This window comes from Triplophysa rosa, linkage group LG18, assembly GCF_024868665.1.
Source record: "Triplophysa rosa linkage group LG18, Trosa_1v2, whole genome shotgun sequence".
Lineage (NCBI taxonomy): Eukaryota > Metazoa > Chordata > Actinopteri > Cypriniformes > Nemacheilidae > Triplophysa > Triplophysa rosa.
In genome coordinates, this window is record NC_079907.1 from 19,286,764 (window position 1) to 19,426,047 (window position 139,284).

At 38.8% G+C, this 139,284-nt stretch overlaps 3 protein-coding genes across 5 annotated transcripts in view; 1 reads left to right on the plus strand and 2 right to left on the minus strand.

The window, feature by feature from the left end:
- Positions 1–9,374: 9,374 nt before the first annotated feature.
- dkk1b (dickkopf WNT signaling pathway inhibitor 1b) lies at positions 9,375–11,110 on the minus strand. 3 transcript variants are annotated; one of them, XM_057358454.1, is made up of 4 exons: positions 10,536–11,110; positions 10,313–10,454; positions 10,077–10,220; positions 9,375–9,896 (listed from the first exon to the last, which is right to left on the minus strand). In XM_057358454.1, the coding sequence occupies exons 1-4, from the start codon at positions 10,737–10,739 to the stop codon at positions 9,655–9,657; spliced, it is 732 nt and encodes a 243-aa protein (XP_057214437.1). In that variant the 5' UTR covers positions 10,740–11,110; the 3' UTR covers positions 9,375–9,654. The 3 variants fall into 3 exon arrangements, with proteins under 3 accessions (XP_057214437.1, XP_057214435.1, XP_057214434.1); XM_057358452.1 differs by having other exon boundaries at positions 10,313–10,457; XM_057358451.1 differs by having other exon boundaries at positions 10,313–11,110.
- A 1,981-nt stretch (positions 11,111–13,091) lies between these two features.
- prkg1b (protein kinase cGMP-dependent 1b) lies at positions 13,092–121,556 on the minus strand. The gene is made up of 18 exons (XM_057358450.1): positions 121,059–121,556; positions 113,212–113,378; positions 81,407–81,520; positions 45,436–45,541; positions 44,088–44,151; positions 39,734–39,811; positions 38,971–39,065; positions 31,195–31,260; positions 29,530–29,604; positions 19,415–19,511; positions 17,418–17,557; positions 17,246–17,335; positions 17,007–17,148; positions 16,764–16,927; positions 16,560–16,682; positions 16,060–16,122; positions 15,907–15,973; positions 13,092–14,994 (listed from the first exon to the last, which is right to left on the minus strand). The coding sequence occupies exons 1-18, from the start codon at positions 121,361–121,363 to the stop codon at positions 14,896–14,898; spliced, it is 2,055 nt and encodes a 684-aa protein (XP_057214433.1). The 5' UTR covers positions 121,364–121,556; the 3' UTR covers positions 13,092–14,895.
- Positions 121,557–134,740: 13,184 nt separating this feature from the next.
- a1cf (apobec1 complementation factor) overlaps positions 134,741–139,284 on the plus strand; it is a 10,600-nt gene continuing 6,056 nt past the window's right edge. The window contains exons 1-7 of the mRNA XM_057358918.1: positions 134,741–134,839; positions 135,823–135,957; positions 136,132–136,262; positions 136,561–136,799; positions 137,703–137,867; positions 137,976–138,073; positions 138,155–138,434. Of these exons, the coding sequence (XP_057214901.1) occupies positions 134,741–134,839; positions 135,823–135,957; positions 136,132–136,262; positions 136,561–136,799; positions 137,703–137,867; positions 137,976–138,073; positions 138,155–138,434 (1,147 nt within the window). The remainder of the gene's footprint in view (positions 134,840–135,822; positions 135,958–136,131; positions 136,263–136,560; positions 136,800–137,702; positions 137,868–137,975; positions 138,074–138,154; positions 138,435–139,284) is intronic.

The following is a 139,284-nucleotide window of genomic DNA, read 5'->3' on the forward strand; positions in this document are numbered from 1 at the left end:
GGGCAGGACGTATCCACAATATCTGCCCCAGCGTACTGGAAGCAGATATCGTGTCCGTCCCCCTCCTCGATGAGTGTGTTGCACCCAAGAGAACAGCGGGACATGCCACGCTGGAGAAATTTGCTCTTTTAGAGAAAAAGCTCGAACACTTCTGGAACCGCCGAGACGCCCAGGGGAAGTCGCTGCAGGAAGGGACAGTCCGCTGCACCACGTCGTAGAGCCGGCAGTCTTGTAGCGAAGTCTGTTGATCACGAGCGAAGGCTCCGAAGAACAAAAGGTGAATGAATGAGGCACGCCGTCTCCCTTTTATACCCGTCCGGGGGCGGAGTCCGGCATGCAAATTTCATTCACCAATTTTCATTGGCCTTTTCTAGAGAAGTCGGAAGCGATTGGTTCTCAAGGACGAACCCCATCTGTCGGTTCGACACAACGTCGAGAGACCGACAGAAAGGGAACACCTGTTCTTTAGATGAGATGGAGCATTTCTCAGATTTACAGTAAAACAACTGTTACACTGAATCAATGGATGTGTATCAATATTGACTTTCAAGTAACTGTAAAAACACACATCTAAATGATTCCGTTGGCTCAGTTAAAGTTTTGTAAATATCACAAATACCTGTTGAATAGACTTTTGCAAAAAGTGATACATTTATGAAACCTCCACTGAGCCAGTTAAGAAATGTGATGTTGACAGTCACTAGACATTTTTACAATTTTAAGTCACTTAGAATTTTTACAGTGTTAAGCAAAAAAAGAATTCTGTCTTTAGTAGGTTTTTACATGAAATTGAGCTTTTTTAATCCAGCACCCACTGTCACTGTTTCACTGTTTACGTCTTCTAGATAAACACTATAAATTAATATTGTATTATTAAAATAATACAATTTATGTAGAATTGTGAAAACACAATTTATCGATCTAAAAAATGTAAACATAACTAAACATACCTTTATTTGGGACACGAAAAATATCTGAAAGCAGATTCATGAATGTGTTATGAATGTGTGTTATGAATGATTGTTTGAATCAAGTTTGAATAAATAACACGATTCCCGGTCAGAGGTACAGTGAGGGAAATAATTATTTGATCCCCTGCTGATTTTGTAAGTTTGCCTGCAAACTTACCATTTCTGACAAACAAACCATTTCTGAAATGCAAATCAATTTATAACCTTTATATAACATTTTTTCCCCTGATTTTTTTAATAGTCTCTGTCAGTTAAAATAAACCCACCATAAAAATGATAGACCCTTCAGGCAAACTTACAAAATCAGCAGGGGATCAAATAATTATTTCCCTCACTGTATGTATCGTTTTTACAGTGTACTTCAGCGATATGTGCAAGGATTTTCATGTTTATTAAACCTACGAAACAGAAAGACCTGCATTTTAAGGTTTTCAAGATTAATTTAGTTTTAAAGAGGTGTTGTTGTATGGATGAGACAAGTTTTGTGATGATGTGTGTTGAGCTTCAAATTTAAATTTACAGCAGAATTTACAAAAAAATCTGAATTTTACTCATAAATTCATTTGTTGACAAAAATCTCTAGACTTGCCCTCAAAAGAAATTGAACAAAACCTTGTTGTTTTTTAATCGTGCTGTCTTTTAAAGCACTGCAATAATAATGTTAATGGTTACAGTGTAATATTAAAACATTTGAACACGAGACGAAAACATGACATGTCAGCGTCAGACAGGTTATGTTAATGCCACGGATACTCATGCTATAAATGCAGTGATGTGTGACGCGCCACACGCCCGACGTGACATCAAAACCCTTAACAAGATCATTCAGGTAAAATAAAGTCATATCGGTCAGCTCTGCTTCCTTTGATTTAGTGCCTCCGTGTTGTTATTGTTTTACGGTATAATTGATGATGCTCGGCCTTTGTGCTTTTTTAACACTGTAAAACAGGAGGTTAATTGATACGGCCTGCGGGGTGACGTGAGGTCACCGCATCGTCTCGGAAACATCCTCTCTGTCAGTTTCAAGTTCTCCGGGATCTGTTGGGTTGCCCCCCATCTTATTTCGGAGGAAACTGTTAAGTGTCCCTCGGGTAAACGGTGAGTGATGTAGCCCCGAGTCTCCGCAGATGAATAAGCACGCTGGCCAGGCTCACCGGGGGAAGAGAGGGACCCTTTGAAGTCCTGTAACGTACACCGACCCCTCCCTGTTTCTCTTTGACTTATTTATGGTATTTGTTTCAAGAGTAGTCGAGAAGAAAAAACGTTTCCCCCCGTCGCCTCATTCACATTCAGAGCACGGCCGCTCCGCGTGGAGAGACCCTTTGTGTGCGGAGGAAGTGTATTTGAAAAGGTCATCGGCGGAGCTCGGAGGACGTCCCTCTTTCATGTCCATCTTTAAGCAGCTTGTTTGTCATTAGCACTAGGCACCGAGGTGCTAAATGCTGTTTGCCTTTCGACAGCGGCCAAGGCCGCTCTTTTTGAAGCGTCCCCTCCAAATGAAGGCCGCCCGCTATTTCTCCTGGACGACAGAGATAAACTTGATGGGCATCTGCTGTAAATCCACCCGTCGACACATATCCTTTGCCCCCGAAGCCTCATGAAAATGAGCCAAGGCGCCGAAAGTAATGTGCGGGTAATAGCCCGCGTTAGAGGCACCATTGTTTTGCTCCCAACCTGCGGACCCAGCAAAGCCGACAGATTTGCACCTCACTGAGATCAAAGATCCCTGCCTTTTTTGTGGATGCAATCACTTAAGCAAATGAGATTCTCTTTGTGTTGTTTAACTTGAGCCTTTGTGTAGAAAAAATGGGGGCATTATGGGTTTGGCGGAGGAAGAGGTGATATCAAAGGGAAGCGGCCTGCCCTATTAAGCCCAGCAAACTGTACGCGGGACAAAGGAGACAATTGGGGAGCATTCCATTGGCTTCGCCTACTTCCCTTGGGAGTGTGCAGAGGAGAAGTTAATGTGACATGATTGTCTTTAATGATGAAGATGGGCCGTGCGAGCGCTCCTGTGGAAGGACATCGGGAGGCTTTCTTTTCCAAAGCCATTGCGTAAATCTCGGCCAAGATCTCCTTTCAACTCTTGGTGACCCACGCATCCCAAAGAGGAAGAAGCCTTGAGCGTTTCACGTCCAGAGAATCTCACTACCAGCTGTGGGAGGGATGACTTCACATCGTGAGACGTGATTTTATTTGCCCCCCGAATTTTCTCTGGATGCAGACAAATTCATCAAGGGTTCTTGTTTTGCGTTCCACGGGACAGGAGCCTCCTCTGTGTCCTGTTCCGTAAAACACACAAAACATTTTTTATGAGAGTCTGTGGAAACGCTTCCACGATAAGAAAATCCAGCACTACGGTGACAGGAAAGAATCTGCTGTTGTTCTCCAGATGGCACGACCACACGCTCATTGCGGCTCAGTCCAGTTCCACGCTGATTCTCCATTTCTTGATTCAACATTGTCTTGCAAAAATCTCCATCTTTAATATAATGTGAACATGTATAGTATCAGGTGTATAATTCTGAAATGGCCACCCATAGAATTGAACATCTCCACTGTTTTTCCTAAAGAACTGCAAAAAGAAACTATGAGCAACATTTGTGAAGCTCAAGAACAGCAACGACAGTTTTCTATGTTTTTTTCAAAGTCATTTTGGCAGGAACATTTGTAACAAAAATGACGCTTGAATGAGAATGCCTTTAAGTCACCTGAGCGATGAAAGATACATTTTCTTCTGAAATAATGTGAGATTTCTTATCACAAGTGCTCCATTTAAAGCAAATATTGAAACCATGTCAGTGTTAACATCCCATAACAGAGAGGAATCACAATTCAGATCTCTTAAATATCTCAGTTATTATGTATATGATGGTGAACAAATGGAAAAAGAGAAAGTGTACAAATACATTTTAAAACAGGTGCACGTGCACAGGTGCACAAGAAATATGTGACATCAAAGTGCAGCTGCACCACAATGTTACACATTAACAGATTCTCTCTCTCTCTCTCTCTCTCTCTCTCTCTCTCTCTCTCTCTCTCTCTCTCTCTCTCTCTCTCACTGTTCCAGCGTGTGTTTTGTATTTCTCTCGAAGGCGTAAGAATAAGCCAGTGATTTGTTGACACAAATGAAAATCTCTCAGCCGCAAGACATCAAATCATGACAAATATTTTTCATGTAATTCTGCGAACATCGTGACTGAGATTAGTCCATAAATCACATTGTAAAACTCCACAGAATAAGAGAACATGTCCAGACCACACATATTCCATGACATAACACACCCGTTCATTTTAACGATGATATAAACACTGAGATAATGTGTCAAGATTAGAAAACCAAAGGATGACTTTTGCATATGTGGCTGCGGTTTATTTTTAACACCCTTTATGTTTGATGTACATTTACACACCTGTCATAATTTACAGATTTTCTTGTAAATTCATTACTGATCTGTCCTCATAGAACAGAGAAATCTAAATCTTGTCACGAAGACAAATAATCTCATGTTTGTCTCTATAGAGGTTCAGACCTGCCAGACGAAATGCAAAAGTCTGCAATCTAAAGTTGCAATATAAACATTTCGTATCAAATTCTTGTAAAACATCTCTTCACATCTCTTCTGTAGCTCAGATTCACCTCGTGTCACCGGTCTCATCAATCTGCCTATAACTAACACAAGTTTACGCTTTCCGATTGCGTGTAATACATATGCCAAAATCCAATCTTGCGTGCGTATGATACGCAAATGTTTCCCATTAGCTTCGCTGGAGAGCAGACGCATCCAAGACGTAACTAAATTATACATTGTGGTGTGATTTTGCCATCATGACGTGTAGGATGTGATTTTTGTTTTAATCGGACATCGTATTTTGTGCACAATTATTATTTTGTTCGCGCAATTTAAACGCGTTTGAGCACGTAACCCCACCCCACCCCTAAACCTAATAGTTTGTGTATTATACAATATAAAACACAACACAAAACAGGCAGACATGGCTAGATGCTATTTATTCCAAAAGTGCAATTATTCCAAGCGTTCTGAGGCCGAAGAACAGACCCAAAAGCGATCCCCTTCTCCGTCCGCAGTAAACTCTAGGGATGGGAATCGATTCCAAAAAGAATGAGAATCGAGAGTTGTCCTTATGTCGTTCCAGTAGCTTCTATTGTTTACCTCATTTGTAAACTTTGTATAAAAGTGTCTGCTTAATGAAATGAAATGAGATCGGGTTGACAGTTCTCCCATCAGTGTCTTATTTAAAGGGTTCTTATGGCGCAAATAAGTGTTTTTCTGTGTCTTTGGTGAGTTATATTGCAGTGCAGTGTTGGTTTGCTCACCGGGAGACTGCATTTATTTATTTATTCATTTATTTATTAGATATTATTTATTAGAATGATCTTGCTTGGTCTATAAACACCATGCACTGTGCTGTGTTTTACCTTTCTGTGTTTTTCTTATTTGCTCCTGTAAAGCTGCTTTGGAACAATGCACATTGTGAAAAGCGCTATATAAATAAAATTGAATTGAATTATAAGTTGCCCATGCATGTATTAGACACGTAAAATTGCAAAAATTAAAGTTTCAAAAGATGCATTCTATCTAAAAGCGAATGCTCAACCAGACCTGCCTGAAACGCCTCGTTTAACCACACCCCCACAAATCTACGTCAGTTAGTGGTATGATTTGACTAAGACCGCCCAAATGTAAACGCAAGTAAGATGGTCGTACCTGTCAGTACAATTGCTTTGGAACCTGATGTTCCAAATATGGGAAGAAACGTTAAATTTCCGTCACACGCTTGCAGTATTCGACCAATCACTACGCACTGGTTAACTGGCCAATCATAGCACACCTCGCTTTTCAGAGCGATGATCTTTGTTAATAATCTGCATGTTTTAGAGAGGCGGGGCAAAGAGGAGATACAAACATGCAAGGTATGTGGAAAATACAGCGTTTTTCAACCTTAAATCGTGTACACACATTACATTACATCTAAAACAAACGATAAAATTCATTTCATATGACCCCTTTAATTTATGCTAAATAATTTTAGGAGGACTATACAAAACATGAGCTATACCATTTTCTTTTCTTTTGGGTCTGCCTGATTCAGATTCCAAACGTGAACGACACAATATATTGACGTCAAAATGTTACAATCTTACATGTTCACTTGTTATGCTTCTACAATAAAGACTTTAGGTAAACATAGAGACAGGCTTGTGCTCTGTTTGTCTGACGCTCATAAGCATGAGCTCGTATCGGTGACGCCTGCCATCATTACAGTGGGATTCTGTCATTTGTCATTTTCAAGCATTGCAGTCAGCCAGCCAGTAAACCAGCGCAGGGTCATTGCAAGCCATTCTACAGCCAACGTTGACCCGCACGACTCCATCCATCTCTCTGTTTTTCTACACCTCGCTGACGTCTGGGCTGGTCATTCCTCAAGCGCTAACTGTACGAGTCCATTCGATAAAATCCAATTCAAAAGGCCAAACGACTTGTGATTCACAATATTTTCCTTCCAATGGCTGTATTCTTAAAAAAGCATAATGATGCCTAATTATTTGGATAATATTCCACAACCTCCTGTTTTAATCACCATCTGCATTTTCACTCCTTTGATGGAAACATCTAACAGTGACTCTTGTGGTGGGTAAAATGGTAGCAGTAATTACGTCCAACCTTTAAATTAAAGACACCCTCATTTATGCCACGTATTATACAGAGCCGTGAAAATATCACTGTAGAAAATCTTGCCTAATAGCATCCTCTCTGTCTCACTTCCATCTGCTTAAGCGTTATTAACATGAAAGATTATTACAGACCAGAGTCAGATCTTCAGTTGTTATGATGTCTATGTGTTCCATCAATCGTAAAGTTTCATTAGAACTCATTTGTGATGTCCTTTAATGCAAGCTCAGGTATCCGTATGACAAGTCTCTTGTTTTGGCATATTCTGGAGAATTATGGGCCAGACAAACTAATCAAACAATTATGAAGCACAACTGAAATGTCATTGATGAAGTGTCTTATGCATAGTCAAATAACTATGTTTTTGTTTGGATTTAGACATCATTTATATGGTCTTTTTATGTATAGTCAAAGAAATGTTTAAACCTTAAAATTTTGAATTCATTCAACTTAAAAATATTAGTGAACACAAGTTTGCATGAAATTCATTAGTTAACTCATATTATTGAGTTGAATGAACTCAAAATTGTAAGGCAGCCAGCTTACTTATTTTTTAAGTTAACTCAACTTAACTTTTTTACAATGTGTTTAACTTGTGAGGTTTTTTTATGCATAATTGTATACATGGTCATTATTTTTTATGCAAATATCTTAGTAACTCAACCCTTGTTTTTTGGGGGGGGGTTATTTGGGGGGGTCTTTTAATGCATTTTTGTTTGTTTTGTACATATTCTGGTGAATATTAACTATTTTTTTGTTTCATTTTCTTTTGCATTTGATCTCATTTGTGTTGTGAAGTCTGATGTAAATGATCATTTGTGTGTGTGTGTGTGTGTGTGTGTGTGTGTGTGTGTGTGTGTGTGTGTGTTGGGTGTAGGTGTGTGCGTGCGTGCGTGCGTGAGTGAGTGGTGTGTGTGTGTGTGTGTGTGCGTGCGTGCGTGCGTGCGTGTGTGTGTGCGTGCGTGCATGTGTGCGTGCGTGCGTGCGTGTTTGTGTGTTTCATTCTGGTAAGCAAAACTGCAATGTCACAAACTGTGGTCACGTGTAGTTCAAACAGTCTGTCTGTAGCTCTAATGGCACACATATACTTTCAAGGGTAAATGCTCATTTCACATTATTGTGTTTGGCTTCTCTTTTAAGTAACCCTGCATGTGAGTCCCAGTTACTTAACTATTTGCTGAAAAATAGTATGTGCCGAGAAGTGTTGACTGATCTCAACTTCAAAGTCAACTGGGGCTGTTTGCAAACATTCACACTGCATGTTCAGAAAGCCCTGAGTTTATTGTACCTATAGGTTTAAAAAAGCAGCAACTCCACTCTTTAAAGCTCATGTGTGGAGATTATTTATGACTGAACACCATCAATCATTTAATGTCATTGAATGATTCCTTAAAGTAAACCTCTGGTGACTCTTGCTCATGAAAGACTTGAGCACTGTACTGTAGGTTTGAGTTTCTCTGTAGCATTGTGCTTCATGGGATTCCAGCCACAGATGTTTTGGTCTTCGAGCTGTTAACGGTGTTGACAAAAGCTGGAAGAAAGCCCCTCCGATGCCAGCCGAAACACATGCATGGGAAGGGGACAATCGCAGACTGTATATCCTGTGCTTTGAAATGCTTACCCTTCTGCTTTGTCTGTCTTGACAGCTCCAGGTAAAAGACTTCAAGTTTCCAATTACTCCCGAGTTATAACCGCAAGAGTTTTCTGAAAGAGGGCGTGTTTGGAGTGAGCGGAGATTTGCTTTTTACAGCATTGTGTTGTGCAAGAGCAAAGTTTTATTTTGAAATAGCCAACACTAAATCAGAACTGAAATATCATTTTTAGATGAAACGGTTTGATGACAGAATTGCAGGAGACGGCACAGTTTCATTCACGCGCTGTAGAGCATCTAAAGTGTCTTCATGTGCCAGACACATAGTACAGTCTCGCACCTTCAAAGAGAGAGAGAGAGACAGACAGAATTCACAAGGAGACCTCAAACAGATGCCTGTTTGTAATGTGTGACCCGTCTAATGCTTTTGAGCACCGGATCAATCAGTCGTGGGTTACTTTTTAATCTCAGGCTTGACTACATTAGTTTCTTGTTTTCTCTTTAATATTTCTCGCAGGGTTTTTTTCTTGCCTCATGCTTGGTTTTTTGGAAAACCAGATTGCTGGTTTGTAAGTCGTCATGTTCGCCTTGGTAGAAAATGGTTCAAACAGGTAGAAGAGAAAAAGACTGATGATGTTAAAAATAACCTCCCAGACGCAATTAAAGTGATCTCCGAATGACCTATAAAAGGTCGGACGGCCTCTAACAGTTATTATATAAACACACCTTATTAAATAGACCTTAATTGAACTTTTAGAGGAAAAAAGCAAAATACCAGCCCTTACGGCGCTGACCACACCTAACTAAACATCCTTTTCATGTATACTCTGCGATGTAACAGACGGATACGCTCCAATCATTTCTGACTATGAGCTTTTGAGAGGCTCAGAGGTACAAGAATATCAAGAGAAAACAAGAGGTTTGTCACCATTGTGTACTTATGGGTTTTGCTTTGAAGAGCCCATTTTGATGTCAGTAGACAAACACAAACCTTACACTCTTCATTTGTGTTCTTCCTCAATATTTTGTTGTTTGCACAGAATAAGAAATACCGCGTAAGATCATTACACTCTTTATTTAGAATAAAATAGACATTTAAATCAGCTCTATGTGACTGTAAAAAAAGATGTATACACATTTCAGATTAGCAGAAGACCAACAAAGGGGCTTCTTTCAAAACAGGGTTGACAAAAATATCTGCCTAATATTATTTACAGGTTAATACAGTAATTTACTGTAACATTTAAGTTCCGTTGTGAAACAAATATATCTACTCGGAAATGTTGACAAAAGACAATGCAGAGGAAACCAGAACAAAAACAAGGGTAATCCAAATCCAGTTTCCCGCCTCTTCTCCTCTGATCAAGTCCAAGAAGAAAATTCCTGGAACGCTGGTTCAGTGCAGCTGGCACGTGTGGAGACTCCGTGAGGACTTGCTGCTCTGCGTTCTGCAGGACAGGCCTTCTGCACAGTCGCACCGCTGGAATATCTCCAAACCGTGGGTGCCTTTCCTCTTGTGCTTGGTGCACACCTGACCTTCTTTCAGGACGGGCTTGCAGATTTTGGACCAGAAATGACGAGCGCAACAGAGTCCTTCTGCACAATCTGAAGATCTCAAACAGTTCTCTCCCTCCAGACCTTTAATAACGAAATGACATGCATTAGTATCATGCACGGCTGACTGACTTTACTTAACGTTACAATTTCAGGGTGATAGTTCATTTTTTCCTTTAAATTGGATTAAGAACCAAACTTAAAAATAGAATGCAAAATATTTCGGAATGTTATAGGAGTTTATAGATTATTTGTGTCACGTACCTCTAAGCATTTGGTTTTGTGGTGAACCTTGAATTGCTACTTTTGGCTGCTGCAGCACAGCAGTGGAGTTCTCATAGGCGATGGACGCAAACTCTTCCATTCCGATCTGTTGGATCATGTCTGGATCATTTGGAATGCAAACTCCTACGAACACATTTTAGGGACACAGTAAGATAACTTTCCTTTCAAGCTCATACAACGGCAGCACGTTTCCTCGATGAGATCAGGAGTCTCACCGTTGCTGCAGTGGTTGCCAGGGCAGCACATCGCATCCCTGATGCAGCGCTTTCTGCGCTTTTTACACTGGAGACAGACGCCTCGAGACAGGAAGCAGAACTCGTACTCGCCGCATTCCTCATCACCCTCACAGATCAAAGGCTGCTGGAGATGAACAAACACCGTTAGACCACCAAACACACAGAAAGAGAAGAGGTGAAGTCTTCTCGTTCGTCTTCTTACCTGCGGTGCGTCAATGGCGAAGTTCTGGCTGCCGCTGTCAGCAGGCAGCTCGTCCGGACTCGGGCTCACCGGGAGGCTGACGCTCGCCACACCTGACCCGACCTTAATGGAGTTTGAGTTGAGCACCAAAGAGCCGGAGGATACCGCTGTAATGCAGCCCAAAAGAAAGAGGCGAGCGATGGAGAGCATGGCGGTGCGCAGCATTGTCGTATTCCCTTAGATGTTGCCTCTTAGAGAAAAGATGAGGGATTTCCACTGAGAAAGGACGAAGGATTTGCACCTAGAAATGATGTATTCCCAGATGACTTCAGCTCTTCTGTGGTCCTCATGAGCGCGGGACGCGTCATTTATACCCGCCCGGGGTTGTTCGCGCACCCGCCCCTCGCTGCGCGCAACAAAGAGCTGGATGAGATTTCAAAGGCTTGTGCCATGAGCTGTCTGTCTATCGGCACTCAATGTGTTTGTGTACACGGGGTCGCATCAAACACACACCAAAGCAATGCGTGTTATTTGATGGACAAACCTGCCCTGGACTGAACTGAGATAATGAGGTACCAAGTAGCCTAAATGAGAAGTTACTTTATTCGTTGTTGTTTTTTATGGAGACGCGCTTCATTGCGAAATCATAATATGTATTTTACGGGTTGTAGCCTACACTTTCTTGCAAAATGTGTTTTCCTAAGAGGGTTTGTATATTCTATGTTAGAAATGCAACGAGATGAGCAGCATTAAGGGCGCTTCGCTGTGATGGGGCGCTTTGAAATGCGTTTGATTAAACAAGTGGCAAAGATCAAAGTGGTATGCAAATGAGAAGAAGTGAAAAGTTTACAGAATTAATTATCATTCAGTCTGCCCTTTAAAACAAATAGGACGTGATTAGCAATCTGAGATAAGAATGTAAGAACGTGACACTGGTACTGGTTCATCTGTTGATCGATCTGATCACGATTCTAGTTTTGCAAAATATTATTATTTTCATTAGAATGAATTGGTTAGCCTGTGTGACTCGTTTTTCTTTTCTTTTCTGAAATATGGTGGACTTCCACCAAACACTGTAAAAATATAGCCCATCCAATAACCGTTCAAATAAATGACATGCGCAAACGTCCTTGGGGATATTACTACTAAAGCAACAATGTAATTGCAGCCTTATTGCATTTTGGTACTATAGGCATAAAACGATTTAAGAGTTTCAAAGTGCCTGTCTGCCAGATTCTCCGGGATAACTCCCAAATCAATGTCTTTGATGTTGTTGACATGGGTCACTTCTAATAGACGAGCTCAGGACAAACGTTCAATACACTTCATTAAACGTGAATTGGCAGCGTTCATCCCCGTTCCTTTGTTTTGGGGCTTTGTTTTAATTGTACATCCAAAGCCTACAGTGGTGTAAAATGAAGCCTTTGATGAGCTTAGATCAAACAGAACTGAACCCGTGTCTTAATCAGACTTCAACAGCGATGGCATCTCCGCAAACAGTCCATTTGCTCGCCTTTTTGTAGACATTGTGCTCAGCAAATTCATTTAGCGGGACGCCGGGTAATCCCGTTTTAATATTCCCCAGGACAGCTCATTTAAGGCCATCAGTGACTTTAGCAAAAAAAAAGAGATTTACAAAAACAACAACAGTAATCAAAAGCACGCACACATAGTCAATAGCCACATTTTATTGGTAGCCTATTATTAATGAATGTAGCGGTAGTAATAATCGCAGCGACGGAGCGATTAAAACAGAACTCAGAATCCAATCTCGCTATCCTGTCACAGGTGTCTGATTGAAACGCAGATTATTCTATCAAAATCACATGTCTGCAAAAAAACTGTAGGCTATTAATGGACAGGCTGTATCACTGGTAAAAGGGAATGAACCATGTGCTAATGGTGTTTCGGATTTTGTATTTTTTTTGTCTTAGTTTGTGGGATCGTGGACGCCCTCTGGCAGCGGCGGTTCCAAAGACATTTCCTCAACTCGAGAAGAGAACAAACAGCGGTAACAATAAACACACCTTACATGAGAAAAATATTATACATTTTTTTCACTAGAAGTATGAACCTTTACCCCATGATTTATAATATGCATTTTATTACAGAAGTACACAGTTTTTGTCCATTTTATTTGTTTGTCAAATGTTTATTTGGGGATTTGCTTTAATTGTATTTTTCTGTTTATTATTGATTATACTCAATATTGGATAACAGTCACATTAATAAAGAGTGAATGTCAAACAAAAGAAGAAGAGCGGAATAGGCCTGTATATTAAAAATTCTAAGAATATAATAATAGGTTTATAAATTGGTTTTGTAGACAAAATGTAATTGTTCAAACACAACGTTTTGCTAATATTTGCTAATAATGTACAAATTTTTTATTTATTAAATGTGTCGCCTTGAAATTATAAGGTTCTATCTGCCTTCTAGGCAGAATTACGATATTGGGCTTCAAAGTTTTCGCAATAAATTTTACTTTGTGTACATTTTGAGAAATGTCGATCAAAAGACATTTTTGAAAAGACATCACATATACGTGATAAATAAGCTTTCACAGAATATATTGAACAAAAATGTCAAAGAAGAACCTTATAAAGTCCAAGGCGACTAAAATGGATGTCTTAGACTGAATAATAAAGAAAAAGCAGCCAATAAGAGGGCAAAAAAATGACAAGAGAACAAATCTGCAAATTCTATACAATACAATGGGTGACTACACTGATGATACACAATCATCTTTTATTCATTTTTTTATATTTATTCATCACAACATAATTCATTTGTGAATGTGATTCTAAACTTGTGATCTCAAACTTTTGAATGGGAATGTAATAAACAATGTAAATGCTTATATGAAATAAACAATGCATATAAGGGTTAAAAATAGGGTTCTAGTAGAAGGGTTAATGACTTCTCTGTTGGGCACAGGGGGTGTGTTAACAGTGTATTGGTTAAAATCACTTATTAGTACGTGTCATTGACTGATGGCGTTAGCTGTGAAGCTGAGGTCAAAGATGTCTGCTCGACCCCCTGGGTTTACATCTTTTGATGTGTGTGAGGCACAGTGCTCAGCAATGAGAAGCTGTGTTTACAGAGCATTATCACCAGCTGATAGACATCAGACCCTTCACACCCTCAACACCTCCAAAGTAAAGCTTTACTGACGTGGAACTACTACACAAAGAATATATGAAACGGACAAAACAGCAAAGATCAGAATGATTTCGATGCGTTACTTTGAAAGACGCTTTTATTGTAGGAAAAGGCATATAAATCTCTGAACCTTAAAAAAGCCACAACCGATTAAGAACAATCTGAGGTGTATGATCTAGTCATGCAGCATCAAAACAAACACGGTAAACTCTGGACGCCACGGCGGTAAGGCACTTTCAATAATGCCAAAATATTGAGCACAGAATCAATCTCCGTCTGGAAATAAAGAACAGAATCTGAAAAGAGACGAAAGTAGCTAACAGGTCGAATGCACAAAAATAACACCCATTGACAATAGAACCGCTGACGAGAAATCTCTACAAATATCACAAAAATATTACCACCGTATATATACATAAATATTTACCTCTGGTCCTACAATAAATAACAGAAATGTTTTTTTCAGCAGAGCACTTCGTGTTCATGCTATGAGAGACAATCTATCTTGTCATTCTATGGGGTGGATGGACACGTGAATGTGTGAAAATGACTAAAGACTGCTTTGATTCATTGATATCGTCCTGATCTTACAGAGGTCCTGTCTTCATTGTGTCCCGTAAGGACTAGTGCACTAGTGAGAATCTGCCCTCTGGTGGTGAAACCGTGACAATTCATTACAAAACCTCGCATACCAAAAACAATCAACCCAGAGGACTTCAGAGCAACAAATGAAATGAACAATACAATCATTCCCAAAATAAAACAAACATTTATACTTACATAAGTCTGTTTCTGTTGCACGAGTATCCTGCTATAAGAAAATAAAAGGAAAATGCTTTTGTTCGAAAGAAACCATTCAACACGATCAATACCCAGTCCAGATCCCACCCCATCCATTTATTTGAAACCTATTTGTAAGACGGCAAAACCTGAAATGCATTTGTGCAATCGGTCGAGAAATATGACGGGCTCATTTGTGAAACGCAAGGCCGGCGTGAAGTCCATATGTGAGGACGTGCTGGACTCCAGTCAGGATCAGTAGGACAGTTGTGAGTCGCGTGCGCCCCCTGTGGCATCTCACCACGGGAGAAGTGTGGATGAAGGCATCTCGGTGTCACAGATCAGAACTTTATCTCTTGTCTTCTGTCCTCCTCGAGCACAGCCCTCAGGCCGGCCAACCGCACGGGACGCACCGGGCAGCGTGTTACCGCGTTCGGTTTTAAAAATCGGTGTCCCAGCCCGAGTTGTCATCTGGGGGAGGATCTTCGTTGTCTTCAGGAAAACTATCAAAGTTACTGGTGTCGGTCGGGGACGCGACCTGAAGAAAGGAAAAAGATATCAGACGACCATTCCATTCACCAAGAATCAGACGATAAACATCACATTTATATTTATGTGTTTTGCTTGACGCTTCATCAGACTTTCATTTCCTAATTTTGGCGGAATCGTTTTGTTGTGATCATACGCGTATTGTTGTGTTTTAAGGATGTTTAGATAATTGCGCTAGAAAACAACATATATTGACGAAATGACTAAAACGTTTCAAAAATATCTCAGCCAAATCTAGCAAAGTTTTGTAATGTTTTGCTTAAAGTCCCCGTGAACTGGAAGTTGTGATTGTTTTTACTTCTGTAGTTTGACGCATTTCGGAGTGAAATGGAATTTCAAATGAGAAAAACAGTGGCCGTGGCTTTCGTCTTTCTCTGCGATTTGATTGGATGTATAAAAACAGCCGTTGCTTTTTGAAATGGAACTGGCAGCAGACTGACAGTTGAAGGGGAGGAGTTAATGGATGCTCCGCCCAAGCCGTCTAACATACGTCAATTAAGATGGATGGATTTTCAGATTTTAACTGAAGATTATGAGGGCACACGAATTTTAAAAAGAGAATGACCCACATTGATAAACTATTTACAATAAACGCTGTATTTCATGAAAAAATAGGCATTGTCATTTTTTATTTCACTGGGACTTTAAAAGTAAAAGAAAAAGCTGTTTGTCAATGAGGTAAAAAATCATATTTGTTCTTTTAAATTATATTATTTGTCTCGCCTCACTGGCAAATAGCTTTTATCATTTTATATCTTGAGTAATATATGTTGTTTTAAGGATGCTTAATTAATTGTATAAAAAAAAACAAGACAAAAACAGAGGCATTTTATTTAAGCAAATTTGAACCCTGTTAAATATTTGTATTGTTCGTTTCTGACTGTGGATGTGAAGGACTCACGTCAGGAATAATTGGAGGGGTGAGAGTTCCTTTGCGAAGTCCTTCCCAATTAAAGCCCTCGAACCATCTGCGATGCAGAAACAACACCGATTTGAGTTTTCTGTTTGGATTTCATGAATGAATATGTGTGTTACAGAAAGCGTCCAGACTCACTTGTGCTTCTGGATATCTTTCACTCCGTTTTTCAAGTTTCCTAGTCTCTCTGATGGATTGTCCCTGAGGAGACGATATATCTTTCAGAAAACTATTTTCAAATTTGATTAAATCTATTTCAAGCTGGAAATGTTTTCTCAAGCTTTGGGATACACATTTTATTGGATCTTATATGAACATAGTGTGAAAACTATCAAACTATGAAAATGAATTCGGAAGATTTCAATAAATAATATCCCAACTAACAAAAATACGTTCTCAAAACGTTTCCAAACGTTCCCATTTTCCCACGTTTCCCAAGTTATGGAAAGGTTACCACTAGCAATACCGCTAACATTATAAGAATAATGTTTTTATATAATGTAAATGAAATGTCCTTTTAAGATTACTTCAATATCTTTCTTTGTAACTTTGAAAGAATTATACATTAGCTTAACGTTCCAAGAACGTTCCCAGACTCAGCTATGAATCGTAAATATAAACATGATGAATCTGCCCACCTGCATAGTTTTTTGATGAGATTGGCGGCATTTTTGGTGATCTTCTTTGGAAACTCTATCATGTCAATCCCTCTTAAAATGATATTGTAAGTCTTCATCGGATCTGGTCCTGAGAAGGGCGGACTGAACGGAAAACACACGTTAGATCTAACAGGAGTAAACTAGACAAATGATTCAAACGCAACGACAGAAAACATTCATCACCTTCCAGTCAAGAGTTCGTACATGAGGATTCCCAAAGACCAGTAATCTGCTGAGATATCATGGCCTTTATTGAGGATGATCTCTGGAGCTACATACTCTGGCGTTCCACAGAAAGTCCAGGTTTTCTTCCCGAATCCGATCTTTTTAGCAAAGCCGAAATCCACCTGCATGTGTGAGCAGAAATGCGTGAGAGATATAGTCCTTGTCAGTCGACACGAGGAAGCGTGCGAGATGAATACTCACCAGCTTGGCATATCCTCTGTGATCCAGGATGAGATTTTCTGGCTTTAAATCGCGGTAAATGATTCCTTTGGAATGCAGGTAAGCGAAGGCCTCCACCACACAGCCGGTGTAAAACCGTGTGGTGGAGTCTTCAAATGATCCTCTGTGAAGGACACGAAATAAACAAGCTTTGAAACTTTCCCGAGCTTACTCAATACTATTCCCACCAGTAGCCTATCCATCACAACCATCAACGGTACCTGTCTCGAAGAATGGTCCAAAGTTCTCCTCCCAGACAAGCCTCCATCAACATGTACAGATATTTGCTGTCCTTGAAGGTCCTGTACAATCTGCAGAACGACATGATTGTGTTTATGTTTGTGACATTTGACCTTTAACCGTGATCTCATCTCGAGAGGTTTGAGAAGATACCTCACGATGAAGTCTGAATGCGCCTCCTGCATGATCTGTTTCTCCGAGCGGATGTGCTCCTGTTGCCGCGTGTCGATGATGTGACGCTTCTTCAGGATCTTCATGGCAAACGTTTTGGTCTCGTCGCTCTTGAGCTGCACCTGTGAAAACCAAATCGGGAAAAAACTTAAAACGCAGGAAAGCGCTAATAAATGCAAACTCTGTAAAAACAAGCGGAAGTGCTCCTGAGTTTAACACATGACTCACGGTCTATTCCGAGGGGTGTCCTAAGGGTCCTTAAAATAGACATAGAGGAGAAATATTTCACATTGCGTGTCTGTGGAGGCATGTTCATTTGATCCTGCAGCTATCTAGCAAACGGAGAACTCCAGCAGCATGGATCATGTCTCCGGCTAAAGGACACTTGTTTTTACGATGTTGCCGCAGTGCGGGAAATAGACGGATGGGAAGGGGAATCCTCTTTAGGACGGACCTCCGGGCTTTCCTTAATCTAGCAATAACATTTAATCTATCTCTTTTAATCTATCCATCAGTCAGATTTATTATAGTTTTGATTACAGTTTTGTAATATTTTGAATTAGGTTTTATTTTAATACTTTTAGGTTTTTTTAGCAATTCTGTGCTGTTCGTTCTTATTTATTTTATTTTTTGTTTGTTTTATCTTTTCTTTATGTTCCTATTTTTTCAGATAATAGTTCTACTGCCTCATCGTGAACTTGTTCCAGTTTACCCCTGATGCAACATTTCAAATGTAGTTTTAGTTTAAGATTTTAAAATGAAATTTAGGCCAGTATTTTATTTGATTGTTTTAAATGGTTTTACTGTAATAAACTATAATATTTTTTATTTCTCTCTGTCTGTCTGTCTGTCTGTCTCTGTCTGACTGTCTGTCTGTCTGTCTGTCTGTCTCTCTCTCGCTCTCTCTCCCCCTCTCTCTCTCTCTCTCTCTCTCTCTCTCTCTCTCTCTCTCTCTCTCTCTCGCTCCTCTTCTCTCTTGCTCTATCTCCCACTTTCTCTCTCTCCCCGCTCATCTCTCCTTCTCTCTCTCTTATATACATATCTATGTGTATATGACACAGCTCTCTCTCTCTCTCTCTCTCTCTCTCTCTCTCTCTCTCTCTCTCTCCCTCTCTCTCTCAATTTCAATTTAAGGGTGCTTTATTGGCATGACAAAATGTACATTGCCAAAGCATTTGCAGCGGGGCTGCGTACAAAGTAGTGCTAAAAGTGGTTTGTAATATATGTAAATATATAAAAACAGAAATAGAGTATAGTTTAAACAAAGATTTACAAAAGCTAAATATACATGTAAGTATTTTGAATTAGCTTCTATTTTTTTCATTTTTATGTTTATAATATTTTTTGTGCTTTTATGTGCTTTTCTCATTTTATTATTACTATTTTTTGCTTATTCTTTATGTTGCAATATATATATATTTTTAATTCATTTTCAGTTAATACTTTTACTGCCTCAGCTTTAACTTGTTCCAGTTTACTCCTGAGGCAACATTTCACTTTTTTTTTTTAAGTTTTAAAATAATATTTGATTTGATTTCAGTCAACAAAAATGTTTTAATACTTTTCCTCTAGTAAACTGCAATAACCTTGTTATTTATTTATCTCTTTGTATGTCCATCCATCCATCCATCTATCGTGTGTGTCAGTACAGTAAGTCACACGTCAGCTCTGTTAGCTCTGTTGTGGAAAGTTACCCTGAATAGAACTCTATCAATTCCAGCCGTGACCTGCTCTTTTCTGCTCATGTGTCCCGTTCTGCTTACTGAGCACATGTCTGATGTACTTCTACTTTTCATTGACAAACAGTTTAATAAAACACAGATAAAGTTGTTGTTTTGTGATGTTAATGCGCAGGGTCAATGTACTTTAATTTGCACTAAAACTGACTCTGTTTGTATGGACTGCTGTTGTGTTTTATCGTGAAAGATGACGATAGGTGAAACATTTGATTTAGATAAAAACGTAAAACGTATTCCTACCAGCTCGACTCTCCCGAATCCTCCAACACCCAAGGTATCGATGATGTTGAAGTCCACCAGCTTCAAGTTGGAGAAGAAGGCGTTCTCGGCCTCGTATCTGCATTTAACAAAGTGGAAAAAAGGAAACTTCTTAGAAGTTTGGATCGAGTATGTGATGGGGAATGTTGGGGTGGGAAGGCTGTTTGTTCTCTCCCTCTCTTTTCTTTCCTTCACAGGGACGGGAATCAGCTCTCTCATTCTGACCTTTTTCTGCCTTGACCAAATGAAATAATGCAAAACAGACAATTGTCAAGACGGCTTGAAATATTGGCAAAAGAATCTTGCAATGTCTGGCCAATACGCAAGTTATTCTTGCGCTCACGAACAGGTACGGCAAAGAGATAGCAACAGTCCTCGCTCAAATACGGAGTTCAGGTGCCATTTCCAGGTCACATCGCGAGATCGGTGAAGCCGTGAGGAGTGAATGTAAAGAAGAGCAGAGCGATCCAGATTGATGGAGACTCCCTGCATCAAGATGGACCTGTCGAGGCTTTTCTGGACACAAGCGTTTGACACAGACAAACTCAAACGTGTCACAGTCATAGACAGAGACACAACTGAGAGCAGAGCATCAAACTTTACGTTCACTGACGGGAAAAGCAGCACGAGTGCTTTCAGAACAGCGTCGTCCTCTCTCCGCAGGTTCAGTCACAGCATTAAACTGACTCAACTGTGTTCTCTCTGTCAATGACCGCCTGTCTTCTAATACTGCCTGGCATGATCTGGATTTATTTTTAGCGTGGCTCAAGGTTCTCCTGCTCTGAAAAGGTTTCCCCCTCTGCCCTCATGCCAACATCTCGCCTTAAAGTTCAAAGTCAACACGAGAAGGACACAATTATCACATTTTTACATGACTTCACTTTAAAAGAATAGCACCATTAAAAAAAACTTAAAAGTTCACGCTACTAAAACCTTTTTTTTACTTATAGCAACGCATTACTAGCAAAATAAAATGAAAGGTAATTAAATAAATACATGTGTTTCTTTTAATTTGTTTATCAGTCATTTTTTTTGTTTCCGTATATATTTAAGTCTTAGAGATGTTCTTTAAAATTTTTGAAAAAATTTAAAATTTGTTTAATTCTTTTTTAACTGAAACAGTACATGCATCGGGATCTTCTTACAAAATGGTCTATAAAAACTATGTTTAAAGTCGGCATTCAATTAAAAATGATCTTTCTAATAGTTTTACACAGTGGTACAGTATTTTTATAAATTAATTATCCGTGCACATCATTATTTGTTTTACGATCCAATCAGTTGTCGGTGGATGAAATCAAGTACCGACCTAATTTTTTTTCTCATTTCAGAGGTCGTTGCACTCGAGTATACTTCATGATACGAAAAAAAGACAATCGCTACTTCCATTTCATGCCGACTTTAAATATCAAACAGCTACTGCATATCAAATATATAAAATACAATCTGTATAAAATAAAATCAATTAAGCCAACAAATATATATAAAAAACATGTTCTTTAATTAAATTTTGTTTTGTAGTAAAAGAAATGAAAAAAGGTTGGCACAATTATATTTTTGCCTACAAAATTAACTTCAAACATTTCAGATAAAAGAATTATTGTAATTTTTGGCTCAAACATGACTTCAGGTTTTTAAGTAAGCGTGATCTTGGCATTCAGTACACTTTAACTCTGGTACTAGGCAGAAGTCTCTCGCACGAGCACAGAACGCTTGATGTAACTTCAGAAGCTGGAAAACACCCTGGAAGAGCGACGGTCACTGACTGATATTGGACACGGAGAGGACACAGTATCTGCGGTAAGTTTCCACATTAAACCACATTTCCACAATTAAACCTCTTCGGCCTATCCTGGAAAAAGAACAGGCCACATGCATACTGACACGCCTGCTTCTGACAAACTCATTTCATGTCTATTGTCTAACATAAAAAAATCACTGTCATGGTTTCACTACAACATCAGCTGACATATGCCTGTTTAACCTGCGACCATATTAACACACATACAGTCTACTTGTGAACACAATTAAAATGTATAAATACCTTTCTTTCAAGCAAATGGTGCTTTATAAATATTAAGTACAGTATACTTCTAACTATAGACCGTTTTATCGGACGCGTGCGCCGGGACTGCAGTTAACTTCCGGTCTGTGTTTAGTGTCTAATAATATAACTATTTATATTTAATTTAATTTATGCTCATATTAATTTACATTACTATTTCATTGTATAGTAATTGTATTAAATAACGAATTTGTTGAATTTTTTGTAAGTTCATTTTATTAACTATTTCTTGACTGGGTCCTGTAGTTTGGCCGCATTTAAAGAAACCGTATGGTACACTGACATCTAGCGGTTGAGTTTGGTATGGCAGTCTACATTCTAAATATTGGAAAGACAAGTTTAGCCAAGTAACGGTTTCTTTTGATTGTTATCAGAAATAATCTACAGGCGCTCTATTATTTGTGAATTTGTACCGGAAGTTAAGGGAGGTCCACGAACGTGCACATGCGCAGTAATGTTTGTTTATGTTGTCACTTTGAAGCACTTTAAATGACCAAACCAATCACCAAACTCCTGTATAATAACCTATAAATTATCATATGCTGTCCATTGTAAATCCTCCATCACATCAACATGTTTGCAGGAGTGTTTTCCATTGTTGTGGTTACAAGTGTGAAGGGTTTGGACTCTTTAAGTGGGCTGATGATAGATGATATGAGAGGTGTGAGCACTGAGATGAGCCTCTGATGTCACGCTGTCCAGCACCAGTGAGATTTTCCACTGCCCTGGCTGACAGTTTGGGTTACAGCCGGTTATGAAACCCTGTACAAGCTTGCAACCTTCTCGCCGGACATCCTGACTGGATGAATTTGATCAGACAATATGAACCCTGTTTACAGTACATAAATGCATATGAAAACATTTAATACAGTATCCGTCTCCAAACATGCACAGTCTGCTAATACGCCTACGTAGGGAGTTCTGCCTTCTTAACTATAATGGTGAATAAATGGTGTCCATTTTCCAAAGTTGGACATGCCTTTTGGTCACTGTATGTGGGTTCCAAACCATCCACTTGCGAGCAGTTTGAACCTGAGGGCTGGAATGTTCAAGACCCCGACTGGCCTCAAATCTCACCTAATGCTGAAGCAGAGACAATGGTCGCTCGCATTCCTCCGTACAGAAATGAGAACGTCTCAGCACATTCACTTGTGCTGTTTCAGCTGTGAAAATAAGCAGTAAGTCCGAGCGCTGGTCTTTCCTCAGGGGTCAGTGGATAGCTCACAGCAGCTGGGTGCTGGGCTTTGACATTGTGCCCAACAAAGAAAAGATGGATGAAATGAAAGAATTCTTCACAATGCGACGTTTGACTGCATTACGGCCCCTTGACCTGCGGTGACCTTTTAGAGTCTCGGTCAGCTCTTGTTGACTTTGCTTTTGTCACATTTCATTTCAATCATTTTAGTTTGCATGCTGTATTACATGACATACTGTATATTTCACCACTTTAAATCAGGTAAAAAAAACAAGCCAGAGGCTGTCATCACATATTTTGACATTCAATTTAGAAATGTTGTCATTTATTGGATACTTTATCTTAATTTGATCAAATTAGTCTTCAGTATTACCTCTGCCAAACTATTAGTTTAAGTTTGTGTTTTTCAAAACAAACATCTGAAACGTCTCTCTGCTATTTACGTGTTTTTCTGGCTTTTAGTTTTCAATATTTACAGTAGGGGGCGCTGTTATGCATCTTTTAAAAGAGTACAGTAACACAATTCTTTTGGTGATAAAAAATGAATAAAGCTAGACTTTTGATACGTTCAATGTTTGCATTTTCATACTGCAAAATATTCTGCGGGTATTAAATGTTGAGAATATGAAAATGCTGGTGCTAGCTAGAAACCTTTCAAACATCAAACTTGTACATTTCTACAGGTTTAGGAAATAAAAACATCTTGCTCAATATACAACTGGCAGGTTTTTGTCTGAGATAAAAATGTTATAATGCATTCAGCCATATAGACGGTTTGAGCGGCAACAACATAAACAAATGTTATGTGGCCCAAACTTTATTAGATTAGTTGTAATTGTATTCAATACATGTTCATATGAATTAATATTCATATTAATTGTTCTATTATAACCAAACACAGACTGGAAGGCGTGTGCGTCCAATGAAACCATCTATAGTCATTCTCTATTCATGTAGAACTTGGCGCATCGTCTGTTTAAATTCTGCCGGAGTTATATTAGGTAAATAACAACATGCATGACATCCAGCTTCACAGACCGCATGACATCCAGCTTCACCGGCAAACCTGTTTGTGTCGACCACAATTGGTTTTGCATTTTGTCTCTGATCAATACGTTATATGTTTATAAAGGTACATGCAGTGGTTTAGGATGGCATGTTCACGTCTCATGTAGAATCTTTGTGCTGAAGGGAGGGTTGGGAAAGTTACTTTTATAATGTATTTCACTATGACAAAATACATTGTTTAAAAAGTAATCACAGATTGCTGTTTACATGAATTTCCTGTTACCGTTTATATCTATGCTTAAATGAAATAAATGACATTAAAGTAATCACTTTTTTTCAAAATTTTGGATGTAACTGTGATTTGTTTACCACCCATTTAAAAGTAACTGTAATGAAACACAGTTACTCAAATTTTGTATTTTAAATACGTAACTAAGTTATATGTATTTCATCGCTCCCCAGACCTGGCTGATGGCAATTTGACCACAGCTTTAACTGTGAATGCAACGCTCATTTCAGTTCAGTTGTATAATGGCCGTATATGGTGCTGTTTTCAGACGGACGTGTCAGTCACATGAAGGCTAACTGCGGTACTGACCTCTCACCAATCTCAAGTCCACAGATAACAACTGTCATTATGATCTACCAGTGACTTCTCTCCACACAAACGTGTTCTTCAAACTACAGATCAGAAAGTGCTCCTTTCATTCTCATTTATTTTTCATGTTCTTCACTGAGAAATTAAGTGCATATTTAATGCAATTTAGTGCATTTTGAAATTGTATATATTTCTTTCTGTCTCATATTGGTGGTGTACATGCTCTAAATTACAATGTAACATTCTTCCAGTACATTATGTCTTAATTTTATGGACATTTCCAATTATGTTTAAACACAACACAATTAAAATACAAATTAAACAGCTGTAATAAATGAATGTGGAAAATTCCTTCATATTATACATATCATTACAGATTTTATTTACAGTGCATCTAATTATTTTAATCCTCACAATCTTTATTTTCTTAATATGACATTTTATTTCTAAATAAATATTTATTTATTGCACGAAACATTCGTACAAAGCATTTGACTACATGGAACTGTGTATGGTTCCGTGATCAATAAAAGTTGAATAAAAAAATGAATGCTCCTGCATTTGCTCTTGCACTTGCTTCAGGAGGTCAGAGATTGGCTGACAGATGTTTGTGAATCGAGATGACTTGAGAATGCTGTCAGATATTGTAAGTGTCTCTTTGGCTGTGACATACGCTTGTGTTTGGTTCGAGGCTCAGAATGCTTATGGAGAAAAAACCCGTCAGGAACCCGGACCCCACAAACCGCGGCGAGTCACAGTTGGTTAAAATATCAGATCACATTTCATTTGTGCGGTTTCGTGTAAAACCACAATCTAGAAGTTAAGACATGTGAAAGTGTGTGTTCAGTGAGCAACATGCCAAGCACATTTATGACGTTGTGTGAGGAACTCAATGACACAGAATCCAGCTGAACTTCTGGAGGACGTAAAGATTCATGATGTCGGGCGTCTTGTGCTTCAGTGTGAAAGGACGGGTGCAAAAATAGCCAGCTTACATAAGCTCACGTCAAGATGGCGTTCATTGACTAAATAGATTGTGAAGTGTACGTCCGGAGAGCTCCTACAAGATGATGCGATTATCTTCCATCTTGCATGGCTGTGTATTTTTACGCACGTTAAAATATGCCGTTAGATAATGAAATATAGTTGCATTTTTGTTACAGTCATTCATATTCAACGATGACTAAAATAAATGAAAAAAGGTGATTTAGTGACCCTAAACTTTTGAACGGTCCTGAATACCAATACCAACACTCTTCACAGGTCACTCTTGGTGTCCTTGAGGTGGGGGCTGCTGGCCGGCCAATCAGCTTTCAGGAACTTCGGTCACATAATCAGCTGTGCGATGCACATTACAGGATCTCCTCTGCTGATACATATAGAGAGCGTTTACAGCAGACGCTTCTCACCAAAACAACAGAGAGACACCAGACAGCTGCATGTCCAGCCCTCATAATAGTGCACAAACACAGTCAACACTCATGAAGCTTCATCTCATATACAGTAGAGTGAAAAAGAAATGAAGGTAATTCCTCACAATCTCACACCAACGTGTCCATCCTGTTTGTAGAACATAGTGATCCCATTTTTCTGCTATAGGATAGTGTGAAATGACACCATCTGTGTGCTCACGTGACACGGGCCGTCAATGCCAAACAACTTTCGGGGTTACCGATGGGCACAAAGTCAAACTGAGTTCGAAACGTAAGCCACGGTGTTTTTCAAACAGCACGATTGTAAATAAACTCCTGTAAACACAACTGAAAATATTCATGGAAAAAAAATGTAGTTTTCTAAATCCAGTACCTCAGAGATGACGTATTTTTGTAGGCCAACCCGGAAATAAGTGCCGCGCTGGTTCCCTCGACCGAAAGCCTATGCATTTTTGGAAGGCTGCCAAAAATAAGCTCCGTGATAAACAAAAGTTTATTATGTTTACACGTTTTGTTTATCAAGATAATCTTTACAGATGAACACAACAGTTGTTACTGTTGAAGCCAAAATACTTTCGGCATAAGTAAAAAGCTAATACTTAAGGTCGCTTGATATCAACGTCACCACCACCAAGCCTCCGACAACTCCTTCAAACTTAATTTTTTTGCTGCCTCTCTTGATGCACTTTCAAATGTAAAAGCTACTAAAATTGCCATATTTTTCAGTGAGCTAAGTGCCCTATAACTCCTATGCTTCTATATCTTTACTATTTTTATTTCAATTTATTTAATTTGATCTTATCTTATCTTTTTTATATTTTCCGTTATTGTTTTTTCATGATTGTACACTTATTGTAAAAACTTAATGTTACATATTGTATTTGCTAATATGTCTGCCTTTGAGAATTACAAATTGTTAATATTGTTTATTCAATGCCTTTTTTGTATGTAAACTTGTTTATATGCTATTAAAAAAAAAATCCTTCAAACTTGATTAAAATGTGTTCCCTGGTAAGTAATTACTCCGTGAATGAATCTGCATCTATGTTTTAAGAGATTTGTGCCCATGTTGCATTATTTGTGAGCTTTATATGCGCGATGACGTCTAACGTCCCCGCCAAAGGAAGTAGTCGCTTTTAACAACTTGTTAGCAACCGCCGTTTTTAAGACACAATAAAGGTTTAAAAAATCACGAGCGGGTTATAACGGGTGTGTTTTATGTCATAGAATAAAACGTGAAAATATTTATAGGTTTTGTTTACCACAGACCTTATTTCAGGCGATTTACCAAAAACCCATAGACTTTGGGTAAAAACTCGCTTGCGGATTTTGCATACAAAAGTACGTCATCTCATCGGCTCCCTTTTATATTTTTGTCTAAATATGCTAGCCGACACTGAACAAAGACTGCGACTTCTTTAAATAAGTTGTCAACAGGTTAGTATTTTAGATTAATTTGCATTAGCTCGCAATAAAATGTTATGTTAAAACAGTGTATGTGTCTTTTGACATACTGTAGACACCCAGAGCAAAGCTGCATTCATTTAAATCCACAAAATAAGTCACAAATAAAATGATGTGTTCTGAGTGGTTGCTAGAGCATTGCTAGGTGGTTGCTAAGCAGATGCTAGGGATTTTCTGGGTGGTTGCTATGTAGTTGTTAGGGTGTTGTGGATCATTGCTAGGGAATTGCTAATTGCACAAAGTAATGACAGTTTGACAGCAATGACCAGCATATTAAGATAGAATCGAAGAAAGGATTTGAACACCCTGATCAGAGTGACCGGTCGGACTCTTCAAAACCGTTGATCTGTGTTTAATGTTCATCATTAAAACATCCAATGATGTCTTATTATCTTTATGTTCTAATACGTATGGCGTTGAAATATCTGGAAATCAGTAAATGAGTTCAATGATTATTTAACATTGCTTGTCTGTCAATGTGGATCTTAACAGCGTCTGTCCTCTTTCACTTGTACTGTATGAAAGCAAACGGGTTTGAACAGGCACAAAAGTGAATTTGAATTTCACATTGAAAGTAAAGTGTAAAGAGTGAAAGTGGTCTGACAGCAGACGGGCTTGTTTGAGTCTGATTAAGTGTCAGCTCGAGCTCAGCCCGGGCTTTTAACAGGCACTCTCTTCATTAAGTACGCATCTATTACAGCTACTATTTACAGTTACAGATCCTCAACAATATGCTGCTATATAATGTTATGCATATTGAAACCACCTCCTCAAATTTCTCTCGCATGTGATTATATTGTTCAGTGTACTGTGTAGTGTTCAGCACAAACAAAGTGCACTCTGGGTAAACATCCAGTAAAACTGACCCTCACCGATTCCTCACACCCTTATCAGTTTTGATCAGATGTGATGTGATTTGTTTTAAAGTCCTTCAATATATACAGTATATTCAATCAAATGCTATTTAACATTTTTGCAAGAGATTCTTAGTGACACATGCTGTGTGTAGATGTGACGACAAGAGGGCGCTATGACATCACTCACTGCATGTGCACACTTCACACATTCTGCCAGACATAAGCATAATAGAAGTTGGATTTTTTTATCTTTTACATTTCATTTTAATGCAGAATGACTTTAAGTGTTTTAATATTGAAGTTCTTTGGGGCTCAAACCCTGCGCTGCTAGCGCAATGTTTTACCAACTGAGCTACATGAACACTGTATTTTAACAACATATGGAGACACCGTAAGACAATAATGTGCGTCACATATGGTCGAAACAAACCTACTGGTTCAATTTATAAACTACCAGACAAAAAATGACATAATTTACAGTAGATTATGGGAGGAGTCAGGGTGGTGGAGGGATGCCGGAAGAACTGGTGGGTGGCTGCTTAAATATGATTGCAAAATGATTGACAGATCTGTATGGGCACGCTCCTCTCAAATGTTTCAAACTCATTTAAACAAAGACAAAAACAAAACTAGGGTTTCATATTTAACCTCATATCATAACTGCTGGTCCGCTTTATATCCGTCGCCGAACAGCACTCCAAAAATAGATGAAATATAAACGGGCCAAATATAAATTGTAGGGATGTAACGATTCACTCAGCTCACGATGCGATGCGAGTCACGATTCTGATCTCACGATGCGATTTATTCACGATTTACTCGCAATTTATTTTTACAAAATGAGTAGAAACAAATTAGAAATGAACAACTTACCTTGCATTATTTCTTAAATGCTTTCACGTTTCTTTGTATAATAAAATAATGTTTTATTTCAAATAACAAAACTAAACTGCAATTTTATAACAAATTAATAATAGAAAAAGTCTCTTTAATATAAACAAACTAATACTGTCTGTGCTTTTCTTGGATTTTTTTTGCATTTAAGAAATATCAGCAAGTCCACGTTTAGATTTGCAGTGAAAATAGCAGCCCCTGCTGTTCAAAAAATGTATTGCGATTCAGTTCACACCTCAACCGATTTGAATCGTCACTCATTATAACCGATTTTCAACCGGCTCACGGTGAATCGTTACAATAAATTGTAACAGCTGCTTAACATTATTGCTTATTTACCCGGAACTATTTTCACCAAACTAGAATCCATCATATCGTGCTGTGTTTCTCATTCTCAAACCCCTCCAGCTGACATCATCATGACCACATGCAAATCTAATGAAACACACAAACCAATTCATTTGTGCCATGTCTCCGCACAGCACGCTCAAACTCATTATAGATTTGATCAGCATTTCTTTATAAAGAGGAGTGCATTTAATCTTCAGCTGAATGAGTCACATAAGTGTCGACTGAAACTTACTTCAGTTTGGCACCAGCATCATCGTAGCCTTTGTTTGAGACGTCGTCCAGACCTCCTATCAAATGCTTGAAGGACCTGAAGATTGAAAAATGTCTACATTTAATCTATGCAATATCTTTATCTAAGCATTTTCTTTCACTTAAAGATACATTTGATTATATTGAAGTGTAGATGTTTAATGCAAAGCAATTTGACTAGAACTGCAAACAGTAATCACAACTCTAATAGCAATTCAGAATATATCCACAGAAATAAGCATGTGTTTTGAACACCAATAAATGTTTATCACAATATTTTACCTGAAGAATTATATATATGGCTTGGACTTAGATTTCCATCCTTATGCATTTGTGTGTGTGTGTGTGTGTGTGTGTGTGTGTGCGTGCGTGCGTCTGTCTGTCTGTACAAGCGTGCACAAAATACTGAACATGGTATATATATCAAAAAACAAAAATAAAGCATCATTTTTCTTTAACTGAATGGTTGTGCGTGTGGTGGGCACCTGTCTATAACTTCAACCATGTGAAAGGTGAATTAATGAATGAATAAAATATTTTGCCTGGTTGCAAATAACCAAAGATAGGAAAAGTGTGTCTCCCTTTCCAAATGCAGGGGTTACTTAATGTATTTACGGCCGTTTAGTCCACAGAAATATCTGAAGTCCTGCTTTAGACACGATTGGACCTATTGCACCCGTTTGGTCCATCGGTCAATTCTCACATGTTTATTCCAACTTTAACAAACAGGGTCAAACGGGGGAAACTATTTTATGGTTTAGGGTCACCGAGTTTTAAATCATAATGTCATTCTTTAATGGTGGCGTGACTCAGAAGGTCTTTGCAGTCCTGTCAGCGGAGGTCACACAGGACTTTAATAGCACGATGAGGTATAAAGATTTGATTTATTACGAACACATTGAAAGTGTGAATTAATTTATATCGCTGTCCATCTATTTCATGTTGTATTCTTAGAAAGGTCCACTGAATTGGTATCAGATATGAGGGCGTGAATTCATGTCATTCATTATTACTGCCATGAAAATAGAGCAGCACTGAGATGAACACTATTAATGGAACAATGCTATCTTTCACTCACATCTTAAAGGAGAATTGTGTCATATCTGCTTCACTTGCGGCACCAAACATAACTTTGAAAATAATAATTATTGTTTTTATTGTTGGCGGTTTCATCCGATGGAATGTATACACAGTAAGTGGCACATTATGTGAATAATCTCATAGCTTAATAAAATGAACAACTTGAACTGTTTAAAGACTGGGCGTCCATATTTTTCACATTAAAAGTGGAAAACAAAATGACAAAAGCAAAGGCTTTTTAATGAGATTTTTATGAGCTGTAAATAGTTTCCTGCAGTGAAGGTAAAAGTCAGTCTCCACAAGAGAATTCTTATTTTAGCAGGAGACGGAAAGTGTCCGCTGAGACGTGTGAGTATTGCTGGCTAAGACATTATTCTGTCACACATGCTTTATTTCCCACAATCTGCTGTCTAAGACTCAAAGCAACTGGCGTGAAGTAGCATGAACTTACAACGGGGAAAGTCACGGGAGGTCAAACCAAATTAGCGGCAATAATTTCATGTGTGCAAAGTGGAAAAGATGTAAGAGTAATCAGATTTCACAGCACACACACAGAGGGAAAACTCACTCTCTGTCGATGACGAGGCAGGTGACCGCTTCAGCAGCGATGACATTAGCCGTCCTGATGTCTTCTCTGAGTAAAAACAAAAAGCATGCGTCACTCACACACCGGCCAAGTCTTATGACAGCATATTTATTATTGATCAATAACCGAGACACAGCACTTAATAGACACTGTTACATCAGAGGATAACAGGACCAGGAATATTCACGACCCGTATGTGTTTGAAGGCAAATATCAAAATGAAAAACAGATTTCATCAAACAGTGACTGATAGCTAGTTGGGTGAAGTTGGTTTCAAAGCTAAAACATAATACTTTCATCAACAAGTTTCCTTTTTAGGCATTAAAAACAAACAAGGCCTAGCATTAATTACTGACACTGCACATTTTTATTCACATTTAAAAAAAAATCAAAACAAGAACTTAAAAATCTCATTACCGTAACCCTCTGAAAATCTCAATACCATAGCATGTTTTACTAAAGAACTAGAAGCCATCATGCAGTTCATATTCATTGTACATAATTAGACATTAATGAAGTATATTTGTATAGAAAATGATCCATGTAATTTTTATTTAAATGTGTAAAGCTACCTGTATCGGTAATGATAATCAATGTTGTGTACACAGCATGACAAGAGAATGTTAAACTAGAAAAATATAACCTGGTAGCTATTTGCTACTTCACACAAAATCAAGCTAAATGTAAATATCTGTGTGTGTCATGGACCCTTGTTTTTTTCCACTATTTCTTCATTTTTATTATATGTTAATATTCTGTCAATGTTTTTTGTCATTTGAGGACATCTAGTTAAAATGATTGTTTTCAGAATATTTTAATTTGACTCTGTTTAAATGACAACATAGTTATAGCTGGATGCATTGCGGTAATGAGATTGAATAAAATGTATAAATAAATGCAATAAAATACAAAACTAAATTCATTTCTATGTTACACTTATTCCTTGTGCAATGTAGAGAACACAATTTTATCTTTACTATGATCATTTTTTGTGTTACTAAATAGTAAGTATATTAAGAATCATTAAAAATAATTAATTCATAATTAAATTAATTCATAAAATTAAATAATTCATAATTAAAAATAAATTAATTTCTATGTTACACTTATTCCTTGTGCAAGGTAGAGAACACAATTATCTTTACTATGACCCATTTTTTGTGTTACTGAATAATATGTATATTTAGAACCATTACTGTCATGGTGTTGAATGGTTTGGTTAGAATGACCCAGTTGGTGGTATGATGGTATATTCTGTGCACTGGGATGTATTTACTACAGTAAACTTTGTGCGGCTAATGATGCTTTCTTACTATTTAAAGAGATGAAAACACATGGACAAATGCAATAAAACAACGTGGATTCGTCCCAAATATGTCAGCGATAAATTTATAAAAACATTTGTATGCAGAGTTCAGCTGTTCATGGCTGCCAATGCCAAGTGTTGTTACAACTCAGTTTTACTAACTCAAGTGACATGTGACATAACATACAGCTGTTTTTGCATCTGTCAGATGTCATCTGTTAAATGGGATGATGTTTTTTAAGCATAACAGACACATTGCTGTTTCATTTATAAACCACTCCAGAGAGCAGTTGTGAATGTTGTCCAGCGGACATCGTTCATCAGAGACCCACATGACAGTAAGTGAAACTGGAAAACTCTCTTAGAGGTGATGTCATTAGATGGTCCCACACGAGAGCATATGAGAGAATACATATCTCCCACCAGTAACATCCATTTATATCACTAACAGTGATTATTACATCAGTCTTATGCAACTGACACCACAGCACACGAGGATTAAAAGTGAGTAAGAGCGACAGATGGAAACAACGTTCAATGAGCGTCTGAGACTACAGCGGGCCGTCTCTCTGAATGCTGTGATGAGACACAGACACTGGGAGGTTAACACCAGAAACACTCAGTCAGTCAAACTCCGGCTGCTGTAGTGAGGTCTATGAGAGAAAGGTCAGACCTGTCAATCAAACTACAAGAGTAACTGAAGTGAACGAAGACCCCCGGAGCAGGGAGGCTACGCACCTTTCACTTTCAGCCCCAAACACACGGTAGTATACTTCATTTGCCTGACATTTTAAGTACATTTGTTATCCAAACATTAATAGAATGTAATAACTGCAGTAAAATATATTGTGCCCTGTTACAATGTAGTCGTATCTGCATTGTGTAAAGTCGACACTGTACTATGCACAATAAAGCTCTTCCTATTTACACATTTTCTGACAGCAGACAATGAAACGATAATTTCCACATGGAAAAAATACTGTGGTATACTACAGTACTTAGTATAGCAAAATCCTAGATACTCTAGTGTTTTTAAATCATACTATAGTAAATAGTCAACAGTATTGACAACAGTTTATCAATTTACTATAGTATTATTAAAACTGCTATCATTTATTACAGTAAACTGTTGGTACTGTTTAGCGTGTTGACAAAATGTTAAATGCTCTCCTACTTGTAAGTAGCTTTGGATAAAAGCGAAATGGATCAAAGTGAATGTATACTATAATTTACTGTATGTAATTTCATACGATTTTATATTGTTTTTAGAGTTAAAATGATATACTTATAGTTTTATAAACAGTTTACTTAGGTGTACTACAATATTGCTTATGTGAAATAGTGACTAAACAAAACTCTTTAAATGTGTAGTTTGTAGGCTTTAGGCTTCTGAAAAGTCACTAAATTTCAAAGTCACCAAGTTCACGACACGAAATCACTTAAAAATCTGTTCTCTGGGTGTGCGTTCTTTATTTGGATCATTTTCCTGACAATATTAAACCGTGTGGAACATTTGAGAGCTAAATTAGTCAAAATATCACAAATCCAAATTTTAAGTTCTAAATCTCAATTTTCTCCTGTGATTTTGCAGTGAAATGTAAGTGTCATGTTCGTCTGGCTGAACTTCAGAAGAAGACGCTCTGATCAACATCTCCTTAAGTGGCAGCAATTGAACGGTTTTGACTGAACAGGGTGTTTTTCCTGAGTGGGACATGAAAGTTTACTTGGCATACAAGCTGTTGAACATCAAAGCTGCAGGCGGCCTTTAATCCACAAGACCATGGCTATTGTTATGCCCGTTACTTGTGACTGCCCCCATATCCCATAAACACGACTCGGAGCAGCCAGAAACATGGGTTAAGATGAAACGCTGACTGTTTAAGATCATCCACTTCAACAGAGTGCTGATTGATTTGCTAAACACATTTAAACAAACCTACGACAAATAAAAATAGAGGCGCTAAGATTGTGTAGTAATTAAAGCTGAGAGAGAGAGAGAGAGAGAGAGAGAGAGAGAGAGAGAGAGAGAGAGAGAGAGAGGTGACATCAAAGCCCGAAGATGAAGAACACACATTTGTAGGAGTAACGACACTTCAGGTGAAAACTAACACACACACACACCTCATCAGAGCAGAGACGAAAGGAACTCTACACCTATAAATAACCACAGCATATGTGTATACAGAGTCGGCGCGGCGCGGCTGACGTGTGCGGACATGGATTTCTTCGCGCACTCGTTATGTGCGAATGTGACGCTTTTACAAGTGTGATTTGGTTAGCCTACCACGTTGCATATAGATCAGGTTTTCCGCGATTATCTCTGATAAAAAAGTAAATTGTTAAAACTTAAACTTGAGAAGAAAACTGGGGTATGGCGGAGTGCCGCTTCTTAACACCAGAAGAGCTGCACACTGAAGCAGAACAGAGCGAGAACTCAGCCTAGTGCCGTGTCGCAACCTCGAATTGTCCAACCTGTCAGCTTTTCCTACCGCAGGGCAAAATTTAGGCTATAATCTAAACCACATCGACAAAATAAACAGGTAGGATGATTTTACAATGCAAAATACCCTGTCAGATAGTCCTACCAATTTAAAATGAACACATTAAATAAATTTACATCGTAAATGTCAGATTATCCTACCAGCATAAAAGAAACATGTATGATTAATTTACAGCGCAATACCCTATAATTGTACTACCAGTACTAAATAAATATGCAGGCCTAGAATGATTTAACAACGAAAATACACAATCAGATTCCCGTAGCAGTATAAAATAAACAAGTAGGATAATTTTATAGCGCAATAAAATGACGTAACATTGATGTGCCCATGCCTGGTAGGATAATCTGACGGGTAGGATGAAATTTCGGGACACCAGCTCATTCTAAACCCCTAAACCCTGGCCCCCCCACTAAACATAGTAGCCCCCTCACTTTGTGCACCCTGGCGCCGACGCTGTGTGTATATATATTACATCATTATTATTTGTAACAACACTTTTTAAAGGGAAAGATAAACCAAAAAAGTACATTCTTTTTCATTTATTCACTCTCATGTCATTTCAAACCTGTATGACATTCTTTCGTCTGCAGAACACAAAAGAAGATATTTTGAAGAAATTTGATAATCAAACACTGAACCCCATTGACTTCCATTATATGAGCACAAAACCATATATTTTTTATTGAGTTATACTTTAAAGAAAGTATAAACACGCTAGTTTTACTAAAACCATATTTTTCATTCATAACTGGTGCCTTGGTATTTAATAAAGCACACGAGTCGACTGTGTTTACAACAGCTCTGTAGTTTCCTCCCAATGTCTAACTTCAGCTGGGGGGGTTGTGATCCAAAAATGCTTTGCAATTTCTTTCTAGGGTTGTGACTGAAAATGCATAATAAAATCCTATATACTATACACTGCAAAAAAAATCCTGTATAAAGAAAGACATTTTCTGGCAACTGGGGTGCCAGAAATAAAACGTAAAATAACCGTTTTCCCTGTAAAATTACATGTTTCTCCCATTTTTCTTGTAAATTTGCAGTTGATTTTTGACCGTATTAAAAAAAAACATGAAAAATCTGTCAAATATATATTTTTTAAATTGCGTGTTTTTTTACATTATACGTGAAAAATCTATAAAAAGTAACAGAAAAATTCTGTAAGATTACATTTTTTTACAATGTACTATATAATCCAAATATATAGCCTACTGTAATCGTCTGTCTTTGGAAGAGCAAAGTAAACAGGGTTATTATAGCTATTAAGAAGAACAAAGCAGGGGAAGGAAACATTACATATAATTACACATTATTTATACAATATGTTTAATTATTGATGCATTTAAACTGCATATTTGATCCTCACTTGGTGGACTCAAGAGATATAAATCACATTAAAAACAGGTTCAAGTGTAATGAGGATCAAATTTTATGCACCATGAAGCACTTTTTTCTTTTCATCATATTAATTTTGCCTAATGTTAAAGCTTGTATGTCCAGATTTGCTGTTTTTCAGGAAATGGAAAAACACAGAACTTTTGAAATTATTAAATACTTTGTCAAAGTTGACAAGCACTTTTTAATACATTTTATTGGTTAGATCTTTACAAAACCCAGTGAGAAACATAAAGGGTGATCAATAAAAATGACAAAATATGGAGATAACATGTTTCAGAAGGACAGCAGCGATATGTATCTGGTCAAATGACATACTGCACTGACCCAGAGGTCCATCACGTTATCAAAACCTGTCCTTTGATTTGAATGTCCAGAACAGTAAATTTCATCTTACAAATGGCTCAAAGCAAATCGAGAGAGTTATTTTAAGATCTCAGAACGTGTGTGGTCAAAAGTGTGGAGAGTGACTGATCAAAGCTTTTATTTCATCATGAATTCATTTCTGGTCTCGCATTGTCTTATGGTCAGAGCGTTTCCTACTGTACTTTCTGATTCAATCGAACCCAGACAAACATCTTTCTCCCGCAATGAATCCTATACGTTATGTGTGATCTGCAGATGGTCTCTTATTCAGGGTCAATGACAAACTAAAGCAGGGGCAGACTGACCATCTGGCGTACCGGGCGTTTTCCTGTTGGGCCGCTAACGTATGGGGCCGTAACGGAGGCGTTGGCCGCTTAGATGGGCGTATTATAAATGCGAATGCAGGCAAAGTGAATGCAAAAGACACGTATGCATGCATACCAAACCCCCCCGTAGGGCCGATGCTGGCCTAAAAGTTCCAGGGCCGATTTTTCTTCCCAGTCCAGCCCTGAACTAGTCACCACAGGCAGAGAGCGGCATGCACAGTGAGATCAATTCAAAAATACTGTGCACTATACAACTCGAACAGGTCATAGTTCATCACAACCAGCAGCAATAATGTGTGATTCCACTAATGTCCACCAGGGGACGCCACGGCACACGTTCTATTTCCATCCCTTACAACACACAGCTGGTAAAGGTTTGACGAAAAAGAAAGAAATGAAAAACGATCATGTGGCTGTTTAGTCTGAAAAGCATCTCTTTGCCTAAGACACAAACTGACAGATATACTATGGAATGGTCCTGTGATGGGATGATTGGGCTGTCAGTCCATCTGATGAAATAAACTCTCACTTATGACAAACAGCCCATTTTATTCTTAAACGAACACCATTTTCGTGAAACAGAACAATTATGAGTAGATTCTGATTGACTGAATCACTCTCTAAACCTTTATAGAACGAAGTTCTAAGACATTTATCTTTTTTTGCTTCAAGTTTGGCAACCGTGAACAGCGTATAGTAACTCAAATGAACTATACAAAGTCCAAATCAAACATGCCATCACAAAACATTAAATCTCATCATGAAATAAATAACCATAATGTATAAGTATTACATGGTGACCGGTCACCAATCGGTTTAATACATAATAAATTAAATATAAAAATGTTATATAATAACATACATGAGATTATATTTACAAATGATTAAACCAAACTGCATGTTCAAGACATTTATTCACCCACTTTAATGATGGCTGCAGGTGCTTTTTGAAGCATTAAAAGAACAATGTGTTGATTTTTGCGACAACTAGTGGTGAGGTTGCGAATTGCAACCAAAGGCTCGCTCCACCGCTCCCCCCCCCCTTTCCAAGCACTACGGTGGCTGACACAGAACTAAGATGTCGTCACGTTTTCAATTCTTTGCTGAAGGAGAAAAAGCATTTATGAAACGCGTTCTGTAGAGCAGTTTGTCCGTTTAGCTACTGTAGAAACAACATGGCGAATTTCATGTAAGTATGTAGATAGAAATAGCTCATTCTAAGATTACAAAAATTATTATGTAAGGTCTTGATACACCTCTGAACACATAGTTATGCGTATTATATTGCATTTCTGTCAACAGACCCTCCAAAAATGACAACCTGGACCTTTAACATTTTGAGACCTATTAAAGGGATAGTTCACCCAAAAATGAAAATTCTGTTATCATTTACTCACCCTCAAACCTGTACGCAAAGGAAGATATTTGTAAGAATGTCAGTAACCAAACAGATCTCATCCTCCATTTATTTTAATGGGGGATTAGATCTGTTTGGTTACTGACATTCTTCCAAATATCTTCCTTTGTGTTCAGCAGAACAAAGACATTTATACAGGTTTGGAACAACTTGAGGGTGAGGAAATGATGACAGAATTTTAATTTAAAGAGCATTGTATCAACAAAGAGAAGTGAGATGTTTTTCTAAAGATCTTTGCTTTGGTTGAACTTTTCTTGTAAGATCCACTGTTTTCACTTTTTTTTATTACTGCTGTAAGATGAATCTCAAAACAGACGCTTTGTTTGGATGCACATTTGATTTTTCTTGGTTAAAATCGTCCGAGTGGAAAATGATCCAGAGCGCATGACTGATGTCAACGATCACTTTAAATAGAAGTTTGAAAAGAAGTTTTTTATTTCATACCCTTGAAGTGCTTTTTCTCCAAACCAATCTCCTTTACCCAGCGCTCGCAGGTAGACAGGGGTCCCGTTGGGAGAATCCTCCCGAGTGACGTTCACCTGTAAATGCAGATTATGGATCACGAAAAGCTCTTATGGCATACTAAGTGATGTTTGTACAGGCAGAGTGTCATTTTTCCATTCAAACTAGCAAACTTCCTTCATTGGGTGGGCAGTGTTTTAGGAGTGCTGATATTTCGTATAACAGCACTGGGACATTCTGCTTGTATGTGACTTTCATCAGTGGAACACAAAAGAAGATATTTTGAGAAATGTACAGTGGAAGTCAATGGGGTTCAGTGTTGTTTGGTTTCGACATTCTTCAAAATATCTTCTTTTGTGTTCTGCAGAATAAAGAAATGAGCGAGAGAAAGAATTTACATTTTTGTGTTGCTTGGTGACATGCAAAGTTTTTGAGACTTTCCAGACGTTTTTTGGCTAAGAAATATGCAAACTAACAGCATCGTCCTATCCCTAATATGACAGTTAGATAAAGATTTTGGACTTCTTCTTAAATTCGCAGTAATGAGCTTTCACACCGCCGCAGAGGAGTGGTGACAGTACCAGACGGGGACTCTTTCAAAATAGCTCATTGCACTTTGGGGAATGCTTGAAGCTTTGTTTTGAAGAGAAAAGTGGCATTGCGATGCTGTTATTTAATAATTCAAGTGTCAAATGGCTAGAAGTTTGTGGGCATTAGGTCTGTGTGAAAGCTGTGGAGATCTTACCTTTCCTTTGCTAATGATAAAGAATGTGTCCCCTCTGGCACCTTGTCTAATAATGTACTCTCCATCACCATAGTGCGTCTGAGGAAAGAGATAAAGCGAGAGAGAGTTCAACAAGTGTCCTTCTTTTGGCTTGTCCAATTTCCACAGTGTTGCTCCATCACCACCAGCCGCGAGTCATGAAGAAGACACTGTCTCCATCACGCAACAGACGGCTGAAGGGCTTCGACACGGAAAGTTACAAAAATGCTTCATATTCTCACAACCCGCACAAACACGGGCACAAAACAGTACGATCATGTGATGGGGAGAAATGACTTATTATTATTTCTCCTGGACATCAGGTGAAATGGAGAGCGTATGTAAACTTTGCTCATCTGTGTCTCAGATATTCCTCTTGAGAAAAGAGTCAGAAATGTCATTAGAGTTTCAGAAGAGATGTCAACAATATCTCAAACTGAGCTCAGATTTGTCAAATCTGCGATCAAAAGGCAATATAATTGAAGACTGTTCTCATCTAATCTACCCAAATCCAGATTATTTGACCTCTACAATCTACATTCATTTTACACCTCCAGACTCGTCATGTGTTTCAACTATTACAGATTAATTTATGATGTTATTTAAGTCTGAAAGCATCACTCCTTTGATTTAATACGCAAGTCAAAAGCAGCTTCAGTTTACAGCTGAATAAAGACTGGTCCAGACTGTGAAGCAATCTTCAGCTCACCTTCAGAAAGCAAAGCAGTCGTGCAAGTTCAGGGTCATAGTTCTGTAGTTACTACATTTATTTGACTCACAGAGCGTAACTGTGACTCAGAACAGAGTAATGCATTTCTATGCACATTAACAAGGTAATGCACGCTACTCTTAAAAACATCGACAGTCTTGCATAGTTTCAACACATTCCAGTGAGTTGGTAATAATAATATAAAAAAGAAAGAAAGAGTGTTTGGGGTGTGTGGGGGTTTCGTTCTTTTCAGTCGTTGCCTTTCATTCTTTTATTCCTTCAACAATCTGATGGAAAAATCTGACTTTCTGACCCACGATCCTCCAGTGGAGCAGTGCACTCTGGGAACGTCGGCCAACTCCTGCATTTCACTCGTGTGTTTGGGAAACTGTCCAGACATCTCAGCTCAACACCAGACAATACAACCACTCGAGCCTGAAGAGACTTCCAGAAATGACCAAGTTCAGTCATGAAACTCTTGCGAGCTGCCGGCCAATCAGCTTGAACATCAGCATGAATGAAATTGATTGGTTGTTCAGGTAATCTGTAGCCAATGACAATCCACACTTTTTATACCGCAACATTTCCTTAAAGTCCAAGTGAAATAAAAAAATGACAATGCCTATTTTTTCATAAAATATTGCAGTGTTTATTGTAAATAGTTTATCAATGTGGAACATTCTCCTTTTAAAATGAATGTGCCCTCATAATCTTCAGTTTAAATCTGAAAATGACTATCCATCTTAAATGACGCATGTTAGACGGCTTGGGCGGAGCATCCGTTAACTCCTCCCCTTCAACTGTCAGTCTGCTGAAAGTTCCATTTCAAAATGCAACGGCTGTTTTTATACATCCAATCAAATCGCAGAGAAAGAAGAAAGCCACACCCACTATTTTTCGCATTCAAAATTTCATTTCACTCGGAAATGCATCAAAATACGGAAGTAAAAACGATCGCAACTTCCAATTCACGGGGACTTTAAAATAAGGGGATCTATTTCCACCAAAATACATTGACATGTCATGTCCATTAATATGGTCAAAATTAACCTGAAAGTTTAAAATAAAACAGTCTAAGTAAAGAGTCATGGGAGTCGTGGGAACTTCTGTAACTTCCGATCTTTGAATACATAGTCACTGGAAATGTGGACATCAAACACAATAACCTCAAAAGAAACCGGAAAACACATTAACTTTTGAGTACAGCTTATGATAAACTGAAAGGTTTGTACATAAGAGCTAAAACTGCAGTTGCGGCTTATACAATAGATGGATATTTGGTGCCTAGTTTCTTACATTTCCCACAATTCTCTGGTTTCTCCATTAAAACTGTACTTTGCTCTTCTTTAATTGGGTCTATGAATAGTCTTGTTTTGGTATTTTGTAGGTCTGGTGGTATTTTGAAAGTCACTAGAGATACATGATTCATTTGGTCCAGGCAAAAGCTATTAGATGGCCCAGGAAAAGATCAATTACTAATTGTACTGAGCATTTAAGTAAAGGTCAATTTAAACTCTGTGAAAACTTTCCTGAGTTAGGAATAAACTTGCCATCTGAAAGTGAAGACAGATAGCCTGTGTGATAATGTCTCTTTGAAAAACTAACATCTTTATCTTTCTGCTATCACAAAGACATATTTTCTAAATAATCTCTTAGGGCCTCGATATTCTCTTAATGATTACACGGTGAGACGAAAAGTCACTTCTCATCTTAAAAAAGAAAACCTTCAGACCGCACGTCTTCAATTAATCTAGAGTTTTTGTCCTTGTGGTCCGCCGGAGGACATTATCATCAAGCATCCATTTGGCTCGATTGAAAAAGAATGAAAAGCTATTTGCTGTAATTTCCCTTTCTAAACACCCTTTCTAAACACGCCAATGCTGAGCCATCAATTAAAGTGTTGTCTTTAAACTAATTCGGTGTGCTGGACATACGTACGTTTGCCTGTGATCCAGAAAGAAAACATTTCAGTGACACGTGTGTCATGACCAACATTTACACTTGACTTCTTTTTTGAAGCTGCCAGCGTCTGTTTTACATTATAATCCTATGGAGTAAACTGTGTTTTCAAAAAAGTCTGGAGCCCCGGTCCTTTTTCTGCAGCTCAGAGCGTCTTTTGAGGTTGAAAAAACTGAAACTGGTCTGAGACAAAAAAGTCAAACACCTTTTTTTCACAGCTAACCAATGACAGAGACCTGTTGTTTCCATAACATCCTGCGAGGAACGTGATTGGTCGAGAAGGCTCAAGCTCAAAAAAATTCAATGGCGGCCGAACGAAGACTGTGCTGACACAACATCATCACTGGAGTGTAAAGGCGTCTACAGGTGGTTACATAGATGCAATTCAATATGCAAATATTCTGGTGATGTCACTGTTGGACAGATTCTGAACGGCAGATCAATAAAACAGACCGCACACATGAAGCCAAAACGTTTAAATGAAATCTGATGAATACAGCAGTACAGGTTAAATGCTGGAAGAACGTTTCACAGTGTTGCCCTGCAAGCACTAGACGACTAGACGAGGTGTTTTGGATGGTTTTCTGAAGGTATTCAGGTATTCTGAATTCTAGGTGGTTGCTGGGATGCTCCGGGTGGATGCGTGTGGATTGTGAGAGCATTATACTGTATGTGGTTTCCAGGGTGTTGCTAAGTGGTTTATGAGACAGACTAACTGACTGGATAGATGGATTGACAGAGGTCTGAAGTTCTGAGGTTTTTTAGCATTTCATGTCTTAAAACAGAGCAGTTCTGCATTCCTGGATACAATATTCCAATGATCAACGAGGGCCCAAGGCTAGCGTGTGAATTTTATCGTTTCATATTTCACTACGCTCATGATTTTCAACAGTATGAAAATGAGGAATCAAATAAAAGAGGTTAATTTTCTTTGTTTTGTCTCGGCATGAGCAGCGCTTCTATTCCTAAAAGAACTGAACACAATATTCTGTTAATCTGCCTCACAAACGCTTTCTCATTTGCATAATGAAGCAAGCGGTTCCTCCAGTGGATCTGAAAGCATCTCTAGTTTTATTTGAGGAAATTTCCACATGCCGATGAGGGATTTAGACCATTAGCTGTGTGTTTGTGAAAAGAAGGTCAAAGTGTAAACGGTTGTTTAAAACACTTCAGGGCTTGTTACTTCAAAATTCTTCCCTTGACAACAGCCTGTCGACGACAGATTGAAGATGTGTTTTTCTTGAACTAAATGTCATTCTGTGTGGGAATATTGTCCTGCGAGATGTTTCCTAACTCCGACTTAATCACCAAACGCGTGTTTGTCAACATGACACATGCAGCCCATCTGCGTACATACACTTAATGACAAAAAAACGGTCTTCGGGAAACCTCATCATTATCTCAGAACAACAACCTTTTAGGGGAAACGGAAGCTATAGGTTATATCTCATGATGAGATGGCTTATTGTATTGCTAAAAACAACAGAAATAACTTTTTACTTGTCAATTGCTTATAGAAAAATAAGTGCAATGCATAAAATTGAAGTTTGTCTTAAAGAACTCGATAAAACCAAATGTGTATATTGACCTTGAGAAATATTCACTGGAACAACAGTGTGACAATTCTGTGTTTTATTCAGCTGGTTATTTTGAAAACAAGACACTCACCTCCTCCAGAACGTCAGCTAGTTTACTGAGGATTTCTTCCGAAAGGCCTTGAAACGTTGGAACGCTGTGGGAGAGATGAGAATATGTTTGAGGTTAAACTGAAGGCTTTTGTCACCTGTGGCCAAGCGAGAAACAACCCAAACGTTTGACTCAACAACTCATGGAAATTAATTCTCAAACAAATTCGCTGAAATGACTGGCAAGACGGATAAATGAATGCACACGAGAGTTAAAGTGAGTGAAACTGACAAACACATTTCAAACGTCTCCGAAGAACATATGCCTCAGGTTGAGCTGTGGAGGTGGACATCATCTCATGACATTTCCTTCAGAACAAAAGCTGTCGATCATTTTAAATAAAGTAAATGCCAAGAGAAGCAGACAACTTAAAATACATTTTCGGGAGCGTTTTACTATTTTCATGCTCTTATGATTCATAAAAATCCCAAAATCTGATGAAATATTGACATGTGCCTCAATTTAATCAGGAGCCATGAATGATGATGCGAACTTCAGTAGTATTCTTGGGAAAATACCATTTCGATGTTTGCTTGTCCTAAACTTGCTGGAATATAACCAAGAAAGAGTTAAAGTTTTATTGGTGTGTTTAAACTTCTAAAATAAAACAGATGGAGCCTCCAACACAAATGAAGGTTTGTTTCTGCGGTCACGTTCTCTTTGTGAGTGTGCCAACATCATCCATCCAAAAGTCATCTTACACTGTCCACATCTGAAGTTTCACTAAAAGCTCATTTTGTTTAACTGACATCACACTTTCCAGTAAAGCTGCTCTGGGGTCTCTGGGAAATGTTATTTCTCTGAGAATCTTATCTTGTGTCACCAGACGTTTTGGAATTCATGTCTAAATGAACATCATTTAAAACTCGAATGCATGACCAACCTCTTCATCTACAATATATTTAACGTTCAAGAATTTGATTTGGTGAGCAGAAACCACCCTGGCCACCTTAATGCCACTCACATTTCACTCAACGTTGCATACTGAAATATAAATGCAACAAGGACAATCTAATAAAGCCAAGCTATTCATAAACAACATCAGACTAAACTAATCTATACTTTTGTGGAGGAGAATCAAATTAAACTCGCATTTATACAGGCACCTGCTCCGTGGCCATTAGACAGAAAAACAGCAGATGAGATCGCTTTAATAGGTCAAGTATTTCTCTGTCAATGACATTAAACATAGAGCAAATGGAAACTTCAGCTTAAAGTGATAGTTCACCCAAAAAGAAACATTCTGTCATCATTTTGTCATGAGTCATGTTGGGAGTTTGTACAGGACAGATGTTATCTGTGATTGTGTGTAACTGGAAGAAGACCTCACCTCCTCAGAAACTCCATGTATTCTGCGTGTTTGATGAGACCCGTTCTCATCATGATGGTCTGGAAACACTGCCGGTCGATGGCCCATAACTTCACATTTGTAAGGGCTAAAAAACATGCAAATAAAAAAATGATTACTCACACAAATCTGGTCTTCATTCTGTTTTCATCTACAGTCCCATTGTCTCCACGATGACCAGAAACCCGGAAAGATGCACATTGTGGGGACTGACCTTGAGATCATTGAGTCATTAGATTGAGATAATTCGTCACAATTCATTCACACATTCACATCATTTATTTTTCACACATGTTCAGACGCATGAATGAGAGATTCACGGTCCGTCTTTTCATCCGCAGTCACATGTTCACGTGTTCAACTCGTACAGGTGACACTTTGAACTTCAATGATAATTACACTACTCAATGCAAACATTGTAAATCACAGATTTTAAATGTCAGTCTATATGTCATTTATAAAGACCTTGAGGAATCGTCTTACGTGAACATATGAACTCTAACAGCTCTTCCTATTCCACAGGTAAAAATGCTCAGGGATCATTTCATATACATTTGCAAAATTTAGAAAAAAAAGAAGTTGATCATAAAACTATACATTTGGAAAATAGTTTCCATTAAGAGCAATACAATTCCCATTATAACCATTACATCCATTAGCATTTCTCTAATGGTTTCAATAGTTTTATTCTGCAGGGATGCATTTCCAGACTGCCCTTTCATCTCAACAAAACCTCTCTTGGAAACATTGTAACTGGCTCACAGTGTAATTGATTCTGCAGGCCGTGATGGAAAGACACTTTTGTCTGTGGTGACAGAAGAATACAGCGTCACCCATCTGTATTACCAATACATCACTCGCCCTCTAAGAGAGGTAGAATTCTCAAATGATACAAATATCAGATGACTCTTTAGTTCCCATCAGGCTTCAGAATGTGATGCTCCACGCTGGACATCAGCATCAACTTCCATACGGCTATTTCACAACATGGCGACAGAGACCAGAAGTATATAGGGAAGAAGTTTTTCCGCTCAATGGTCTGGCATCGTTCACTTCACAGAACAGTTGCGGACACTAAAAGCAGTTAGGCATGTAGCACTGCCTTTAAAATTAAAACAAAAAACATATTCATAATTTCATAGGCTTTTCAATAGCAATAATTTTAAAAAGCAATCAATTTAGGCCATACCAAGAGAAGAGAGGCGCTCTACTGTGAGATCTAAGCATTTCCCATCGAGAGTCCGCTTATAAATCCCACTAAGCGATCACACAATCTGTTACATTTACATTTTGTCATTTAGCAGACGCTTTTATCCAAAGCGACTTACAGAGAGTTCACGGAGCACTAAGCGATATGTCATACAGGAGCAATAATACAATAGGTGCTAATACAAAGTTACTAGTTTCCACAAAAGCTAGACCAATACCTGTTGAGAGAAAGAGAGAGGGTTAGTTTTTATTCTTTATTTGTCTGTCAAATATTACAAGTGCTTACTCGTGTTATTAATATAACAGTCTGAATAAACTCCTACGGACAATTATTCCTATGGTAGAGTATGAATATTATTGTAAATGAAAGATTTGCAAAAATACCATGTATTCTTTATCATGTAATTCACAATTTTCTCGGTTTCATGATTTGTTTTCTTACGTTTTCTATAGTTTTATTTCTAGTTTCGGTTGTTATTATTAACAACAATAGTAATAATCTCTCTTTGTTTTTCCGAAGTGCTATAGGAATAAACTTGAATTGAATGTAGTTAAACTATGTGCCAATATTAACAGGCATGCACGCTTCAAAATCATCCAGTCGACTATTTTTGTAGAAAATGAGTAAAATTATGATTGTGTCTAAAGAAATATAATAAAGTAAACGTGTATGAAATGTAAACTAAATTCATCTATGTTTCTCCACATGTGCACACACAAATAATGTACCGAATCCCCGTGATCACAAATAATCTCGTTATTCAGTATATTTTATTTGTAACATACATATACAGTATATGTACATACTAACAGTGTTGTTTATTCTGTTCGAAATGTCCATTAAACCCACCATAAACCAGAACTGAGTAATGATTTGTCTAACATATATCATACCTTGATGATAAATAAACCACTTGAAAAATTTTTTACAATGATTTTGTAATGTTTTTCCTATTTTTACATATGCTGAAAACCATGAACAAAACAGACAACATCTGCTACTGTCACTTTTGGTAAATAAATTAATGCTTGTGAGAAAACAAGCTGCTACCGCTCCACAATAATAATGAATGGTTATGGTAGTAGCGTGACAGGAACGTTTTTTCTTACTTCCGGTCTCTTGTCGCCATATTGTGAAATTGGGCGTCCTAGAAGGTTAGATTGTTAACAGTTAACAGATTTATAACAAACAACACTTTCCCTGACAAACCTCTGCTTTCAAGAAAAATTAGAACGCGTGTGGTTTCACTATAACACGGTAAAGACCCGCAGGGCATCCGAGGAACAATACAGGCAATACAACAGCGTTCTGATTGGGCACAAATTCAATCCCATGAAACAGCAGCACGAGTGTTTCCCAAAGAATGAGCCTCCATTCAACATGAATGGAGAACGAACGACCTCTATTTACACACAGAGAGTTGAAATGAGAAACACCAATAATACACACAACCACAACCGTAAGAAAATTCAAAGTGAACTCTGAATAATAAAACAGCGATTCAGAGATCTATGAACTGCTTATTGGTAACCGGCACAATAAAGCCATTAGTCAATAGCAAAAGAAGTCACGAACAAGTGACCTTGATCTGTTTTTTTTCATAATGTGACATATGAGGGAAACAGAATATTCAATGAGAAAAAGAAAATCATTAATTTTTTACTTTGGAGGTAGTTGGATGGTGATCTGACGATCATATTTAAATAATAATTGAATAGACAACCTCTGAAACGTATCACATACAACGGTTGAATGAAATAAAATGTATGAATGAGCCATAAAAGAAGTCAGAACGATCTTTATATAAACTGCTGTTAATGTCCTTGAGAAATATGACTCTGTTTTTCACATGTAAATCAGTCCATTTATAAAATCTCAACACTGCTTTGCTGGGGTGATATATTCAATATTGACAACACACCCAATATACAATCTTAAAATGACTTGTTTTTTGAATGTTTATTTGGCCAGTTTCACTCAGATTTATACTTCAGAATCAAAACTGCAGTTGAAGTTTGATTTCTTTCATGAATCAGTTCTGTTGATTTTGAGTGATTCACTGAACACATCGTCAACTATTTTAACAATGTTCTGTGACTGTATATTGTTGAATATATGGTTAAGTAAAGTGACGTATTGACAAGTTAAATGAGTCATTAGACATTCTGTGTTGGTATATATTGGTAAATGTTGCTATGGGTGTGACAGGAAAAGAACAGACGAGACCAAGCCAACGAAAGAGGTTATAATAATTACAATACTCCACTGAACAATTCCTGACAGGCTCATTTGGCTCACTTTGATAGAAAATAAACAGAACAGTGCCGCTCGGCTGCTCTCGGACCAGAACGTTTGTTTAATCTAAATATGCTTGAGCTTTTCAATCATTCACGGCTCAGAGGAAACACTTTATTAAACACTGGAGAAGACAGAAGATGAAGCGTGATGAGGAAATATCTGCTTCCTCCAAAGATATTAATAGTAACAAGATGCGCCACAGCCGTTACAATCAATGGCGAGGAATGCAACGCTCAATATGGCCACTATAGCGAAGGAAGTCCCGCCTTCCAGTGAAATGAGCCAATCGTCAATCAGTATGACTGACGATTCACTGGGGCGGGGCTCTCGTGAGGCGTGTGCGTATGCACAGTAGATGAAGCGATCTCGAAAAAGGTGATTTTTAGCGCAATTTAAGCTAAGCAAACACAAGTTATGGTCAGTGTTGGATAAATTACTCTGAAAAAGAAATTAATTACTAGTTACTAATTACATATTCAATAGTGTAATTAGATTACTGTACAAATTACTCTTTCCAAAAAGTATTCAGTTATTTATTACTAATTACTTTCTATATCCTACATCAACCTTGATTAGTTAAGTGATTCAAGGATAGACATGAATCGGCTCTTTTAATTCATTCAAATAAATAATATTAAACTACATAAAGTACTCTTATTAACTGACCAAAATATTACAAATGTGAGAATTATACATTAAAGCACAGATTTTAAAGTTAGACATTGAATTTTGATGTCAATTCCACTATTGCACACACATACAGTATATTATACAAAGTGTTTAGTTTAATTACATCAGAAGTAACTGTAATTAAATTACACAAAAAATAAGAGTAATCCCTTACTTTACTTATTCACGGGAAAAGTAATTAAATTATAGTAACTAATTACTTATTAACTAGTTACACCCAACACTGGTCGCGGCAAAGAATATGGTCCATAATACGTCGTCGCAACGTAACTGTGTTAGCTGGGGAGGCATTGCAAACATGGCCGCCAAGTGGCACGACCTCCGTAAACGGACTTTGCTTCCTCTCTGAATGATACTATCAGAAGAATCTTTTGATCTGATGTCATGGCGATGATGAGCAGAGATTATACAGTCTCAGATGGCAAGAATGAAGAGTCCTGATCAAATGCACTTTGAAGCTCTTTCATGAGAGGTGGGACCTGACAGGGTCATTTTACACAGGTGTGCAATTACTCCTTATAAATATATCATTAGCAGTACAGGAGGTCGTCTCAACATCACATTCAACACTGATGAGATCTGTCAATGTTTCATCAAAGTACAGAAACCTTATGTGGATCACAAGTCTGAGTTTGTGGATGTCAGTAAGATTCAATTATAATACATATTAATCCATGTGTTCGAACCCGACATCCCGTGACAAACCATCAAATGACAGATCAAATCTTACAATTTATCTAAAAGCAGCACGACATCATGACGGTCACTACTGTCTGCTATGTAGCCACGCCCACTGTGTGGAAGCCCCACACACTGAAATGTTATTGGTGTATTGGGCCTTTAGGTGTCAAAATGTATACAGAAAAGTCTATTTCTTAATGATTTTGAACTTTTAGATATGTTGTACTGCCACCGTTCCCATATTATTTTCTTACTGACACATGAAACTTTTGTAGTTTTCTCCTTGTAGAAACTGCGTTGTGGTTCATGTGTGCATGTGTGTAAATATGATCATTCAGATATGACATCATCGAAATAACACTTCACAATAAACATCTGAAAGGTTGTGACTGTATTTCTTCAAACATCATGTTCTCATCAGGTGTAAAGAGGTAGGATTGTATGTTACAGATGTGATCGGACATGATGGGGTCATCTGCACAGAGTGCCTTGTTCATTAGTGTTTCCAGCACAATAAAATACAGGTGACATTGAGGGTCAATTAATACCTGAAACCATTAGCATGTCAACTAGAGCCGAGCAATTATACTACCACAGCGTCCAGTGAGACTATCAACGGGACTGCCGACTGGTATCGATTCAGCCCCCCGTCACTTATGTCACAATGCCAGCGATACGAAACAAGCGGCTGAATCTTCTTTGAGCTACAGTAAGACACAAATGAGCAAATATATTTGAGTCTAAATCTCAGCTTACCTTATATTTAAGATTAGCTTTAAAATGTTTATTACAGAAGTTTATTAGCTTTTTTAAATTTAGATTTTCTCTTTAGATGAAGTAAAATGTGCTTTTATCCCAAATGATCAACAGCACATTCAATGTACTTTATTCACGTTTTCACATCTTGTGTGTTTACTGGAAACCGATCCATAACTGTCACGGTCCTACCTTCTTGTTTATGAATTCCTAGTCGTGTGGCAGGATCGGAACAGAGCCCTTAGGTTGTATGTGAGAAAGCCATGAGTTGTTTATGTTTTGACATCTCATGTGCTTTCTCGCGTCTTGTCATTGGCCCCGCCCCTCTTGTTTCATGCATTGCTTCCCTGCCGTGTCTAATGTTTCCCACCTGCCCTGTGTATGTCTATGCTTGACATTGTGTATGTGCCTTGTCTTCTCGTGGTTCCCGTCCCTTGGCTTATAAATTGACTGTGGATTCCCTTGCCTTGTTTCGTGACGTTGTGTCGTAAGTTTGTTTGTTATTTTCTAGTTTTGCCCCATCGTGGGAAGTCTTTTGTTTGTATTCTTGTTTTGTTACCATGTCCGTTTTTTCCCCATTGTGGGGTTTTTGGTTTCCTGTTTATCGTGTTTATTATTTAATAAAAGTCTTTGTTAACCCCTTCACCACCGCTGCTGCCTGCATTTGGGTTCTTCTCTACGCTATCCGTGACACATAACCCTTTCACTGCTAACACAACCAACTGAGTTACAATACACAATGTTATGATTTGATATATTCAATTTACCTTTTTATTTGCACCTAATGTTGTATTTTGTTGTTTCACATTTTTTAAATCATAAATATTCATTTAAAAATAAAGATGCTGCTGAACCACAGCTCCGATGAGAGCTGTCATCATGACCGTCATTCACCAATTATACTGTACATTATAGTCAATTTGTTTCTCACGCACTGTAAAAAAAATGTCACCAATTTCAGCTGCCTTCAATTTTTAAGTCAATCAAATTAGCTTTATGAGTCAATTGAACTTATATTATATGGAACTGACTTAAAATATAGAGTTGTAAAATACAATACAGTTCAATATAATTTAAGTTCAATTGACTCATAAAGCTAATTTGATTTAACTTAATAATTTAATAAAGCTTTTTAACTTAAGTTGATTTTTTATAGTGCATATACATTTTAAAATGGCAAAAACATGTGCAAAACACTAAAACTGAATGCTGAGATTACACAAGACTTCCTCGGCTTCACCAGTATTCACCTCTCTACTATTTTCAGTTTTCTAAGGAGACCAGATATTCTTCTGACCAAGAAAACGAGATTCATATTATAAATCACATTAGAGATAAAAACACCTGTTGCATTGAATATTCTCTCGAGTACACACAGCAAACACGAGAGCTCGTGCTGTTTATGTTGTGCTCAACTTTCATGATGCCATCATGATGTAAACATGCTTCTCAACACTATAAAAATCTGTTGATAAATTATAATAAAGCAATAAGCCCCAAGAAGCAGTGGGTTACAGTGCATTTTATAACAGCTAAGGGTATTGTGGCACGACGCGAAGCGGAGTTTTAAGACACACTCTTAGGAAATAATGGTTCCTAAAAGTTTATTTTTCTGGCTGTATGGATTTATAAAGAGATTTCTGTTGCACAGGGGTTCTTTGTAGTATTAAATGGTTCTACAGAATATAAAAAGGTAAGACAGAAATGATTAACCCTGTGTCCAAAATGGCCTACTTCCATAGTATCCAGTTTGCAAAATGACTAGTATTTCTAAAACCGAGTATGCAAGGAAAACTGCCTGTTTACTGACGGCAATTCCTTTACGTTTCATTCGGATCAGTGTTTCAATATTTGAGCGGTTGGGTATTACAATCAAAAACTGTCCAACAGATGTGGATTTAACAGCACGTGTTGAAAACGAAATGAAAGAGTTCAGATACTCTGTGATTGGCAGTGTATGATATCTGTTTATGATGATAATCTCATTCAGATTGAAACCTTTCATTTCAGCCGGTAAGGTTAAAGCCAGCGGTTCAGCCCTAATATCACATGAGGCACAACACCAGCGTCCGTCTCCTGCTATTCTGGAAGGCTTCAATTTGAAGGTAATTACAACACTCTCGCCAATAACACAATGACAGACTCCTGAACGGAAAACACGATTGCTAAAATAATAATTCAGCTGGCTGAGAGCCGAGCCGAGCAGATGTTGTCCTCTATTATTGGGAAGCCGCGTGATGAATATTCAAAATCATAAAAGCACAAGCGATCTTTAATCTGCCATCAAGCAGTTAAAAAGCTTTCAGTGTTTCCAGTTCACTTCAATCAAACCCATTTAACATGTGCCTGGAGATGCTGGGAAACAGAATCAACAGGCCGAGAGAGAGAGACCCGAGCGGACGCCGATCGCTCACTTAAATCAACTCCAATCTTCTTATTGATTAGCTGTCGTAATGTTATTCATGACAACGCCCAACAAATGACAGCAGAGCTCTTGTGCGGTGAAATTGCCCCTCGGTCAGCGTGATTAAAGCAGACGCCTATTAAAGAGGGAAATTCTGTCACCTGAAGTACCTGCTGGATTTTCACAGGAGAAAGCCTGGTGTGTTGGTGTCTACTGCTTGTTAAGTGACAATCTTCAAATGTGATTTTGAGAGGAACGGCCAGTGGGTTTCTTCTTCGTTTTAAAACCTTTTCAATAATAGATCGATACTTTAAAACAAATGAAAAGAAACGTGTGAACCGATAGATATATTTGTGCTGTGAGCAGGACTGCTTTGCGTTATTAATAAAGTTATATTAATTTTACATAATGTTTCTGTTATTTTTACAGATTTTCAATGTGTTTTGAAACACAGTAAAAACTAATGTAAAATTACAGAAAAAGACTGCAAAGTTACAAGAAAAACGGGGTGAAATGTCATTTTAATTTTAATTCTGGGGCCCCAGTTGCCAGAAAATTTCCGTTTCTTTAACAAAGAAAAAAAATATTTTTTACAGTTTATTTTTGAAATACGGTCAAAATTTGAAAATTACAGAAAAAGACAACAAATTTACAAGAAAAACGGGGAAAACAATTTAATTGTATTTTTACGGTATATTTCTGTCCAGCTTACAGAAATTTTTGTTTTTTTACGGATTTTTTTTACAGCAGGTATAATTAGTTCAATTGACAGACTTCATGTTATTAATAATATTTTCGTTTACGTCCCTCAAGTTAAAAAAAGAAAGGAAATAAAAATCACGAAATAAGATGTTATTAGTATTTTAAGTATTAAATGTCACTGAATTATCTAAATATTTTTACCATAACTATATGTTAATGGTAATAATATCGAAATTAAATTTCCAGGAAAAATATGCAATTTTTGCCATAGCTCACCCAAATATTCTGTCATCATTTATTCAACCTCATCAAAACCTCTATATGACTCTTTCGTCTGTGGTACACAAAATAAGATATTTTGAGAAATGTCTCGGTGGTTTTGTTTCACACAATGGAAGTCAATGGGGTTCAGCGTTTTTTGATTATCAACATTCTTCAAAATATTTTCTTTTGTGTTCTGCAGAAGAAAGAAAGTCAAACAGGTTTGAAATGACATGAAGGAGAATAAATGGTGAAATAACTCATTTTTGGTTAACTGTCCCTTTAAAAATGTGTGTTTATATAAGGAAAAGGTTTATTGCAGTTTAAAATGGTTAAATAACAGACATCAAAATAAACACACTACAACTCTCATTGTCCATCATTTCAGTTATTCAAAGGGTAAAAATGACATAGCACTTCAAAAGCCGTTTCCAACATATCATATCCCAATGTGAGAGATTACTCACGAACATACAGCACAATTTTACTGCACAGATACGTCATAAAGAGGAACACATATTTCACGTGACATCATCAAGGATATAAATAGCTTCTTGCACTCAAAAGAAATGCTGAGAAAGGCCTGCACACTTCCTATACATTCCCTCTGAGTCACATATAGAGTCGACAGATTCCTGTTATCACGCTGACAGACGGAAATCTGAAATGCCCTCCAAACCAATTACACAGCCAATTTCAGTGGACGTCTATCTGTGTTATTTCAGCCACTTCAACTGATTTTATACGATTATTCAATTAAAAGAGTGAATACGAGGCCGGCATGCTCATGGCAGATTAAAAGTGTCCCCGGAGAGAAGCCTCAGTCGCACACAATGACAAAGAACTGAGCAAGGGAAAAAAACTAGACATGGAAACTAAGCATTTTTGTCTTGTTTTACAGCACAAATATCATAACATTCTTAAATCAAGATACATTTTCTTGACCGGAAAAGTGACCCAAGATATTTAGTCTTGTTTTATCAAATAAAATGAAGGAATTAGGGATATTTATATTTAAAACTAATTAAATCTGCCAATTGGGTGAGAAAAGTAAACTTGAATCACCTACTTCAGAAACAAGTCAAAATACTGTAAATTCAAAATTATTTTTCTCACTCCATTGATATTTTTGCTTCTTTTATAAACTTAAATTTTCCTAATTCTTATATTTTCCTTCATATAACAAGACTAAATTATATGATGAAAATGTATCTTGATTTAAGAAGTTTTAGATACTTTTCCTAGAAAACAAGACAAAAATGCTTAGTAAGAATGTCATTTTTTGGAGTATACTAATTTCCTCCATCCTGTTATTCTGTGAAATATAGATAAAAAATGAAATTTACATTTACATTTACAAATAAGTCTAAGGCATTAAAAGTACTGGAAAGAAATAAAAACTAAACCTGCACTGCATATTTCTTTATCCATAATGAGCATTCAGACTTCAGTAGATCACAACAGAGACAGGAGGTCATGAAAATACTTGAAACTTTTGAAAAAATAGGAAACAAATGGACTGCTGTCAACAGAGAGTCTAGCATTGTTTGTTTTATTTGTTGTTTAAGCGAATTTTCTGCTAAAAGCAAAGTTACAGCCACTGACAGGCATTTTGTCTTTTAACAAACCCATGCATGCCCAGACAAACACTGCAGACACATCGCTTGGCAGACGCATGAAATTATTATTATTTTTTCGTTGGCTACGATTACGGTGCATGCCAGAACAACCACTATACTAGTATACTTACTTCGTCCTCCGTATAATTTCTGTTGATTTGACTAAAATAAGAAAACATTCACTATGTCTATGGTAGGGAAATTCAATTTGCGTACTGTTCCATCTGAAAGGAGAGAAAGTTATTTGAGATGTCTTCCTCAAGCGAAAAGCCAATAATATATTTGATATGGCTTACTGACATTGTTGTGTGACTTGCATATTGAACAGGGTTTCAAATGTCTCCCGTGTTCTCTGCCTCGAAATCTTTCAATAATCAAGTCAATACATGTTTTCCCTAACCGAATGTGTATGTAAATATACATCCCATCACTTCATTAATGCAACCTGAACTGTATCACAGAATCATCCAAACGGTTGTGTCTAAGCTTTTGTAAATTGTGACAATCATTTCTCACTAATGTTTTGATTCTATCAAGTACCACCGAAACGCAACCTCTATTTTTTGCGTTTTAAAGGCATGTTGAATAACATGGATTAGTCACCATTGCATGGATCGCATGCATGCAGTAACCTGGATCGGTGAACTGCTCTCAAACCTGCTGCTTCCCACAATCCTCCACTACAACTCTCACCGTGAGAAATGATTGACAGCGCTCCTCTCCAGAGATCTGAGATTTAATCCTCACGCAGGTCACAGAGGAGCAGCCCTTCACAAAGAGCTTGTCTCTGTCAGGATTCAGACGTTCCAGCTGTCGGTCGGGGCTTCTCTTCTTCTTTGTTAAGCATGTGTGATTAATCCACATTAAGAAACAATCATCTGCTCATTCTCCCCAGAGGCCTTGCAGCTCCGTTCACTTTAGACAGGTACATTAAGCAATGAATCGCCAGGATGTTCAGCCGGAACATTTGTTTTATAAAGATATAGATTTACAGAGAAAGAGGAAATCTCAGAGGAGAATGCTCCCTTATAGATCATCAGATTTGTGTTATAAGGATCAACACAGTCTCCAAAAATTTTTTTAGATTTAGATTTAGATTCAATTTATTGTCATTGCACATGTACAAGTACAAGGCAACGAAATGTGACCTCTGCATTTAACCCATCCAGAGAGTAGTGAACACACGTACCCCCGGAGCAGTGCATAAGGATCAACACAGTCTCCAAAAATTGTTTGAGAGTGTAATTCTTCAAATACATGAACAAATAAGGAGGTGTAAATGAATGTAGATTGTAGAGGTCAAATCATCTGGATTTGATGAGAAATGTTCGAGTTCATATTGAGATATTCAATAATATTGACTTTTGATTGCAGACGAGACAAATCTGAGCTCAGTTTGACACATTGTTGACAGACATTTTGCGAGATTTCTGACTCTTTTTCACAGGAGAAATATCTGAGATGCAGATGAGGCTTAAGCAAAGGTTTCCATTTGCTCTCCATTTAATCTCATTGATGTCTACAAGAAATCATTGAGATATTAAAGAGATTTCGTCTGTGAATGTTTTCTTATGGGATGTCATGCGGCTGAACAGAAAACACTAAAAACACTTCAACTGTAATTGTTTTTCTATTATGTTGCTTGGCCACTGTAAACAGCCTGCAGGATAATTAACAATTCTAATAAACAACTCATAATATTTGTTCACAATCATTTTAAATAAAAGTATTAATTTGATGTGATTTACTATTGAACATTGGTGTCTCATAATGTTGGTGAGTTTCAGTGATTTTTCCAACACGGCCATAGTCTGACAACATCTGGTACATGTGATACATCAGTCACCTGCGGTAAATCACAGAAATGCATGACTAGCACTCACAGCTTTATTTTAATATGTGAATTTGATTTAATAATCTGTGACATGCCAATTGCTACTTGTGGGATTTGCTGAAAAAGAGAAAGCAGTAATGAATTCAACACATTAACACATTTCCAGTGAGATCCACACGAAACCTCGAGCGCTGAGAGCACAAACCCGGAAAAGCAGGTGCACCCAAAACAGACCAACAGATGAAACGCTCCGAGAGTTTAAACCTGGAAGCTATAAATCTTTCTGTCAGTTCAAATGTTAAAAGGTATAAACTGTAGCTCCTGCTGTGAGAATGAGGAATACAAATCTCACTGAATGGAACCCAGCTGGATGTGTGATGCACTTCAGCCGACCTGCATCTGACCTCTGACCTCTGACGTGTCCTCTAAACAAACCCATAAGTGTGGACAGCATTCCGATGACACGCTTCAGGGCACGAGCTCTGACCCGAGGACAAGCTCAGGGAGCGAGCAGGTGTCCCAGCGGTCTCTGGAATATCTTCCCAGCAGGTGGGGAGATGGTGGCGAGTAACACCAGGGAGACTCAAGGTTCTTTGATTTCTGTCCTCCTCATCCATTATAATGATCTGCTATAAAACCAGCTCGTTCCACCAACTAAATTTCAATTCCTCCATTAGGACATCCCTAGTAAAAAAACAATTAATTTAAAATACATTTATTCCATACGGAGTATAGTTTAAATGTATTAACATATGAAGAGTTTGGTTTCAAAATAAGATAATGAAAATGTCAAAAATCATGTTTTTTCTGGCCCGATTCACATTTCGCGTCTAAAACCGCATGGAAAAGACTTAGGCCGTGTTCACACTTGACTTCTTTTTTGAAGCTGCCAGCGTTTGTTTTACATTATAATCCTACGGAGTAAACCGTGTTTTCCAAAAAAGTCACGAGCGCTTTTTTAAACGCCCCCGCTGGCGTCTATTTCTTCAGCTCCGAGCGCCTTTTTAAGTTGAAAAAAGTTCAACTTTTCTGAAGAAAACGCCCTACGTCAAGCATCTTTTTTGACAGCTGACCAATGACAAGTGAGACCTGTTGTTTCCATAACAACATGCGAGGAAGGTGATTGGTCAAGCAGGATCCTTGTCTAAAAAATAAAATGGCGGCCGAAGCGCTGCTTTGAACATATTTTATATACTCTTTGTCAGACCATTTCATTGGGTGTCGGGTCTTACTCAGTCTCATGAAGCTCAAGTAAACAGCGTAACATTTTCTAAACCATTAGCAGTTGTGACATGAATATGCTGGTTCGGCGAGGTGTTAATCCAGTTAGTTCAGCTGTGAATAATGTGTTAAACAGAATGGGATCAAGAGCGTTTCACTCGTGAATCGATATCAACGGCTGAAGACAGTTATATTGATGCTCACTGACGCCCGCAGATGCGGTGATCAATCCTCTAGAAAATGATGTGTGCATATTAATCTATTTTGTATTACTGTATTTTGTAGAACTCAGTCTTTCTCATTACATTCAATTTAGACTGCAAGTTCACAACTCAAACAAAATACATGAGCCATGGAGAGCTGTTGTTTGTGTGGAGCTTTGAATACAGATGAGAACTGTAGTTGGACACCTTTCAGACTGTTGCTTTTCAGATTTATTTTCTCGTTTTACTTATTAACTCTTATATAAGATCGTATCAGCAGATGGCAAGGTACACTGAAATGCTGTTCACTAGGAAAGTGTTTCATTTACTAATACAAACAAGTTCTACAAGAACAATAAACCTAATGCATGTGTAATACATTCTAGTGCACAAAAACAAGGCAAGGTACAATTTCTCATCTGACTAATCCAAATGTTGCTCAGAGAGATGAGTCGTGAGTAAATTTGAGAAGTTTTTCCACTGTACTGCCATGCAGGGGAGGTTTGGGAACATTCAGACACCAGAGAAAATACCTAAACTTATTAGAGTTAGAGATGGTCTATGGTGGCTATGATAGCACTGTGATGCTAAAGCTTCAGAATACTGGTGACGCCACTCTGTTTTTTAAATGGAAGCATGGTAGTACAGTAAGTAATGTTGCATATGTTGCATATAATGTTGCTGTCACCTTTCTGTTGTGCTTTTTAAATATGCAAAATATGTGCAGAATAACACGAGCACGAGTTTTCAACATAATCGCAAGAGTGATTGAAGATCAGTTATTATTAAATGGCACTATAATATTGTCAAAAAAGATTTTTTGTGCTACTTCGCCAATTAAAGTAGTTCTATACAAAGCAGAATTGTTGTGTTTCTCTGAACAAGACATAGCAGTGTTTTGTTCCTAAATGAATCTGTGTTTTGTACAATACGAATGAGTCAATGATTCAGCGAGTCATTAATAAAGATATTTGCTTCTTTCTGAATGATTCAGTAAAAAAATTGCCACAACCTACTGGCCGTTATCGTTTACATTTAAAAGTAAATACATTTCATTTTTTTCAAACATTGCTGAATGAAATATGTATCAAATTAATTCTTATTAAGAAAGTAACACAATTTGGAATGTTTTCATCTGTGCATTTTGTAGATCAGAATGATGAATTTAGTAGCACACAATACCGCGATACCATTAGATACCGTGATACTCTGGCTGGTATAGTATCATAAGCTATGACTGGAATTATATACAGGATGAAGCACTGGAAATGTAAAAGATGAAACACTGGAACTATTAATAGTTATATACTGGTTTGTCCTGTATATACTGGCTCTATTATTACTCTTTCTTTCTCTGAACAGCTAAAAGTTCTGATCCCTAGAAACTCTGTAGACTTTATATGCCTGAAGGCTGTGTGGCTAATTGCATTTTGGTGCTTTTGGGATATATGGAATGTATGGTTGCCAAGCAACTGGTGGATACATTCAGCATAGTATTAAAATGCTGGTAACCTCATTTGAGAGACTCACACTTCTGATACTTTTAAAAGAGTCTTCTGGGGAAGAGCACCGTTTAATGCATAACAGCATTTTATTATTTATATTGCGTTGTGATGTCATGATCCTGTCCTTCTTGTCAGGAGTTTTCCAGTTCTTTGGACAGGGTCATGACAGTACCATGTATTGTGTGCTTGTTTTGTTATGTGTGGAAATATGTTCTCCTGTCTTGTTCTCCTGTCTTGCGTCTTGGCCCTGCCCCGTCATCTTGTCGTTAGTGTTTCATGCCTTTCACCTGCCCCATGTAATTTCCTTGCTAGTTTCCCATTAGTGTTCATGCCCTTCACCTGCCCTTGTTAATTGTTAGTCTTCCCCTACTTTAAGCCCTCTTGTTTTTTGTCTTCTTCCCTGATGACCTTGTCTGTCTAGTTCCTGCCCAGTCCCTGAAAGTAAGCCTTGTTTGCGCAGCGAGGCTTGGGAATTTCAAATTGGGAATTTGAAAGGTTTTGTGCTTAATTTGTGAATATTTTATTAGTTCAGCTTTTTGAATGCTTGTTTTATAAAGCTGGAATAGTCTATTCTATTTACTATTGTTTTAACAGGTTCTTCCTCTGAGTTTGACTTTATACTGTTTGATTTTCGTTTTCATTGTTGCGGTTTTGAACAAGTAAAAAGTTAGAATTAACACCTGTTTAATACTGTATATGTGCGTGTAGATCATCTTTCAGTTTTACACTTAAGAAATTGTGATGGCACGGAGTTCCGTTCAATTTAACTTCCACATTCAGTTAAAATAATTTTGCAACTAGTACATAAAACACAGGCATATGTGAAAGATTTTGTCCATTTCTGTGATGCAGTTGATGTCTTTTTGAAAAATGTCTTCCAACATTTTCTCTTATTTTTATGACTTTTACTTGCAGTCATTTCTAAATCCTCAGAGCGAGGCTTCGTGAAACAATGAAACAGTTGAATCAAATGTGCCGTATCATGTCGAGGCTTCGAAACATTCCAACACCCAATTATATAACAAAGGCTTAGGCTACGTTCACACTGCCACCAAAATCAGATTTTTGTGCTCATATGTGACCCAGATCTGTTTACTGCATGACAGTGTGAACAAGACAAACCACATGGAATCCGAACTTTTTTAATCTGATCTAAGCCACTTCCATATGTGGTCCTAAGTGGTTCCATATGTGGTCCCCAGATACAGGTCTGATGTTTCGCAATGCGACCTCAGTCTGAACGGTCATATCGGAATTCATGTGACTTTTGCGTCATTGTAGATCGACATGCGCCACAATTCTGCAGTGATTTAAAGCTTCACGAGCCCTTTTGTTGAGGGAAGTGCACTTTACAGCTCGGTTGCCAAACTTTAAGCATCAGATTATAAACATAAGCCCTTGCACTGTCTACACCGCACGCGAACCGCAAGATGCGATGCAACAAATGACTATAGGATCCATTATACGGACTGCACCGGGAATGCTCTCAAATCGCGCTGTGAGAACGGTCCACTCAGCACCGCATAAAGTCAACACACCCGCTGACTTGACCCTTGCTTATTTATGACAGCCTGCTGCATGTTATTGTTGTTTTGCTCATGCGATTCAATTTAGAACCATCATGAGTTCACACTGGAATCTGATATTGGCCACATTTAAAAAATAGTGTGAACAGCCGAACAAAAAAATCTGATCTGAGCAAAAAATCGGAATTGAGCATTTAGGCTTGCAGTGTGAACGTAGTCTTAGACAATCGCTGACGCATTACAATCTGTATGTTCGTGAGAGAGCTTGATTGAGTGTGTGGGGGAGAGGTTAATGTTCTCGACTGGCGTGCTGTGGTCGAAGGTTTGAATCTTGGTCAAAGTGTTGTCACATCATTCAAACTAGTGTTTCTTTATTATGTTTTTTTTTCTTTTTTTTTGAGTTTTTAAGAACAGCAGATGTTCTGGCTACACCTATGCCCATCCAATAAATGAAGGTGGTAGGAGTGCATGTGTTTCAACATTGATAAGTGTTATGATTAACCATCATACACCTCCAAGGTTGTTTTCAAAATGGCCCCATAGGCTACAATTGACCTTTGACTTTTTACTGCACTCATCTTTTATGTTGGATAATTTGGCATTTGACATACATTTTATATATATATATACAGTATATATACTGTATATATATTAAACACAACATATGGCTCTGTTTGTTAGGTAAAATTTGGCTAGATTTCAAATTAAGTGATACTTATCCCGAGATGATCACTGTCCATAGATCACTGCAAACATGGTTATTTTTTAAATTCTTGATTTACAGTTAAATCAGTTATAGACACTGGTTTATGAATTTACTTTCAGATCAACACCCCCTAGTGGCGAAATGTCGTCGAGTTTTGAAACGTTTCGAAACAGTAATGATGTAACAAAACCTCGTTTGCTAAAAATCACGTGACTTAGCCAGTTTGATACGCGCTTCGAAGCACTGATTCGATACAAAAGATTCGATACGGGTTTCGAAGCTTCATGAAGCCTGTTTCGAAAGTGCCCATCACTAGTTTGTGTTAGTTTTTAGTTCTTGTTTTGTCCCTTTACAGGAAGTGTTTGTTTTGCTGTTTTATGCTACCCTTGGTTCCTTGTTTATTTTCCTGTTTGCCCACCTCGTGGGTTTTTGTTTTATTAATAAAGTACTTTTTGTTAAACCTTAACTGTCTGCGTCTGAACAAACCATGACACATGTTCAATGTTCATTTCACATCGTTTCTGATTTTGGAAAAAGAGTGCCGCTTTAAAAGATACAGGAAAGCTGGTGTAAGTTAAGGGAGATATTGAGATCTCTCTCGGTTCTATTCTCTCTCTCTCTCTCTCTCTCTCTCTCTCTCTCTCTCTCTCTCCCCCTGATTTCCACGCAGAGAAAGAACGCATTGTTCTCTTACACCGTGTCTACACCAAACACGACAGGCGCGACGCGACAAACCCATTAAAAACAAGCAGGTTGTCATGTCGCGTCCGGTGTAGACACATTTTCTTATTATAATGGATTCTAATGTCTTTTGTCATGTAATGATAGTGGGTTTGTTAAGTAGTGGCAACCCTGTCGAGTATATATCTGCGCATGTGCAGAGGTACGGGGCAGGCTAATAGTGTGGCGTGGTGGCAGCACGCCACTGGGAACACTGTCAATAAACTAATCGACTTTAGGATTCAATTGATCTGCAGTGTTGTGTTTATTGGCACCTCGACTACGACAGTCATGTCGTGTCGGTCGCGTCCGGTGAGTTACGTTATCTTTAAAGGATTTTCATACATAACGTTGTTTCCAGGAAAAGTTTTAAATGTGTCAGCTACAGAAAGATTGAGGGCCCTATTGTACACCCGGCGCAATGCGGCGCAAGTGTTTTTGCTAGTTTCAGCCCGACGCAGTTCTCATTATCCCATCCAGCGCCACGTTGTTGAAATAGCAAATGCATTTGCGCTCATTTGTGCGCCCATGGGCGTGCTGGTCTAAAAAAAGAGGTGTTTTCAGGTGCATTGTTGGCGTGTTGCTATTTTGAGGAACTGAAAAAAGACTGCGCCATAGACCAAGTCAAACCTGGTCTGAAGTCAACGGTGCAATATTTTTTGTTATTTAAAGAGCGCGTTAGTAGAAAATGCGCCTCTGGGCGGGTCCACAGCGCGCTTTCACTTTACTTAAAGTATTAGACAGAGGGAAGCGCAGCAGCACACAAACATGCTGAATAAAAAAAAGGATTACAATGTAAAAGATTATTATTATGTACATAAAGATAAAGATACGGGTTGTCCTGTAGATGGTCTGCTCGCGCGCTTTAACCTCACGCACGAGCAGATGCGTTTCCTCTCTGAGTCTGGAGAAGCGTCCAGTCTTTGCTCTTGCAAATTCCGCCGTGTAAATAGCGAATCCGCCATGACGCAAGCGCAACTGGCTCTTAAAGGGGATGAAAGATGAGACTCTGATTGGTTTACTGCATGTTACGCCAAAAAAAACACCCATTACTCATTAAGAGAATAGGGACAACCCGTTTAGACCGGGCACGCTAGCAAAAGTGGATTCGGACACGCCCTGAGTGCACCTGCACCGTGCGCTTTAGACCATGCGCTTAGATCGTTAAAATAGGGCCCTAACATTTATATTACAGCTGATGTGTAGAGAGCACTTCTAACTTTCTGTCTTCTTGAAACTGGAGCGGTGAGAAACAAGTCTGTTAAACCCTGTCACCCGTCAACATAAATTACTGCAAACCAAACCACGACGGACCAAATGAAGACAGACAATTCTTTAGGATAATAAATACATTCAGTTCCCTGCAGGTTGGTTGTTCGATGCTTTTCAGACAAGCTAACTAATAAACATGTCCCTGTCCTACAAACTTGATCTGACATTTATTAACGAATAAAAAGCAATAACGCAACATTTCCACTTTGAATATAAAACTGAGATGATCACTAAAATGTTCAATTAAAGTACCATTTTATGACAAATGTTTTTCTTTGTTCGTATTACTTTACAGTCTCACTACCAATAACTTCATATATAGACAAGATTTCACATTTATGTCCTTGCTTTGTGTTTTATTTCAATTATTTCAAGTAAAACACAGCACACGTCACCCTCACAATAAATGTTCAAGCAACAGTCAGTTTCTCAGTGTTGTAATGTAAAGAAGTAAAAATCCTTAAGTAGAGTACATAAGTGTTGTTTGGGAGTATCTGTACTTTACTTGAGTCTTTATATTTCTGCAGACTTTTACTCCACTACATTTCCTGAACAAGATGTATACTTTAACTCTGATACATTTCCCCTAAGCATGTTCGTTACTACAAAATAAAAACATAGACACAAAACTGAAATAGACTGAAATAGACAAGTCGGCGATCCGGTCACCATGACAATGCTTAACCAACCAATCATTGGTTAAAGCTCAATGTGCAAGTGCAAAAAAGTGCTCTCCGCGGTTAATTTCAACACAAGGTTTTAATGTGCTGCTTCTTTTAAAAATAAACAACACATTTTTCAGTTTCAATGAATTATCGAATGACTGGGTTGTTACTGTAAGGGAAATGTAAGCTTCAGTGCAAGTTCTACCAGGGAGACTCATTACGTCACTAATTAACTCACAGTGCTAGCCTATCATCCCTCAGGATGGCACTTACCTTCTCTTTCGTTCGCAGATACTGATGCATATGTGCAACCTCCGTCCACCCCACCACCACCAGGTCGGTCCTCATCCTCGGTCCGGGGGGCCGGTCCGGCTCCGCCCCTGCCTTTATCTCCAGGCAGGAACTTAGGAATCCTTATCCCTCAGGATTCTTACCTTGGACAAAGATCTTACATTATATATTATTTTTCAACGTCCTATTGTTAAATAAACATAATTTATCGTTCTCCTGCTTCTGAGTCTTTCTGGTAGAAATGCAAGGAAAGAAAGAAGTAAGGGCCAGACAGATTTGTTCTGATTTTGTTCCAAGTTGTTCTCTTAGAGGGATAATATTGTGGGTGGGAGGGAACTATCCTTTTATAAAGTTACAAGTTATAAAGTAAAGTAATAAAGATGTGGTTTCTGAACTTTATTTTGATAGTTTCAACAAGTTGTTCCAGATAAAACTACTGAGCTTTTTCAAAGTTGTGTACCAATCTAAGCACCATTTTTGATCTTTATGCTAGAAAAACAAAAATTTTTATCAACAACGTTCGCTTCAACTTTACTTTAAATACTTAAGTAGATTTAATATAAAAAGTACTTTTGATACTTAAGTACAATAATTATCTGGTACTTCAGACTTTTCCTCAAGTCATATTCCAAAAGGCTACTTTCACTTCTACCAAAGTAATATTCTGGCAAGATATTTGTACTTTTACTCAAGTATTGCTTTTAGGTACTTTATACATCACTGCAGTTTTTACTACGTGTATATTATCAACAGAAGTCAGAGAACATATGAGTCGTTGAGCCCCGTTGAAGTATATCGTTTATTGGACGTTGGGCTTTAATGAACGAGGCCCATCTTCTCTATGTGATTTACATTAAACACTTTGTGACGCACATCCATGATGTCGTTTCAATAGCGCTCAATACATCAGTCTATTTGACACAAGCAAACCAAACAGTCGAGGCCTCTGGGTCACATCAATGGAAACATAAATTGCTTCTCTGATGTGTTTATCATCTTGAAACAATATTCAGATGAGGGGTCGAGACCACCATTTTGAAGAAGTAAGCAGATGACAGATTGTGTTGTAGATTTCAATCCGTGTACCTGACAGCGGGCGGACAACCACACGAACATGATTTCATAATGCGTACCACCCTAAAGGGTTTATTGGAAATTAATATTTATAAATACAAATATTTATAAATGTTTTCTCTTATTGCGTGTGACCACAGCATCAGCTAAACAATCACGCTAAAGCCTGCGTTTACTTTGACAGAATGTAGATGTGTTGTCAATGGCAACAAAAGGCATTACTATCAGCACACGTGTAATGAAAAGCAGTGGTCCGAGCAGTTCAGCAGCTGGAGTTTGAGGAATGAAGCGGTTGTTTATGAGCAGCACATAAGCTCTTCCCTCAACAGGCTCTTATGAAGAGATCTACAGCTCCATGATTCTCTCATACAGCAGGACAGACACAATCACACTTCAGAAAAATATACCTGCGTGGGCTACACTCAAACTAGTCTGTTTGTGCAGTTCAGTTTTAGATGAGACAGCAATAGTAGAGAGATGGAATAAAACGTTGGTTTTCAGTCGCACAGAAGTGCTAAGAAACAAGCAGAAATGTAATCGGAATTTGCATAACAGCAATGTATTAAAAAATGGAATGGTTCTTCCTTTGTGTTTTTCATGTAAAAGCAACAATGTTGCCAGGACAGTGGTTGGTGATGTCACTTTGTAGAGAAATGATTTGTGCCTGAGCACATACGCATGGCCCAAAAGCACTTCCTAAAAATAATGTGCTTTCAAGCCTTCAAAATGCAGCTGTCACATAAATACAAAACGTTTCTCTTTTTTTGTTAGAGACATGTTGAATTCATGTATAAAGTGATGAGTGACGTGTACGAGAGAACCCACGAGAAACTTTGATGAAACTTTCTGCCTCTCTGAATGTATTGATTATTACAAACATAATTCAGAAATAAAAATCTGCTTGTGGATGTCAGTTCACTGCTGCGTGTTTACAACTAATTACCAGTGTTGGGCAAGTTACTCTAAAAAAGTAATTAATTTTGAGTTACTCATTAAATATTCAATAGTAAAATTAGATTACTGTACAAATTACTCTCTCCAAAAAGTATTTAATTACTTATTACTAATTACTTTCTATATCCTACATTAACCTTGATTAGTTAAGTGATTCAAGGATAGACATGAAACGGCTCTTTTAATTCATTCAAATAAATAATATAAAACTACAAAAAGTAGTATTATTAACTGACCAAAGATGTGAGAATTATACATTCAAGCACGGATTTAAAGTCAGACTTTGAATTTTAATGTCAATTCCACTATTGCACACACTTATATTACAGAAAGTATTTAGTAGATTTACATCAGAAGTAACTGTAATTAAATTACAGAAAAATTTGAGTAATCCCTTACTTTACCTTTTCAAGAGAAAAGTAATCAAATTACAGTAACTAATTACTTAGTAACTAGTTACACCCAACACTGCTAATGACTCATACAGATTTGATGTCACTAATCTGGCAAATTTTGGTTATTTTACACATCTTTGTTTCTACGTAAACTAATAAAAAATAGTCTGGGAAGTTTTTTTAAATCAGCCAATCAGAGTAGAGCAGTCTGTGGTCATGACAACATTAGACCGCTCCAGACATGTTGAAATTAGAGATGCACCGATAATAAATTTCTCCACCAATACCGATAGTTGATTATTCGGAGTGATATCTGCAGATATCTATTCTGAAGATTAAATGAACATTTCATAACTTTCTGACTGTTATTAATGAATATAATGACTATTACCATTGAACGGCAAACTGCTGATGTTCTTAACATTTTCTATATAAAGAGCACAAATTCATCGCATATTAGCCCTGATCATCAGCTGTTTTTAAACTGGCCAATATATCAGTGCATTTTGTGTAAAAATCTATGAATTCAATGAGTTAAAGGGATTTTTCAGGCAAAAAAAACAAAATTTCCCCATGTCTTACTCACCCTCAAGGCATCCTGACTGAATATGACTTTCTTCTCGAAGAATAATGCAGTCAAGAGTTATAATACCACGTATCATTTTACTTCCAAGTGGTAGAATGGGAGTGAATAGGGGGCAATTCTTCTTTTCGGCTTCTATTCTTTTCACTAAACGAAACCCTTTTTGCCTCGTCAAAAACAGCTATGCTCACAGCAACCCGTTTTGGTGCATGTCTCTTTAAATGATAATGAGTTACAGCGCACCCCACCCCCCTTCCGTACGGCGAGTCAACACAACACGTGTAGTACTGCCATGGCAATGGTTTAGCTAAATTATGTTTCCTGAACTCCTCTCCTCTTAGTTTCGTTAAACGTCTCAAATCATTCGTCCGGAGACTAAAAAATCCATCACAACAGACAGCGCATCCTAATGCGCTCACGTTGTAACGTTACATGTATGCTCGCCTAAAATCCACAGAATGCGCACCTGCAGATCTCAGCAGAATTACGTGAATTTTAGCGCTTGTCGTTGACAAGTTATAACGTTACACACACAACGTGAGAGCATAACTAGTATGCTGTGACAGATTTTTCAGCCTAAGCATGAATGATTTGAAACGTTTAAAATGAAACTAACCGCAGTGTTCGCCCCTGTTCATTAGCAAAACAAATAGCTTGCCAGCAGCTGAACATATTAACACACATAATGTATTAACATACATACAGCTAAACTCCAAGTGCCCATTTGCCAAGTAACATATAAATATAGATTATGTTTAACACTGGCTTTGAATGTTCTATTTAGCCCGTGACTGACTTAGCTCCCTTCGCTATCATATGCAAACGTTATCCTCCTATATATACGGTACATTTACGTCAATTCAGACTGTTGATAAATATTACTTACATCGGCAGCTTTGTCTCGTTCAGTTAGTCTCAATACCTCTTGAGGAACAACTTTGAAGCTAATCAGCTTGTACTGTCCCAGGTTGATAAAGCACTCCGGCTTGAAGTGATTCGCGCAAACAAGCAGGTTTTTACTTATGGTTTCTGAGGGATTTCCACTAAAAATAAAATAAATCCACTCCTGTCTCTTCTGAGGTTAGGACTCTCTGCAGTGACTACATTGCATGTTGTCAACGAACTTTAGCCATGGCGTCACATACACCGCTGTCACTTATGAAAACAACAATGGCGGCAACGCCGTGGGTGGAATTAAGATGTTAGATGTAGATTAGGGGCGGTAATATTATAATAAGAGCCTGCGTCTACGTCACATCAGGAGCGAAATCTGAACGGTTCGATTTCTCACATGCTTGCAGAGAAAGGCTTATCAAAACAAAGTTACTGGGATCTTGTTTTTCACATTTTCTGGGTTGCTGGATTCACCGGGGACCCGATTATAGCACTTAAACACAGAACATTTTTTGACTTTCATCCAATGGGTCCTTTAAACGAACACATTGATTCGCTTCAGAAGACCTTTGTTAAGACCACAGACCAGTCTATGATCGATGTATGCACTTTTTGGAGCTTCAAAAAATCGACGCCCATTCACTCTCATTCTACCGCTTGGAAGTAAAATGATATGTGGTATTACAACTCTGACTCCATTATTCTTCCAGAAGAAAGTCATATTCAGTAAGGATGCCTTGAGGGTGAGTAAAACATGGGGAAATTTTGTTAAATATCCCTTTAGTACAACATTGTGCACCCTTAAAAATGCTGAGTTTGAAATTTTGCCAAAGACAAAATGTCACAACGTGACCTCTCTGCACAGAAATTTGAAAGATAGAGGAATCGCTCCCGGCCATTTTTGTAGCACCTTTGGCATGCTCAAAGTCTAGTGTGATCGCGGAATTCGTCTACGAACAGAGGTGACATCCCATCAGATTGGAGCTGGTGACTTCAGCTGTCATTTAAGTGTGTAAAATAGGCATCGTGCGGCGAGTGAAGGGTGAACTGTGGGCGGTCTATGGCATCAACACGGCGCTGGAGATTGTGTTTCACTCAGCTCGGCTCCTGGCATGTTTACATAGCACAGCGCGGCTCTCCACCTGCCTCCCTCTGTTTTACAAGCAGAGAAGTGATATAACACAGGCCTCACAACATGAGCTACATGCACCGTCAGCTGTTAAGTGCTTGGCAGAATGTCGGCGAGGTGCGAGAGAAAGCAGACCCTGAACAACATCGTCTGTCTCCAACTAAAGCTTCCTGAGCTAAGACAGCTGACTCGATTAGCTGTATGTGAATGCACTGTGTGTTAATGAATGTCATTCGGAAGCGGCTTTTCTGTACTAACACATGCACGCACTTTATGTTCAGTGTGTTCAGTATAACTGGAGTTGACAATACGACACAAATACTCCTCTGCACTTCCGTAACTGTCTGGTTCGGCTCAGCTGCAAAAACTGACCTCCAAAAACTACAACGGATAGTCCGGACTGCTGAGCGAATCACTGGCACAACCCTCCCCAATCTACAAGAACTGTACTCATCCAGAGTGAGTAAAAGAACTCGCAAAAATCACTCTGGACCCCTCACACTTTCTCTTTGAACTGCTGCCATCTGGTCGGCGCTACAGAGCACTGAGCACCAAAACAGCCAGACATAGGAAAAGTTTCTTCCCTCAGGACATCTACCCCTTGAACAGTTAAATGTTCTACTGTGCAATAAAAACACGTGCAATACACAACTATATACTCATATTTATTATACAAATGTTGTTGATATAATATTCAGCTATCCACATTCCCCTGCATAACTTGTATATAGTATAATTTGTATATAGCACATCTGTACATCCAATATACTGCCTATTGTCCTTTTGTCTAATATTGTCCTTTCTGTCAAATGTGTATTGTCTCTCACATATTTACTTTATACGTTTTGTTACCTGTGCCTTGTCACTTTTTTAACCTGTATATGCACACTGGAAGCTTCTGTCACTGAGACAAATTCCTTGTGTGTCCAAGCACACTCGGCAATAAAGCTCTTTCTGATTCTGATTCTGATTCAAATGTCATTAAACAGACACTGTTTCCTCAGGAGCTCATACTGACACCCTTAAAAATAAAGATATCACATTATAATTCAAATGACAGAAAGATTCTGACAGCTGATAGCCAAGTCACGTTTTCCAGTAAGAATAACTCAAGCGACTACACTTGGTTTTTTTGGAAAGTATTGTTGCCATGGTGAATTTTTAATTTTGGAGGGCAATAAGCCTCGATTTGGAGAGGCAGATCACTGGCTTTGCCAAAACGCTTTTTTATCTAGTGAAATTTCATGACAAACAGCAAGTCTTTAATCGGTTTCTCATTAGCATGAAACAGTGTGACAGCAAATCAGTTTTCACCACATTCTAAAAGTTCAGAAATTACGACAAAAATCATAATCATGATCATGTTGGCCTATATTGAGATCACAATTATTTACCATGATTACTTGCTCACTGACTTCTGAAACAACATAAAAATAATGAAAATCAATGTAAAAAGCTGCACCACTGTAGATCCTTGCAAAATGGAATGCCGCACTATACTCGTTTTACCTCGATTACTTTGTTTTTTTAATCATTGGAAGACCAAATTGACAACTGTGATTAATGGCCATTAATTGGAAAGCCCTAAATTATTGTTAGCAAACATGCTGAAGGTCTTACGGTGGGGGAACCATATTCATATCCGAGTTTAATTCAGCCCAGCAAAGCTTAGCAACAGAAGATACGTGACGATAAACGTGAAAACTCCCGGGCAAATCACACTGGGTGGGGGGTTGTGATCAGGGCACATAACCCTAATCAAACTCAATAAAATCTTCCTCCACGGGGGGCATGAGGAGAGTCTCAACGTGTCATTCACACTGTGAAGCAGACACTTCAGAGCACGACCGCTCGTTACACTCTTATTAGGAAATGTGTGGTTACAATCAAGCGCTCCGTCGCAGAACACGTCACGCTGAAGACCGTCTCTCCATCACACAAGTCATTTCCACAACAAGGCCACAAGTGTTCAAGTGTTGCGGAAGTGTCGTGTAGTCATTGGAGTGCAGTGGAAATTGGACTGCTCTTGCCAGCTTGACGCTAGAATGTGAAATAAATCCAATTTACACAACACAAATATTTACAACAGTAGCCTAAATACAGCCCAGCACATATCCGTCAACAAAAACAAACCTCACCCTCACGGATCGGGGGGCTTGTCAGATGACAAGAGCTAGCCCAAGACAGATTCAGAAATCTCTTCAGGACCAGAACCAGTGAGCAGATGTTTACGTTGTGTCTTTTTGTCTCTACTCTTTTCTGTTTTGGTTGTGAAAGTGCCTGGTAAACGGTACGAGACCTTCACAGCAGAGTTGACAACTATCACACATGACTCTTTCCAGCAGCTGATGGTCCATTTACTATCACACGGTCGACATCACAGCGGCTCACAGATCCATGGCTTGACCCTGAAAATGCTCACACCAGTGTATTGTCAATCTGTGGCAAACAATGCATGCTGGGAAGGTCAGATCGTGGCAATACTGAATTTCACTATAGGGCTCTATACAGTGGGTAAAAATTGTATTTGGCAAGTGAATGATTTACCTTCCAGCTGGTCAGAGGGTTTATTAAAAACTAAAAATACAAGACTTGTAGATAACATGCAGAATTTAAAGCAATTTTTACAATTTGTTATGCATAGATTTTTTAGGTATTTTTTGCACCAGGTCTTGTATATTATGGAGACACCCTTGAGGACAGAAAGGAATTTTCATTTTTGAAATAGATAGCGTTTTCTTGTAGGGTTGGGCCGATAGACGATGTTAGATGTTGTATAAAGATGACTCGTGTCTGCGCAGCCCGCGTTGTATAAAGAAGACTCGTGTCTGCGCAGCCCGCGTTGTATAAAGAAGACTCGTGTCTGCTCAGCCCGCGTTGTATAAAGAAGACTCGTGTCTGCTCAGCCCGCGTTGTATAAAGAAGACTCGTGTCTGCGCAGCCCGCGGTGTATAAAGAAGACTCGTGTCTGCGCAGCCTGCGTTGTATAAAGAAGACGTGTTTCTGACTCGTGTCAGATATCCTGATAAACTATACCAAGTGACTTTTTCAGTCGGCTAAATACAAAAAAAAATGTAAATGCACTTTTTACTGGTAAGATACATTCATACTGTTGCTCTTGACTCAATGATATTGTATTAGATGGCTTGAAACCAAACAACTCGAATGTTTCTTTGACATTTCTGTGAACAGGACAGAGTAAAAATAAATGGTCCAAAGTTGTCATTGCACATGCTCATACAGATAATAATGTTCTCCGTTTCCACATAGCATCACAATGGTAATGTACAGGTAATGTTACAACCACTCATACTGGAAAACTACCAGGACCTGATTTACTGGTGTTTTTGAAAAGGTCATGTTTACATTTTACCTCCAGTTATTTACCAGTAAAGACTATGTATGAAAAGGGCTAATGGCTTATGATTAGAGCTGAGCAATATTCAAATATTAAATATTATCAAGGTAATTTACATTGTCTGCATTTGCAAGAAGAAATAGAGAGAGAGAGAGAGAGAGAGAGAGAGAGAGATGTAGAGTTAGACAGTCCTACTCATGCTAATAGACACAAATGTGCAAGAAGACCTTTAAGGGAAACTGCTAAAGATTTCCATTGTAATACAACGAGAACTTCAAAAAGCAAAAACACAAGATAAGTCGGCCGTCAGCTCAGTTTGGACCCTGCAGACAGACTGCAGACATCACAGTGGTGTAGCAAACAGTCGGAGTTTATTCCTTCTGAAGAAAGAAACTGCTTGGTAAAACTTGGTGGTAAAGTTTTAAAAGGTTAGACACGTCATCATCCAGGTGTGGCTTCTGTCCGACTGTTATTATGAAAACAGTGAGACTTTTCATCACAGGATGAGATTCGGACGATGGCGTCATTAGAAACAACGGGCAGTCCTGAAACAAACAGCTTGCAGACGATGCTTTGACTCCGTAATGAGGAAATAAATCATCTGGAGACACTTGTGGATAACAGTCGTCATATCACTGCTGAGGAAATGATGCTTCAAGGGGACTAGAAACGCTAAAGGCTGAAAAAAAGCACACGCTTTGTGACTGAGCTTCACTGACACTCGTGTATTTCAAAAACACTTTCCGGGTCTGACCTGCTTTACATTCAAGAGAAAATCTCCTGCTTTATCTCGCTTAAACAGCATTGAACTTTCAACACGTATTTCCATCAAAAAGACTTAAGACGTATTAATGAAGTGCAGGTCCACTGCCAAAAACCAAGGGGTGAAATTCTGTCTCCTGGGGATTTCACCACTAGTATTCCATGTGGATGGGGTTTCCATGGCAACAAGCGACTCGTGGCACTTAAAGCGACAATGGGCTGGAGTGGGAGATAAAGCGCTTCTCTCTAAATTTTGGTTGCTAATGTCTTTAATGACTCTGGGTTGTATATCAAAGAGAGTCACGTGGCTTCACGCGGCCGGCCCTCTTTGAATGGGAACTTTCTCCATACCTATAAAGTTAATGAGAATTAAAATGGGAAGTCTAGAACAAAGCCGGCTACACCTTTTTTGAAAATGTGACAGCTGGGATGTTTTCACTCATACATCCGACATAACATCAACCCGTTTGTGTGAGACTGTGTGTGCATGCGTGAGGCTTTAGTTTAGAAGAAGTATCATTATTAAAGTCGATGAGAAATCCACATTTAAAACGTGAAACAAACCTGTGTGTGAGGATTTGTTCGTGTGTGTGTGGCAGATGTGTTTTAACTCCCGTCCCAAGAAATGATTCACCTGACCCTCGCCATTTTTACACCTGTGTTATTAGATTGCGTGCACTGATGCTGTGTGACTGAATGCAGTCCTGTCTCTGTATGCAATGACAGGTGTATCATTCATTAACCCACCCAACATTCTTAATCATGTGATTATGCTAATGAGCTCACACAGTACAACCAATAAGATGACACTTGTTATTATTAAAGGTACAGATCTGAATGAAAAGTACTCATGTTGTGGCACAAAGACAGATTATCTTGTCATAATACGATATATCATCTCAAAATTCATGTTTTACTTGCACTAACACCTTGCTTGTTATGAAAGTCAGTTGTTCTCTTCTCTTCTCTTCGCTTGACTGAAGGATTAAAGGGGTCATATGGCGCGAATATGTGTTTTTCTTTGTTGTGTTACAAGTTTCCCATGCACCCATGCATGTATTAGACACGTAAAATTGCAAAAATGAAAGTGTCGGAAACAAAAGATGCATTCTATCTAAAAGCGAATGCTCACCCAGACCTGCCTGAAATGCCTCGTGTAACTACACCCCCACAAATCTACGTCAGTTGGTGGCATGATTTGACTAAGACCGCTCAAATGTGTATGCAAGTAAGGTGGGCGCACTTGTCAGTACAATTGCTTTGGAGCCTGATGTTCCAAATATGGTAAGAGGCGTTACATTTCCATCACAGTATTCGACCAATCACTACGCACTGGTTAACAGGCCAATCATAGCATACCTCGCTTTTCAGAGCGACGAGCTTTGTAAAAATCTGTGCGTTTCAGAGAGCGGGCCAAAGAGGAGATACAAACATGCACGGTATGTGGAAAATACAGCGTTTTTCAACCTTAAATTGTGTATACACATTACATTACATCTAAAACAAACCATAATATTCATTTTAGCCATGTCAGATGAAGGCTATCCTGATTTTGGCAAGTGGTTGATGTCCTTAGGGCAACATCATGTTGACCCTGGGACAACATTTAAATCAACCAATCAGAAATAAGTTTACAGTTTATTTTAAGTTTAATCTTACAACCAGGATTAGGTGCTTCTAGACCATTGTTTTTCACTTATCATTTCCCTCTGATTTTAGGGGTAAGTTATGGTTAGGGTTGGGGTTTGGTGTGGGTTTAGGTTTTATTTAAAAATGTTGTCCTTAGGTCAACAAAATATGTTGCCCTGAGGACATCAACCACTTGGCAAAATCAGGTCGAGCGTCACATGACCCCTTTTAACACTTTGGATGTATGGGAAAGGAACAGTTCACCCAAAAATAAAAAATCTGTCAATTTATGTACCCTCACATTGTTCCAAACTTGTATGTGACTGCTTCTTCAGTGGAACACAAAGGAAGATATTTAGAGAAATGTCTCGGTGGTTTCGTGTCCATACAATGGAATTAAAGGGAAACTTCACCCAAAAATGAAAGTTCTGTCATCATTTACTCACCTCCGAGTTGTTCCAAATCTGTATAAATGTCTTTGTTTTGATGAACACAGAGAAAGATATTTGGAAGAATGCTTATAACCAGACAGATTTTGCCCCCCATTGACTACCATAGTAGGAAAAATACAATGGTAGTCAAAAGTGCCCCAGAACTGTTTGCTCTCCTACATTCTTCAAAATGTCTTATGTGTTGTATTGTAAGTATTTTTCCTATGGGAGTGAGAGATGTCAACTTAATGGAAAAAAATCAACAAACCCAATCAATCTTGCTTTCACAATATTTCCATGACTCACATCCCAGTGAGGGCTTTATGATAGAGCGTGATCATGCGTTTGAGCCTCTCGCCTCACACCACACACGTGTTCACACATGAGCTGATGACTCGCGTCTCTAAACAGCCAATTCCTTGGAGTTTGTGACAAGACGCGGTGAGTTTGGAAATCAAAGGGGATGCACTAAATATGCATGAGGTCATTAAAATCGTATTCTGTAAAGTCTCTCCTTCATTTGTTTATGTGTCAGGAGTAGTTTTTATATCTCCCTTCACCTGCTGAGCTTTTTGTATGTGATTCAATTTGTACTTCGGATGTCCTGGCAACCATAAGGGTTCATTCAGAATTTTACAGAGAATGCTGTATAAAATCGTATCCAGTTCCTGAATTCCAGAATAAACTTTCCCAAAACAAAATACTGTAAATACTTTTAATGCATAGTATAAGTAGGCAAATGGAGTGGTGCAATGATGACGTATTTTTGTAGGCCGACCCAGAAGTTAGCGCCGCAGTGGTTCACTCGACCGAAAGCCTATGCACTTTTCCCGTAGACTTAGAAAATCGCAAAAAATAAGATCTGTGATTAAAAAGCTTTATGATGTTTCCACATTTTGTCTATCAAGATCATCTTAAAAGAGTAATGCAACATTTGTTACTTTTTAAGCCGTAATACAATCGGCAGAAGTAAAAAGCTAACACGATACTATAAACAGACTACACGTAAGGTCGCTTGATATCAATGTCACCACCACCAATCCTCCCACAACTTTTTTAAACTCGATTAAAAAGGTGTTCCCTGGTAAGCAATTACTCTGTGAATGAATCCCCATCTAAGTTTTTAGAGATTTGTGTCCATGTTGCATTATTTGCGAGATTTATATGGCCCAGGGTCAACATGATGTTGCCCTAAGGACATCAACCACTTGGCAAAACCAGGAGAGCCGCGGGGATGTTAGACGTCATCGCACAAAGGAAGTAGTCGCTTTTAGGAGCTTGTTAGCAACCGCCGTTTTTAAGCCACAATAAGGCTTTATAAAATCATGAGCGGGTTATAACTGGTGTGTTTTATGTCATAGATTAAAACGTGAAAATATTTAGAGGTTTTGTTTACCACAGACCTTATTTCAGGCGATTTACCAAAAACCCATTCCAAAAACCCATAGACTTTGGAGCGATGGAACCAGAAGTCCTAAAATGCTAACTCACTTCAGGGTTTTGCATACAAAAATACATCATCTCTGCGGTTTCTGAATTTATAAGAATCAGTTCGTAAATTCAGAGTTTTACCCAACCCTGGTAAACATTATTCAGCTTGTTGAACTTCAAAAGAAAGAAAAAAATCCCAGCCCTGCAATCTGTTTAAAATGTAAAAACAACTGAAATAGAACCAGCAGCAAAAACACTTTTGATCAGATTTCATAAAGCAACAGCTGCTGCACAGATCAGACGGGCAGAGAGAGAGAAAGAAAGAGAGAGAGAGATTTGAGAAGTACAGTATGTGTATTTGCCTTGGTGGCAGAAGGCTAAAAAACATGATGCTGAAGATTGTCCTTTATCATGACATAATAATGGCTTTGTGGTTGTTGGTGGCTCTCGACTATTTTCTCGTCGAGGAAATAGTCTGGCATTCTGTCACACTTAAGAGATGCAGATAAGACACAGATTGTGACTCACCTCTCTCTCTCTCTCTCTCTGACGCTGCTGTATGGTTGTATACACACACGCATATCCCAAAGCATGTCAAGACTCACAATTCTACCATTGTCAATAACAGCCTGAGATCAACCACAGATGAAAGTAATACTACATACCATCAGCTAATATTATTCTGTCGTTTTTGAATGAAACACAATGCTTGTATGCATTTGGTTTAACAGGGAAAGAGCTGAATCTATTATGCACATTGTGATTTTGGATAAATGATTACGTGAAGCTTGCAAATGAGTTTATCAGGCTGACATGCATGCAGATTCACTTGCCGTGTTGTTTTAGCAACACGAGACGCATGAATCCTGTCAAACTCAATCAGGGCAATCAAGTGAAAATATAAGCTTTTTGTTTTATTTATTTGTTTTCTGGAAAATAGCCTTATTTTCCAGCATCAAAATATTCAGTAAACAGTTACAAGGTCACATTGAATGTGTCTCATCATGTGTATATATATTCACATTCAGGTGTTTTTTTCAATGTGGCAATAGAGGCAAATCCAAACACAAAAAATATGAGATCAAATGCTCTTTCATAATTATAAATTAAACTATCCAGCAGAAACACAAGAGTCAAGCCAAGCGCATTTATTTTAATTTTCTGCAATGGCCACATGCTTTTAAAAATGTAGCTTTTCTGGTCAGTTAGATTAGAAAAAGAATCACTTTTGGGTAAACACTGCATTCATCAATGTCAATTTTTATTCAGCCGCCCAATCACAGTGCAGAAGGGGAGGGACAAACACCAAAAAACAACCAATCCGCACTTCCTACTGTACTTGTACAACGACTGGATTACTATCTTTATTGATTCATTTTTTATTTCTTTACCAGTTATCCATTTCTGTACCAGATGTTATCCTCAGACTACCACAATATTAATATACCTGCTTATTAAGCAAACCACCTAAAACATTTGATGCTACTATCACATTACTTTGGATGGTTTTCCATATCGTAGCAACTAAAGCGCTTCATCTGAAAAACAGCTGGCGTTTTTAAAGAAATGGGATGGGTTTTAGAATGTGAATATGTGACTCTGATGGGACAAATCACAAAATACAGTACGGTGGCCGTGAAGTGAAAAACAAAACAACAAATCACAAAACTAATAACAAATCTAAAAGCAAAATAAAAAATCCAAAATCACAATTACAAATCTGAAAACAAAACGACAAATCAGAAAACACAACCACAAATCAGTCAAACCGGAAAAGATAGGTCTTTTGTTGGACTGGGATAGCTTATAATATAAGCATTTAACATGATATGTGCTTTTATCTGTGTCTCCGACGCATGCGGTGTGGCCGAGTTCTGCAACTGATAAAAGTACATATCATGTTATATGCTTATATTGTAAGCGATTTGACATTTTGTTTCCCGAATTGTTGTTGTGTTTTATGGTTTGCTATATTGTTTTTAGATTTGTAATTGTGATTTGTGATTTTTGATTTTGCTTTTAGATTTGCTATAGTTTTGCAATTTGTTGTTTTGTTTTGCACAGAGACATGAGAGCAGTAACTATGATTGGCTGAAAACACTGACAGGATAACAAGATAATGTCCGTCTATGTTGCAGAGGGTCAAATGAAACAAACAAAAAACTAAAGTACATAGACTTTCACTATAAACGTGCAGGTTTTCAGTAAATAAATAAAAAGTGCATTCTGTGAATGTTACTATCAAAACAGTTTTCATGTTAATGAAAATGCTTATGTGTAATATTTCACATAAGTGGTTATGAACAAGTGGTTATGAATAATAATACTAATAGTTGAATAATACCTGAAAACACCAACTCTTAAACAGCTTAAACACAGCTGGGACATGAAATAATATGGGACAAAAACCACCACAGCTCTCTATATATACTGAGTATATCCTCTCTAGTGTGTGTGTGTGTGTGTGCGTGTGTGTGTGTGTGTGTGTGCGTGTGTGTGGTTTCCATGGTTACTCTCTCCTGAGATTAGCCGTTCTTAAGTTAAGGATGACAGCACAGTGTACTGGTTTCCATGGCTACTCTTTCTTGACTGTGGTTTGTCTCTACACAACACAGTGGTGCAAAGCGCATTCTCTTGTCTTCATATGCATGTGTGCGTGTGTGTTTAGTCTTTGAGCGTTATTATTCATAAAATATTAGAGTGAAGTGTCTCAGGTGTGCGGGTGCATTGTTCTCTTTCTCTGACTCACTCTTAACTGTGGCAGTCCTGGTGCAGTTGTAGAGGATGGCGAGCTCTCCGAACACCTTCCCCGGCCCCATCGTGCAGAGTTTCATGCCCTCCTTGGTCACCTCCACCTTTCCATCTGAAAGCAATCAGAGAGAAAACGCATGAGTCCATTGAAGATGCTCCGCTCGTGGAAGTATACATGACAGGCTGGAAACGCGGCCGCGCGGAAGCTGGAATGGGACCGAGCCGGGTATAATACATTCAAATAAACGTCGGCTTTCATTAGGAGACGCGTGCAGAAGCTCGGAGGAGGGGGGTGGGAGATGAGAGATCTCTGAAAAAGGTAAAGGCTCTGTAATATACCAGACAGAGAGAGAAATAGGCCAGAGAAAGATGGCATTAGTGAAGTATTACATGAGATGTACTACCGCTATACAGAGAGTTGTATATTTCAGGTATAATGCGTACGGCACATGTTGCTTTAGATCATCAGATATTCATCAACAGTCTTGTGTCGCCTTCAAAAAGGGGACGAAAATATCGTCAATACAAATTACGTTCACATGAATGATCACTGAAGTCGAGTGGGAAACTACGTGTTGTCAACTTGATTTAGCAACTTTTTAAACAAGTGCCTAGGGACAAATCTAACTGTTGCAATTTTTGGGAGAGTCCGTAGTGCTCCTAGTTTTTTTCTCACAATGGTTTGGGTCGGGTGTCTGACAACAAAAACAGAAAGAGCTGTTTTGGGCATTCGACTGTATGAAAATGCAGCATGTTTTGTTTTAGATGTGAATGTGTGACATGATAATATTGATGTAGCGTGGCCTCTGCAGATTCACTGACGCGTCACACAGAGTCTCAAATGTGACATTAAGGGTCTTCGCCATAGGTAAAAAAAAACTTTTCTTCTTCATCCTCGGTACGCTAGTCTGCAGCTGTGATGCTATCAGCAAGGCTAATCCAAACGGTCTACAAATAAACTGACCCAGAATCAGTTTGCTGTGGCCTCATACTCGTGCCACCTGGGGCCCGTCTGATGAAACAGGACCTCAGGAGCCCAGGGCATGCGTGAGCTCTGATAGCATGAAACAACAAACATCTGCCTGAAATCCTCTATGAATAGCAGTCTGCCCACTCAAAGGTGTACATGTGATGCAACACGCGGTGTTAAAACGACAAACACAACGCTTGACTCCAAGCCTGCCGGCAACTCGTTGTGAAAAGGGAAACATTAATGCTATAGTGTGCATATTATGTGACAGAACACTGTGAATATGATGAAATATTCAGCAGATATGAAACACAACACAAACTGACACAAATTCTTCAACAAAATGGCTACAGTTGATTTTGGGGAACATCTCCATTTCTGTTGGGGTTGAAGGGCTTCCAAGTGCCTCTACAAAAATCTCACCCACTTCTCCATGAAGTCGTCTTATCCTCTGGCTAGAAATGGAGGACAGGTTACAAACTAAACCAATGTGACGGATTGCCAAAACATGAACAGGAGCACTGCACAAACAAATGTATTATGATAAATCGATTTTTTGTTAGTTTGAGACTTGTTGTAGAATGTACAGTTAGTGGCCAAAAGTGATGTAGGACAATTGATGTCTCTGCCCTTAATTCAAACCTATTATTAAAGATATACTGAAGATCTTTTATTTTTGCATGTGGTGCAGTTGTGTTTTGAGTGTAAAATGAATCTTAGCAAAAAATAAATAAAAATGACAACACATGAGCATAATAATAATAATACGCATTTTTTTGTATATTCTAATAAAACTGATACATAGTAGTTTGTCTTTTTTGTTAAATAATTCTGTCAAATAAACACCTTTACCATGCTCCATTTTGCAATACGTCTCATATGTGACCCTGGACAACAAAACGTCTTGGTTACGGATGTAACCTCCGTTCCCTGATGGAGGGAATGAGACGTTGTGTCAAGACAGAATGGGAATTGAACTTGAAAGCCTATCATCTCTGATTGTACTTTTAAAAGGCCAATGAACTTGGTGAATGGCATGGCATGCCAGTCTCCGCCCCGTGCATACAGGTATAAAAGGAAGATGGCTTGCCCATTCATTCACCTTTTGGGCTGAGGAACCTAAGAGGCATTCTCAGTCGCTGCAGCAGACGGCGAAGCGTTGTGGCATGAAGGACACAACGTCTCGTTCCCTCCATAAACGAGACATTCCCTTTCTGTTGGGTCTTCAAATATTGAGAAAATTGCCTGTGAAGTTGTTAATCAGAGGCTGAAGCAGGCCATCCACTCACAAAAATAATGTTTTTATATATTTAGGGTAGAAAATGTACAAAATATGGAACGTGATCTTTACTTAATATCCTAATGATGTTTGGCATAAGAAAAATCAATAATTTTGACCCATACAATGTATTTTTGGCTTTTACTAAAAATGTTCCCGTGCTACTTAAGACTGGTTTTGTGATCCAGGGTCACATATTTTGAGGGTTTAATCAAACCCGAGGGGTCATTAAAATATCACAATAAAAAAATATTGTCCAAATATGTCCTCTTGACATAACGTTTGGCCACTCCTGTATGTTTACGCACAACTGCATTTCAGAAATGTGTGTTTTCCGGGGGGGAAAGGTTTTGATTCGAGCAGCTTGTCAGTTCTAAAAGATGCTTTTTGGTCACTGCTAAAGTTTCACCCCAGCAGCTGTCAACATCATTTCAAAGAAGCTGGATGTGGTCAGAGGACCGGTCCAGCCATTAACTCGGCAGGAGACTGAGTTACCGAGGCTGTTAACTGTCTCCCACTGTGAGGACCATCTTCCTTTCAGACTTTTGCATTCTTAATGTTTAGATTTTTGAAACATTTAAAAAAATGTTTCTGTGGTGTTAATTATCAGGTCCAGACAAACTGGCGTGTGTTAGTTTGAGTCACGCCAAGTCTCAAGTATTGCACAAAATGTTTCAGAAATGTACAGTTTTTTACTGATTTGTAATGCATTTTTTAAAAAACGGTAAAAGAAACGTCAAATTCTATAAAAAGATTGCAAATGTACATGAAAACCGTAATTTTATGTGAAAAAAATGGATTTTACTGGATATTTTACAGTGTACACTGTAAAACTTTGCTGTCATTTTGCAGAAGGTTTGACAGTAACTTACCGTAGATTTAAATTACAATTTTGTTTTAAACATAAAATTACCTAATTCTTAAGACTTAATCTCATAGGTGACTTTTCTTGTTATGTAAATGTATCGTAATTTAAAGGGGTCAAATGACAGGGCTAAAATGAATATTATGGTTTATTTTAGATGTAATGCAATGTGTATACACAATTTAAGGTTCAAAAACGCTGTGTTTTCTACATACCGTGCATGTTTGTATCTCCTCTTTGCCCCGCCTCTCTGAAACGCAGCTTTTTTACAAAGCTCATGGCTCTGAAAAGCAAGGTGTGCTATGATTGGCCAGTTAACCAGTGCGTAGTGATTGGTCGAATACTGCAAGCGTGTGACGGAAATGTAACGCCTCTCACCATATTCGGAACATCTGGTTCCAAAGCAATTGTACTGACAGGTGATAAAATGTCATCGATACTTCCTTATATCAAATGCCCCTGTTAGGCCACGACTGCCCCTGTTAGGCCACGACTGCCCCGTGGAAGTTGGAACATAATTACTGATTATTAGGACTTATGTTGTCTTTTTTCAAGTTGCGCGCATGTCTGCATTTGCAGAATCACACAAAGAAACAACATGCGCTACAAACACACGACAAACTCAACTCGCGTTAGTCCGTAACAAAGTCTTTTACAATGAAAATATACTTACAGGCTGCGAATCTGAAGCGTCAGACTGTCCTTACGAAGTTTTAATGTTTGGAATGGCCCCACTTTTTAACAAAAGCTTTCGTGCATAGCCGGTCTTGATCTCTCCCAGGTTCATGAAGCAATCATATGTAGGGCTGCAGCTATCGATTATTTTAGTAATCGAGTATTCTACTGATTTTTCCATCGATTAATCTGGTATTCGGATAATAAGTACGTTTTCTTTATTAAAGAGCAATACTAAATATACAAGAGAAAATAAGACAGGTCTCTAAAAAAGAACAACTAATTTGTTTCCTTTTTAGAAAAATTAACATAATTATTGCTGAAATTGCATACATTCATATCTGTGAAAACTAAACCCATTTAGTACATTCCATTGCCATATTACATTCAAAATGCAATATAGGCCTAATACAAATGTATAAATATGAAACATTAATAAAAATAGAAAGAATAATTTCAAAGGTAAACAACTAACTTCAGTTTATGCATGATGCATTTAGTTTATCTAAATTAGTTTTAGTTTCTTTTTTTAATATTAAATAGTAATATATTTGTCCACATAAAAATACTGAATTAACCGGACTTTTATTTTGGCAGGTCGTCGGAAGACGCTTATTTTTTAGTGCATTAGCTTCATTCAGTAAAATGTTCTGAAACAAACTCTCAGAGCAACTCTGGAGATGAAGTTCATGTGTTCATGTCCTCATAAAGCGCAGACGCAGACAAATTCATGAGCATCACGCGTGTAGCGCGTTAAAACTGTGCAGTTCATTCACTCAGACACGCAGAACAGACAGGTGACATGTAAATAACAGGATTCGGCATCCACTAGTCCGCATCTAGTTTGATGGACTCAATGCAGCCGGAAAACAAGTTTCACTCGCAAAATAGACTAAAACCAAGTAAAATAGCAGTTCACCATTTCAATAAGCTATCAGTTATTTATCAGCATGAGAAATACGTGTGAGCGTGTGAACAGACTAAAATGCGTGTGTCTCACAGTGAATTGTCACGTGAGACTTGAGAGCCCTGTAACATGAATAAAGTTTAGTGGGCTGTGCGTTAGTAATATCGGTCCGTGGGGAAACGCAGTGCTCCGTGTGTACTGTAGTTAAACGGATTAAACGAGGCTTCGAAGCAATTTTTGTTGTTTGATTTTTGTTTGATTTTGTTTTTGTTGTTACTCGAGGAATCGTTTCAGCCCTAATCATATGTGAAATGCACTGCACAAACTTCGGATTGTACTTTTCTGGAACAGTGTTGTAAATAAAATGTAACCATTCATTTTTAGTTGTCTCATCTTTTGGCAGGGCAAACAAAGACTTTCTTTTCGCAACGAAACACACACCTTACTTGCATTTAGATTTGGGAGGTCTTAGTCAAGTCATGTTAAGAAGTGACGTACATTCGCCGAGGTGTGGTTACACGAGGCGTTTCAGGCAGGTCTGGGTGAGCATTCGCTTTTAGATAGAATGCATCTTTTGTTCCTACACTTTCATTTTTGCAATTTTACATGTCTAATACATGCATTGGCAACTTATAACACACCAAAGACACAGAAAAACACGTATTCGTGCCATATGACCCCTTTAAGAAGTTTTAAATAGATTTACTAGAAAACAAGACAAAAACGCTTAGGAAGAATGTCATTTTTTGAAGTGCTAATGCCAGTAATGAGACCAGTCTCTTCTTGCTCATTTTGAAATGTTTTCATTTTGATTAAAGTTTAACTCGAATTGAAAACAGTACTAATAGGAAAGTAGTATTTAGTAATAATTAAATCTACAGTGTTTTACAGTGTACCTTTTTACAGAAATCACTTGTTTTGAGTCTGTTCTGACAGAAGAATTATAGTAATCCATCATACCGGAGATAAAAACCTAAAACAAAGTTTTATTAGATTTCCATCAATTTATCTTGACTTCCCTTTATGTCAGTCTCTCGACGTTGTGTCGAACCGACAGAATGGGGTTTGTCTTGAGAACCTATCATCTTCTGAGTATTTAGAAAAGGCCAATGAAAATTGGCGAATGAAATTTGCATGCCGGGCTCCTCCCCGGATGTCCGGGTATAAGAGGGTTCATTCACCTTTTGTTCTTCAGAGCCTACGCATCTGATGAGCTTCTCTACGATCTTTGGTGATCATTTTTCTGCTGGAATCTACGACGTGGACAGCGGACGGTCCCTTCCTGCAGCGACTTTCCCCTGAGCGTCTCGGCAGTTCCTGAAGTGTCTGAGCAATTCCTGTTTTTTCTAAAAGAGCAAATTTCTCCAGCGTGGCATATCCCGCTGTTCTCTTGGGTGCGACGCACTCATTGAGGAAGGGGATGGACACGATGTCTGTCTCAGGTGTTTGGGTCTCCGGCACGCAGAGGCAGCCTTCGTGGATACATCTTGCCCGCACTGCGGGAGGATGCCTATCCAGACGTTGCGGTCACGGATGGCGGTATTCTTTATGGATAAAGCCACCACCTCGTCTGTTACCCGATCCGTGACGGCAGTGACTACGGCCCTGCCGCCCGCTTCGGTTAACACCGGGGGTGATATGGGGATCACCGAGAACGTTAGACCGCCAGCCGCAGGCTCACGGACCGTTCACGCCCCGTCTCGCTAGTCTGACCATTCCTTAAAAGACGGTCCTACCCTGTCTTATTCCTCCGCCACGTACTCGGAAGTGAGTGACGAAGATGAGATGTCGATCGTAGCATCGGAGGGCGAACTCTTGGCATCCGACCCCGACGATTCCTCGGAGCTCCATCCCCCGGGGGGTCGAGCCCAGGAAGAAGCGGACGTTGAGATGTAATCCAAACAGAGACTGGTGCACTGGATCGTGGATGCCATATCCTTGGCATACCGGTCGCAAGATCGCCCCTGCCCCTTGGGGATTAAGGTGCATTCCACTCGGGGTGTCGCCTCCTCGTGGGCACTGGCTCAGGGCGCCTCTCTGGCAGACATCTGCAGAGCTGCGGGTTGGGCTACACCCAATACCTTCGCGAGGTTCTACAACCTCTGCGTTGAACCGGTGTCAGCCCGCGTCCTGCAGGGCAATAGGTAGGACCGGCAGCCATTGAGCGTATGCCTGCTGAAGCCCTTCCCACTTTGGGGGGAGCAGTGGCAATCCCGCCTCACTTCTTTCCCCTCGGGTAAAGAATAGGCATTCCATCCATCACTAAGCACCCTTCCAGGGGGCAGGCTGGGCAGAGCAGCCCTGCCCCCTTAGGCCGGGGAACAGTTGAGTTATCTCCCACATAGCTCTAACCGGACCTAGTGCTCCAGACGTGGTAACCCCCCCTCCGTGGGCTGTTCCGTCTGATGTATCCTCATGAATGGTTCCCACCTTGGCAACCCATGACCTCCCAAGGTGGACTCCCACCTTGCGGTTAACTCCTGCAGTCCGCACATCCTTCCCATGAGTTCTCCCCTGATGGTGAGACCATGTGGTGTCTCCACTAATTCCTCCCTACGGTAGGTAGTGGCCTCTGCAGCGTTTTTCCCCCGGGGGGATAATGCTTACCCAGTGGCCCGTACGGTGCCGGGCGGCTTCTCGCCATTTAGAGAACTAGGCCTCCGCCCGTGACGGCCGGTGACTAGGGGCTTCCCAACTTTGTGTAAAGCTCTGGGTCCCCCTCCTCTCCACTGGAGGGTCATAATTTCGCGTTAGCGTCTTCGTCTGACTCGCCCAGGCCAGTCAACGTCGCTCGCAGAGATTGTGACGCGGCTCAGTGCTGTGGCTTTTCCATAGGAACCCCATTCTGTCGGTTCGACACAACGTCGAGAGACCGACAGAAAGGGAACGTCTTGGTTACGGATGTAACCTCGGTTCCCTGATGGAGGGAACGAGACGTTGTGTCCCTCATGCCACAACACTGGCCGCCCACCCCAGCGGTCGGGGGAGGATGCTTAGGCTCCTCAGACCAACAGGTGAATGAATGAGCACGCCGGCTTCCCTCTTATACCCGGACATCCGGGGAGGAGCCCGGCATGCAAATTTCATTCGCCAATTTTCATTGGCCTTTTCTAAATACTCAGAAGATGATAGGTTCTCAAGACAAACCCCATTCTGTCGGTTCGACACAACGTCTCGTTCCCTCCATCAGGGAACCGAGGTTACATCCGTAACCAAGACGGTATTCTCATCACTTGAGCAAAATATAGACATGGGATCAGACACAAAAGTAGGCTTTTATCAGGGCTGGAGTCAGCGTGTTTTTTTTCTTTGGCCGGATCACATTGACCGTGCTACAGTGTTGTTCAGAGCATCTATTATCAATGCCTGCATCTGAGAGCATGGGAATACTGTACAAAGAAGTCAAATACAGTACGTAGTGCCTGCAGACAAGAAGAAACAGAGAATGCTGGCTATACTCTCTCAATCAATAATCAATCATCAATGTTTATTCATAGAGCACATTGAAAAACCACCGAAGCAGGACCAACAGTGCTCGCAAACAATAACTGTAATAATAACTAGTATAATACGTGCTAGAACTAACAATGTAAACACAATAAAAACTTAACATGAAATTATAGAAATGTTAAAAAATATGCAAGTTTTACACATAATATAGCATTAAAACGTTGTTCTGTAAAAATACTAGGCGATGTATAGTTGTGAAAATCTTTTAAAGGGGTCATATGGCGGAAATACGTGTTTTTCTGTGTCTTTGGTGTGTTATAAGTTGCCCATGCATGTATTAGACACGTAAAATTGCAAAAATTAATGTGTCGGAACAAAAGATGCATTCTATCTAAAAGCGAATGCTCACCCAGACCTGCCTGAAACGCCTCGTGTAACCACACCCCCACAAATCTACGTCAGTTCGTGGTATGATTTGACTAAGACCGCCCAAATGTATATGCAAGTAAGATGGGCGTACCTGTCAGTACAATTGCTTTGGAACCTGATGTTCCAAATATGGTAAGAGGCGTTACATTTCCGTCACACGCTTGCAGTATTCGACCAATCACTACGCACTGGTTAACTGGCCAATCATAGCACACCTCGCTTTTCAGAGTGATGAGCTTTGTTAAAATCTGTGCGTTTCAGAGAGGCGGGGCAAAGAGGAGATACAAACATGCACGGTATGTGGAAAATACAGCGTTTTTGAACCTTGAATCGTGTATACACATTGCATTACATCTAAAACAAAGGATATTATTCGTTTTAGCCATATCACATGACCCATTTAACACAACTTGTTATGTCCCTTTCATTTACGTAATAGAAAATAAACACAAAATGTGTTAAAATAACACATAACATGTTAATTATTACCACATCCTTTTTTAAGAGTGTAAAGACGAATTTGACTGATTGCATTATTTATATTAATATATTAATATTATTTATATTTACTTTATATTTATTATTTTCTAATTTCTTGGCAAGAGTTTGTTCAAAGCTAAATGAACATTAAACATTACTTTAAAAATTCTTTATCTTTACAGAAAAAAACTATAAAATAACAGCCACATGCAAAGCATTCTTGGAACCAGAAATACTCAACCGTTTTCTGTTTTTTTTCTCATTTTGGTTCCCAGAATGCTTTGCATGAGGCTGTTATTTTATAAAAAAAATTCTGCAAAGATAAAGCCTTGTTTGTGTTTAATGATCATTTATCTTTGAACGAACTGTTGCCAGTAAATGTAAATCTACAGTAAGTTAACTGCTGCCAGTAATACTGTAATTTCTCCAGAATTTTTTTACAGTGTAGTAATATTGTTATCATGTGGCCATGTATAGCGATGGTGTCGTGAAAATCTGATATTGTGACAGCCCTGGTACTGTGCATGTACCACAATAGGGTTATTTTGGCTGGTAATAGACAGAAAGATTAAGCAAAAGTTCCCATTTGCTCTCAGAGGAAATCATTGAGATTTTTCTTTCTTTTGGGATATGATGATGGTATTTAGGTACATTTAAGGCAGGCTTTAGCTACCTTCGTTTTAATTCGACACAGAAATGATTTCCTATTTTAAAAATGTCTATTTACAACAAAACTTTATATTTCTAAAGATCCACACTCTATTTCTTCATGGCTGTCATATGCACATAACGTAAAGCAGTTTTGCCCTCTGACAGGTGTGTGTGTGGATATATCTAGCGTGCTACAGAGGGGAAAGCAAAATCTCAAAAAAGAGCAAGGCCAGGCTCTAGTAATTGGGTGTGAAATCCCCTTGTAAACACGGTGAGTCACCATCCTTCAGGAAAGTTGAGGAAAAGTGGTTTAGAAGTGCGTGAGGTGCATGAGCTCTGCTTATTGAAAACGACTCTTGGACTGACACACGCGTGGAGGTCAGTATATGAAAAGCTGCTCTCGCTGCTTATTAAAGGTAGCATTATTCATTATGGAAGGCTTTCAGGATCTTCAGGTTTATATGAAAGACTCTATCATGTGACTCTGATCCATTAACGTAATTCTCAGAAGAGACGGCAGGCTAGGATTTGCTTCACAGCTTGTGAATACTTTTTATTATTATTATAACCTTTATTTTACCAGTAACTTACAATCACAATAATACAGATATGCACCGATATATCTGCCAACAATCAGTAATAATCAGCCATTTTACACACTATCTATCTGCCGGTAGTTTAAAAACAGCCGATGATCAGGGCCGATATATACTGTCAATCAAAAAAAGTCAGGAAAATGCTATGAATTTGTGCTCTGTGTATAGAAAATGTTAAGAAACATCACCAGTTTGATGTTCAATATTAATCGTCATTATATGAATTAATAACATTCAGAAAGTTAAGAAATATTCATTTAAAGAATAAATATTTTGTGGTCCTACTTTGGTTTAAGGAGTGTCCAACAACACATTTACGTACGTACACGGATTAAAAACCCTTTCGTTTTCTAATAATAAGCAGTTATTGTTACCTTACTTCTTGACTGACTCTCAAATGATTAGTTCGGCGATTCATCTGTCTAATCCCCTACTTTCTGTCAGCCTACTCTGATCTGATTGGTCAGATGGTCTAGTCTGCTGTAATTGGTCTACCACGTGCAGTGTCGCAAATGGAATGTAAGCGGGCATTACACGGAGTGATGCAAATCCGACCCGGAACTGAAATTCGAACGACAGACAGATCGTTCGCTTGATTCAGAGTCGACTCCTTTTTTTCTCAAGCCAATAACTTTGTTCTTCGTACACTTTCGTCTTTACAACTTGGCAGACTGCTTACATTCACACACAGCAACATTACACACGGCATGAAATGTCATTTTAAGGACATTGCAATAGCTACTCTTTAATCTTCAGAATCGGTATCGACAGATAACTAATTGGTGGAGAAATTTAGTATCAGTGCATCTTTGCTAAAAGTCTTTCTAAAATGAAGAGAATAGTGGACTACACACCACAACGATAGCAAAAATGATCCAGAGCAATAATACTGTTCCAGAAGGCTCCAGAAGTTATGTTGCCATTAGGCGAGGATTGAAAAATGTGCAGAAATCCTCAGACGGCCAGTAAACAGACTGTGGGAGGTCTGTGGGCACATCAGACGCTAAGATCAGGATTAATCAAGCCGAGGTGGAATCAGACTTTGTTTAAAATAAAGAAATAAAAATGCAGAGCAAACAGTTCCCTGTAAAACCTTTTCATGAGAAACTTCCACTCTAAAGAAGAGCTCAAAGGAACAATTTACCCGAAAACAAAAATTAACCCATTATTGACCTATCCTGATTCAATGGATGTATACGACTTTCTTCAGCCAAACGCAATCAGTGATATATTAAATAATACTAGGGCTGCAACGACACGTCGACGTCGTCGATTACGTCGACTAATAAAATACGCCTCGACGCGTCGTATTATTTACGTTTATCTGCTGTAATAGAAGTTTATGTTCCCGGGCGTGTGTAAATTATTCAGCAGAACAAGAGAGAATATAATACACCTGCCGACAAACAGCGATCGAGAGCCTCGGACGCAGTAAGTTAGTGAATGGACGGAGGAATTCCCCCTAACGTTACCCCCGGAATGCGATCATCACAGCATGGACACGCAATCACAAACGGACGGAGAGGGGCACGTAGATGTAGAGTAGACTTTTATAATGAATTACTTTATTTTAACACTACGCTTTACATTAACGATTTACATTAACGCTATTGTACTAGTGTAAGTTAGTGTATGTGAACCTTTGCAGATTGTGACCCTGCTTAAATTACTCTTAGGCTTCAAAAAGGACTAACTATCATGAAACCACCAATGCACTTTTTATGTCATTCGATAGCTTTATGCGAGGAATAAACCAATATACCATAATTAAGAAACTCTGACCTCCGCTGGTGCTGTCTGTCAATCTCCAGTCAGCATGCGTGTGTACGGTGACGGTCAGGACGCTACTCTTTCCAAGATGTTCCAATGTCTTCATTATTCTTCATAATGACAAGATGATAGTCTATGGTTTTGTTTAAAGTGTATTTTGCTAGAGACTGTGAGTTAACGTTACTCGCTGAGTGTAGCTTAGTTTATTAGAAGCACTGGAAGCGGTCTGAATATTTTGCGTCTTCATACGAAATAACTCTTTTTAAACCTCTGATTTAACTGTAAACTGTTGGATTGATGCAACGCACTATGTGTTAAACATGTAACATCATATCTTCTCGTTGTGTTCTAACTATTATTTACTTTGGGGAGCAAAATGATCCCCGGGACTTCAGAAGGAGTAGGTGCTTTAAGCGCATCATTGTGCGTCCGGGATGCGCATAACTGTAAATAACGAAGCGAATGCATTAAGCGCATCATTCTGAGTTCAGGGTGCGCGGGCTCGCTTTAACGCCACTCTGCATTAGAGTCTTTTATACGGTGATAGTTTTGTACAATAAACCGAGACAGATAGTAGTATTTTTACTTTTACTCCATTACATAATGAGACTGAAAATAGAGTCGGATATTACTTGGAGGAAAAAAATACAGAGCATATATCATGCTCTAGTATTTCATAAACACATTTTTAAGAGACCTAGGGAAACAATGGAAGCAATTGAAACAACATAAAGACAACAAAAAGCATAAGAGCAATAAAAATTATTTTTATTTATTGAGCTAAGTCTTTTTTTACTTTTAAAATGAAAACTACTTAATTAAAAGAAGATAGTGATTTTAATGTAAAAACAGATTAAAATGTTAAAACAACAATATTTATAAGATGTTGTCACGGTCCTGCCCTCTTGTTTCTGAATTTCTAGTAGTGTGGCAGGATCGGGACAGAGCCCTTAGGTTTTATGTGAGAAAGCCATGAGTTGTTTATGTTTTGACATCTCATGTGCTTTCTCGTGTCTTGTCATTGGCCCCGCCCCTCGCGTTTCATGTATTGCTTCCCTGCCATGTCTAATGTTTCCCACCTGCCCTGTGTCATTATCCCTCATTTGTATTACCCTATTTAATGCCCTCTTGTTTCATTGTCCTGTGCTCTTGCGTTGCATGTGTATGTACCTGTGCTTTGTTTTTGTGCTGTATATTCACCGTGTCATGCTCGTGTTTCTCTTACATTGCCTAGTAGCATCTGTGGACTACCTTCCTTGTTTTGGACGTTGTGTCGTGGTTAGTGTTTATTGTTTATTTTACCCCTTCAAGGGAAGTGTTCATTTTTGTTGAGTTATTGTTATAGTGATCATGTCCTGTTTTCCCCATTGTGGGTTTTTGTTTTCTGTTCTGTTGTTTAAGATTAAAGTTTTGTGTTAACCCCTTCATTACCGCTGCCTGCATCTGGGTTCTTCCTCCACTCCACATCCGTGACAGAACGCAAGAGCCATCACTGTACCCAGCAGGCAGCATGAACGCTGGACGGTCCCACCTAGCTCGCCTCCTCTGTGGAGTTCGCCAGGGGAGCGAGAGTGTGGACGAGTATGTGGACAGGTTCCTGGACGTCGCCAAGAATGGCGTCTTCGGGGAGGATGAACTCGCGGTGCTTTTTAACTCCGGTCTCAGGGACCCACTTTCACGAGTGGAGATGAGGGCGTTGAGGCTGCTGGACTTCGACGCCGTGTGGCTGTCCGCCGCGGAGCGATCGGAGTCCACGGTCTCAGCACTTACCAGCTACCCATCTCCACTGGTCACGATACCTGAGGGTGGTTCCCTGCAGATCGGGGTTGTGGGCACAGCCACGCCATCCTCCTCACCCTCTGCAGCCTCTCCACAGTCCACCAGCCTCGTTGGCAAGTGGGGGAGGCGAGAATCCTGGGGGTCCACGTCTGAGGAGTCCCAGCCGGAGCCAGCCGTGCCGTTTGCCTCTTTCCTTCAGCCGACCTCCAGGTGGGTGGCTCGGCTGAAGAAGAAGAGGCAGTGGCGGGCGGCGCGGGCCTCTTCCCAGCTGGTGCAGCAGTCGGCATCCCAGCCGGTGCAGCAGCCGGCGTCCCAGCCTGTGGTGCAGCCGGGATCCAGCCCGGTGCAGCCGGTGTCCAGTCCGGAGTCCAGTTCGGCGCAGCCGGCGTCCAGTCCAGTGTCCAGTCTGATGTCCAGTCCGGTGCAGCCGGGAGCCAGTCCGGCCTTCCGGTTGGTGTTCAGCCCCCTAAGTCCCCCAGGACTCAGCACCCTGTCACGGTCCTGCCCTCTTGTTTCTGAATTTCTAGTCGTGTGGCAGGATCGGGACAGAGCCCTTAGGTTTTATGTGAGAAAGCCATGAGTTGTTTATGTTTTGACATCTCATGTGCTTTCTCATGTCTTGTCATTGGCCCCACCCCTCTCATTTCATGTATTGCTTCCCTGCCGTGTCTAATGTTTCCCACCTGCCCTGTGTCATTATCCCTCGTTTGTCTTACCCTATTTAATGCCCTCTTATTTCATTGTCCTGTGCTCTTGCGTTGCATGTGTATGTACCTATGCTTTGTCTTTGTGCTGTATATTCCCCGTGTCGTGCTCGTGTTTCTCTTACCTTGCCTAGTAGCATCTGTGGACTACCTTCCTTGTTTTGGACGTTGTGTCGTGGTTAGTGTTTATTGTTTATTTTACCCCTTCGAGGGAAGTGTTCATTTTTGTTGAGTTATTGTTATAGTGATCGTGTCCTGTTTTCCCCATTGTGGGTTTTTGTTTTCTGTTCTGTTGTTTAAGATTAAAGTTTTGTGTTAACCCCTTCATTACCGCTGCCTGCATCTGGGTTCTTCCTCCACTCCACATCCGTGACAGATGTAGTGGAGTAAAAAGTATGATTTGCTTTATAATGAAAGAAAATACTAGAACTTATTGTTTGTTTGCCATAAGGTAATCCAAAAAAACTTTATTAAATTAATAATCGGGACCAATCGGGGAAAAAAAATCGTTAGATTAGTCGACAATTAAAATAATCGTTAGTTGCAGCCCTAAATAATACCCTGTCTCTTCCTAGCTTTGTAATGCCATTGAATGTATTTTTGAATATTGAGTTTATCAATCATTCTGACCTGTGGCACGTCTGATAGTGTCTGTAAGGGCTCTCCTGCTGAAGCATCTATGTGATGAAGGAAACTCGAGCCAGTATGACAGCACGGATCAACAAAAAAAACAGCCACTAATACTGTCACATGTTCTGTGTGGAGCATCACATATGAGCACAGGGCAACATCTACATCCAAAGTTCCTCTTTTAAAAACACACTACACATGCTCTTCGTCTGACACAAGCACACATCTCCTCTTCTTTTAGCAGACATTGCTCTCGAGGCTCACAGGAGGAATGAACATGTGGATAAGATGAGTCACACGACACAGCACGGAGGGCAGGACACCAGTCTTTCAGTATAATAAGAGGAATTATTACAAGAAAACATTAAATGTGGCTAAAAGGTTATTGCTTGCAATAAGTCAATAGGTGCTTCCAAAGAGTTTTAAAACACAAAGGAGTGGAAGAAATTCTGGACATCAGTTGAACTCATAAATGTTCAAAGTAAAAAGATGGCTTTTCTTTTATGCGATTGTGGTCCTTTAAGACCTGGGCAGACAATGTTTGGTTGTTTTAACCAATGGATTGATCAAATACGGACATTTTAGGTTAATTTAAACAAATGGTTGATTTTGTCCATATTTTACCCAATTTTTACTGATCCATTTTCCAAACTTGTGTATCCATTGCAGTATAAAAAACAGACGTGAAGATTCTTTTGAATTACACCTCTTGCTATGGATTGCTTCATTCTGATTGGCTGCCAAATTTTTCAGTGAAGGCGGACATGGAGTAGTTCCAGGTCTGTCGATGACATTACAGTTTCGCATCACTTTGCCAAGTTTGACTGAAGATTATGCAGTCCGCCAGCAGCACCCGGCGCTTGATCTGCCGTTTTCAATGTCCAAACTGGAAAAGTTCAGTTTGTTTTGAAATAAATAAAGCATTTTCAAAATACATATAGAAATAATCTACATCGAATAGAATTAATAAAATAATTAAATAGAAATGAATCAATAAACACAGATTCCTACTTGTTGCATTTTTTCACTTCATGCTGATAAAAGAAATATAGAAGACATAAATAAATATTAGGAAACCTGCGTCTTTACAGGGTTTTTGTATTTTTTACTTATACTATGAATAAATAAATGAAGAGTTTGGTTCAAAAATGAGATTACTCTGTTTTAAAAAATCATGTTTTTTATTACGCTATCATGTTTTTATTGGGTTTTATTGTGTTAGTTAGCTGTGTTTTTGAGTTATTATGACTTAAATAAAAACAAACCAACTGCAGTTTGATTGGTATTAATTGGAATGCACAATAAAAAACCTGATTTTTGAACGTAGTTATCTCATTTTGGAATCAAACTCTTCAAATATTCATGCGTTCATAGGCTTTTCTCTCTCTAATAACTGCATCCTAATAACTCATGTCTCCATAACTCGCTCTAAAATGATGTTTTGTAATTAGCAAGTGAGAAATTAATCAGTTGTGTATTTTGAAGGACGTAAACTTGACAAACGTCTTATGATGTTGTGACCGCATTACCACCTGGGGTGTGTACCCACTAATACTTAACCGGCCTGTACTCAATTATTCCTACAAATGATCTTTTGTGTTTGAAGGAAAGTTCTTTTTAGATTGTAGGTTCTTTTTCTAAACCCCCTGTACCTGTAGGATGTATTGTCTGTATTGACTGATTATCTCAAATGAGCACCTGCTCCAGCTGGAGAGCGTTTGGTTCCAGTCTAGTGGTGACCTGTAGCTGTGTGTGATGACAGCTGACATCCACCAGCGGGGTTTATCCTGTACAGCTGATCCCAGCACTTCAAACAGCTCTAAATCCCATGTGTCATCTGCAGACAGCCGGTGAATTCAACTGAATCAGACGCAAACAGCACCATGCATTCCTGCCCTCCAATTACGACAGGGTGAAAATCTCAGTGTACTCTTGTTTTCCATTAAAATACACCATTAAATCTTTGGAAAACAAAGACTTTACGCTGGTAATCCAGTGAGTGTTTTATTGGAGATGTTTGTGAAACAAACACAAGTCAAATGAATAAGAAATGCATTCAGATCCTCTGAACCAAGCAAAGCAAATTCATGCACATAAAAACACTTTCTGTGAAGAATCATTTTTGATTCCACAAAGAACCATTCAGTCAAAGGTTCTTTAAAGAACCATCTCTTTCTTACATTTTTATTATCCGAGGAACCTTTTATCGCCACAAAGAATATTTTGTGAAACAGAAAGGGTGTTTGGATTTTAAAGGCTCTTTATTGAACCATTTAGACAAAAATGATTCTTCTATGGCATTGTAAAGGACCTTCATTTTTAAGAGTGCAGTGTGAAATGAAAACCTGACTATAAAAAGATGTGATCCCACTTTCAGTGTGAATAGGTCCTTTATCACATGGGGCATAGCAGACATTTTAAAATTGGGGGGGGGGCATTTGTTTGGCCTTTGAGGGTCACATCACCTGACAGCAGCTTTCATCCAAAGCGAGTAAGCGCTGGCCTCCATTACATATAATTATTGTATATTTGTTTTTAGAAAAACAACCCGTTCCGGGGCACCTTTGACCACCATTTTTTGACTACCCCAGAAATCTCAGTTGCTAACATTCTTTTAAATAACTTTCTTTTTGTTCAACAGAACAAAGTCATTTATACAGGCTTTGAACAACTTGACGGGGAGTCATTCATGACAGAATTTTCATTTTTGGGTAGAGTATCCCTTTAATTGATTATTATTTTCCAGCTCAAATCACATGTTTTGGCTTTTCTCCAGTGATCTCAGCAGCTGAAAGTGATGGATGAGCATGGTGAATCTAGATCCCCGCGGGTGAGAACACCAGCACAACATCTGCAGTTGACACGCTGGGCTCTTCAAAAACATTCACTGCCATTACACACAACACCAAAACACAAAACACTTCTTACAAATCACAATCATTTCACTTTCATCAAGATAACAACAGGCTAACATGTGAGGCACCAGCTTAATTCATCCAAACAGTAAACAATCACAAACAGTCCATTTACTGTAAAGCTTTCTGCCTGTCAGTCTAACAAAACTGATGATGATAATTACATTTTAAAAAAGAGCGGGATTGAAAGCATGTCTACAAACGCTTCATCATGAACTAAACTGATCTCTGCACACAAAATGTTGTTTTGTACTTTAGTGTGTTTTCTTGTAGTTAATTCCCTTTAGAGCTCTGATATTTGGTGAAATTATCTTTTACCGCTGCCAGTTAAACATTCTGAAGACGATGGTAGAAAAGACTAGATTTGCATTTCCCGAAGTAAACCATCATGTTTGTGAGGCAGATGAAGAACAGTAGTGAAGTTTGAGCTAAGTTTTGGCTTTAGGCATGAAAGAAGCACAGCATCAGGACCACTGTGCCGTCGCCATGACGCCCGCACACGTCTCGCTTTCTGTCACAATCAACACATAACAACACACCATCCGTACAGTCAAAGTACAGGACCAAAGTCACGTAAACAGAATATTTCGGATTATAACCTGCAAATTGAAGGCTGCTCTGTTACTCCAACACATACTGTTAAAGACTTAGACAGCAACCTGTCATTTGGAAATCTCAAATGTCACAAAAACAGCCTTCTTCCACCTTAGAAATGTTGCCAAATTACGAAATATTCTATGTGTTTCTGACGCAGAAAAGCTTATTCATGCATTTGTGACCTCAAGACTTGAGTATTGTAATGTACTACATAGTGGTTGTCCTGCATCATCAATAAACAAACTACAGTTAGTTCAGAATGCAGCCGCCAGAGTTCTAACCAGGTCCAGAAAATACGATCACATAACCCCAATGTTATCAACCCTTCACTGGGTACCCATTAAGTATCGCATTGACTTTAAAGTTCTTTTAATTACTTATAAAGCCCTAAACGGTTTAGCCCCTACCTACATAATAGAGCTTCTATCTTATTACAAGTCATCACGCTCTCCAAGATCTCAGAACTCTGGACTTTTGATAACACCTAGAATAACTATCCACCAAAGGGGGTGGAGCTTTGTCATACGTAGCACTAGGGATGGGCGATATGGCACTAAAACTCTATCACGGTATTTTCTGGTATTTGTTGCAATAACGATACAAATGACGATATAACTATAACACCATCCACCTCTATTTTTTGCTACAAGTGATAATAGCTGCAGTCTAGAGCCTCAGAAATACCCCAAATCAAACAAGCTCCTAAAATATACCTACAGTATTTTTGTAAATATAAAATATAATGGTGACATTTGACTTCAAAGGGTTGTAGTAAAGAAAGAATTAAATTAACTAAAACTCCACAGACACATCATGTCATACCTAAACTGTATCCTATTGTTGGGTGGAAACAATCGCATCAAGCTGTCAATCACTCTCTCGAAACAACGTAATACAAACTCGCATTTGTACTGGATGTAAACAAGCAGCAGTGCGGTGCGCGCTGTGTCGCTATGGAAGCCCATGTGAGCGCGAGCTGCGCACGGGACGCACCGTTCATGCATCCTGTATATAACTGGCAAGAAATCGTATTAAACTATTTGTGCAATGCACATGCGCTCAAAACATCTAACAAATGTTTAAATAAAGACTTTAAGCCAAACTAAATGTTGTGGTGTTTTAATGCATTATGACTATCAACAAATACTTAACAAACAAATTAAATAAGAAGAAAGTTGAAACTAAACATGAACTCGGATGCATCTACAGTGCCATCCTTCATGAGAGTTATAGCTCCTCTTTTAGTGCATTTTGAAAACTCTTTCTCAGCTTCACGTCCGCCCTCCGCTATGCCCGTTTTTGCTCCGCATATGAGCGGTGAATGGGTCTCACAAAGAAATACGTCATCAACTAGGAATTATCGTTTATATTGCGGGAAGAATAATTCCTATTGTGGGGAGAATTTCTACCGGTATATCGCAAACGATATAATATCGCCCACCGTTTTTTTTCTCCATTTATTTATCATTGGAGTTTGGGTTCCTCGCCACAGGGCATTGTTGGCTGGCTTCAGGGGTGGAGCGGAGGGGTGGCTTCTGGGGCTTCAGCCCCGATTGTTTTTTCAAAAGCCCCGAATCTTCTCAGGTTAAATAATTTCATACAGTACGTTAGGTGGTGCAGTGGCGGCATTGAGCTTTAAAGTCTGAGTCCGCCACCATAGTTGCCAAGTCAGCTTATAATACGCGACCTTGGGCTTCTTTTTCTGTCAAGTCGCATTAAAAAATCACTTGTTGCGTGCGGGTTTTGGGGCTTATTTTAAAAAATATGGTTGCTTGTTCTGAACCTGACAAGCAACTTTGTTTCTTTACATCTATGGTCGCTGTTTTGTTCAATCCATTAACACTGTCTGCTCGAATGTAGGCTTTTTGTACTACATGCAGCAGAGCATAACATCACAGCACTGCGTGAGCTATTTGAAAGCATACAGAGACGTCTACTGTCGAATCACTCTCGCGGTACTATGATGTCACGAGCCGATTGGTCTGCGCGGCACCGCAGGAGGTCACACAACATATCTAAGCACGTAAAACAACATAGAGAAGCCAAGAATGTTACAGTGGTCTCTTCACGTAATCATCGGCGCTCTTTGGGTAATCGGAGGTAAATATACTAAACAGATGAAATATTCACTTAAAGATAAAAAGCATTTTATAACCGGGCTACATCATTAAACATGTTAAAAGTGTAGATCTGCGCGTTTGGCTACACAGCGTTATTCAAGCCTAAACACGTGTGAATCGCGTAATTTGTCCTCAAACACACCGCATCCTTTCCCCTACAAACTAAACTGAATGTATTACATCTGTCACGATTAGAATGAAATGTGAAAATGAACGAAACGTTCAGATCTGATCAGGGTGCAGCAAAGGGGTAGGGGGCGTGCATTCTGTGCAACTGCAACTTAAAATACAGAATCTTCCGAGAGTAAACACGTTTTTAAATCAGTCATTATTACAGTGGCTTCATTATTACTTTGAAAGTGTCTATTTTTAGTTATGTGGTTTGTTTATACTGTTAAATAGCGTTCGGCTAACGGCTAACGTTAACACTGATCTAGTCTGTCTGCATGTTGGTATATTTACAGTACAGTTGAGGACATTTTCACAGATGGTAGATGGAGAATGGGAGAAGATTGATTTGAAAAGAGGTGAAATAAAGTGCTGTATTAGGTAATAATATACCATGTGCTGTTCCCTAACAAAATATGGTTCTATTGTTTTGTTATGTTGAAGAATAAAAGGAAAAATAAAAGAGTATAATTAGAGTATTAGAGGCCACATTTACTCGGCATTGTTGATGAGCTTTGATTTGAATTACTTGTTACTTCATGGATTCAGTGGTAGCACCTTTGTCTGCTAATTTTTTTCTAAGCAACAAAATAGGTTTTAAATTAGTAATGTTTATTCCAAATTCCTAATCTACCTTTCTTGTGTAACTTCATGGTAACAGGTTTACAGCATTTTTTCTGTTTTTATTTGAGAGAAGTGAAAATGTCTTTGTAACATATCAAATTTTGACAGTTTCAGAATGATAAAAAAGAGAACACTTCGATTAAAGATTAAAAAATAGTTTATTATAGCTGCCATAAATGTGAAAAAAAATCTCCTGGGGACCATGCCCTGGATGGAACCCCTAGATTTTGGGCTAAGCCCCCAATGTCCACAATGTCTGGCTCCACCCCTGGCTGGCTTGCTCACCAGGAGACTGCATTTATTAGATATTATTTACTAGAATGATCTTGCTTGTTCTAGAAACACCATGCACTGTGCTGTGTTTGACATTTTCTGTTTTTCTGTTTTTCTCCTGTAAAGCTGCTTTGGAACAATCCACATTGTGAAAAGCGCTATATAAATAAAATTGAATTGAATTGAAAGTGTCTGTAAATCATTATAATAGCAATAATTGAGAGATTTTTTAAATGATCTACCAATTAAAGTTTACATGGAGTCATTCAAGTTTGAGAAAAAAGTCTTAAAGGTGCAGTTTGTAACTTTTGCAGTGAAATATCCAATGACTATTAGACCAGTGTTATATATTTTGTTTAGTTGAGTACTTTCAATATCTCAAATGTTTCCAACTATTTGTAAATCGTGAGAAATTTTTCATTTTAACCAGTGACACGGACCGTGTCTGGCAGCCACCTGTCAATGGCGTCATATCCGCGTTACTAAAGACACTCGAACGAAACCCTGCAACCTTCAGCCTAATGCAGGAAAGGAGACTAGAGGCTGTTATATAATTGGCTGAGGTGCCTCACATGATTTGTGTAAGCCGTTACGCTTTCTCCAGACCTTGCATCTCCGTAATAACACCGTCTCTGGCGATACCCTTGGTTTCCACTTTTTAGAAACCATGACAACAATGTCTTTAGCTGTGCAGATGACTCATTTGAACCGATTCATTTAAACTATTGAACTTTTCAGTCACTAGCAAATATAAGAGATCATTGAATCATTTAAAGTGAACCAAAGAGATTGCAAGATGTGAATGAGCTTTGCTCAATTTATAAAACTGGTTAATTCAGTTGGCTATTGTGGGTTGAAAAGTTAATTTTTTGAAAATTATAAAAAAGCTTTATTTGATTTAAAAAAAATGTCTGTTTGGTTGAATAAAAGTAATGTTTTATATAACTTAATAATTGTCATTTTCATCTCATTTTATTAGAACTTTTAGACCCGGTTTCACAGACAAGGCTTAAGGCTAGTCCCAGATTAAAATTATGTGTGACCTGTCTTAACTGAATATAACTTGCCCAGAAATATCTTAAAATATATCAGTGCCATTGTTTTGTCTGGAGATGCACACCAGTAATGTAGCCTATTCTTCTAACGCATTTTTATAAAAGCGACATGAATATCTTAATTCAAGTAAGGCATAGTCCTATCTTAAACTAAGATGTGTCTGTGCAACCAGGCCTATATATGTCAAAGTCACTTTGGTTAAGCCACTTAAAGGTACGGTAGGCCTATGTGTGTGTGTACAAGATCAGGATGGCACCACCTCCGCCTCATTTTGAGCCAGGAAAAAACCCTGGTCATGTATATATTCACAGAACAAGCAATCATCTGATTAAATAGTAATAAATTACATTAATGTATTACGTCAATTCATTATAATGAAATAAAATCATGTCATGTTTATTCAACTTTATTACTTTACATCATCCATAAACGTGATTTCTCATTCACGTCTGATTGATTATTAGCGGTGGAGTTGAAGACGACAGTTCCCATTATTCCACGCTCCTTCACAGCATCATCAAGTTCCGCCGTTGTTGTTGTTTTGAACATATCTGTTTTGAATGTGCGCCCTCTATCGGCGGAATTTACAAAATGCGCCTTTAATTATTTAAAGTGTTTTATAGTAGGAATAAACCATGAACCAAAAAAAGTAACTATATTACACACTGTGGCGAGGAAGGCGGGACGGGAGCCGTGGGGCGGGGCCGGTGGCGTGAGTGATAATGGAAATCAGCTGTGCGTGCGCCGGTCCCGCATCGCCCACGGAGGAGATTGGGAGCATAAAGGGAGGAATCGACGGGACTGCCGACAAGAGAGGACCGGGCCCGGACATATGTTAAATTTTGTTTATGTGTTTATGTTCGTGTGGCCGGCAGTCGTCCGTGAGGGGCTGCCGGCCTTTTTACTGCTGGATTTATTGTTTATTTATTTTGATTAAATGTTTTGAATGTTCGCCGGTTCCCGCCTCCTTCCTTCCGTTTTATTGAGCTTTGCTACACACACGTTTGGGGAGACCTCTATAATGTTGTTCTTTAATCACATGACTGATGAATTCCTGTATTTAAAACAACCACGCTGACCTCGTTTCCTCATTAGCTGAAGGAGAGGCCGTAATCCAAATCCCGACGGGTCCGTTTGCACACTATCTGATGCTCACACTGACACGGACATGCCGATGCTGTCTCGCATTAGTAAACAAACGTCTGGAAATAGTTCAGCCGTATAACCCAGTTTCAGCATTATATTTCACAGGAAGCAACTTATTTATTTCCCAGATGTCTCAAATATTCTCATCTTTATTTTTCCTCTCTGTCTTTTTTCTGATGCAATACTGTCGTGCTTAATATAAAAAAAACCTATAAAAACACGCTGACTCCATATGCAGCTCAAGTGCACTAAAACAATTCTTGGTCGTGGAGGAAATGATCATTTGATTATTTAGCAATCAAGCTCTGCAGTTCAGCAGCATTTGTGGTTTGGCAAAGAAGTTATCGATTTAAGAGTTTCAACTGAAAGCATGCAGAGCAATTTTCTGTTCAATAAACAATATTTCAAGATGAAATGTCTTCGACCAAAATCACGTCTATACGTAACAGGTTTTTAAAAGTAAGACGAAATAATGATTAAGATTCCAAGACATTTTTTAATGATCCATCCCTGTGTCATCCACTGCCTTATATGGTCAATATTAAAATATTAGTAACAAAAATAAATAGCAGCGGCCGCATTTGTGCATGCCGTAACATGCAGGCCGTTGCCGCAGCAACACTAAGACCACAGGACGCAGACAACCGGCTATGAAATCCATTTCATCATCTACTGTTTCAATATGAACTATTTAAAGAAAATTAAAAGTGTGTCTCCTGAGCATCTCCTCTCAAATACAACAGACAATCACGTCTGTATTCACACAGAGACAAAAGGACGGGAAATTGAGATGTGAATCATTGATTTTATGACCAACATTTGATTTTTGCCTCCATTTATTCAGGAATATGAACCTGGCTGCTGGCATGACTTCTCTTCTGAGCTGCCAAGAACACAGACACCGGTGGACTTAATCTTTTTGTCCTCGTCGAAACATTTTCCACCCACATCATCACGTCTCTGTGTGTTGTGTTCATATGCCTGCTTAAAGGAATAGTTTACCAAAACAGACTAAAGTCCATTGCACATCGAGTCCGAAATTTGCGTCCGAAATTTCCGCACGTTAAAAAATAAATACAACCTCACGTTGTGTCAATCACATTTACACACTGCCTCTGATATTTTTGTCCGTCATAAAAAATTCGGACTGGGTTCGATTTTCTGCATTTTTCGCATCCGTAGCAAGCATTTTGAGAGGCGTTTTGACAATCCAGAGACACCGTAGAAATCAGCGCCAAATACGAAAAAACGTATACGAAAATTTCTTACTGTTTGTGTGAAGACCTTTAGAGTTCGTCACAATTCTACCAATCCAGTTTAATTTGACATTTATTCATCCGACATTTATTATACCTATACCTTCATCCATAACCTTAAATAAAAGGACATCAGTATTCACACTTTTCTGTATAAAGATACAAGGTTCAAAAAGGACAAAACATGGATGTTTTGAGGATGTTATTTTTGAAGCTCGGGAGTAAAAATAACCCTCCACTTACACAGTTCCTATAACCCAAATAACAACAACATTATGAGATCATATTATTCATTTTTCGTCGTTTTATAAAAACATCATGGATTTAAAAGGACCAAATATAAAGGATTTAAAATGTGCTCATGCGGTGAGAAAGAACTGCCAATTCTTCACTTGGCTTTCCCATTTCAATCTCATAGCTGGATGAGGTTGAACAGATCGGAATGAATTCTTGCGTAACGGTTTGTCACATATTTTAAAGTTCATGAATGCCTAGACTACACTTCAACAACAGCTGAATGTCTCGGCTTGAAGGAAACCCATTTCACAGCTGAACTCTACCGGCGTCAGGAGCACCGTCCGCGAGAAACGTGATGGATTTTTGTGAATACTAAGACAAGTAATGTTCCGTCTGTGGCTCCTGTCTGACACCTCAGTGCATGAGCTACAGATTTATCTTTCATTTGATCGCACAAACATTCATGATTCCAGGTTTGACCTATGCTTTAATGGTTCCCGCCGTTGATAAAGTCTGTTTAATTGATACTTGATCCCTTTACACCGGCAGATCACACACACTGGGACTGACCGATTAAAAGTGACCGTCCGACTCCCACGCACGACTCGCACCGAATTTCAAACGCTGCCCACTTCACTTACTGTACAAATATTACAGAACGCTTGAAAGATTACATAAAAGAGCAGCCCTTCAAAATCTCGTTCAGATCTGTAGTTACTGTGAGAGCCCTCATCCGACAGGTCCTGCGGAGCTCTTCGTTTCAATACAGTCATTTTAAAAGCACTTACTGTAGGTGACCTCTGTCACGGGGTCAGAACAGCTCGTGACCAATCAGCATCCCGGAGCAAAACTGTTCATTTTATACTGTCACATACACTACGCACACTAACTTCTCATTAGCTCATGCACAACCTTGAACTCAAAGCTTTTAACGTCAAATGAAATTGTAAAACACTCATGAAAGCATCATTAAAACGTATTCATTCAGTTTGTGATAATGCACTGTTAACCCCTAAACACAACGTTTGCCAACCTGACCTTAGCGGAATTTGTAACTATTTTGCAAATTGGCTAATTTGTATGAATTCATACAATGTAAATCGTGCAAAAACGTACAATTATTCAAAGAAAGCAATACTGAAGCCACTCCTATAACCCCACCATTAATACAAAAGTTACTGGCGCAAAAGCTAATTTAGCATACTAAAACGTACGAATAAGATCGTACAAATACATAAACATTAGCCACCTCGTAAAGTAGTTAACACATTTCTAGATTGTGTTGTATTTGCCGGATGTAACCTTTAACATCATGCCAAAATATAGAGAAAAATGAACTAATGTTTTGTATGATACTTGTGACCATCAATCTGACATCATTCGTGTAAATCGTTCATAAACGCACACAATTGCGCATCATAAAATGCTTTTGCAAACAGTTTACACAGAAATTCGCTCGACTCATGTCTTCATAAATGAAATGAAATCATTTGTGTGTTTTCATTCATGACCTGGAAACATCACCACAGTGAAATCAACTTCTTTGCTTTCTCACTCCACATAATTGAAACTTCTTGAAATCTTACGCAACACACACCACGCTGGGTTTGTGTAGCACGGTATATTAATGTGGATGTAAATAAACCTCCCCGTGCGAGCATTCACGGGGTTGCTATGCAACCGTCGGCATGCGAGGACAGTTTGTGGCAGTTTGGCAGATGACGGGAGAAACTGTTACTTGCTGTTTTGTGGAGCAGAGATCCGTCACATCTGCGCCTTTCCAAAACAAGCTCAGAAATCTCACACGGCTAAGTATAACCGTCGGCTGAGGGAACGGGGGGGCTTTTCCTGTTCGAATCACACTTGTGTGATGGGTTTCTAGACGATTCCTCTCCTGACGTAAGCAGGACAGGAAGTTGCGTGCAAAATTGTGTCAATTCTAAACGTCAAGAACGATTCGGTTGTACAACCAATCATACTCATCGATGAGTCTGTAGAACAGAAGAGGCGGAACATCAACACAATCGAATAGAGCTTTAGTTTGTGTGCGCAGATAAAGCCAATAACCAAATACATGTTTTTCTTTTAACACAATGTGGTGGGTTTATTAAACTCTTATTGACTGCCTCCGGGTTTGGTTGTGTTGAATGGGTTTGTTTTTATAGTCACTATCACAAGTGGATCTGACACAAATACATTGTTTTATGTTTCAGCAGGTATAAATATCTATCCCTTTTGTTGATCCTCATATGTGCAGATCCTCTGTTTGGCTTAATAAATACTAACATCTTGGTTTCATTATACATAAAAGACATTTGATTCAATGCATTATAAGTTAAGTCTTGCTTTGCGTTCAGGGACCAAAACCAAAGACTGGTGAAGAAAACTTATGATAAAAAAAGTATGATAATTATTTAGTTTATTGTTTATATGTAATGTCATTATGTATAATGTCTAATAACTAGAGCTGAACGGTCGAAAGTAATTTTTCACACTATCAGCTATCAACCCGTAGTTTAAAAACTGATGATCAGGGCCGATATATCCTGTCAAACAAAGGTGGACAGGAAAATGCAATGAATTTGTGCTCTGTATATAGAAAATGTTAAGAAACATCACCAGTTTAGTGATATTAAAGGGATACTTCTCCCAAAAATGATAATTCTGTCAGCACCTTCAAGTCTAATTGTCTTTGTTCTGATGAACACAGAGAAAGATATTTGGAAGAATGCTTATAACCAGACAGATTTTGCCCCCCATTGACTCCCATAATAGGAAAAATGACTTCATTTTTTTTTGTTCTGTTGAACACATAAGACATTTTGAAGAATGTAGGACAGCAAACAGTTCTGGGGCACTTATGACTTCCATTGTATTTTTTCCTACTATGGGAGTCAATGGGGGGCAAAATCTGTCTGGTTATGAGCATTCTTCCAAATATCTTTCTCTGTGTTCATCAGAACAAAGACTTTTATACAGATTTGGAACAACTCAAATTTTTTGGTGAAGCATCCCTTTAATAGTCATTATATGAATTAATAACATTTAGAAAGTTAAGAAATATGCATTTAATCTTAGAATCGGTATTGATAACTGCAAATATTACTCTGAATCGGCTATCGGTATCAGTGGAGGACTTGAACAGATCTGAAGTGTTTGAAAAAGGTTACATGTATTTAGTAAAATCACAACCCGGCCTCATCGCCTCTGTACTCAAAACACTTCACTTCTGCACTGGATTCTTCAAAAGTCAAAAATTATCTTCTGAAATGACAACATAGTGTGCTGACACGCAGACTCAACCGGTAGGCGTAGGCACTCAAAGGTAAGACTGTCACTAACAAAACTTGTTACGATGTAATCTAGTGCTCAACTTTAAGCATGAAGCCGGGCGGATGAAATCTGTAAGCGTTTTTCAACACAAGCTGTCAGATTAATGGTTCCAATCTCACATCCTTCACTTGACTGGAAAAAAATTTGATGACCAGACGTGTAAAGCAATAAACTGCTACAAACATCAGACAGCCGTCCACCAAAGCCAAGATATTTAGCATATTCAAAAAAATATTAAAAGGTAAACAAGTGTTTACAGTAAATGGAAAATGATGACCTGTGTTTATACTGAAGCGTCCAGTTTTACATTTTACATTTATGTGTTTTTATCCAAATTGTTTTACAGTGGATTCGGAGTATACGTGTTTTCTCACTATACAGCACACGTTCAGACGTATTATTAGTAAATGTGGAAATCTTTGCAGTGTTGATGCAAACCTCTCCTGTAGCAGTTGAGTTACTTTCACATGCAGTCTATTTGCTTGACTTGTAAAGCATCAATAAACTGTAATAAAGTTTTAGTTGGTGATGAATGTAAGGACAAATGGCATCCTGCAGATAAATCCAATAACAGTGTTCTTTTTTGATACAATGCGGTGGCAATTTTGTTGTTTACTGAAAGTTTTATTGACTGGCTCAGCGTTCAGCGCTTTGACTGTTTTGACAACAATGTGAGGTCTGATGATCAAAGCTATTATTACAAGTGGATCTATCAGAAAAACAAAATGACTTCGGCTGTTTAAAATCACTTGGTGTTAAGCTTTCTATAAACGACTCTGCCGGATCTTGACTTTAATTTCAATGCAAGCGATTTGGTTTCAACCTGTATAACCGATGATATGTTCAATGTGTCATAAGGATGATGAGTTTACTCTCACTGTCTGCCATTGGTCACCAAACAGATAGCACCACCCTGGCATTTTTGACCAGCTTCGGCCCTCCACCATTTTTGTCGACAGGGGGTGGGTGTGCGAGTGGTATGTTGTGCTGCTGTCATTGCCTGTCCTGCATACATAAGCGATTCGCAATTGCGTTCGCGTTCCGTGCATACACGCCCCATTCGCGCTTCTAATCCGTCCGTCTCTCTGGCCCATGCGTCCATTTCGGCCCAAAAAGTACATCGGCCCACCGGGAAAATGCCCGGTATGCCCGATGGCCAATCCAGCCCTGGCACCACCCCAAACTCAATGCCATTGGCTGAGCTGAATTTACTGAATTTACGGATGTTTCATATGTTCAAAACAAGTAGACATACTTACTGTTGTCTGAATGTGTATTTTAACATGTCAAAAATTACACAGCAGAACTTGTCAGAGCTGCGCAGCAGGGCATCACTTCACTCATTCTGATGGCATTTTAATGTCACACAAGCATAATGAAACACATTTGTGAGGTGGGCTGCAGTCAGTCTTATGGGGGTGTGCAGTCAAACGAAAGGGCAAGCCAATAAATGAAATGAAATTAGCATCGTTGAGGCTAGTGGCGACTATCCAGATGCAATCTAGATATGAGGTGAGGTGAGCCACCCGTGGGTTGAAACGGAGCACGTCTCCCGTGGAGACCTGCAGGGGTGAGTTTGGATAAAGTACGAGAGTTCACAGGAGGAGAGCTGTAAATAAATCACGACAGAAAATGGCTCTACACAGCGGAATGGCAAGTCCTGCTTTAAAACCTATTAAGAAGATTCACGCGGGTCTCCGGCACTTGTATTTCTGTAAATGGGTAGTTGACACAGAGTAGTTTTGGAAACTCCAGCAGTGTGATATGGCATTTAAAATAAGGACGTTATTTATATGAAAGCGGGGCCTTTTAAAAAGTGTGAAGACAAAATTGAAGTTGCACGATCATACACCAAAAAACAACTAGTAAGCTCTACTTAATTTTTCACGTAAATTTGCGCAAAATTTGCACAGATTTTTTTTAAACTTGACACAAAAAATAAGAAAATTTTCATTTAAAAACTGTGTAAAAAACTTTGCAAAACTTGCACAAATTTACACACACAAAAAAAGTAAATCCTATATTTGTTTTTAACAATGTAACAAGAAATACCATTCATTTAATGTTTATTAAAATATAAACTTATAAAAACAAGTGCTGTTTGAAGAAATTCAATGAATAACGTGTGCTAGTTGATGTTTATTGATATGATGTGTAGATAATTGCAATCAGGCTGATTTTGATTACTGTAGACGTATCTGGCATATTTGATCAGTGTGGGCGACTGAACACCGCATTTTTACATTACGTGTGTCTAATGACCCTTGAAAATATGAACACAAACCGTTTGTTTTTATCTGGTTAGCACTGCTAAAATGACAAGCATCTGTCTTTCTCCATGCAATTATTAGCACAGCAGACGCTCAACTGAATCAAATGAAATGTCTTTAAAGTAACAAACACGCTCACAATGACATTGTCAAAGCGCACCTTGAGACCAATTCAGAGTCAGAGCTGAACAGAAGAGTCTTTAACAAGATTCACAATCAATGTCAGACTCTTCTACTCACTGCCTATGAACTCTAAAGTTTTATATGAGCTCGCTGCAGTCAGTCAAACCAACCGCCAGGGATTTTTTAGGGTCACAAAAGGAACAACATCCAGAACATCCACTGCCTGAAACGTTTAAGTACAAACCGAGGTTAGATTTAGGAGTGGGGTTTCATTCTTGCTTTTTCTAATAATCATACATTTTTGTATGATTCACTTTGTCCAAACCGATATGAAATCGCCACCTCACTAAAATATTTTCCTGTGAGATCAGGTTGGACTACGCCACCATTTTCATGATCACTAAATCTGCACACAAACGTCTATCTCAATAAAACGAATGTTTACCAGAGCGTTTTACAGAAGCACAGACAATGGCATCAAATGTAAAGATGTGACGTACCTTCCATGACGTAGACCAGCGAGCCCACATCTCCCTCTTTGATGATACAGCTCTCTTTTTCATACTCCACCGGATACATACAGTCCACGATCTCCTGGATCTGAGACAGCTCCAGATTCTTCATGAAGTCATTGTCAAGAATGGCCTCTTTGATGAGTTCTTTAGACCTGTGGTGACAAAAACAGAAAGGATTTTTGTTCCTGGTGAAATTAAAAAGAGTTACCAGGACCATTCAGATAAATAATGATAACTGTATTGTGAGTTATATGGTTATATATCCCTAGCGAACTAGGGAACTACAGGCCTATATCGAATCTACCTTTCATATTAAAAAAAGTAGTTTCAACTCAATTATGCTCCTTCCTCCAAAGGAATGACGTCAATGAAGCATTCCAGTCTGGATTTAGAGCATGTCACAGTACAGAGACTGCTTTGATCAGAGTTACAAATGATCTGCTATTGGCGTCTGACCGAGGTTGTATCTCATTATTGGTTCTGCTAGACCTTAGTGCTGCATTCAACACCATTGACCACAGCACACTCCTACATAGACTCATAAATTATGTCGGCATTAAGGGAATAGCTTTGAAATGGTTTAAATCGTATTTATCCAACCGTTTTCAATTTGTAGCAATAAACAATGAGGTGTCACGCAAATCGCAAGTCCAGTACGGTGTACCACAGGGCTCAGTCTTAGGGCCTCTTCTCTTCGCATTATACATGCTACCTCTAGGAGATATAATAAAGTGACACAGAGTTAGCTTTCACTGTTATGCTGATAATACTCAACTTTATATTTCCTCGAAGCCTCTTGAAACACAGCAGTTCCATCGAATAATGGAATGCATAGGCGATATAAAAAACTGGATGAGTAACAACTTTTTATTACTGAACTCGGACAAAACAGAAGTGTTAATTATTGGACCGAAAACCACCATACGTAACAACCAAGAATACTGCTCAACTATTGACGGATGTTCCATAAAACCCTCGTCGTCAGCAAAGAATCTTGGCATTCTATTCGATAGTAATCTGGCATTTGAGAGCCACGTCACCAACACCTGTAAAATTGCATTTTTCCATTTTAAGAATATATCTAAACTACGTCATATGCTGTCACTGTCAGATGCAGAGAAGTTAATTCATGCATTCATGACATCAAGACTAGATTACTGTAATGCTCTGTTAGGTGGTTGCCCTGCAGGCTTATTACAAAAACTCAATCTGGTCCAAAACGCGGCAGCTTGAGTTCTTACACGTACAAAAAAGTATGAACATATTAGCCCGGTTCTGTCAACCTTGCACTGGTTACCTATAAAGCATCGCATTAACTTTAAAATCTTGCTTATTACCCATAAAGCCCTACATGGTTTAGCTCCTCAGTACTTAAGTGAACTCCTCTTGTATTATAGTCCTTCACGTGCATTACGCTCTCAGGCATCCTGTCAGTTGGTAATACCTAGAATTTCAAAATCAAGTGCAGGTGGTAGATCATTTTCCTATCTAGCGCCTAAACTTTGACACACTCTGTCAGTTTAAATCTAGACTAAAGACCCATCTTTTTAATCTGACACAGCTGTTTGTTAGAGAGGACAGGAGGAGAAGTGGAAGAGAGAAGGGGGTGGGTCCGGGAAAGGACCACGAGACGGGAATCGAACCCGGGTCGCCCAATGCGCAACCGCGCCACATGTCGGAGCACTGCCCACTAGGCTATCGGCTCCAACGCATCGTTTTAATCTTGCATACACTACACTTCCATAATATAAATCCTCTGAGGGATTAGGCTGCATTAGTTAGATCAACCGGAACCAGGAACACAACAGATGTACTTGTTGCATCAAAGAGTGCAGAACAGTACTCTACTCTCAGCCAGTCTTGTCTCATTGTTCCAAGGTTACCACAGCGAGCAGGATGCAGTTCATGCCCAGACCTGATGGTAGACCGGAAAATGGGAAGAGGCGACCTGACAAGAGCTGAGATGATAGAGCTGGAAAAAGAAGGACGTGATGACTTGACACGTCTTCACTACAAAATTTAAAATGCTATTAGATTATTAATGATAATCTTAAACTAAAATTTACCTTATTAGTAAGTTTATTTCTTTTTATTTAGCCTTGTTGTGCAAGCACTGTCGAGCTTATGAAGAGGCAGCAGCTTTTGCCAGAGGGGAACTGGAATCCCCTGGTTGGGCCTGGGATCTCCTGAGGTTTTTTTCTCGATTGGAGTTTTGGGTTCCTCGCCACCATTTGCATACTGTTTTTCACTTTTTGCCTGGCCGGGGGGGCTGCTTCAGAATTAGAATTTTAATGTTTTACTTAATTAACATTGCATATAAGAATTTATAGTCTGTTTAATATTTGACCTGTGTTTCTCTCTCCTTTATCTTAAATGTGTGCTTTCACTGTGTCTGTGTGTGTGTGTGTGTCCGTGCTTGTCTGTATGTGTGTGTGTGTGTGTGTGTGCGTGCGTGCGTGCGTGCGTGTGTGTGTGTGTGCGTGCGTGCGTGCGTGTGTGTCTAAGTCTATGTGTGTTAGTACATGTGCATATTGTGTGTGTGGAGTGTTTTTTATGTGGGTATGACTGTCTTCTGTGTTTTCACCTTTTTCTTGTTTTTAAAGGTACAACTTTAATTGTTTTGCTTATAGTCAATATGTCTCATGTACAGCTGCTTTGTAACAGTGAAAATTGTAAAAAGCGCTATATAAATAAAGTTGAGTTGAGTTATATTAGCGATAAGCCAGTGTATGAAATTTTGCGGCATTTAGTGGTGAGGTTGTGAACGGCAACCAATGGCTCACTCCACCCCTCCCTTTCCAAGCACTACGGTGGCTGACACAGGACTAAGATGTCGTCACATTTTCACTTCTTTGCTGAAGGAGAAAACGCATTTACGAAACGCATTCTGTAGAGCAGTTTGTCCGTTTAGCTACTGTAGAAACAACATGATGAACTCCATGTAAGGGGACCCGCGGTAGCTCATTCTAAAGTAATAAAAGCATAACGCTTCATTATGTAAGGTCTTTATACACCTCTGAACATGTGTATGATTTGCATTTCCGTCAATAGATCCTTCTAAATATTACTCACAGCACATTTAAGTCCTAAATCGAGCAAAATCAAACTGAAGTGAAAACGGCAAAATGGAGGCAGTCACAAATCACTTTTTCTTGAAATCCGAGACAGCTTTATTCAATGGCACAGCATGAGAAATTCCTCTCAGGAAGGTGTGAACCTCAGAATCCCTCATGCCGGGATTTTGTGAACGTAATCAATGTCTCACACAATCAGTCAATGAGTTTCTCTTCATGGATGACACGACTGATATTCATTTCACGGTCTAAATGTCGGTCTCATGACGTCCATCAGATGTCCGGATGTTGTCTTGCATTCCATGTTCCCTCTTAACTGTTATTTTATCTATATCATGCATACGTTACATTTCATTCTTCTATTATCTCACTGACAGCATCAGCGACATGCTTGGGAAAATATTGGCGTGCTTTTCTCTTTCGATTAGAAATTGGACGAGATGATGTCTGAAAACTGTGGGAGAGGACACGGTCGTCAACACCACCTTTCAAAATGACGGAAATTGTTTATGATTTTAAAATAACCTAGCAGGTACTGCGTTTTGAGGGATCATATTCTGAAGTAGACTGCACTCTACAATTAAATGTACTTTGTGTGAAAACACAGAAGCAGGTGGGTGCACCCAAGTGCATGCATTAATAAGATTCTTGAGCGATCACAACTGATAACCGCTCAATTTAATCTCTCAACATGTGTGTCGTCCCAGTGAATCATTTGCATGCATCTGAATTCCAAAGGGAACATGAGACTGAGACTAATAGGACATTTATAGGATTATAAACTCATTTCAGCTGGTGTTTTGATGCCCTTGCGATCATACAGTCTGGAGAAATATGGCCTCTATCTGAATGGGGATTAAAGACAAATGGTTTAAGGATTTATACTCGATAAAGAGATCACATTCAGACAAGCACGCCAGCAATAATGAGAGTTATAATAAAAGATACGGGAGCAGAAGACAGATTATTCTTATCAGTCACGATTCAGACGAGTCGCCTTCACATACATTCAATAAGATCTCAATCTGAGAATGATATTAACAAATCTCATGTATTAGTTATGATGTGATCGCTTAAACAGAATAATCTGTATGCACGGGAAGGATTGTCTAGTGTCACATTTAACAACAAGTGGTATCTTTACTTGATTGCTTTATTGCTATATTTTGTTTGCTGTGGATTAAAACAAAGAATAAAAAACATTTTTTTAATATATTTCGTAATTATAGTTTCACTTCTCAAGACTAAATCCAAGAGTCACTTTAATGGCCAAATAAAAGCATTGCTTCATTTTATATCACCAAAAAATCATAAAAAATATATTTTCGCTATTAGTTGCTGTTTTTTCACTGTTGAATCATTCACAATAATACGAGGAGCATGTTAGGTTCAAAATGTGAACAGAAAAACTAAATGTATTTCGAATGCAATGCAATAATTCATAAGTCATTTACTATCCATATCCACATTCACAAGCAGAGTGACGTGAATAAAGGTTGTTTATAGCCATTCTCATGCAAAACTGCCATCCATTCTTGTTTGCCTAATTTGATCTCCTCTGTTCCGAAAGATTTACCCGATAGGGTCCGTGTGCACTAAAGCCAACACGCGGGTAATGTGATGTAACTGGTAGAGCACGACATTACCAATGCTATGCCAAGGTCAAGGGTTGGATTCCCGTGGAGAGCATGTAAACCGTGAGCCATTAGTGCTCTGAGAGTCACTTTGAATAAAAGCGTCTGCCAAATTCACGAACGCATAAAGCATAATTTTTTTTTATCTGTTAAATGGATACTTCACCCAAAAATGAAAATTCTGTCATCATTTACTCACCTTCCAGTTGTTCCAAATCTGTATAAATGTCTTTGATCTGATGAACGCGGAGAAAGATATTTGGAGAATGCTTATAACCAAACAGATCTTGTCCCCCATTGACTCCCATAGTAGGAAAAAATACAATGGTAGTCAAAAGTCCCCCAGAACTGACGTCCTACATTCTTCAAAATGTCTTCTTATGTGTTCAACAGAACAAAAAAAAATGATAAAGCATTTTTTCTAGTATGGTAGTCAATGGGGGGCAAAATCTGTCTGGTTATAAGCATTCTTCCAAATATCTATCTGTGTGTTCATCAGAACAAAGACATTTATACAGATTTGAAACAACTCGAAGGTAAGTAAATGATGACAGAATTTTCATTTTTGGGGGAACTGTCACTTTAAGACAAACACTCCTGTCAACACTTGTCTTTTATACTTTGATATGCGGGCCAGTTATCAATGTCAAGCCTTGTTTTCTCACATTCATTACAGCAATCCAAAGGGCCATCGCCAGCCGTTCCCAAATGTTTCTTTGAGCTCCGAGCTGCAGGTGGTGGGCAGATTTCTTCAGCGTCTGGCACGGCTTCTGTTCTGATGGGCTTACCATAGCAAAAAAAGTGCAGAAAATGCCACCTCGCATCAGGAGCTTCAATTTAATCAGCGGCTTTGATATTTCGGGCACCATTACGGTGCCCTGGCAGGCCGCTGGCTGGAATGCAGAGGTGATTTCTTCAGCCAGATGGTTGTGAAGAACACCAGGCGGGCTGGACGAAAGCGGAGATTGGCACGCTTGCGGCTGGAGTTGCTTTTTACAGGACTTCTAACCCACTCCGCACTCTTTTGTTTAACAGAGATTTATGTCTGGCCAAACGTGGAGCACAACACACAGCTGTTGCCTTAAAAGGAGAAAATATGCTCTTTTGGTGGGAAGCGACGTGGATACGTTCTGTAAAACTTCACAGGGGCCTCGGAGCAGGGAGAACAATGAAAAGACCGGCAGTAAAGAGACAGTTCATCCAAAAATAACACTGGTGTCGTGATTTATTTACCCTCATGACATGGACAGTAAAGCAGGAACAACATTTCTTGGTTTACTCTGGAGAGGAAAGTAAATGGGACCACCGTGAGGGCGTGTACTGTAAACCATGACTGATTTCTCATTTTTGGCCTCAAAAATAAATGTCAGACATTCTAGCATTTGTTTTTAAAGGTCAGTGTTTGCATAAGAACACAGCGAAGGACAGAAGAGATGTAATTGCAGCGTCTTCTTAAACCTTTGTGCTTTGTGCTCCATGGGGAGCAATGAGAACCTGTGGCTGCAAAGCAATTATTGTTGCACAAGATGTGTGATGGCTTTCCTTATTACAACCAGCGACATTAAAAAAGGAAAATTAGAAGAACACAAAACTGTGTTGAATGAATAGATGCTGTGCTGAAGTCATGAACGCATGAGCACAGTACAGCAGTTAATATCCAGCAGACATAAACATGAGCCGTCTTGAAATGCTCACAAACTGTGAAGAAAGACGGCGAGAGTGGGAGGAGATGACGCGCAGAGAAAGCGATGGCGTGGCGGGTGGATAAGAGAGAGTCTTTGGATAACGCTGCTCTGGAAATCCAGCTGAGGAGACGATGAAAAGATGCTGCCAAACTCTCGAGCCGTACACTTCTGTGCATTTCATTACAACTGTCTACAAAAAAGCTTAAAAGCTCAAAATGATCATTCCAAACCTTAAGAGCCTTGTTAATGAAATCACATTCGTATATAGTTTTGTTCCATACATCTTGTTAGAAGCAGGTTGGGTTGCCATCAGAACAACTCTCATTGACTTCAACAGTATGAACACAAAACCACTGAGACATTCCTTAAAATATCTTCTTTTGTGTTCCACTGAAGAAAGAGTCCAGGTTTTAAAAAATATGAGGGTAAATAAATGATTCTTCGTTCCTTTAACTACTTTAATGCTTTCCTTATTTTTCCAAGTCACTTTGGATAAAAGCATCTTCTGAATACTTAAAGGGAGAGTTCACCCCAAAATGAAAATTCCGTCATGAATTACTCACTCTCTAGTTGTTCCATACATTTCTTTGTTTGGTTGAACATAGACAATGGTTGCCAAGAACTGTTCTTCCAAATATCTTTCTCTGCGTTCATCAGAAATTTATACAGATTTGGAACAACTCGAAGGCAAGTAAATGATGACAGAATTGTCATTTTTGGGTGAACTGTCCCTTTAATTCCTTATAGATTCAACAGGGCGCTGCAAACGTTTGTTAGAGATTCTTGTCTATGTTTATAAAACTCCGCGTCACAGATGTCATCAGCACACTCGCGATGTCAATCTCTCACTCCACCGAACGTCAGCATCCTGGAAGCCGCATGGATTCATATACGACTGTGCATACGTCACAATAAATGAATGTTTTTAAGCGAGATGTGAGAATGTTTCAGACATCATCTCTGACCTTTTCTAATGAGTTCATGTTAATGTCACAAATGTACTTACATTTATTTAGTGACCTAGAAACAGCACAGAGCCTCAAATGTTCCTAGTGACTGTCCTCATACTGACTCTGTGCATGACAATGAAGTTCAATCTAACCTCGTCCAATAAAAACAAACGCACTTTGATTTTTCTTCTAAACAACAAGCGAGCATGAATTGTAAGCAGCTTTTTCTCTCTTGTAAAGTTGATCACCAACAGGTCTGAGTAACAGGCGGGCTGGATTAAGCCCATCATCATACATTACATCAGTCATAATAAAGGCAATGACTGCTCAAGTTATTCAGAACCACAAAACTCCCGGTGTCCAGCTGACCGATGTCACGCGTCATTCAAAGATATTGCATGCACAGAGTAAAATCATCATTGTTTTGTGGTTCAATTCCAGCCGATTTTATGAAAGCAATGCACGTGAACAAGCAGAAGGGACACCTACTGTGGACTCTTTGGGTAGAAAGGCAGTGTAACGTGACTGAGATCCTGAATGTCAAAGGCTGTGGGTTCGGCTGAGATCGCCTGTCTCTTGGTCCTCTGCTGCTCCTGAAACACGCTCTGCTTGTGGACCTGTTGAGTCGCAGGTCTGATCACAGATCTGTATTTGTCCAACTCGTTCTGAAGCTTCTGGATCAGCTCGTCCTTCTGGTCTAACTCCAGCTCCAGATCATCTATGAGCGCGTCTCTCTGTCTCAGTTCCTCGATCTTCTCCTGGAGCGCGTACTGGAGGTCGCGCAAAGTGCCCATGTCTCCCCGGAGTTACCGATCGGGGAGATTCAAATCAAACGCTGAATGTCGCGACTGTGTCTCCAAACGCAGCGCGCCGATCCGCCGGTCACTTATACCGGAGGAATGAGCAGGGAAACACCCACGGCGCTCGCGGACATCGCTTTCGGGAAACGAAGTTTCACACGGCGTTCATTTCTTGTCCAAATACGTCAGTCGCAGCTGCGGAGCGCGAGTGGATCGCCATGAGCGCGCAGTGAGCGCGCAGCAGAAGCGGCATGCGTGTGGGGAAAGACTCAAGCGCGCACCTGTAGCCTAGCAGACCATGCGCGACCCCACACGAGCAGGTAATTTTGTCCAAATACAACTTTTCCAAATCAAGATAACTACACAAGACAGTGTGGCCGGTTTTAACATTTTTAAATATGCAAATATTAAAGCCTGTCAAATAGTTATGGCCAGAAGTTTCCCTTACAAAAATTATGGTTTAACTATAAAACATCAATTTTTTATAGAAATCATAACTACAGTTGTACCATCCTCTCACGTCAGACCCAATTTTCCCAAGGGTTGTTTCTTTATCAAAATGCTTAATATTTGTGGTTGTAATTTACTTAAATGAAAAATTCTTAAAGTAAAACCCTTTAGCAAGATCTAACAATGGGTTAAAACAACACAGCATAGGTTAATTCCCTTTTTGACCCAACTCTGGGTTGAAAATAACCAAACACTTTTTACATTTACACACGGGCACTGAAATGTTAAGTGCATTTTCTGTATAACTGTATGTTTGTAAAATGAAATGTTAGATCAACTTTGTCATCATTCAACCGACACTTTGGCTTTACCTTTTCAAACAGATTTCTATAAACATCCGACAGAAGCAAGCCAACCACTTTAACACGGTGAAAATGATTCTGCTATAACATCTGAGTGGAGTTCAGACACTCATCCTGAAGTTGAAATGCAAGCCTACAGTAAAAATGAGCAAATATGAAACGCTTCACTCTTAAACCATCTGAGTGATGTCCATTAACTGCATCACTGTGCAGTGACACTAAACTCAAACGCCATGTTTATATTTCTCTGATGATATACTGTATATAAATTAAAGACACTGTACTGATCCAGCATTTGGGGCAGAAACTCCAAACTGTTTATTTTGACAGTTATCAATCTGATCTCACGAGAAAAAAAAAAGAGGAGATTGCAAGTTTTGCCTTGGTGTTTAAGTGGCAAAATACATCTAAATCGCTTTAAACTGTAATATTTTACAATAGTAGGCCCGTGGTCATTTACTGAAGCTTTTGGTATATTTAACAGGCTGAGAGTAAAAATTGTTCACATGGTGCTTGTCAGAAATTTTCCACACTGGGACCGTTTTTCCATAACAGAAACTTTCAGAAGCAACATGTAGATTTCTCGTGAGATTTGGTTTGGCTAATGGAAGACTGAAGTCTCGGCATGTCATGTTGATGCTGTGTGTTTCCTCCCTGCAGTCTCAAACATCATCTGGATCTTCACATTAACACCCGACCAGCTGCTTCAGTTCACCTCATTAACTGTCTCCACTGCGCTTTAAAACAAACAGTAGCACAAGAACATTTGTAGTAAAAGCCAAAAATACATTGTATGGGTCAGTCAGAGTTATCGATTTTTCTTTTATGCCAAAAATCATTAGGATATTAAGTAAAGGTCATGTTCCATGAAGATATTTTGTAATTTCCTACCCTAAATATATCAAAATTTTATTTTTGTGAGCGGGTGGCCTTCTAGCACCTCTGATGGACAATGTTTTCTCAATGTTTAGATTTTTTTTGTACCCTCAGATTCCAGAGTTTTGAATAGTTAAATCCTATCACAACAAACCATATAGGACGCTTATTTCAGATAATGTAAAAATCTCAATTTCGAAAAATTGACCCTTAAAACACATATAATCTTAAAGGACACACATACTGATATACAGTATGTATCGCTCGAATGTACTGCAAGTTGCTTTAAATAAAAGCGTCTGGCAAATTTATGAATGTGAACAAGCCTAAAGATGTATCCTCAACAATAAAACAACTTTGTAGCTTTATGAAGAGTAATTCACCAAAGAAGAGAAAACAAGAATTTGATAAATAAGATCAAAAGCGCCCTCTTGTGGAACAAACCTGAGATGCGCACCCATGTTTGAAGATTTATTTTAAAGTGATAGTTCTGTCATCATAATAATTCCGTCATCATTTACTCCCCCTCGGGTTGTTCCGAACCTGTGTAAGTGTCTTTGTTCTGCTGAACACAAAGGAAGATATTTGGAAGAATGTCAGTAACCTGAGGGTGGTGCGTAAATGGTGACAGTATTTTCAGTTTTGGGTGAACTATACCTTTAAAATGAGCTCAAAACGATAATTAAATTATTTCATTCTCATATTATCATTGTGTCAAATACTGTTTTACTTTTATTGAAATGCACATATATAAATTGTCCACATATTATGTATGTGTGACTGCAAAACAAACTCAATCATATCTGCTGTTATGTGTTTAGTGCACTGTGTGATCTGTTTTATGTCTATTTAGTCTCATTTGCATTATTATTGGAGATAAGAAACCTAACACACTCATTTTAATGGATAAATGAGTGTCCTGGAAATCCCAAAACTAGCACAGAGACCTCGCAGGGGACGGTGCACAGAATCTAGACCCATGTCTCTCTCTTTCACCACCCTAAAGTGAATCTGATCCCATTCATCATGCATAGCACAGAAGACCAATTAAGGACAATTGATGAGGCAAACCATGAAGAACTGCAGCACAGGAGCAGATCAAAGCTTGTGTGTCACTCAGTGTGGAAGTGAGATGTGATGCTAATGTTGAAGGCTGAAGACCGTTCACCGTGAAGCCTTTTATCAGCGCAGGAAAGATAACACACTTTCCATTCTCAAGGGCTTTCATAAGGAGCTTGTTGATTATATAAGGATCAGAGAAGAGATTGTTTTCTGATGGGAAACTACAGTGTTTATGATGCTAACACACACAAAGAAAGGCTCACGATACAGTTACTGCTAAGCCATCAGAATCCATTCAACAGATCTGCCCTCAAAGACCTCCATCTATTTAGGCTACAGCTTTGTCTTTCTGTTTTGAAGTGTAAAACACCAAACTTATTTCTGTAGACATAAGAGGACGGTGAGCACCTGAGTCTTAATTTTACTGAATAGGATCATAAAATCAATTCCAATTTTATGTAAGGTGGAACACCAGTGAATTTATTTATTTTTATTATTACTATTATCAAAGTTATTATTATTTGTAGTAATTACTATATAGTAGTAATACAAAATATAAACATAACTTTAGCCTCCAAATGTAGGCTACTGGCTGTTTTCGTTTCACCTCCACGGTGGGATAATACTTTACTGTCATCTAGTGGCCGACAACGGAGGCTTTTTTAAACTGCAGTCCACTTAAAGCAGGGGTGTCCAAAGTCAGTACTGGAGGGCCGGTGTCCTGCAAAGTTTAGCTTCAACCCTAATCAAACACACCTGGGCAGCTAATCAAGGTCTCACAAAGCAGACTAGAAACTTCCAAACAGGTGTGTTGAGCCAAGTTGGAGCTAAAGTCTGCAGGACAGTGGCCCACCAGGACCGACATTGGACACCCCTGCCTTAAAGGGATAGTACAGTCAAAAAGGAAAATTCTGTCATCATTTACTCACCCTCATGTCATTTCATACCTGTATAAATGACTTTGTTCTGATGGACACAGAGAAAGATATTTGGAAGAATGTTAGTCATTTCCAGTTGCGGGACATCACACAGCAAAATCGCCAGTGTTAAAAAAGGTCAAATTAACAATTAAGATTGTCAATTTGACCTTTTTAACACTGGCGATTTTGCTGTGCATCGACTACCATAGTAGTAAGAATTAAATGGTAGTCAAAGGTGCCCGAGAACTCTTTGTTTTCCTAAATTCTTCCAAATGTCTCATTATGTGTTCAACAGAGCAAAAAAATACACTATTTTTTCCTACTATGGTAGTGGATGCTGTCCCAGAACTGAAAATTGCTAACAATCTTCCAAATATCTTTCTCTGTGTTCATCGGAACAAAGACATTTATACAGGTTTGAAACAATCTGAGGGTGAGTAAATGATGACAGATTCTTCATTTTTGGATGAACTATCCCTTTAACTCTTAAATCTCACGGCTGTTTATTACAGTCCCAGAGCGACTTTTCCTCCTTCTACTTTTGAATACCAAAATAAAAATGCACCACAGTGATTTTCTTTGAATTACATACGGGTGGAAGGTGAAGTGACCCCTGACAAAGTTAATAAAGATATTCATTTACTGAAATGTGGTTTACTTATTCCCATGAAAAGTTGGAAAATTCCACACGTTTCCGGGAAGTTGAAATATATGGATCCTAAATATAGCAACGAACATCTATGACATGAAACATTTAACAAGCAGCATTAAATATTCAACTAGGTTACATCTTTGGAGAAAGAGTTATAGGACATTAAGCAGAATGTCTCACAGCATTAGCCCATAGATGTGTCCGCTTATGTCAAAGCAGTTTAACTGATATTACAGTGCAACATATAGCGTTGGCCTCACATATAATGCACGTATATCATATCATGTATGTAATGCATTAGTATGTCACAGCTTCACGTGCACTTCTGCGTACAGAATGTGTACTGATAATCTCAGTCTATTCTTTACAAGTTGTAAGAACAATGCGATATTTTGAGGTGCCAATGAGATATTACTCAATGACCTCTGTGAATAATTCCTAGAAAGCACAATGTTCTCTAAACTGATTCACCAGCAGTTTCTTCACTAGAAACTATAGTCAAAAGAAAATACAAAGTCATGGGTATATTGATCACATGAGGTGCCCACATTATTTCAGTGTCTATTTGCTTCTATGCAATGTGTTATTTCATCAGTCAAATATAATGACACATGCTCTGCATTACACAAGAAATGTCAATAAATCAGAGATTATACAAAGAAACTTCAGTTGCCTTAAAAATATTGTACAGTGCAGTATAGATGTCCACACAGAGATGTAGTCGAGAGGGTCTCACCTGTCAGATTTGGAGTGTTTGCGCAGTGCTTTACTCTTTAAGTCCTGGAAGGATCTGAAGGTCTGCGGTTCGGCTGAGATGCCCTGCGCGCGCCTGGTTCTGGGTCCGGGTCCGATAGCGCTCGGCAGTACAGACTGACATTTGTGCAGTTTTCTCTTCAGCTCGCTGACCTCGTGCTCCTTGGCTGAAAGCAGTCTCTCCATCTCCTTTATCCTCTCCTCTTTAACGCGCAACATCTTGGCGAGATCCTCGTGTAATTCACTCATGTTGGAAGTTTGCGCTCGAGACTCAACTCCCGCGAAACAGCCACAGGAACCTGTCCCGTCCGACTGTGAATATGTGAAGATTTAACAACAGAAGCACAGCCTCTTGCAGACTGAGAGGTGGATTTAATTGAGAAACCAATTAGATCACCGCGCCGTCTCCTCCTTCCTTGGAGACACCGGGTCCCTCTGCTCTGGTCTTCCTCAACGCACTCACATATAACATCACTTAGACTACCATGAGACAGATGAGTCCACGAAGCTCTTAAATACAGTAACTAGAGCATTTGACCCAGCTAATAATCTCGCGATGTTTAAAAGGCAGAAGTTCACGCAAGCCGCCCGATAGCCCTTATATAACCAATAATAGCCTATATGAATCTAAATTTTGTTATCGCCGTAATAATTTAATATTTTTGTATGTTATTATTTGACAACATTAAAAACAAAATATTTTAAAGTAATTATTACATATGAATTAATTTAATTAGATAACATTTTAATTCGCTAGTTGCACAAGATGGCGCCAGTGAGCTTTTTGGGACGCCAGAGTCGGGAGAGTCATTTCCGGTCGTATAACACCGTATGGGAAAAGGAGGATTTTGGGCCTGCAAATATGTGTTTTTTTAGATTAAAAAAGAAGTAAGTAATATATAAGCGATATGACAGACCCTCTTCACATTGCTGAGCACTTCGTTAAGCCAAAACAACTCGATAGTGTTATACGAACGCAAATTAGTCTGCGGACTCTGGCATTGCAAAAGCTCACAGGGGCCATCGCGCGCCACTAGCCCGTGATATGAAATGTTATTCTATAAATTTGAGACCTACTCTTAAATGAATATATTTTCTTGTGTTTGTTAAGTTAGAATCGTGTGTCAAATATGTGCATGTCAATTTTAGGAATATATTAAATTGTTACAGTATGTTTGTTCTGTCTTTTCTGGTCTGCACATAGAGTTGTGTAACCATCCAACCAGAGTTGGGTTCAAACAAATGCTGCTGCTCGGGTTCGAGTCCTTTCGCTTATTTGACTTCATCTTGCGGCCCGTAAATGAGTGCCTTTCTGTCAGTGAAGGATGTTATTTCCAGCCTCTGAAAACATATTTTACGTGTATTGTGGTCTTGGCTCAGAATCCAGAGGTCACAAAATAAAAGCTAAAGTTAATTTTTACAAACTCACTGGTCTGGAATAGGGAAAGAGGTTTTCCCTTCGTCCCTGCTTATTTCTGCACAGTGGCGTTTGTTCAGTTATTTACTCTATGACTGATGGGGTCACCTTGACTTCAGTTCTCTATGCTCTGTTTATATCACGTAAGAGAAAACCTGCTGCGATTCACAAAATTTGAGCGTGGTTGGTTATCTCACCCCGGTGAGACACGGCTCCCCGGGGAAAGCCATCGGATCAGATTTCAGACAGACACGGGACGGGATGGTCTGACAGTCAGACAGTCAATGGTCTTCCTGTAATACACACACAGATTCTCTCTTGGAAACTGTAGAACGTCTCTGTGAAGACAGGATGTTAAAATCAATAACAGTTATGTCATGTGCTTCCACAGCAGGATTTATCTGAATGAAGAGGGGGAGGAGATGCTGAGATGATAAAGTAGACATTTACCACAGTGTATTCTTAGATATTAAAGATATTTATTTCTTATTTGATAAAATATCATGACAAATATTGTGTGTGGTACTGATAATATACAACACTATACAAAACATAAATGCAGTTGTAACGTTCAAGGGCGAGAGAGAGAGAGCAGCTTCCATATCACATGACATATACAATAATTTCTTTCTGGCAATGTTATATTATTTTTATTTCATTTGGACTGTTTCAAGCTACAGACATTCCTTTAGATCAGGGGTTCTCAACCTTTTTAACTCCATTTTTGTTTCCAAAAATATTCAAAGGCCTCCCTCCCATCCAACCCACTCACAGCAAAATGTCTACCCAATAAAATCTATTAGAGTTTAACATTAACTGGAAAAACGTTTATTAATGATAAAAATGGCCAACTAATAAGAAATATATTTTTTTATTTCAATAGCTATTTTGTCTAATTTTGAAATATTGGTCATCTTGAGGCCCCCTTGGAAGTCAGCTGAGACTTGATATTTCCACAAGGTCAGATTATGGTGCAGCACTTAATGCACGTGATTTAAACACATTTGGCCGGTTTCACAGACACGGTTTAGCTTAAGCCAGGACTAAGCCTTAGTTGAATTAAGATATTTATGTGGCTTTTATAAAAATGCCGAAAAATACATTACTGGTGTGCATCTTGAGACAAAACAATGGCACTGGTTTATTTTAAGATATTTCCGGGCATGTTATATTGAGTTAAGACCGGTCAAACATTCATTTTAGTCTGGGACTAGTCTTAAGCCTTGTCTATGAAACCGGGCCATTGAGTCGTGTTACTTGTGTGATTAATGCAGGTTTACGACGGGCTAATATTTACTCGAAATATTTGTTGATTATTTGCTGGTTGGAAAAATACAGATCCTTTCTATTAGAGCACAGCTACTGTTAAATGACAATGTTGTGCATTTTGAAGTGGATGAAGTTGGGTCTTTACTCAATGCATATTAGAAGCCATTAGTTGCCTAGTTTCCCCCTAATGACATCATCGTCTGAAACACAACTCAAACGGATCCATTTTAATCGATGTACTGCCAGATCCAAATGGTGATGTACTATCAAATAGATTTAAAACTACTTTAAAATGCTTAAGCTTAAATTATGCTTCTCTTTTCCTCTTGTCTATCATTTTCTCAAAAGACTGCTTAATAAATCGGTGTATCTGTTTGTATCTTAAAACGATGCTTTTGTCCTTGTATAAAGAAATTAAGAATGAAGAAAGCATGTCTGTCATTGACTTTTCTGCAACATGACAATAAACATTTGCATTTCCTGAAGTGCATATGAAAACGTTACGACATGGAGATGCATGGAGAGGGTCCAGGGTTATGGCTGGTAAACTTTCTCCTCTCTACAGAATTACATGCAAGACGAGTGACAGAGGATGGAGAGAACATCACAGGTTAATGATGAAAGAAACATTAGACACTCTCCACCAGACAAGAGCTGTCTGAAGAATTTACAAAAGACTCGCATAACAAAACACAGAGAAAAATACACACTTAAATAAAATGGGATTAATACAGTTTTATGATGTGATCTTGAGGGCCTGTGTGAGTGTGTGTGTGTGTGTGTGTGTGTGTGTGTGTGTGTGCGTGCTGGCGTGCGTGCGTGCGTGCGTGCGTGCGTGCGTGCGTGCGTGCGTGCGTGCGTGTGTGTGTGTGTGTGTGTGTGTGTGTGTGGGTGTGTGTGTGTGGGTGTGTGTGTGTGTGTTTGAATATGAAGACACACATTTGCCGTGGGTAGCCTACTACATGGGTGTTAACTTGCAGCATAAACACACTTTCTGTAAAAAAAAAAACATACAAATCAAGCAATGGGGGTTACTGAAGTTCTAAACCAGGTAAAGGACTGACTTATTGAATGAATGAATCATGCATCTGCTCTCTGATTGGCTGGGTCTGATAGAATCAACAGTAATAACTCTTTTCTCTGACAGTGGCCGGTTTTCATCACAAGGGGGCGCCAGTTCAATCCGAGTGTCATTCAGGGCACGAACTCACTGCCATCATATAATATTTATGAAAAGATAATGTTGACACAAGATATAAGGCTAGATTTGATCATCATTATAGAGCGAGTGAACGTGCAGACGTCAGCTTGGATGTCGGCCATTGTTTTACAGCAGTAGGGTTGTGATGTTCATGTGTCACCATCACAGGACCACTGCTTCATATCAGAATTCTGGAGACAGCAAACACAGAGCAATACAAAAATCACCATTCCCGTTTGTCGTAACATGGTGTCAAGTGGAAGGAGAGAAACCTGAATGTAAAACATAAATAAAACAGATGTGTTTTTTAACCCAGGGGGCTGGGGTCCATTAGGGGGCCTCGACAAACTTTCCACAAGAAAAAATAAAAACTCTATTATATTAAGTTATATACCAGTTAACTGTACTAAATGATAGTAAAAATAAATAAAATATAGGATCTGGGAACTGTAGGCCTACTACAGTCCGTTTACTAGTAAATCCGTGAGTAAATCCATCATTAAAATAAGCTGAAACAACTTAAAATCAAGATATTTCTTAGTGTTTGGTCATTTCATATAATAAAAAATTATCTTCGTGATTTCTAAGAGAAAAATAAAAAACAATTTACTCTTTCATTCCGTTTAAGATCACTTGAGTAAAATAATAACTTTTTCCCTGAAGATGTTTACTTAAATTTTAGAAAAAATATAATTGTGCAAACGTATATTACAAATGTTTTCAAATGCATGACTTGGATTGAATAATGAAGAAAAACAGCGAGACCTCAAGAAGATAAAATGACAAGAGAACTTTGCAAGTTAAAAAAAAACTGACGACAGTGAAGATGTCTTTATTTATTTTAGAATATCTTTTAGTCACAACTTAAGTCCTATAGTTGTGTTATAATAATAATAGTTTTAATAATAATAATAGTAATAGTTTTTAGACGATTTAACTGTTCTAAAATGTGGGGGAAATTGTGACCCCCTAAACTGTCATCATTTACTCACCCTCATCATTTCAAACCTGTGTGACTTTCTTTCTTCTGCTGAACACAAAAGAAGATATTTCGAAGAATGCTGGTGACCGAATGATGTGCATTGACTTGCATTGGTTTTGTGTCTAGAAGTGAATGGGTACCATCATTCTCCAACTATTTCGTTTTGTACAGGTTTTAAATGACAAGACGGGCTGAACTATTCCTTTAATTTTTTCTTAGTGCATTCAAATGCATGTCTCATTCAACGTGCTGAAGGAGGAAAGAATACACAAAAACATTTTTTTTAAATTCCATTGTAATCCTCCTCCATTGAAGTGTAAAAGGCTCAGTTTTCCAGCATGTTGACGTGTATGACAGATATGTGGTGTTGTTCCTGGTCAAAGGGCCGGCCTGCGGCGAGAGGAGAGATAGAGCGAGTTAACGTTTAACCACACGGGCTCGTAAAGCAGCTCTAGGACAGTGAACCTTTGGAGTTTGATATGATGTGATTACAGAATCACCCCAGTGACACGTTGCCAAATTCAGCAGAATGAGGGTCTGAGTTTCCCGGGTGGTGATCTCTGAAATTGCTCAGGTAAGTTGTCTCATTTACACCTGAGATGTGTTACACGGCGTCAGGGCTCTTACTTTAGCATCTGTTTGACGGTGCCTGTGTGTTTTAATGTTTCTATTGAATCATGGGTGGACATTTGAACTGTCCAGTGTGAAACGAACACACCTGAGGAGTATTTTAAACCTTCAGTGCACAACTCTATTATGAAATTTTCTTGTTTATCGGGGATACGAGCAGCTCTTTGACACACACTGTATGTGTAATGCACATTATATTTTTTGACAGTACGACTGACGAGAGATCAGCTGAGACACAAGCGTAGATTTAATTCACATACAGTCCATAGTAACATATGGTACGATACTAACCTGCCATAGTAAACGTAACCTCACAGACAGCAAAGGTGTGTTTGGGGTCCAGGATTAATCCTTCTTTATTCGTCATCTTCGAAGCTTACACTTGCACACATTTGTTTCAATAGGTGTCCGTCTGAGGACACGAGCTGAAATGAGGTTTCTTCTCACTAAGCATCTCAGAGAGGTTCACTCGCAATGGAATACTGAGACAGTACGCTCTATATCCTTAGATGAGTCGAAGAAATACATGTAATTGTATTGAACCAACAGGCAACAGCATTGCAGTTCCTGTCGTGCACAATGGCCTTCAGGGCCGTGTGTATTTAGCTTCGGTCAACATGCGCTGAAAACGCTGTCGGGGAGCCAGGCATGATAAGCGCTGGTCTGGTTATCTTGTTTATGCAAACGGTAACCAGGCTGTCCATAAGAGAGCCAGGCTAATGGAGTTCGGTCCTGACTCTCTTCAAATGCTCGCTTTAACGGCTCAGCCATAACAAATGTGGATCGGCCCCTTTATATTTGATGTTTGCCAACAGCTGAGCTTGACCGGCGTTGTCAGACTGTCTAGAAAGATTTTCGCTCTGATGTATGCATCACAACTGCTACTGTAATAGTGTTTCGGTGAGCCGTTTCAGTTTGGATAAGCTGAGGATGGATCTTTGGCTCAGCTCTCTGTTTTATTATTTTATTCAGCAAGTCGAGGGTTAGCAATGGTAAAACAGCTTTGTTTGTTGCTCTGATTGCATTGGGTAATACTTACAGATGATGGTGTGACCTTTGACCTCTGCACTAGATCTCCTTCACGTCTTCATCATCTCTTGATGATCATGTGAAACTGAAGGAGAGGAAGATAAACAAACACTTAGTCGATGACTTTAAAGACCTGTGTCTGTGATGTGATTCAAGCATGACTGTCAAACAGCACTCATGTACAGCAACACGACCCTAATAGTTTATGTAACTTTCTCGTATTTTCGTCTCCCTAACTGATAGTTCAACTAAAAATAAGAATTCTTGAATCATTTATTCACTCTCTTTCATTTCAGACCTGTATGACTTTCTTCCTTCTGCAAAACACAAAAGAAGATATTTTGAAGAACGCTGATAACCAAACAACTCTCACTGACTTCAACTGTGAGAACACAAAACCACTGAGACATTCCTTAAAATATCTTCTTTTGTGTTCCACTGAAGAAAGAGTCATGTACGGGTTTTAAAAAATATGAGGGTAAATAAATGATTCTTCGTTCCATTAACTACTTTAATGCTTTCCTTATTTTTCCAAGTCACTTTGGATAAAAGCATCTGCTTAATACTTAAAGAGACAGTTCAACCCAAAATGAAAAATCTGTCATGAATTACTCACTCTCTAGTTGTTACAAATCTGTATAAATTGCTTTGCTCTGATGAACACAGAGAAAGATATTTGGACGAATGCTTGTAACCAAACAGTTCTTGGCCACTTTTGACTCCCATAGTAGGAAAAATGACAATGGAAGTCAAAAGTGCCCCAGAACTGTTTGCTGTCCAACATTCTTCAAAATATCTTTTCTGTGTTCAACAGAACAAAGAAATTTACAAATAATTTTTTCCTACTGTGGGAGTCAATGGTGGCCAAGATCTGTATGGTTACAAGCATTTTTCCAAATATCTTTCTCTGTGTTCATCAGAACAAAAAAAAATGTATACATAACTCGAGGGTGCGTAAATGATGACAGAGTTTTCATTTGTGGGTGAACTGTTCCTTTAAATGTAAGATTTACCCGAACACTACAATCTGTCATCAGATTTTTAAGACAGAGATCTTAATATGAAATCAAACGTGTTTCCATTCAATTCTTTCATGTTGGCCTGGTCTATTTCTTTACATTCACATATATCATTGTCATTTGGTGAAACATCATAGACAAATTGATACTAAGCACTCAAGTCTATTAAGCTACTTAAGTGCATTTTGTATCTAAGCGATACAGTTTTACTTTAGGACCATTTGGTGTGACAGTAGAATTAAAGCTTTTATAATTCGCTTTCCTGAGTTCTGATCAAAGGAAAAGATGCTATTTTTTGCTTGATGAGGAACACTGAGGCTCAATGACTGTCTGCTGTTTTCATTGGCTCTGTAGCTTGAGTTAATAATTACAGCACAGCCCTTGACCCGGAGGTGGGCAAAATGTTACTTTCCCCACTTTGGTTCACCAGATATACTGAAAGCTTCTTCCTCAAGTTCAAACAGACTTTGTTCAGAGACTACACTAAAACGTGACACCAGTCAATCAAATGTTTCCCTGATGCTTTACAGCATCAGTGTCACGTAACGTTCATAACATGAAGCTTTATATACATTATGAGATTGGAACATATGGCCTCATTACCTTTGAACCCCCTGTGGACTGTAAACAACATGTGGTGGCGTGTTATCGTGAAGAATGCTCTGTCATGTCTCATGTGTGTTTGAACTTTGATTGAATTTCAGTGAGCACCCCTAATTCTGCTGATTTATTGCTGATAATCACTCACAATGGAAACCAATCAAAAATGTGCGGATGGACTCACGGGAACACAGAAAGAAGCTGCGCTGCGCGATCTCATCCAGCGCACGGGATATCACATACATCAGGTACCACGAATGACACCAAACGTCTGTTATCAAAGATTTCAACATGAACAAACCTGAGAGCTCTTCAAAAGTAATAAAGACTAAGACGGAACAATGTGCCACCCGTGCATAACACTCATTTCTTCAATTGTTTCTTTTGGTCTAGTGACAACATTCCTATCCCTCACAAAAATTAACCATGGTTTAACCAATAAAAAAAAAATGGCAACAACAAATTAACCATGGTTTTGCTACAATTTTAACCATGTTTTTTTGTAATCGATCTGCCAAAAGAACATGTTTTTCACACTTTTATCATAATAAAACCATGGTTCAATTTCATAAGGGATAACCTTGATAACTTATCTTACAGATCAAGGGATTTAATAGGTTTATTAGAAGCCCCCATACAAATTCTTAAACCTAACCATATCATTGACACTAATCCTGCAATCTGATTGGTTAATAAAATTGTTGTTCCAAAAATGTTGGACCTGTATGTGTTTGGTTGTCAAAAATATTTGTGTGCCATAAGTGGTGCCATATTGTGGTGATGATGGAAAAAAACCACTTAAATTATTAAAAGCAGAGAACATCTTTGTGCGCCATAGTAAATTATTGTGTAATTAGTTGTGGGTTATCTTTCCGTGAACCAACAGTACATCTTATAAAAACCCTGTAATTTTACAGAATTTTACTGTTATTTTTTATTTTAGATTTTTCACGTATAATGTCCAAAGAACTGTAATTTTACGAATTTTTACAGGGTTTTTTGTTTTTTCACGTATTTTTTAAATGCAGTAAAAAAAATTACAGAAGAAAAAAAACTGAAATTTACAAAAGAAACCAAGGGGAAAAAAATATTTTAAAGGAAAAAGCTCTTATTTTACGGATTATTTCTGAGGCCCCAGGCTGCCAGAAAGTTTCAGTTTTTTATGGAATTTTTTTATACAGTGAATGTTTTAAAGATATTTGTCCATAATTCTCACCCGTTTTCTGCTCAGGAAAATGGGCAGAGGAGATATGGTGGTCCACCTCCTGGTTGGGAAGGTCCACCTCCAGAGAGAGGCAGTGAGATCTTTGTTGGAAAGCTTCCTAGAGATCTTTTTGAGGATGAACTGGCGCCACTGTGTGAAAAAGTAAGAGAGAAAAGAGAGTTGACATTCACTCCATCATTATCAGCCCTGGGATGACTTTAATCACGCACTAATTGTTTTATTAATCCCAGTAAAAGGTTTTACACTAAATGACTCATAACGAATCTTTCACTTAAAAAATAATGATGCTTGTTTTATATAATAATGTTTTTGCAGTTTGGCAAAATTTATGAAGTACGGATGATGATGGATTTCAATGGCAACAATCGAGGTTACGCCTTTGTCACCTTTTCCACAAAACAAGAGGCGAAAAACGCCATGAAACAACTTAACAACTACGAAATCAGGTGAGTCACTGTCAGACCAAGTAAAACTTTTTTCTGAATTAATTTATGTTCTGTTAAACAGATTAGAACTTGATAAAATGTGTGAAATGTTGTTTAAAGTTCTCCACTTTTTTTCGTTAGCTGAAGAAATATCAGATTTTCCAAATATTTAATAACACACACCAAGACGGGTCCAATTTTGGATAAATCTGCTTAGCTTTGTGGGCGTAAATTCCACGTGAGCCTGATCAATGTCTGCACTGAAGATCTAGTGAACAAAGAACCAAAAATAATCCAACAATCTTCACATATGACTCAGGAACGGGAGACTTCTGGGTGTGTGTGCAAGCGTAGACAACTGCCGACTGTTTGTGGGCGGCATTCCCAAAACCAAAAAGAGGGAAGAGATCCTGTCGGAGATGAAGAAGGTGACGGATGGTGTCACAGACGTCATCGTTTATCCGAGCGCTGCGGACAAGACCAAGAACCGAGGCTTTGCCTTCGTGGAGTATGAGAGCCATAGAGCTGCTGCAATGGCCAGGAGGAAATTACTGCCAGGCAAAACAACAATTACATCACGGATAAACAAATTATCAGTGCTGTCAAATCGATTAATCGCAAAATAATAATTCAAAATAAATATTTGTGTTTTTGTAATATATGTGGGTGTACATTTACATGTACATATACAGTATAAGTACACACATACATGTGTGAATACATCAAACATAAACATAAATATATATACATTAGGGCTGTTCCAAGATTAATCACGATTAATCAATTTCAAAATAAATATTTGTGTTTTTGTAATATGTGTGTAGGGTGTATATTTACATGTACATATACAGTATAAGTAAACACATGCATGTGTGAAAACATCAAACATATACATAAATATATATATATACATTAGGGCTGTTCCAAGATTAATCACGATTAATCGATTTCAAAATAAATATTGGTGTTTTTGTAATATATACACGTACATATATAAGTACACACATACGTACATGTGAGAATACATCAAACATTTACATAAATATATAAAAATAAAGGCTGATCCACGATTAATCGTGATTAATCGCATCCAGAATAGAGTTTTGTGTTTATAATAATTGATGTCTGTGTACTGTGCATATTAATTTTATATTTATAAACAGATACACATACATGTACTGTATTTATTTAGGAAAAATATATAAAAGTTTATATATAATTTAATTTAAGTTATATATAAATTTATACATCCAAATATTTCCCAATCACGATTAATCGATTGACAGCACTATGAGTAATAAAAAACTCATTGCTCTGTGCTCGAAAAATGCACAGGCACTTTTCAATGTAATCGTCAGACATGACTAAAGGTCTTATTGATTGTTTTCAGTCTAAAGGTGCTTTAGTTCATTGACCAGACGATCTGAGACCCTGACCTGCTCTCTGTCTCTGTCTCTGTAGGGAGAATTCAGCTGTGGGGTCACGCTATCGCTGTAGACTGGGCAGAACCTGAAGTGGAGGTAGATGAGGACACCATGTCCACAGTGAAAATCCTGTATGTCCGTAACCTGATGTTGGCCACCACTGAGGAGACCATCGAGAAAGAGTTCAACAACATTAAACCAGGTCAGCTTATCCAAGAAGAACTAGTGTGTTGCTTGACAAAAAAAAGATTCCTGGCCAGGCAAAAATCCATTGACTGTTTTCTGAGATTTTATTGTTTTTCATCCACAGGAGCCGTTGAACGTGTGAAGAAGATCAGAGACTACGCTTTCGTTCATTTCTCCCAGAGGGAAGACGCCATCAGTGCAATGAATGCTTTGAACGGAAAGGTAAACAGGACCCGACCGGCTCTAACCACAGTCTAAATGTTATAAAGTACTGCTGGAATAAAACCCCTGACATTCGTTCAGGTCATAGACGGCTCTCCCATTGAGGTCACACTAGCCAAGCCTGTGGATAAAGACAATTACGTTCGATACACCCGAGGCACGGGGGGTCGTGGAGCGGCTCTGCTGCAAGGAGACTACACTTACACTGTGGGACAAATGTACGACCCGTCCGCTGCCTATCTGGGCGCTCCCATCTTTTACGCTCCCCACTCGTACGCAGCCATCCCCAATCAGTTTCGATTCCCAGGTATCAAAGGGCCCGTAAGCACCCGAGGGCTGGTGAGGTCACCCTCAGTGAGAGGTGGGTCATTTCTACCTCTATCAATCCATCTGATTTGTCTGTTGAAATCTGTTCCAGACATGATTGAAGGTGTGATGAAAACGATCATCTCTAAAGAAATGCTTTTGAAACTAACTGGTCGAACAAATCAAAAAGTCACAGTCTGGTCAGGCTGGTCTGGATAGCTGGTTTGGAAGGGGTTGGGTCAGAAGAAACAGCTTATCTGAGACAGCTGATACTAATGTAACACAACTAAGAAATTTAAAGCCGAGCAAGAGCAAATTTTAAACAATAACATTTTCCATTGAAGACCAACTAAACCAATAAAACACAAGTTTGGGCAGACTGGAAGACCAGCTGAAAACAAGCTTGGCCAAGCTTGGTGGCCAGCTTAAACCAGATGAAACCAGCAAATCATCTTTGGCTGGACAGAGCTGTTTTGTGTGGTCAATCTTCTTGTGAAAACATGCGCAGTAAAGGCCAGAGAACAATTATTAAAAGAGACTCAAGTACGCAACATCTGCAAAATCAGCTAACAGGGAACATTTTTTAGACCTTTGGCTTACGTTCTATAAAACATTATTGCAGTAACTTTAAAATGGCATTTTATCAATGTTTGACATCGCTAAACATTTTAAAAACGTTTCAAAACCGTTATACAAACGTTGGTTTAAAACACTATTCTTAAATCGTTGGTTGAACGTTTGAAAACATTCAGAAATAATTATTTTATAACTTAATTACAAAGTTACAAAACATTTTTTGTTAGCTGGTATGTTTCATTAGGTCAGTTATAACATATGACATTTGCATCTGCATTTGCATGTGTCCATGACAAAAACAAACTGCGTTGTGTTCTATTATCTTTTAT

Excerpts from the sequence above, each read along its gene's own strand:
- dkk1b (XM_057358451.1), bottom strand. The coding sequence starts at position 10,739 with ATGCTGCGCACCGCCATGCTCTCCATCGCTCGCCTCTTTCTTTTGGGC. Across the intron at positions 10,221-10,312 it reads TGGCAACCACTGCAGCAACG|GAGTTTGCATTCCAAATGAT; the intron begins GTGAGACTCCTG and ends ATGTGTTCGTAG. Across the intron at positions 9,897-10,076 it reads ACAAAACCAAATGCTTAGAG|GTCTGGAGGGAGAGAACTGT; the intron begins GTACGTGACACA and ends TCGTTATTAAAG.
- prkg1b (XM_057358450.1), bottom strand. The coding sequence starts at position 121,363 with ATGGGCACTTTGCGCGACCTCCAGTACGCGCTCCAGGAGAAGATCGAG. Across the intron at positions 19,512-29,529 it reads GATGCTGGTGCCAAACTGAA|ATACGAGGCCGAGAACGCCT; the intron begins GTAAGTTTCAGT and ends TGTTAAATGCAG. Across the intron at positions 16,683-16,763 it reads TACGAACTCTTGACTGGAAG|TCCGCCCTTCTCAGGACCAG; the intron begins GTGATGAATGTT and ends TTTTCCGTTCAG.